General features: G+C 40.0%; 1 protein-coding gene across 1 annotated transcript; it reads left to right on the top strand.

Annotated features, from left to right (window-relative positions):
* Positions 1 to 211: 211 nt before the first annotated feature.
* On the top strand, positions 212 to 89,247 carry TUBGCP3 (tubulin gamma complex associated protein 3). Its single transcript, XM_045821546.1, has 22 exons — positions 212 to 512; positions 14,419 to 14,526; positions 17,795 to 17,862; positions 24,575 to 24,652; positions 25,719 to 25,933; positions 28,033 to 28,208; positions 30,319 to 30,437; positions 31,219 to 31,344; positions 34,393 to 34,461; positions 34,827 to 34,959; positions 36,635 to 36,801; positions 52,977 to 53,087; positions 53,417 to 53,525; positions 57,188 to 57,377; positions 59,472 to 59,607; positions 60,499 to 60,567; positions 64,751 to 64,886; positions 73,741 to 73,829; positions 73,936 to 74,067; positions 78,724 to 78,864; positions 85,572 to 85,688; positions 88,125 to 89,247. Exons 1-22 carry the CDS (start codon positions 437 to 439, stop codon positions 88,281 to 88,283), a joined length of 2,724 nt encoding a protein of 907 aa, XP_045677502.1. The 5' UTR covers positions 212 to 436; the 3' UTR covers positions 88,284 to 89,247.
* Positions 89,248 to 121,896: the final 32,649 nt, after the last annotated feature.

Genomic DNA, 121,896 nt, shown 5'->3' with positions numbered 1-121,896 from the left:
CTTAGCATTTTCACAGGAAGTCAGTGGCTAGTCCTGGCGTCGGGGACTATTAAGGTCCCAGCACTGGGAGCACTAAGTGCAGCCAGCAACTGGGGCGGTTGCCCCCGGAACTTTGCAGGCCAGGCGGCGGTGGTCCGGGGAAGACCCGATGACCGCGCCGGGAACTCAGGCCAGAGCACTGGCGGTCTCGACTGCCCGGAAGAAGTGGGGAATTGTGGGAAGGGCCCGCGGTTTCGGCGGGTTCCGTTAAAATGGCGCCCTTGTCACCGGCGGTTCCCGCGGGGCCTTAGCGTTTTGGGGACGCGAAAAGCCCGCGGGACGCGGGGCGGGCACAGGGAGCGGGGGCGCAGCCGGGCCCCCTGAGCGCGCTTGGGCTCGAGGCGGGGGGCTCGGGCCGGCGGCCCCGCAGAGCCCCGGTAGGCAATTGCAGGCGAGGATGGCGACACCCGACCAGAAGTCGCCGAACGTCCTGCTGCAGAACCTGTGCTGCCGGATTCTGGGCAAGAACGAAGGTAGCGGGGCTGGGCCGGGCGGCTCGGGGTCTGGGGCGCATCCTGGAGGCCGCTTCCTGAGAGTGCAGGTCAGGAGCGTCCAAGGGACTGGCGGGGCCAGGGCACGGCGGCCCTCAGCCTCCGCAGGTCGACTGTAGCGGAACCGCGAGGGGCGCGGCGGGCTAGTGAGTTGTTGCAACCTCCAAGGTGGAGGGAAGGGAGGGCCAAGGGTCCCCCGGCGAGGGAAGGACAGAGCTTGGCGTGGGTTGAGTCACCACTCCTCCGGCGCTTGATTCCGAGAGTGAAGCCTGGGGCGACGTCAGCTGAACGCATCCACCTTCTTTAAACTCACAGGACAGGGCAGGACGCTTTTATTTGGGTGGAGAGAGCGGCGGACTGGTCTCCAGTCACACGTCTGTGACATCGCTTAGTGACACTGCAGAGGGAGATGTCAGGTGGTGGCGAGCCACATAATTTTCACTTTTTCAACTAGAGTTGTGATGCAGAGTGGGTGCTTACGACATTTACCCGCCATATTTTTCTACTACAGAGGGCTGAAGATTCGATTTGATATAAAGCTATTTCTGGGGGGTTCACATAGCGAATACTGCTACCCAAACCCAATTCTGTACAGTATGTAAAGTCATTCTGTGGTCGTGGTACTGTAAAAAAATGGCATAGGTGTGGCGTTTCTTGATATTTGCTTTGGTGGGGGAGTGGGGTGTGAGGATGCACCATGAAGGAATTTTGTGGGTAATCGTTGCAACTAGGTTACTTATTCTTTAAGCACCATAATGTGGAAAAGAAATTGTGCAGTTTTTGCTGGCAGACTTTATGCAAGATTACATTTATGCATTTAAAATATTGGGACTGTGTTTTGACCTTTTCATGATACATGACAATTAGTGTACGTAAACTTACTTGATGTGCAGTGATAATCTTAGGGGCAAAAGGTGAAATCTTTTTGTCAGTCTGTTAAATGACGCTGACTTCACACAGACCTAGTTATGTTATATGAAGTTTCACTCTGTCAAGAAATCTTTGAGGACCCCCAGGTGTTCTGCTAGGTGCTGGTGATGCAGAGTTATACAGACAAGTCATTCCTCTTACATTCTAGTGGAGAAGACCTGATAAAAGTAGCAAAATGTGTAATGTTAATTAATGATAAATACTGTGATAAAAATAAAGTAGAGCAAATGGATGTTCAGGCAAGAGGTGAGGGAAAGCCTCTAAGGAGATACTTAAACATGGAGTGAGGGAGTGCCCTGTGACCATCTGGGGAGGGTTCTGGGTAGATGGTGCAGGGGCCTTGTGATGGTGAACCTGTGGTGTGGTCTCCTGTGTTTGTCTCTGGCTCCTCTGTTTGTGAATCTCTAGTTACTTATCTGACTTGATGTTCCTAATCATGGAAGAGATCAGAGAGCTAAGATTGTTGGTTATGACACACTCACTTTAACATCAGTGTTTTCATTATATCAGTGGGTCTTAAATTTTCCTCCAAGGATAAACCACACATTTCTGTTGTCACAACTGGTCTTTGAAAACCATTCATGAGGTAGCATGGTGTTTCTCAATTTAAAAAAAAATTAATTTGAGGCTTCTTTTGGTTAGCTTAGTTTCATCCCATCAAGGAGGTTGAAACATGCATCTTTAAGCAAAGTGCTGCACTGCCCTGTCTCTCCATTTAGAATTATGTCTAAGTTAAGAATAACTTAGGGTTCTATGACACCCTGAAGGGATACTCTCTGAATAAAATATAAAATCTATTAAGGATGGTGCTCTCTGTTCCCTGTTCTGGACAGCAAGGATTGCCAAAACAATCATTCATAATTACAAATAGTGCTATTAATGAAGAATTTATAAGTATTTAATAGCGTGCCTTATTCTATATTAATTTGTCCTACCTTAAAAAAGGAGCACTGTTAATTGCTACCTTTATAATTTTGACATTTAAGTTACTTTTCTCTTCATTAGTGGGTATTTTATTTGAAAACTAAGTAGAACATTTGATTAATTACTTCATTTTCTAATGACACAATACAGCTGGCCTTATGCTTTTGTAATATATTGCTGTTTTAATACTATACAATTGAAGCATAATAGACACTTGTTACTTTTAATGTGAATTTTTTGTGAATCAGATTTTCATAAAAGATTAAAATTTATTTTTAACAGTTGGTTTCAAAGGACCTTCAGAAACAAAGCACCTACTTGTAATGATGCATGACATTTTTATAACCAGTGGTTGTATAACCATTATTTCCTGCCTTTCCCAGCTTGTAACAGCTGGGAATTTGCTTGAAACACATTAACTACCAACCAGTGACAGGAAAGTTCTCGCTTCACCTCCCTGCCCATCCCTTGCAGCACATTTTACTTATTATATCTTTGGTAGTCATTATTTCTGTGTTTGGAAACAATGTGCTTGATGTTAGAGTGCTTCAACTCTGTCCGAGGCAACACTCCTTTTCATATTCCAGTACTTGGTATCCTCTTTTTAACTAGGAGGAAAAGAAGAAATAAAGTATTTTTTATTAGATAAGTATTTCAACATGAATGCCTAGAAGTGTAACTGTGATACACTACATACTGAAGTCAGATGTCTGCCCTAATCTGTAACACCTCTGAGTGTACTGTGAGCCCCAGTGCAGACAGATAAAGGAATGATGTCTTGGTGATTCATGGACCACAAATAGTGTTGCTGTTGGTTTCATGATTTTCCACAGTGGTGAAAAGCTGATGATGAAGCTTCAAGTAAAATATAGTCGTCTCTTGATTATATGCCTGGGAAAGTCAGTGCACTTTAATATATATTAAAACATATTAAATGTACATTAAAATGTTCACTAAGTGTCTATTAACATGTATATGGAAATTTCGAAGTTTTAGGCTATCTTTGAAAGTTGTACTTAATGAGCTTATTATTGTTATTTTTAAGTGCATTTGTATTAAAAAGTGGTCTTGGTTTAAATTTCCAATACAGTAAATATATTTTTTAAAGATTTTATTTATTTATTTTCAGAGAGGGGAAGGGAGGGAGAAAGAGAGGGAAAGAATCATCAGTGTGTGGTTGACTCTCACACGCCCCCTACTGGGGACCTGGCCTGCAACCCAGGCGTGTGCTGGGGGAATCTAACCCTGAACCCTTTGGTTTGCAGGCCAGCACTCAATCCACTGAGCCACACCAGCCAGGGCCAATACAGTAAATATTGATAAATGTAACTCACAAAAATAAATAAAAACTTTTACGGGTCCTCCTCTTAAGAATGTAAAGGGACCCTGAGACCAAAAAGTTTGAGGACCACAGACTAACAAGATATTTTTATTTTGTTTTTGCTTTAGAGCAGTGATTTTCAACTACTGTGCTGCAAGAATTTTAAAACATGCGGTACCTGACTATTAGGGGCACTGACCTCTCTTTCCCTTAGATTGTCAAATAAAAAGAATGAAAACAGCCAATGTAACAATAGCCATCCAGTGTGAATGAATCAAAATTACACCTTTTTTGGCGGGGGTCAGATTGGCAAAAAATGTATTTTTTGGTGTGCTGCAGAATTTTAGTAATTAGTTTATATGTACCATTAAATGAAAAAGGTTGAAAATTGCTCTTTTAGAGCATTGCTTTTCTACTGGAGCTGTGCATCAGAATCACCTGTGATTACACAAGAAACTGATAATGTTGCTTGTGGCAAGAACTGGAGACTAGACAGTAGTTGAGGGAGGAAAACATTACAGTAATGTTAGGTAACATTACGGTATCTAAAGTTACGCCTTTGGGTTTTGAATTCTCTAAAAGTGATACTTATTCAAAATTGATATTGTGGATCTCATCTCCAGAGATTCTGATCCTGTAGATCTCTGTTGAAGCTTGGCGTCTGAAACATTAAACACACAGTCATTCTGTCCTGCATTTAGAGTGGGAAATTGCTGGTGTAGGTGCTGGACACAGCACTTAGGGTTTACTGGCTTGTCTCTACAACTCACTGTCCCTGCTGTCCTGTCCTTTAGAAAAATACCATCATGTATAGACAAGGCAATGTATAGAGGAGATGCAGGGTGGCAAAACAGTTAACTGTCTTAGTGAACAATTTAATCCCCCCCATCACTTTCTGAATCCCTAGAAAGTATACAACTGAACAGGTTTCGTATTTACTTGAGCTGTGCTTATTTTCGTGCAAGTTCAGTTGTCTTCTTTTACCTGGGTATCTGTATAAATAACCCTTTGGGGATACAAAAGACAACTGTCTTTCATTTAAAAACTCTTGTGCCTACATCTAAAGGTTCTTGGGAGCCTTCACATTTGGGATTGAGATCCTGCAGTTCCATTGCCTTTCTTGCCCTGGTTTTGCACCTCTTCTAGTTCCTTTTCTGCTCTGCAGCCAGGGTTCTTTCTGGTCAGATGTGTTATTTGTTCCCTACTTGTAGTCTATAGGATGAAGACCAAATTATTTTGCTTGAAGTTAAAAGTGGTGGATGCTTCATTGAGTTGTGGTTTTCATGGCTGTGGTAGATAGCGTACATTTAAAGAACATTTTGAGTTGAATAATATAAAAATGAACATTTATTTAGTATATACTATATGCCAGACACTGTGCTTACACTGTAAGGTAGTGTGTATAATTCTCAGATGACTCTGGGAGGTTGGAATAATTATTATTAACCTCACTTTACCGATGAGGAAACAGACTTGAAATGATTACCGGTAAGTAGTTTGCTCTCTGTCACCCAGCTAGTGAATTGCAGGGCCAAGATGGAACCCACATCTCTGATTCAGAGCCTGTCATCTTGAATTAACTCATTCCTACCCTTCTGTATAGAATCTGACAGCTTACTTCTCTTTGTGCTGAGTAGAGGTGGGCAAGTCATAGTCTTACCCATAGGGTGGCCTCTCTCCACCAGCTCGTTTTTAGAGTGTTTGTATCAGCAGTACAAACTCTGCTCTCTGGTACTTGTCACACAGTGTATTTTTGAATTCATTGGTGGTCAGTTCTTAAAGAAATATTTGCAGAGGCTTGGCAGAGCAGTATTACCTACCTCCCTTTCCAGGCTCCTAATAATTGCCACCCCTCACACATACCCAAGAGCAGATTGGAGGTAAAAATGAAACACATTCCTTAGGTGCTTTGTGGTCAAAACATCAAATACTCTAATTTCTAGTCTTGGATTAAGCCAGATCATTAAAGAGGTACAGTCTTGACCTCCTAATCTGGAACTCTTTTTGAAATGACTTTGGCTTCTATGATTTGGATTTTAGAATTCAGTGGCATTGGTGTCCTTTGTGGAATAGTGTACTAAGGAAAGGAGCCCAGTGAATCTTAATTTTGTGTCCTTTTCATCTGTTTCTTTGACTTTTCACAGGGCAGGCTCCTACTTACCTTAAAGTTCACTTCCTTAAAGTTTCACTTCATGAAACCTGTTTCATGAAGTCTTCTGTTATTTGCCACCATGGTGTCCTGCTTGTTTTCTTAGTACTCTTAGCACAGTGTAATTATCTTGTGTATTTATGTATTTATTTGTCCCTCTCCCCCTTTTTTGTATTCTCACTAAGGCCACCTTGTTGACGCCTATTTCTTTTCTCAAGGCCTATGTTGTTTGGCATATAGTAGGTGCTTAGAAATTATTCATTGAGTTACTGATGAGTTTAGTTATTTTTTTTTAATTTTTTAATTTTATTTATTTTTTTTTAGAGAGGGAAGGGAGGGAGGGGGAGAGAGAGAGAGAGGGAGAGAGAGAAATATCAATGTACGGTTGCTGGGGGTTATGGCCTGCAACCCAGGAATGTACCCTGGCTGGGAATCGAACCTGGGACACTTTGGTTCCCAGCCCGTGCTCAATCCACTGAGCTATACCAGCCAGGGCAAGTTTAGTTATTTTTTAAAACTGAAGGATATGTGAGTATTATTAAACTAGAAATTCATAGTTGATATTGTTTAATATTTCAGATTTTAATCTTTGATGGTAGATTCACTAAACAAAGAATAATTGCCCCTGCTATTTTCTTTAATAGTTTGGATTTTAATAGTTTGTGTATCTACCTTTAAAACATAGGATAGGTAGATTTGGTTTAAGAGATAGTGGGTGGCTGATAACAGTGGCTTTGCCACATGAAGGGCTGGGCTAGGCGCTGGCTTCAGACCATCCTGAATCTGCTCAAACAAGCAACAGCTGGGATCAGCCTCTATACCTCTCTCTGAATGGCCCCAGGCTCAGCACTGGCAGTAGCCCTCTGTGGATAGCATTAACATGGGTGTCCAACCTGTGGTCTGTGGGCCGCATGTGTCCCAGGTTGGCTATGAGTGTGGCCCAACATAAAATTGTAAATTTAGTTAAAATATTATGGGATTGTTTTGTGTGATTACACGTTGCAATGTATTTAATGTCTCGAAGAGTGGTCCAAGACCATTCTTTTTCCAGTGTGGTCCAGAGACGCCAAAAAGTTGAACACCCCTGCTAGAGTTTATGCTGAGGGGCCCCAGACAGAACACGGGTTGAGGCTGACCTTGGTCTACACCACATGAGAAACCCAAAACCTGTGCACCCAGTGGACAGTTGTAGACCATGTTGGAGCACTACCCAACCACCTCTACAAGCCATGGATGGAGCTGGTTACTGGCTAGGGGTCATAGCCAGTTCTACAACCTGTCTGGACTGGGTAAATCCCTCCCATTGACCTGCTGACAGCAAGCAAGACTTATCTACAAGAGGACAGAGTACTCAGCCCACACCAAGGGAGCAACTCGAGTACACAGCTTGGGAAATGGGGGGGCTGTGCCATGGGATCCTACAGGACACCTACTATATTAGGCCATGATACCAAGGCACAGAGTCAGAGCAGCTTTACATAATACATAGAAACAAACACAGAGAGGCTGCAAAACAAGGAGACAAAGAAATATTGCCCAAATGAACAGATAAAAACTCTAGTAAAAGAACTAAACAATGAAGATAAGCAATGTATCAGATGCAGAGTTCAAAACAGTGGTTGTAAGGATGCTCAAGGAACTTGGTACTTCAACAGCATAAAAAAGACCTAGGCAGAAATGAAGGATATACTAACTGAAATCAAGAACAATTTACAGGGAATCAACATCAGAGTGGATGAAACCAAAAATCATATCAGTGATTTGGAACATAAGGAAGAAAAAGACGTCCATCAGTACAGCAACAAGAAGAAAGAATCCAAAAACTTGAGGATAGTATAAGTAGCCTCTGGGACAAGTTCAAGCATTCTAACATTTGCATCATAGGGGTGCCAGAAGGAGAAGAGAAAGAGCAAGAAATTGGAAATCTATTTGAAAAAATAATAAAAGAAAACTTCCCTAATTTGGTGAAGGAAATAGACATACAAGTCTAGGAAGCACAGAGAGTCCCAAACAAGATAGATATAAAGAGGACCACACCAGGACACATCATAATTATAATGCCAAAAGTTAAAGAGAGAATCTTAAGAGCATCAAGAGAAAAGCAGATAATTACTACCTACAAAGGAGTACCCATAAGACTGTGAGCTAATTTCTCAAAAGAAACTTTGAGGCTAGAAGGGATTGGCAAGAAGTATTCAAAGTGATGAAAAGCAAGGACCAACAACTTAGATTACCCTGTCCAGCAAAGCTATCATTTAGATTCAAAGGGCAGATAATAGTCCTTTCCAGATGAGGTAAAGCTAAAGGAGTTCATCATCACCAAACCATTATTATATGAAATGTTAAAGGAACTTAAGAAAAAGAATATCAAAACTATGAACATTAAAATGGAAAGAAATACACAACTGTCAACCATTGAATCTAAAAAAAACAAACTAAGTGAACAAACAGAACAGAAGCATAGATATGAGAACATTGGAAGAGTGGCCAATTTGTAGGGGGTCTGGGGGAGTGGGGGGAAAGGTGAAGAGATTAAGAAGTATAAGTAGGTAGGTACAGAATAGGCAGGGGGATGTTACAGGCAAATGTAGGAAATGGAGTAGCCAAAGAACTTACAGGCATTGCCCATGGCCATGATTGCTGGAGGGAGTGGAGGGTGGAGGGTGCTGGGTGGAGGGAGCAAAGGGGGGAAAATTGGGACAACTGTAATAGCATAATTAATTAAAAACTAAATAAAAAAGCGTAAAAAAAGCAATAGTGGGTGTTTTTTTCATATATTTTGTAATCAGTAAGAAAGATAGACTGGGAATTTTGTTGGCAAGCAGGGAAATTGAAGTTTGGCTGAAGAGGTGTAAATACCAAAGGTGTAGAGAAAATGTAGAGACAGAGGATGAGGAGAGTGTTTGTGATATTGAAAACTTTTGGTAGAAGAAAACTCATAGTTATGAAACTTTTGGAGTAAGGATTTTTGCTTGAGGTACTTGAGCATGTTGTTAATGAACTATTCTGTGTAAAATTCAGGATCATGGTAATCTAAAAATAATTTTTAACTGGAATAGTTACACAGCTAGCCCTTTAAATGAGTAATTTTCAATGATACTTTTAATATTTATAAAATTAATATATACTCAGTGTGTAAAAGTAAAAGGAAGAAAATAAATACTACCCCAAATCCTGTGGCTCCACAGAACCATTCTTTCTGCTCTCCCTCCGCCCGTGCATGCATTCATCAGGTATGGAACCCATTTCTGTTGATACTGTGGTGTTTAAGAAAGACTGCATGTCTGTGTGCATTCTTGTGAGCAGTGTGTCTTCTGGAACTAGGAAGGCATTTTGAGGAGCTGACATTTAAACACAACCAAATGAAGTGATGGAATGAGTCCTGGAAGGAGGTAGGAGAGTGTGTCAGGGTTCTGAGCTGGAACTGAGCCTGGTGTGCTCAAGGAATGGCAGGATCACAAAGTGTGGCGTGGCTGGGAGAGGCAGGAGATGATATTGGTGCAGCAATGAGGGACCAGTTCAGGTAGGCTGTCCTCAGGACTTTGGATTTCATTATGAGTGTGATGGGAGGGTTTGAGTAGACTATGATATTTTTATTATTTATGTCTTAAAAAGATGACTTTGCTGTGTGGATAATTTACTCTCGGGACAAAAGTAGAAGCAGGGTGATCAGCTACTTAGGAGAGTTATCGCAATTGGATAGTAGCTGTGTAATGATCATATTTGGGGTATACTTTTAGAAGTAGAGTCAACAGGATTTACTGATCTGAATCATTACTTAAGAGTCTGAAAATGTCTTTATTTTCCTTTTTTCTTATGCCCATATTCTTGAATCATCAATCAGATGTAGAGATTTTGATTTGAAGTTGTTTTCCCCTGTCCTCTCTGAAGGTATTCCTTCATTACTAATGAGAAGTATGGTGTTAATCTGATTATTACTTTTTTGAAGTTACATCTGGAAACTTTTAGGATTTCCTGTTTATCTTTTATGTTATGAGATTTTGCTACATATGAGTTTTATTTTTATGCTCTGAAATTTTTTCTGAGTTTGAGATGTAAAAGTTCATATGGATTAACACTTGGTAATCATCAATTGAAGACTGTGTACTTATCGAAAAATTTTCTAAGAATTCTGTTGTCTTTCATTGTGTTGGATTTCTCAGTTTGCATTTAATTTCCCTTTAACAGCTCCATTCTGCTATCAGCCTATGTTTAAAATTTGTGTTAGCTCTTTAAAAAACTTTACAGTTATTTCCTTTGTACTGCTGCTTTGCCTTGGCAGCAGTTATCTGTTCAGTCCCTGTATTCTGCCTGTCCCAGAGTGTCACATAAATGGAATCATATAGGATGCAACTTTTGGAGACTGGCTCTTTTTACTTGGCCTATTTGAGATTCATTGATGGTGTTGTGTATATCAATAGTTCATTCCTTTAATTGAAGAATAGTGTTCCATTGTATGAATGTACCAGAATTTGTTTATTCATTCACACATTGAAGGACATTTGAGTTGTTTTTCAGTTTTTAGCATTTATAGATAACGCTGCTATAGACACATATACAGATTTTTATGTGACCATAAGTCTTTATTTCTCCAGAATGAACACAAGTGTGATCATCAGGCCATATAGTAAGTGTATGTTTAACTTTTAAAGACACTGCCAAAGTGCTCCAGAGTGGCTGGACCAGTTCTGTTTTCATGTGGAAGAGCTCCAGGGGCTCTTCATGATTCCTCACCAGCACTGGGTGGGAGTAGTGTGTTTTTATTCCAGTCATTCTCATAGGTGAGTAGTGGTACTGCATTTGGTTTTTAATTTGTATTTCCTTAATGACTAATGATATTGAGTATCTTTTCATGTGTTTCTTTGTCATTTATCTTCTTGGTGAATTGCCTGTTCAAAACTTGCTTATGTCTTATTGGATTTTACCACCCCTACCATATTGAGTTTTGAGAGTTCTTTTGAATATCTGGATTCAGTTCTTTTATTGGATATGTGTTTCACAAACATATTTTCTCAGTATTTTCATCTCTTAACAATGTCCTTTGCAGAGCAAAACCTTTAAATCTTGGATGAAGTCCAATTTATCAATTTTTAATAGGTCTTTTTTTAAAAGATTTTATTTATTTTTATTTTTAGAGAGGGAAGGGTGGGAGAAAGAGAGAGAGATGGAGAGAAACATCAGTGTGCGGTGTCTGGGGACCGTGACCTGCAACCCAGGCATGTGCCCTGGCTGGGAATCCAACCTGTGATGCTTTGGTTCACAGCCCGCGCTCAATCCACTGAGCTATGCCAGCCAGGGCAATTTTTTTTAATAGGTCTTGATTTTGGTGTATTATGTAAGAACTCTTTGTCTAATCCAAAGTCACAAAGATTTCTTCCAATACTCTTTTTTTCTGCTAAGAGTATTATATAGGGTTTTACATTTTACGGTTATTGTCTTCTATTTAAGTTAATTTTTATATGGTGTGTGGTATAGGATGAAATTCTTTTTTGAGTTTACCAAAGAAAGCATTTTTTAAAAACATTTAAATTGCTTTTACCTTTAAGACTAAACGTTTTAAATCAGAGCTTTAAAAAAATATTGATACCTTGGCTGCAGACCAGTAAAATCATGATTTGTGAAAGATGGGTTTTAGAATCAGTGTACAGGGTCCAGCAGAGTTAACGCCTGCTTGAGTTTGGTAGGGTAAATGATATGTATATAATAATTTACAGTTTTAATTTGAACATGTCACCTAAAATGTCATATGGTGTGCTTGAGTGTGATGTTTTTATGTTACAGAATTACATGCTTATGATTTTGTAACAAAATAGGGGTGTTATTTGTGCTGGACCCATATATACACACACACACACATATACATATATATGATTTTATTTATTTTTAATGAGAGAGGAAGGGAGAGAGAAAGAAAGGGAGAGAGAAAGAAAGGAAGAGAAACATTGATCCATTGCCCCTTGCACACCTCCAGCTAGGGACCTGGTCTGCAATCCAGGCATGTGCCCTGACTGGGAATAAAACTCATGACCGCCTTTTGGTTTTCAGGCTGGCACCCAACCCACTGAGCCACACCAGCCAGTACACTTTTTAAAAATACACTTTTAATTTTATAATTTTAGATGTTCAGAAAAATTGCAACAATAATAAAGAGTTCCTGTATACCCCACAACATTTCCCCCAGTGTAAGCATCTTACTTTAGTGCAGTATAATTGCTATAGTAGTGATATACTAATATTAACTTTGTACTTTATTTAGATTTCCTCATTTATTAAATGTTCCTTTACTATCATAGGGTTCCATCCAGGGTATTATATTACCTTTAGCTTTCACGTCTCCTTGGGCTTCTGTGGCTCTGATAGCTTTTCAGACTTAGTTATTACTGTTTTATTTGATTGCTTTGACAGTTATGAGGCTTAACATTCAGATATTTTGTATAATATTTGAATTGGGATTTGTCTGGTGTTTTTCTCATGGTTGGACTTATGTTTTATGTTTCGGAGGAAGATCCCAGAGGTAAAGCGCCTTTCTCATCACATTGTATTCAGGGTACACATTGTCAGGGTGGCTATCACCATGGATCTTGACCTTCATCACCTGGCTGAGGTGGGTTTGTCAGGGTACTCTGCTGCACAGCACAGTTAAGGAGTGGGTATTATGTTTTATGCACCTCCATGAGGGAGTAGTATCTACAAAAATGTTTTAGCTTTTATTTCTTTTAAATTTCTGTGGAATCATTGGTAATGGTCCTCTCCCATTCCTAGATTTGTATCTTTTCTATCAGTTCTATTTATTTTTTAATAACCAATTTTTGGCTTCACCTATTTTTTTCATATTTTTGTTTTAAATTTTATTGATTTTTGCTCTTGTAATTATTTGCTGATGCTGACTTTGAATTTAATTTGCTTTTCTTTTTCTAGATTTTATTGTATTAGCTCATATTGATTTGAGACCCTTCCTTTTTTAATAAAAGCATTTTATGCTAGAAAGTTTTCCTCTGAACACTGCTTTAGCTGTATCCCACACATCTTAATGTTTTGTATTTGCGTTTTCATTCAGTTCAAGATATTTTCCAGTTTTCTTTGAGACTTTCTCTGGCCATTGTATTATGTAATAGTGTGTTGATTGACTTTGAAATATTTGAGGATTTTTTAGATATAATTCTGTTAATTTTTAATTTAATTCTTTTGTTGATAGAGAACATACTTTGAATAAGCTCAGTTATTTTATATTCACCAAGGCTTGTTTTGTGATCCCCCAAATGCAGCTTGTCTTGAGACATGTTCCGTATGCACCTGGGAAGAAAATGCACTCTTCTCGATGGATGGGGTGCTCTGTAACTTATGGGTAGTGGGCAGTGGTGGTGTTGGAGTCTATGTGCTGGCTCACTCTTCGGTTTTTTTCCTGATCACCGAGAAAGACGCTCTTTCAGTGGAGCCTGTGGGATGTCTAGGGTTTCAGTTTTATTTCTGGTTTTTGTTTGGTGTAGGGTTTGGCAGCACACAGCAGAGAGGTTGTGCTTTATAGCGGGAAGGTGGAGGGGTGCTGCATTTGGCCAGTAATTCCTGGGTGTGGGAATTTTCACTCCCAGTGTCTGGGAGGGAGGGCTGGGTCCTTAATGTTCAGGCCTCTACTTTTACTTCGTATTCTTTGCTCTCCTGGTGTTCCATCCAGACCATTTGGCTTGCTTAAGTAGGGCAATCAGCAGTTGTCTGGTTGTGTGGGATGGGATAGAGGACCAGGAGTTTGCTTTCCATCCAGACTTTTAGCCAGTCCTCATCCTGCGGCCCTACTTCATCCACGTCTTCTGAGGTACTGAGGTCCCTTTCTGGAGCCTCCTGGGCTTCTGTGTTTCTTCTTGGCCTTTGTACTCTCCCCTCCCCCAGATCCCTCACCCCAGTAGGTGTGGAGCTTCTGTTTTACTGTCCTCCTGAATCATTTCTCACCAATCCATTTGCTTTCTAGTTTCTCACATTTTGTTGGCTTCTCTTTTGCATTGTTTCTGCCTTGTTTTCTTTGTCCTTGTTGATTTCTGACTTAAAAAAACTTGATTCTCAATTTAGTGGGTTTTATGAAGAGAGTGGATACACACATCTGGTTTAAGCCATCATCTTTATCTAGAAATGCAAACACAATTTATAAATTGTCCATTTGATTGCTCTACAATCCACTTCTAGTTTTTTGTTTGTTGACTCAAACCTTGGAGCTTCTCAGAAGTTGTCTTTGAGCAGGCTTACTTCTCTCATGCATCCTATTTCTCACTGTGGCTTTAACTGTACCTTATTTCTTTTTTTTAATGATTATCAGTCCAATTTGTTTTTTATCTCTTAGGATTTTTCAGATTGTGTGGCCTGTTGCTGCCTTCCTTTTTTATTTTATAGAACTGTTATTTCATTTATTTATTCATTCATTTTGTTTTGATTTCTTAGAAGCTTTTTCATCCCCTCAGTTAAAACCTTGGATAGGTGGTAGGTAGATGCATGTGCCAAGCCTACTGTCTTGACTGGAAGCTGCAGGTGATCAAAATGGACTGGCGATAATTTGCATTCTTTTATTTACCTTTCAGCTGATGTAGCCCAACAGTTCCAGTATGCTGTGCGAGTTATTGGCAGCAACTTTGCCCCAACTGTTGAAAGAGATGAATTTCTGGTAGCTGAAAAAATCAAGAAAGAACGTATGTATTTTTCCTAAATGTTGTCATGTGTTGGATTGTTAAACTTGTCAAAACTTCAGAACATACACACACAGGGTGGGGCAAAAGTAGGTTTATGGTTGTGAGTATGTGAAACACAAAGTTTATTCTTATATTTTTATTCATTAATTATTATATTATTTTCCATATGAACTATACCCTCTATGTAGTTCCTGAGGTATTATTATATAAATACATAATTGTGTTAAAATAAGGACAATTTAATTCTGTCTTTTGTTAGAACATAGTGCAAGAGGATTGTTTTAAGTACTGTCAGTAACAACATAATTTGGTATAAGAGTGTGAGGAATATAAAAGGATTTAATATAACTTCCTGCTTATCTTCTGATTTGCAGTATTTAATATTATGCACCTGTTGACCAGATAATATAGAACACTTACTATCTTATAGTAAACAACTCTTAGTGAGTCCAATAATTGCTTCTATTAATTGTCAACATCTAAACTTAATAGTTATTTAGAACTTACTATGTGAACATTTTAATTCTGAGATGATACTGAAAGCTTTCTTAAACATTGTTACCTTAGAGAAGAAAGCTTTCCATTTTCTAGTATCTGGTTACTAGTGCATCCTGTGTAAGGTGGAGCTCTGCCTTCCTTCTGTACTGTGGAGTGTCTAAGGGAGGGAAGCTGTGAGCATGGGGACCCACCGTGTATGAGAACCGTTCTTGTCTGGCTGGAGAGTTGTTTCTTTGGTGGCCAGGTCCCCCTCCTTAGTTTTCTGGACTGGATGAACCCAGCTCTGGTTGCCTGAAAAGCCACCTTGCCTTGAAGGTCACTGGTCTTCCTGCTGGAGCCTCACTGTTAAACTGTGCAAATGAAATGGGCTTTGGCTTATTTCTAAGTGTGCTGGAAAACTGGTAATGACACCTTCTGGGAGATCTGTTCTTAATGGTACAGTTTCTCACCCCGCTGCTGCATTATTTACTGCACTTGACCAGTGCTCTGTGTGGATGTCCTTTTTCAGAGCTGTGTAACTGAGATGGTGAGGTAGCTGGTGGTAGAGTTGAGGCTGTGGCATGTGAGTAAATGGATCTGGCTGTGGCTACGTGTATAAGTTCAGAGCCTGATGAGCAATGCAAGTCTGAAATGAGGATTCTGCTGACATGAGTCAGATCTTGGTGTTACATAGTGTGTATGTCTTATATAAGGTGGAGGGGTAAAAATGCAGAATTTATCCCGCTGTTAACTTATAAGAACTTATTTTCCTTTCTTGTCTCTAAAACAGAATGTAAGAACACTATTCTTGAGCCCTGATGATTATTACATTTAAGATTATTTTTACATTTTATTTTATATTTTCGATTATTAGTGAGAACTACACTTAGTAGGTACTATATTAACAGACCATTCCCTTTACAGATGTACTTTTCCAGGCTTTGTGGTCTAAATTCAAAATTATATAACTGGCAGCTACAATGTTGCAGTGAATACTGCAAGGAAATCTTGGGATTTCTTTTTTTTAAGAACACAACTATAACCATGTACAGTCATTTTCCTGTATGTCTTCTGTGTTTTTGAAATAAGTCTTTCTGTATATTGATGCACTTTGCTTCTTCTGCCTGTTCCCATCAGGTGTCCACAGCTTCTGTTTGGTACCCTTGCCATTAACCCCCCCAGCTCTGCTGTGACCCAGCTATAGTTTGTAGCATTATTGATGGTCCTCTCATATAGTGATCACTATTGATCTATCGTTTTTAAATATTTCTTAGACATAGTTTTTATACATTAACATTTTTGAAATTAGATTAATTTTTGTTAGATGAGTTATGGTTGAGTTGGTAGATTAGTTGAGTTATATGATGAGCAAAACTCATCATGTATGATAAAATTAAACACCTTTTGGTTTTCTAATTTTTCACATTGATAAGTGGGTAATTGTAGCTAAAAATTTGTTCTGTGTTTAACAATCTCTTAGATGAAACTTTCTGGGGGTAAATATTCTGTGCTCACTTTTATTGGTATTATTTACTATTATTTTGTTGTCATGTGACAACAAATATCTATGAATTAGTGTCAGTCTCATTCTATAGAAGGAACACTGAATTTCATGGTTGTGGTCCTTTGGAGTATTTTTATGTAAGCTTTAAAAGATAATAAGGTTATGAAATTTTAATTGCATTAATTTTGTTGAATGCATTTTGTAAGGATACATTTTAAAGATAGATTCACCTTTTGGCATCGGAAGACATGGAAGTGCAGATGTGATTAGGGCGATATGTCCTACTGTGGTTCAGGTACTCAGTACCTGATGCCAGCACCAGTTCCTAGCCGATGAATGTGAAACAGTGTTGGATGTCAAGTCAGTCATTGTCTTTCTACAAAGGAATTTGAACATTTAAAGCTAAATGAGGTTGGCTGATTAAATTTTAAGAAAGCAGTCCTACTAAATTGGGATAATTAAACACGAAGGTTCCTTGGAGGCTACTGAAGCTGTAAGCGAGCTATTAAAAGTGCTGCCTTTTCTCATGGGTGTAGCAGGGTTTCTTTGAGAGGCACCTGTGCACAGATGATGTGTGCAGCATTGTAGATGTGGGCGAGTGGGGCCTCTTCCCTCACGGGCCCAAGTCCTGTGTGTAGTCTTCATGGAGTGGAATAGAGCATGGACTTCTCGTTTGTAATTGGGGCTTTCAGAATATTTGTAAGTGCAGTGGAAAGCCTATGAAGATGTTTACTGGTAGAATGAGTTAGTGGATGAAAATAAGCTAATGAACTTTTGGTTATTTCAAAACATAATTGACTATGAAGTTTGCTGTATGTGTTAACAAAAATACTTAGAATATATAGTTTTAAGTCAGACTATTATGAATGCTATACTATTTTGTTACGCCCTTTGAATGTAGGATTCCAAAGATATTTTCACTTCATAGTTCTCCCTCCAGATAGCCATTATTGACTAGTTAAACTAATGGTAGTTTTTCTTGCTGGACTATTTATTGATATTTGTCGATAAAATCTAAAAGGTCTCATCATTTCTATTACTCTAATGTTTACATAAACTATTTGATTCCAGTCTAAAATTGTCCATGTTTTATAAATATCAGAGAGATTATATGAATTGACCAAGTTCACAAAGCTGAAATGTCACTTATTATGTAGCTCTTTTGATTCTTAAGTTCAGGATTCTTTTTAGACTTCAGAGTTGTCAGTTTCTGTAGGTGAAATAATGTCATAAATATGAATTTTGATGTATGTGATTAACATGCTTATTTTCTTTTCTAACTTACAGTTATTCGACAAAGACGAGAAGCAGATGCTGCATTGTTTTCAGAACTTCACAGAAAACTTCATTCACAGGTATCATACAAGTATTCTGAAAGCCATGCTATATGAATGCTATGAAGCTATGAGAGTGATCTGGGAACATTTGAATTTTTCTCTCTGGTATCATTAAACTTTTCTATATTGAGTAATGGCTTGTAGTTGTAGATGGAATTTCCTTTTTAAAAGATTTTCACTCCTAGAAGTAAGTTTTAACTGGATTTAATGCTAAATTGCTTATAAAGATGAATGAAACTACATTGGGAAAATAATCAGACTTATGTACACAATCAGTATATATTACAGAGGCCTTAATTCTTTTACTGGGAGGAAACACAAGCAGAAGCTTACCTTGTTGATACAGTTTATTGTTTATCAGGCCCTAATTTGTACTGTTTCAAAGAATAACTTAAAAAGTGATTTTGAACTTTTTGTGATTGGATGTTGATACTTGCTCATAGTGGTTTTCTAACCTATTTTTATAAAAGTCTCTGCCAGCCTCTACACCAGTAAATTAATTGAATCTTGGGGAGAGATTTTTGTGATTCTGACTATAAAGGATCTTAGTTCATCTAGCTGCTTCTCTCCATCCTTTTATAGAGAAGAAAGTAAAACATAGAGATACTTTGTATCAACAAAGTATCATAATACTTTGCTCAACAAATATTAGGTTAATGTTACAACAATGAAAATCTTTGAGTTGTGCCTAAATCTGCTAGTAATTTACTCATTATTTTTTCAGGTCTTCCTTTTCATTTGTAAAAATAAGCTTAAATTTATTTGCTGACCATTTTGATTTCTTAATTCAACTTGATTCACTTGGATGCACTGTTTTAAGTATGCTTTTTCTTCTTTGATAATACTTACCTAGCTGGTCGTGGTCCCTGCGTGCTTCATTACCTTTCATTTCCGAGTCCCTGTGCAGTTCACACACCTCAGCACACAGTCCCTCTATCAGACTCTCTTCAGCAGACTGATCCTGTTCAATACCTGTTCTTCTGTGTTAAAAAACAAAGCTGACACCACCTGTAAATATGTTGTTTGCTGACTTTTTTGTGCATAGTTCTGTTCATTTTTACAACTTTGTTCACTTTCCACCTCTTACACATCTTTGATTTTCTGAAACAACTGACGACTATTGCTGCACAGGTAGAATGTCTCCCCTCTTCCCGATGCTTGCAGGGCGTTGTTACACAGACACTCCTTAGGAAACACTCACAGGGGCTTACAGCTGGGCATCCCCCAGCTGGAAGCTGAAATGAGAGCGTACTTTTAAAATTTCCTACCTCTGGGAGTCCATTCATATCTGCCCACATACAACCTGTGTTTCCTTTGGTATTCTCCCTTTCGGTGAATAAGGAGAATACCATTCATCTATTGCCAAAGACTAGTAGATACCATCATGACTCTTCCTCTCTACCCAAGTTTGGTCTGTCCCCAAGTGTTACTAATTGTCCCTCTTACAGATGCCTCTCATCTGTCCCTCTGGAGTTACACAGACCTAGGTTTGAATCCTCGCCTATAGCTTTCATTAAGTTATTTAAGTTTCACCTCTGCTTCACTCAGTTATGGAATGAAGAGAATAAACCTTGTGTCTCAGTGTTGTTGTGATGATTATGGGGTATGAGGCTGCCCCTTCCCTGGGCAGCAAGCCTCCTTTATTTTAGTTTTTTGACTTTTTTAAAAAATATTTTATTGATTATACTATTACAATTGTCCTAATTTTCCCTCCGTTGCCCCCCTCCACTCGGCAACCCCCACTCCCTCATGCAATCCCCACGCCATTGTTCGTGTCCATGGGTCAAGCTATAAGTTCTTAGGCTACTCTATTTCCTACACTGTACTTTACATCCCCGTGGCTACTCTGTAACTACGTATTTGTACTTCTCAATCTCCTTACCTCTTCACCCTTTCCCCCATGACACCCTCTATCTGGCAACCATCAAAACCCTCTCTGTATCCATGATTCTCTGTTCTTCTTGTTTGTGTAGTTTATTTTTTAGATTCAATTGTTGATAGATATGTATATTTATTGCTATTTTATTGTTTATACATTTGATCTTCTTTTTAACTCCTTTTTTTTTTAGATTTTATTTATTTATTTTTAGAGAGGGAAGGGAGGGAGAAAGAGAGAGAGAAACATCAATGTGTGGTTGCTGGGGACCGTGGCCTGCAACCCAGGCATGTACCCTGACTGGGAATCGAACCTGTGACACTTTGGTTCGCAGCCCGCGCCCAATCCACTGAGCTACATCAGCCAGGGCTGATCTTCTTATTCTTAAATAAGTCTCTTTTACATTATATAAAATAATGGTTTGGTGATGATGAACTCCTTTAGTTTTTTCTTGTCTTGCAAGTTCTTTATTTGCCCTTTGATTCTAAATGACATCTTTGTTGGGTGGAGCAATCTTGGCTATAGGTCTCTGCTTTTCATGACTCTGAATATTTCTTGTCAGTTACTTCTAGCCTGTAATGTTAATTTTGAGGAATCAGCTGACAGTCTTATGGGAACTCCCTTGTAAGTAACTAACTGCTTTTCTGATTTTTTTTTATCTTTAACCTTTGGCGTTTTAATTATGATGTGTCTTGGTGTGGGCCTCTCTGCATCCATCTTGTTTGGGACTCTCTGTGCTTCCTGGACTTGGATTCCCATTTCATTCACCAAATTAGGGAAGTTTTCTTTCATTATTTTTTCAAGTAGATTTCTAATTTCTTTTTTATTCTCTCTTCCTTCCTATTATGCGAATGTTGAAACACTTTAAGTTGTCCCTGAGGCTGCTCACACCATCCTTGTTTTTTTGGGTTCTTTTTTCTTCTTGTTGTTCTGATTGTTTTTTGCTTCCTTATGTTCCATATAATTGATTTGATTCTTGGTTGCATCCACTCTGTTGTTGTTTCCCTGTAAATTGTTTTTTATTTCAATGAGTGTATTCTTCATTTCTGACTGGACTTTTTTTATGCTCTTGATGTCCTCACTAAGTTCCTTGAGCATCCTTATAACCAGTGTTTGAACTCTGTGTCTGATAGATTGCTTATCTTCATTTTGTTTAGTTCTTTTTCTGGGTTTTGATCTGTTCTTTTATTTGGGCCATGTCTATTTGTCTCCTTGTTTTGGCAGCCTCCCTGTGTTTGTTTCTGTGTACCATATTTTGCTGTGTATGATGTGCTCCCGTGTATAATGAGCTCCCATGTATAATGAGCACCCATGTTTTTGGTCCAAACTTTCAGAAAAAAAATCTTGTTTTAATTTTTTAAATTAATTTTTTAAATTAATTTTTTATTTAACTATATTTAGAAACAAAACTGATTGTTGTATTTCATGGTATTATTTTGCATGTCCATATTATTGCTTTCTAGAGTTATGCTTTTAACAACACATAAGCATACATAAAAGAATTAAACACATTTATATAGATAGAGAATCAGCAGTACTCATATATTATGCTCATCCTTATCTTCCCGCAAAAAATTGGGTGAGAAAGTGCACATTATACACTGCAATATATGGTATTATGTAGAGCTGCTATGACTCCCTATGTTAGTAGCATGGCCTAATGTAGTAGGTGTCCTGTAGGGTCCAGTGGCACAGCCCCGCCTTGTCATCCAACCTGAGTACTTGAGATGTGCCCTTTGTGTGGGCTGAATACATTCTCCTTTTTAGTTGAGCCTTGACTGCTGTTGGCAGGTCAGTGGGAGGGATATACCCAGGCCGGTTAGCTACAGGAACCACTGACCATCTGTGGAGGATAAGCTGTGCAGGGGCAGGGTGGTGGTGCTCTGATGTGGTCTGTAGCTGTCCATTGGGTGTACAAGCTCTGGGGTTTCCCCACGTGGTGCAAGCCAAGGTCAGCTCCCCCCTGTGTTCTGCCTGGGCCACCCTGCATGAGCTGTAAAGCAATCTGAGATGGCTGTTAATTTTGCCAGGCTTGGAGATTCCCAGGCAAAGCCAAGCTGTGAGTCTAGGCTGGCTGCTTCTAGTACTTGGCCTGGGGTGACTTAGCAAGAGGTATGGGGGTCAGTGAGGCTGATGTTTGTTTGATAGGATTTAGGAAGTTGTGAAGTGTGAGGCAGGACCAGACATTCATATGGAAAAGTCACTGGTAACAGCTTGGGTGAGCCCAGTCAGTTGGGTGGGATGGAATCTCTGGGGATCTTCAGGGTGGGGCAAACAGTGCTAGCCAACAGATGAAGTCTTCGATGTGGCACCTGCCTGCCGGCTCTGTGGCTCTGTGGCTCTGTGAGGGGAGGGTTCTGACAAGAGACAATGGCTTCTGCCCACCTTTATGCCTGGGAGAAAGCTCTCCCCAGCTCTTGCCTTGATACCAGATGCTTGTTTCTCCCTCTTTGCCACTGGTGCCTTTCAAGCTGTTACTCTGGTGCTGGAGCTCAGAGGAAGTGAGTGAGTCTGAGTAGGTGAGTCCATGTGGGTTCTTTAAGAGGAACTGCTTAGGACTCCAAAAGTTTTTTCCACTGACTCAATCTTTGCTTATTTTTGCAGTTAGAAGTTATAGGGACTTATCTTCCTGGCACTGGAACCCTGGGCTGTGGGCCCTGGTGTGAGGCTGGAACTCCTTGTTCCTGAGATATCCCTCCCAAACTTTCATTCACCTCATGTGGATGTGGGACCAGCCCTTTCCGCATCTCCATCTCTCCTACCAGTCTGGATGGATGTAGTTTCTTTAATTCTGTAGTTGCCGGACTCCATTCAAGTAGACTTGTGATGGTTCTAAGTGATGGCTGTTTTATATCTTAGTTGTAATTTTGATGTGGTTGTGTGAGGAGGTGAGCTGTGCTTACCTATGCCGCCATCTTGACTGGAAGTTGCGTCACTCCAGCAGGCCTCCTTGAAATGGCAGCTGCTGCTGACTGACAGCCCTCTGATGCGTAAGGCAGGGTGTCAAACTCATTTTCACTGGGGCCCACATCAGCCTTGCAGTTGCCTTCAAAGGGCTGAAATAATTTTAGGACTGTATAAATGTAACTACTTCTTAACTGTTAAGGAGTTGAAATTACATTTGGCCCTTTGAAGGCAACCACGAGGCTGATGTGGCCCCCGGTGAACATGAGTTTGACATCCCTGGCTTAAGGAAACGGGATTGATAGAGAGCAACTCTTTGGAGATAAGCAGACAATAGTTAGCTCCAGAGGCCCAGATTATAGAGGGCTGTCAAGGTTGCCTTAGCAGATACTCAGTCCCTGAATCCCAGCTCAGCCTATGGTCATTTCCCCTCCAGATGACTGTAGTTTCCTAAGTAGGGCCTGTGTGTCTTGCTTTAGCTCCTCTGTAGTCCATCATCCATGGAACTGTCAGTGAGTGAGTCCATTCACTTCCCTGCATAGAATCCTTCCCTGGTTGCCTGTTGCCTTTAGCTTAAAATCCATTTTCTTGGTGTAGCATACAAGGACCCCTTTGATTTTATGCTTCGCTTCTTTCAGTTTTCAGTTTCTATTTACATGTCTAGCTTCAGCCAAACTTCTCTCTCTCAGTTCCTTGGAAACCCATGCCTATCCCCCTCTCTGCCTTTGTATCACCCATCTTTCTAGGAGACTCATGCCTCTAGAAGTCCTTTCCTGAGCCTGGAACACTCGAGTGATCCTTCCATTTCTGAAATGTAATTTATCATACTGAAATAATTTGCCCACTGTCTTCTTACTACTGGACTGAGGAGTCCATCAGAAGCAGGCCTCTTCTGGGGACTTTGCTGTTTCTGCTAAATTCAGTATAAATCAATTAAAAAATATTTAGTTTTAAAGAGGGAAGGGAGAGAGAAAGAGAGGGAGAGAAATACTCTATGTGCAAGATCGATTGCCTCTCATTGGGAACTTCGGCTGCAACCCAGGCATGTGCTCTGACTGGGAATTGAGCTGGTGACCTTTTGGTTTGCAGGCTGATGCTCAGTCCACTGAGCCACACCAGCCAGGCGTAGATCACTTAGTTAGACAATATTGAGTACTTGTGATGAGCTTATTCTTTAGAGGAATTTCCAAGGAACATTTTATGTAATTAAGAACTTGTATAATGTAAGTAGTGATACCATAATTTGTTTTGTAAAGATACTGATATATTCGGTCTTCTATATCCAAAAGGTAAGGCTACATGAATAGTGTAGAATGCTCTGTAAATTTTGTTTAAATGTATTGCAGGTGGGCTTCTGTTCATGGTTGTAAATCAGGGCAGAGTGCTAGACAATGGAAAGTTAATACAATTTGTAGGACTGCTTTATATAGAAAGCTAGGGTTAGTTATCCTGACAACTAAGATCTTTAGTTTGGTTATGCATGAGGCTGAGACTTACATCTTGCATTTTAGAATTAAAAAACAATTTTTTTATAATACTCTATTTTTTGGCCTAAATGGGACATTGGTAAAAGGGGGGCTTCATATATTTTATGATGACAGTTTTCTTATAATTACTGTGTTTGGGAAGTTGGTTATTATAAGAATTATTTCAAAGGGGAAATATTGTTATTTAAGAATAGAGTAATTTAAAAAATAGGTTCTTTTTATGGACTTTGGAGTTAGTTTTCAGGGGGTTTAAGGTTCCATAGGTATTAACCTCCTGAGAACATTATCTCTAGGATGGATAGTGCAGCATTTGCAGCATTTGTACAGTAAACAAATTTTGATTTGATGTTACCATATGAATTTTAAAATGCATTTCTGTTTTGGAAATAAGAATAACTTAGGAGAGAGGAGTACAAAACTGGAGAGTAATACATTTTTCTTTTAATGTTTTTTTTCCAAACAGGGCGTTTTAAAAAATAAATGGTCAATTCTCTACCTCTTGCTAAGCCTTAGTGAAGATCCACGCAAGCAGCCTAACAAGGTGAGGGGCCCTCTTAGCAGCTTGGTATCTTTTTAAAGGACACTTTGCATCTTTTGTTGGGGTAGTTATGCCAAATTTTGATAGGGATTGGCTTCTATACTTAAAATAATGAGTGAAACAAAAAAACTGGTGTAATTCTCTTGGCAGTCATGGAAAGCCAAGAGATTTCTTCTTGTTTTTTTAAGGGCAATTTTAGTCAGTGTTCTGTGTTTTCTTAAGATTTTTTTTTTCAGATTTTATTTATTTATTTTTGGAGAGGGAAGGGTAGGGAGATAGAGAGACAGAAACATCAATGTGCAGTTGCTGGGTAGGTTATGGCCTGCAACCCAGGCATGTACCCTGGCTGGGAATTGAACCTGTGACACTTTGGTTCACAGCCCGCGCTCAATCCACTGAGCTATGCCAGCCAGGGCTTAAGATGTTTTTTAGAATTATGTTATCAAATGTAATACTGTTCGATTAAATAGGGTATAAACTATCAGTTTTCAAAATTTTTATCGTGTGAAGTTATTAATATTAACATAGCTGCATAATTCTGTTAGGATTTTCTTGTGTTTTCAAATATCATTATGAATATTAATTAGTTATACCAGAGAAAACTTTATTGTCACACAGGTTCAATTTTTGACCTGTGCAGTGTTTGAAAGCAATTTGGCCTCTCTGTATGGTAGAGAGTTTGTTAAAATAAAATACTCTGTTATAGAAATTTGAGTGCTTAAAAATTGAAGAGTGTGGGTGAGTCATATTTATATCTAAAGCCTTATTCTGAGTAATGGGCATTCTTTCATTATATAAGAATGCCAAATTTTTTAAACATTTGAGTAATTATTTGAGTTTTAGTTTGCATGGATTCTGAATAAAGTGTAACTATCACACCATGTGGGGATGTTAGAATTCAGAAAACTTCCTAAAACTGTATCATAATTCAAAAGTGTAACAACTAATTTGCTGTTTAATAAGTGCAAAATTAAATTACAGAAATAGAACTAAACTAAACTTTAATTGCCTTTGTTGGTTTGGGAAAAGTGTTCTGTAATTTTATATTTCCTTTTTAATTTTTTTCCAGGTTTCTAGCTATGCCACGTTATTTGCCCAAGCATTACCAAGAGATGCACACTCAACTCCCTACTACTACGCCAGGCCTCAGACTCTCCCGCTGAACTACCAGGATCGCAGCACCCAGTCAGCGCAGAGCTCTGGCAGTATGGGAAGCAGCGGCATCAGCAGTATAAGCATGCATGCCCTAAATGGCCCGACCCCCACTCCACAATCTCTTTCGGGGTAAATCAAGCTTGCATACATAGATTCCTGAAATAGTAGAAATGGAAAAATCCTCAGGCTTTTCACCAGGCATTTTGTGTTCACGAAAACCATCTTTAGAGGCTTGTATGTGCCAGGAATGTTCTTGGCACTGTCTCTGATATATTTTGTCTTTGGATTTTACTTTCCCTAAAAACTCCATTTCAGATAGGAATTCTTTCTGCTTCTAATCTTAGTTGACTATAGATTTTTGGCCAACTCTCAACCTGTTAAGGCAAATGCATTTTAGTAAGGACCTAGTTCATCAGTATGATGAGGTAACTGATTGACATTTCTCTTACTATTTTCTCATATTTACCTTTCAGTGAATATTATCCCCTTCATTGATGTATGCTATTATCTTCAGGGAATTATTTTTAATAAATATAAATTAAAATAAAGGTGTCTCATCGTCAAATGCTGAGATCTTCAAACTAAGAATTAGGGCATCCTACAGTGCAAGTGAATTAAGATGAGGAACTACGGGAACACACAAGTAAGATGTTATATACTTTGAAGTTTAACCTGCTGTCACATCTGATACATTTTGAGGAAATACAGACTTTATGGTTGAGAATACAGTAGATGCCAGTGCATTAATGCACTTAGAACTTTTTTTTTACATACACATTTTAATGTATAGTTCATTCTTGGAAATCACATTAAAACAGACTGTTATAAGGCGGATATTTTTCCAGAAGAACAATGACTAAAGGATTCACCATCAAATTATGTTTTTCACATGAATATGATATATTATAACTCATTGTGTGACTTAATAAAATTATGTGCAAGTTACTAGAAAATAGAATGTGTGTAACACATGGGTTATAAATGGAGTCTAGAGTTCTAGAAAACAGCATAATTCTACAGATTTAATCTCAAAATTATATTCTGGCTAAAAGAATAAACAGACTTTCTCATTTCCACATTAAAATTTGAAATAATTATTGTCATGATATAAAAAAAGCTTCATAGAGAGCTTTGCACTGAAGTGGTCTCTCAGAATTTTTCTCTTAAATTTAGAACTGTATTCAAAGATGTAGTTTCAGTAGTTGTTGATGACATTTTTTCCCCATTGACAATAGAAAAAAGTAAGAGCTGTTTCAGGGTTTTGATTTCCTGTCTTCATCAGTGGATTATAGTCAGACTCACCAATATTTTACCAGTAATAAATCAGAGCTTTGCTGCTTAGAAACTGGTGGTGTTGAAATTTTTGTTTTTGCATTTTGCAGCTCCAGGAGGTGATAATTATGTTACAGTTTTCCAAATATATGTCAATGGAAATCAGCTCTTGGGTTCTTCGATCTTCAAAGAGTATTTCGGCATAGTCTCCCAATTATTAAAAGCTAACTTTTAGACATTGGATGTGCTTTTGCCTTTGATTTTGTTTGTACATTTTTAAAAAAAGATTTTGTTTATTTATTTTTAGAGAGAGGGGAAAGGAGGGAGAAGGAGGGAGAAAAACATCAATGTGTGGTTGCCTCTTGTACACCTCCTACTGGGGACCTGGCCCACAACCCAGGAATGTGCTCTGACTGGGAATCGTACTGGTGACCCTTTGGTTTGCAAGTCAGCAGTCAGTCCACTGAGCCACACCAGCCAGGGCTTGTTTGAACATTTTTGAAATTAATTACAAATTAGGATTTTTTTTCCCCTATGGAGTACCATGAAGGCTGGGAGACAAGTGAGGACATGGAAAAGGGGCAGTTTTACAGGTTTTTTCACTCCTGTGCTCAACAAATGTTGAGTGAGTGAATGGTGTTAATATTGAAGTTAAAATTAGTAGTGAATTTCAAAGTGGTTTTAGATGAGTAGTATATGTTGTGTATTTGTAAAGAAAAGTCAAATAGGTTTTGTTTTTTATGGTAAGAAATATGTGTGGAGGTGGCATTAAGAGCCTGAATGTCAGACTGATCATTGTTGTTATATTTGGTACAGTTAAGTCAGTTGCTTGTCTCAGATTTATAAGATTGTGTAATTCAATGTAGTAATAAAAGAAAAATTCCTGGAACTGTTTTTGGCTCTTCAGTGAATAGCCTGGGTATTTGAAGATATAAAATGCTCCTTCCTTTTTTTAGACAGTCTCATCAAACTCCAGGAGTAGGAGGAGACTGTCTTCGACAGCAATTGGGGTCACGTCTTGCATGGACTCTAAGTGCAAACCAGCCTTCTTTACAAACCACTACCTCGAAAGGTGTCCCCAACACTGTTTCTCGCAATATGACAAGGCCAAGGAGAGATGGGGACGCAGGTGGTGAGTAAAGATGTATTTGAATGTAGCTTGTTCTAAATGTAACATTTAGAATTTATGCTTCCCTTATTTTAAAATACTGATCAGGAATTTCTGCTTATAACTAAGTGGTTTCTTGTTCTCATGATGAAGTTTGGAATCCTAAGTATGGTCTGTGGTGCCTTGGGAAGTCTAGTTTTGTCACCCCATGTAACCCTGACCTTGTATTCACTAGTGCCATCTGCTTTTCAGCTCACTGCCTGAGTGGTTTCCTCCGTCTGGATCTCTCTCCTCTTCCTTGTCACATTCACCTTCTCTTTTTATTCTGCCTTTCTTTCTGGGAAGGCACCTCCAGGCTGGATTGGGCTCTGTAGCGCGAGTGACTGTCTTCCACTACAGTCTAAGTTCTGTGAAGGAGGGGCCGTTTTTATCTTGGTCACAGTGCTAGTAACTAGCATACTGCCTAGAACGATGAAGAAACTCCTTGCAGATTTATTTGGTGGTTAAGCGAACCCCCCCACTGAGTTTTAAAACTGTTAGATTCCAAAGAAAGTTTGGGTTTCTTACATGAGGACACTACAAATAGCAATAGTTGGAACATGCTTGTCCTGAAAAACAGAAGAATGGGCTTTTTTTTTTTTGGTTCATAATCTGATTCTGAAATTCCTCCAACTATTTTCTGTGTGGGATGGGAGGAGGAGCTGTGTCTCGTAGACTTGTGAGGACATTCGTACACAGCCTGGCCTGCCCCCATGTAGCTGCTCTTAGCGGCCTAGAGTACTGTCCTGTGACATGTGGCTGCTGTGTACTCTTGGGCTTAGAAGCTAGTTTCTAGGTTGAGTCAGAGTGCTATTCTCTCCTTCTTTCTTTTTGTTTGCTGTGTTTCTGGTCACTAACCAGTGTCTTCAAAGCTGTATTCTATACAAAACTAAGAGATAAAAGTGCTTAAAAATACATTTGATTATTCCGAAAGAGCAGGAGAAGTACAAAGGAAGAAAGAACTGGGATAAATAAAAAATACACCTGAATAAAGTAAATTTAAATCCAAATGTATTGGTAATTACAATAAATTCATGGGGATAGACATTTTGTTTAAAAGATTAAAACAAATGCTATTTAGATAATTATACACTGTTTACAAGAGACATTTTGAATATGGGGACACAAATAGGTTAAAAGTAAGTGGATGGAAAAAGTACCTCTTACAAACACTAACCGTGAGAAAGCAGGGTGGCTGTATTTAACATTGACAGTGGCAGGAATGTTAGAAAAGACAGAAAGACATTTCATTACAACAGAAGGGTCAGTTCCTTGGGAAGAAATGCTCCTAAATATATATATTCAGCTATTGACAGAGCTTCAAATGCAGAAAGAAAAACTGAAATAACTGCAAAGAAAACAGACAAATCCACAATTACAATTGGAAAATTGAACTTCTCTCTTAGTAATTGGAAAAAGTAGATAAAAATGGTCAGTAATGATAGGTAAGGGCTGAACAGTACTACTACCAAATTGATATCATTGATGTTTATAGAATATTATGCCCACAGCTGAAAAACAACCTGTCCTCACCTTCGGACTGTGCCCTCTGGGTTCTCAGGGTGCTGATCCCCGGTCTATACTCTGATTCACTTTCCCACTTATATATTGGATTTCTGAGCACTGTCCACTTGTCATTATTTTGAGCAACACCTCAGTTCTGACTTAGCTTTTGTCCCAAGGTTTATGCAAATTCTAAATAACTTTTCTGCTGTATTAACTCCTTTTTATGGGTGTTGGGAATGGACCAAGGTTTGTACACTACCTGTGTAGTAAGCCAGTTTTTCCAAACAGCATTTGAAATAATTATCCATGCTTTTGTGATTTATTTGTGTTGCTCTTTGATTATATATTAAGTTCCCACAGATTGCATTGTCTTTTTAAAAGACTTTTTTGTATGAAGAATCACATGATCTCCATATCCTTTTCAGAAAATTCTTGTTTCTAATAACTTCATACTCTTCAGCTCATTTACTTAGTTTTTAATTTTTGTCTGAATGAAAGTGTATAATCTGGAACTAATTGTGTCATAAGATATATTTCATCTTAAAATGTCTTCTTCACTGATTCTTCTCTTATAAAAACCATTTTGTAGGTACTGTGGAAGTTACTGAGACAGCCCTTGTCAGGGACATTTTGTACGTATTCCAGGGCATAGATGGCAAAATCATCAAGATGAACAACACTGAGAATTGTTACAAAGCGGAGGGAAAGGTACAGTAACTAAAACCCCGTCTAAAATAATGAAAAGATAAATGTGATTCAGACCAGAGAGGAGCTATTAATTTGTGAGGTGTTACTGGGATAATGAGGGCTGGATTTACAAAAGTTGTGTGTATCAGTCAGGTTGCACCATTAAGTTCTGGTTTATATTTCCCTGTACAGTTTATGACTTGTGTAATCTTACTACGGGGCCCTTTGTCAGCCTTTCCTACCCTTTTGCATCCTTTCCCTTGTGCTTCTTCCTTTCCTTTTTGTCACTGATTTGGCCACCCCACTTAGCTGATTTCTATATCCCGTGATGGTGATGTCAGAGGTACCTGAGGGACAGGGGTGGCTTGGCATCTCTGCTGTTGAAGTTGGCTTCCACATAAGGTGGCTTTGCTTGCTTTTGCTTTCATATTCTAGAATGTGCCATTCTCACAGCCCCTTCTTGCTGACGTGTCCTTCTGCACCTCTCAGCTGTTCCCAAGGTGACTGACATCACAGACTGTCCCTGCTATGCTGGGGAACCCTGGCCAGTCACTTGCTGGGGTCATGCTACTTGACCTTAACATTTATTGATTTATTTGTAGGTGTTTTGCTTCCCTGCCTGTTACCTGATACTTTTTGTTTTTCAGAATCTCATTATTTTCACTTCAGTGATGGCATATTAGTTATTTGTAAGTTAAATGTGTGGAAGCCTAAGAATTATAATATTAAAAATACAAATGGTTGAGAAAATTAATTAAAATTCTAGTGTTAATTTTTAACTCTTGATATATTTACTTTTTAGGCAAACCTAAATAAATCTTTGAGGGATACGACAGCCAGACTTGCGGAATTGGGATGGTTGCACAATAAAATCAGAAAATACACAGACCAGAGGAGTCTGGACCGTTCGTTTGGACTCGTAGGTCAGGTATGTTTGTTCATTATTACTAGACATGTGGAATGCTGTTCACCTTGGGAAATGCTTAACTTACTTAAAAGTTTATGAAAATAATTCTTAAGAAGGTTCTTTCTAAATAAAGAAGCTTTACTATTATATCCATTCAAGAAAATAGAAACCACAATAGGTACTGACAAAAATAATCTAATATAGTAAGTTGTTTATATAGCTATTAGAGGACCACAAAAGCAAAAAAATATAAATGCTAATTAAAACAGAGGTAAAACTGGGGAGCAGAGAGAAGGTGGTGGGTTTGTCAGAATCCAGTAGCTCAGAAGAGGGGCTCTCCGCAGAAACAGCACTGTGAGGGGGCTTGCTGGGTCATGGTCCTGTGGATCTGGGCATGCTCCAGAAGCTGGAGATGGAAACTGCTGCTGTTGCTGCTGGCCTGAGTGGTCACAGCTGGGGCAGTGTAACTGGCCCTCTGTCTCTTGTTGCCTCTGCAACCTGACAGGAGGCGGCCAGCAAAGAAGCAGTGGAGTTTGCAGAGTCCTAAGTCCTTTTAGTGGTTAAGCAGCATGGGATTTTGCCCTCAGGTTGATTCTTGGGCAGTAATTATTTCTAACGAAGTCTTCAAAAAATTACTGAGAGGGAGAGCAAGTCAGAAGTAAACCGCACTGTAAGCACTGCACAGCACAGCAGCATGGCTCTGAAGTGAAACATTGGCTTCACCCTTTAATAGTTATGTCAACTTGCACAAGTTACCTCCTCTTGGCCTTAATTTCTGTGTATGTAGAATGGAGGTGATGTTAATATGTAAGATGATGATAATCTCCAAGGTGTTCAGCACTAGGAGACAGTGCCTAGAAAGCTGCTGTCCCAACCTAGCACTGCTGTTCAGACCATTTACCAGTGTAGAGAATTGGCTAGATGAGTCAGGGACCCGTCCCTCTCACCTTAATGCCGATGGGAATTGGTGAGGCCTTCAGGACCCTGCCTGGCTTTAGTGGTACATGGAGTTTGCAAGCCAGGTGAGCCCATTGGCCATCCCTCCCACAGCACGTTCTCATTTCTAAGTTGTTGCTCCCTTTTCAAAAGGAACCATTTTATCATGTCTTTGTATCATTACTTCATGAATGCAAATTCCACTGATATATCCTACTAAGTGTATTAGATACGAAGTAAAACAAACACAAAATAAATACAGGAAAAATAAATAAGCTATTACATAGATATTTCATTAAGTTGATTGATAATCACTATAGCCATGTCATGTAGAATTTTATAGTACTAAATTTAAAAGCCTTTTCTCTCATTTGATTCTAATAACAGCCCCCTAAAATGAGCAGGGCAAATGTAATTATCCCCATTTTGCAGATATAAATGTTGAACTTCAGACAGTTTAATTGATTTGTCCATGTTGTCCTGATTGGTAGAAGAAGATACAGGACCAGAATATGATGTGTAATTTCTGTAGTTTTTTGCATTCCACTCTCATTTTCTGCTGTTTAAAGTCATCGTTGTGTACTGTCTAGTTACTGAAGAAGCAGTGGTTTAGCGGGGGATAAGAGGCACTGAGTGCCCCCGTCGGGGTGATCGTGTGCTGCAGTTAGCGTGGTACTGCTGACTTGTGCCTGCTGTTCCAGTGTAAGTGTTATCGTTCCCCTTTTACTCAGCAGTGTCCTGGCTCTAGACATACTAAATGAACAGATTTTATCTATAAAGGAAGATAGTGTTTCCTAAGTCTGCATCTTATATTTGCACTTTAATAAACCAAGGTGAGAACAGCCTCAGTTAACTGGAAACCTTTCATGGTGAATACACAGGCTGCTGAAATCGTCACATTGTAATTTTGTGGTTTTTGGTGGAAGACTACTTATAGGCTGACTTGTATACTCCTCCCTATATTTTTGTTCTAAATGATAGATTATGATTTATTTCTACTGATTGAGCAGTTTGGTTTTTAATTTCTATGTGTTTGTGCATGTATCTATCATGGTCATGGGGATGAGGTTTTGCAGAAACAAATATTGTGCCCGAAAACATGCCATGTTGTTTTCTCCGTGGATATTGCTTAGCTGACCACTGAAGTAAGGCTCCCTTTGAGTCTGTAAAATTAGTATGTTTTCTGTTCCTTTTTATGGCTTCTAGGGAGGGAAATGTTTATATTAGCTCAGAATCCACAAAACCTAAATACAGTGAAAATAACCCTATAGATTACTGATTATGTATTGCCTTAAATTAAGCAGAAATGTAGAGCCTGATACTAAGGAAAACAGGTTCTGTGTCTCGCAAGTCCAGGCTCTCTTGGAAACCAGAGTGTCCCACTGAGTGTGTCTCTGGGTTTACGTCCCAGAGTTTATTTCAGAAAGTTCTTGTCATACGACTTTGTGAAGATCCTCCTTTCAGATTCTGATTTGACACTTTTTAGCATTTAAGATTGGAGAGATACAAAGAAGTTTTAATAATATGGATGAGAAAAATAAGCAGTACAAACCAAAAAACAACCACCCCAAAACTTGGGGAGAATTGGTATTAAGTTGCCAATTAACATTTTTGTCCATTAAGAACATTAAGTAAAATTACATTTTAAGTCTATCAATTTAGAAGGGACATAAAAAAAAATTGTTGTCTAAAGTGAATACACTAGTAGTTTTATGAAAAGCATACTTTGTTTTTCTCAGTTCTTTATTTCTCTTCTCCAAAGTTCATGCTAAGGGACAGGCTTCCCTAATATTATTAAATATGCAGGAGTGGGCAGAAGTAGGTTTACAGTTCTCAGTACACGAAACAGGTTAGTCTTGTATTATTTATTAGTTATTGTATTATTTATTTGTATTATTTGTCTTATTTTATATTCTTTATGGTTTAACTTTTAGGTAATTATGGCAGGTAATTTAACATACTTTTGCCCACCCCTGTGTGTATTGTGGTGTTAAACCTGTTAGAGGACGATTGACAGAATGAGGGTTTGCCGTGCAGGACCCCTGGCCTTTGTCTGGCAGCAGTGTGCCTGCGCGGCTCGAGTGAGCTGCTGTGTAACGCCCGCCCCTGTCATGCTTCCTCCTTTCCACACAGAGCTTTTGTGCCGCCTTGCACCAGGAACTTAAAGAATACTACCGGCTGCTCTCTGTTTTACACTCCCAGGTAAAGACCTTGTTTTTATTTTAATTTCTTCATGATTTGAAGTGTTACAAAATGGCAGCTACATAGAATTTTAAAGTGTTTTCATATATTACTTTTATAAGAGAAAAACTTGTTTGATAATATGTTTGTAAGTTCTGGATATCTACAGAGTTTCACTGTATCCTAGAGCCAGTTAGTGGCTAATTTTCAGGTTAGTTGCTGCATTCCAAACAGGTCAGTTGTAGCTTGAAGGAACTATTGTTCTTCCAGAGAGCGATCTTTTGCTTCATTTTTATAAGAATCCTTTCCATATTCACTTGACCTGGATTAAGAAGTGATTGACTTAGTGACCTGAACTTACACATTATATCTTTATTGTTTTTCAGCTACAGTTAGAGGATGATCAGGGTGTGAATTTGGGCCTTGAGAGCAGCTTAACACTCCGGCGCCTCCTTGTTTGGACATATGATCCGAAGATAAGACTGAAGACTCTGGCGGCCCTGGTGGACCACTGCCAAGGTTGTTTTGTGTCTGATGGACCTACTTTATTTGAAAGCAGGTTTTAGGGAATATCATCTGGGTTTATTTTTGTGCCTGTTTTGTAGCCTTAATAGCCATAAATAAGCTGCTGATTAAATACAAATTAATAGATATGAGCTTATGGGGGAAAATAACAAGTTACCAGTGTGGCCCAATATTTATAGTTGTGGAAGCTCAGGATTTCATTGAAATAAAGGAAGGAAGAGGTTTTTTAAAGATTTCTCTCTGTCTCCCTTTTTGTAGTTTTTGGTATTACAGCTGTTGATGTATATCTCTCTTTTATTTGTTTCAACCAGCAGCCTTTTCTAGAGTTTCCTTCCTCCTGAGGTTGTGGTCTCTGTCTGGCTATATGTTACGAGTTCCCATGTTTGCACGTCTGGTGTAGGTCTCTGCCAGGCTCTCAGTCTGTATCTCTAGTTGCCTTTGGCACCTTTTTCTCTCACTCTTTGTACTGCCTTGGCCAAAACCTCTTTCTCCTTTTTCCCATTGTAACATTGGGACACTAATAGTCATGCTTTTTAGGATTGTTAGCACTGAATCAGATGTGAGGTGCAGTCGTCTGCCCATAGTTCATGGCTCATTGTCTGCTGCCGTCCTCCTGTTGAATGATTCGTAAAGACGAGAACGTCAGCAGTCGAAACCCACGTTTATCATGTCATTTGTGCTCTGCCTTCCCAACCACCTGACACTCCCCCTCAAAAAAAGAAGTTGAACACAATGAATAAATATCTCTTTTCTCTCTAATTACCAGCACTCCCCATAGTTAGATTCCTACCAGACTCTTCCTTTATATTCTCCCCAGTCCTCCCCCTCCATCTCTTTCAGTGTTTACTTAGCCACTGAAGTCCTGATACCTGACTCCTTCCGTGTCTCAAATCACTGCCTCTCCCAAACCAGTGTCCGCAAACAGGATCCTGTTGAATCCTGCTCTGTGTCGTCTCTCTGTGCTATTCAATAACCTGCTCCTAACTCCGTCTTCAGCCTCATCTGTCTCCATTTTTGGGCATGCGTGCCAGAATAAGCTTATTAAAATCAGATCACATTTGTCCTTTTCTTAAAATCCTCCAGCAGTCTAATAAAGTCATGGATCTTAACAGAAGAAATTCTTCATGTGCTTATAGTTTGGACTTGATTTCTGCCACTCCCAATACACTATTCTGAGCTGTGCTCCTAGGACATGGGGGACTGTTATTTCAGTGTAGTGTAGTGTAGTGTAGTGTTTTTCAAACTATATGTCACAACCAGTTAATGGGTTATGAAATCAGCGAGTTGAGATGAGCATATTATATCGAAAGAAGGAAGAAAATATTAAAGTGTAAGTATCATAAAGCTTTTATTTTTTATATTTATTTGTATACTTGATTGTAATATAAAGTGGAGAGCTTAATGTGTTTCTTAGTCAAAAAAAATCATAAGTCATGTTCTGGATCATATAACGAGTCAAGTGTTTTCCACTAAAAAACTCTGTAGGGTTGTGAAGGGATGAGGAACTCGGACACATGTAAAACCTGGGGGAGACTCTTTCTGTGTCCTTAGTGGTATTAAGAAAACAAACAGGCTTTATCTTCATTACTTGACCATTTTGGTTAGTGTTAAATTACTGGTTTCTACTGTTAGTCTTGAGTTTGTGTGTTTTTATGTATTCCCCCCACAGGAAGGAAAGGAGGGGAGCTGGCCTCAGCCGTCCATGCCTATACAAAAACGGGAGACCCGTACATGAAGTCCCTGGTGCAGCACATTCTCAGCTTAGTGTCACATCCTGTCCTGAGCTTCCTTTACCGTTGGATATACGACGGGGAGCTTGAGGACACTTACCACGAAGTAAGGAATGCTACTCAAGTGTCAGACTGGGAATTAAGAAGCATGGGCACTCAGTTACTTGTTTTTTCCCCCGTCACTTCTGTTCTCTTGTAACAGTGATGTCACCATACGTCATTTGAATGCCATGCATGTTTTGTACAGTGCTTTGAAAGCCAGTTATTTCATTTATCAGAGGAGCTATATTTGGTTAGTGATTGTTATCCCATTAATAATAGTGGGAAACCCAGCAAAGTCAAATCTCTTACCCACATTTACTAGTAACAGCAAGGTTGCGGCAGAGCTAGGACTAGGTCTCTTAAGTCTTAGTCCAGTTTTCCTTGCAGAACAGCATTATATGTTCTGTTGCTGTACGTGATTACATGAAACTAAATTAACTATGGAACTAACAATTTTAATGAAGCAAGTTACTTGTACATACATGTACCTAAGAAATACAGTTAGTTTTGCTGTAATGCAGCATATATGTTTTTTAAAAAATCACTGTGCTAAAATCCCAGAGTAAAAACCACAGCACTTCTGACAAGAAGTAGAATGAGGGGACATCACACTCAAAAACCTTATCAGAGATGTTAAATTTAAAAAGGTATAGGAACTTAATGCAGGTTGTCTCACAGTTTTAAACACATTAAGTTAAGAAATATGTAAATTCTAGAATAAATATGGCATTTACCTTGAACAAGTCCTGCTGTTGGCTGGTGGGCATGGGCTGAAGGAGGCCTGTCTGAAGTGGAACAGATAGGAGTGGCTGCCAATGCACATGTTGGTGGATTAAGGTCACCGGTGGGCTTGAGATGTGTCTGTGTGTGCAATTTGTGGATTCCCATGTGGCTGGGTTGCTGTTTTCACCTAGTTTCTTGTGGATGAAATTGCTCTGAAGCAATAATGAAATTTGTGTTATGCTCAAATTGTTTGCTAATTATCAATTCAATTGTGCAGTAATAAGTTGTTTTAAAAACAAGCACAAGCCCTGGCTGGTGTGGCTCAGTAGATTGAGCACTGGCCTGTGAACCAAAGGGTCTCTGGTTTGATTCCCAGTCAGGACACATGCCTAGGTTGCAGGCCAGGCCAGGTCCCCAGTGTCACGGTGTGAGAGGCAACCACACATTGATGTTTCTCTCTTTCTCTTTCTCCCTCTCTTCCTCTCTGTCTAAAAATAAATAAAATCTTAAAAAAGAAAACAAGCATGATAGTGGAACTAAACCGTATATAGTATTATTTTGTGGGTGCTTTTGAAATACATAAATGCATTCTATATATGCATATGTATTGTGTAAGTCACTCAATATGTCCTGTGGCTCCTTCCATGACAGTATTATAGTTGTACTTTGTTCCTGCATATTATTTCATTGTATGGGCATATATTTAGCAGCTCTCCTGTTGATGGAGATCATGTTCTTTGCAGTTTTAAACCTTATGAACATTATTAAAATCAACATCCTTGTATGTACCTCTCTGTGCATATTCATAAGTTTCTCTAAGGTAAGTACTGGGAGTTGGGATTGCTGGGTGTGTGGAATGCATACTTTAAATTTTGGTTGTGCCATTTGAGCTTTGGAGTGGCTCTAGCAGTTTTCCTGACAAGCATCAGCTTTCTGTTAAGGTTCTTTTTCCTCCACCCTCATCAGCATTTCACATTACCTAATTTTAATAAAAGTGTTTTTAATCTAATGTATGAGATGTGGCGTCTCCAATGGTATTTATTTGCATTTTATTGGTTACTAGTGAGATGGACCAGTTTTTCACATTTATTAGTTATTTTTATTTCTTCTGCTGTTGCTATTCATATTCTTTGCCCAGTTTTCCTGTGCATTTGTCTATCTTTGGGTGACTTGTATCTATGATGGTACTTTTCCCCTTTAATTATTTTTCTTTTAACTTTATTTTCACATTATTCAGACTTAGAATTATCAAAATAGCACAAAGAATCATAGTCTTTAACGAAACTCCCAAAATATTAGTTTTACCACATATACACCTAAGTTTTCTTCTGGACAGTTGTTTTTTTTTTCTGATTTTTACATTTTGTTGGCTATTTATCAGTATTATTTAAATAACCATAGCGTTATGGCTTCATATTTGATAGAAGTGGTTTGTTCTTTTCACAGTTTTCCTTGCTGTTTTTGCACATTTCTACTTAGGTAGGAATTTAGAATCAGCTTTTGATTTTGCCAAATTTTTTAATATTTATAGGTATTGCACATTGAATTGATAGATTAGGAAGAAATATTTTTATCCTTTCTGTGTTCTTTTTGCTAAATAAGCTATTTTTTTTAAAACTGAATCGAAAGCTTTGAAAGGTAGTATATACATGTTTTCATTTTACTAATGGTTACTTAAAGGTAACCATTAGTTTAAAAAAAACCATTAGTTTAAAAAACTTAAAGGTTTTTCAGAACTTTATTTTTTTTGTTTACAAATTTTTTTTATAACAGAGAGAGAGGAAGGGAAAGAAATAAATATTGACTTGTTCTACTTATTTATGCATTTATTGGTTACCTCTTGTATGTGTGCTTACTAGGGATTGAACCTGCAACGTTGGTACATTGGGACGATGCTCTAACCACCTGAGCTACCTGGCCAGGGCAGAGCTTTCTTTAACCTATATTTTCTAAATGCTAAAGTCAGGAGTAAACCAGTTTTTAAAAATCTGCTCCTGAAGTTAAGATAAAGAATTTTTTACTTCCAGGTTCTTTCCTGCCATGCAACTAATCTCTATAACTTTTGCTATGTTATTATATTTCAAATTTTTATAGCCAATGTTTAAAAATTACCTAGTTTTTTAAGATTTTAATTTGTTTTACTTTGCCTTTAGATTTGTGTCAGTTATTTAAATATACTTTTATGCTTAACTGGTACTATTTCTCACCACCAAGCTCAATTATAATTTCTGTTACTGAGATATGCATATGGAAAAGTACATAAATCCTAAGAGTAATGCTCGATGCTTTACTACAAAATGAGCCGCCACCCAGGTCTGGATAGCACCTTGTCAGCATCCTCATCGTATGTCTGCCCTGCCTGTACTCCCCTTACTGCCTTCTTCCTTATTCCTAAAGGAACACTTTCCTCACTTCCAATGGTATAGTTTTGTCTTATGTTAAATTTATGTAAGTGGAGTCTGATTTTATATATATTAAAATACATTTTATGTGAAGCATCCCTTGTATTCATCATAGTTACGTATGAATCTTTAACTTTAAATTTCTGGAAAGTGCCATACAGTTGTTTGTTTAATTAAAATTTTAAATCAGACTCAATTGTTCAAGATTTAATGGAGACTGATTCTTAAACAATTCAGTTTTTATCCATCACTTTTGTGATAAGGAATCCTTTAGGTAATGCTTTCACTTTGATAGAGCGAAATGTCATTTTTGATTCATTTGAGTTTTGTTATTCTGTAATTACAGGATGAGGCGAACTTTGGAAGCTGTTTAAAAACCTCTGTAATTGATTATTTACAATGATTATTAAATCTCCTGACCATTACCACATTAAATAAAATGATCTGGGTTTTAGGAATTTGTCATTTACGAGCTGAAGAGTCTAAGTGATCTTATGGTTAAGAAAATGAAAAAATAATTGTTCTTTTTATATTATAATTTGTATATGATGGGCCATGCTTAGTATGTAAATTTATGAGAAATAGCTTTAACAACTCACCAATCAGAAATAAAAAGCTCTGTATATTTTTTAGTTTTGAGGCTTAACTGTTCATTACCCATCCAAATTGTACTTATAAAATTTAAAAAATCATCTTTTAAGGCAGCTTTTAAAAATGAGGATTATTGAAAGATGAAAAATGATACTTTCTATTTAATAAAAAATTTGTATTCTAACCCCTCCCTCATGCAGTAATTAATATGTTAATTATAATATGAATTAGGACAGTAAGAACTTTTTAGATAGCTGCTGATCAGTTGACTTGAGGAACCTGGTTTTCTTCATGGCTTGGGTTGGGAATTGTTGTCTGGGGTGTGTATATATATAAAGTGCTACCGATTAAAGCCACAAACTGGCTAATTACCTTTTTAAGTTCAGTGCCTGATTACTACTTTTGTCTTGTTTCTTGAAAATAATTTCATTTGTATTTTCTAGCAGCCGGATTTTTTAAACTGGTCCTTAATTAGATTACTAATTCATCATAGGCATCTGTGTTTTTAAAAGAGTTTCAAATGTACCACCAATTTTTTACTTATTGTCTGCCTTATGTGTTATTCAGCTTATTTATTTATTTTGTTGATAGTAATTGTGGGAACCAGTGTTGATGGAAATTGTAGAGAGAACTGGGCACAAACTTCCAAAATTGATCTTGTTCTGGAGTTTTTCTTTATTATTTTTGAACATCGATTCACTGAGGTAAAACAAAAGCAAACTCTTTTAGACTAGTATAGCTTTAATTTGCTATACTTTTTTGAATAACTTATTTTATAGAATATGTATGAGACATACTTTCAGGTTTAATTTATTTAAAGATAAAATACTAAATAAGTATCCATGACTATTGAATACAGTATTAGCATTAGTAGCTCAAATGTCAGTTAATAAACTTATCTCAGAGCTTTGGAAAGTTACTTTATATGTTTTTATTTAACTATATACTTCTGAAAAAGTTGAAAGAATTGTACAAAACGTTCCCAGGTACCCTTTCCTCAGATTACCTGAATGCTAACATTTTATTACAATAAATTTATCTTTTTTAAAAGGTTCTATATTTACTGATATTTATGCTTGGGGTCTAAGTTTAGATGGGGCTTAAATTCAAGATTTGTAATTTTTTTTTTTTTGCTAGTATTATACTCCAGATGTTCCTGTTTGTTTCACTAGTTTTGCTTGTGGGATTTTTCAAAAATGCAGTGTGTTTGAGAGAGCTGAAATTAATCCTTCTTGACAGAATGTCTTTTATGTTTTTGCCGTGGGCCTGCCATGGTTAGTACTGCTATGCCAGTGGGCTTTACCACTTCACAGTGCCTTGTTCTTAGCTCATCTGCTTTATTTCTGTGGGGTAGAGCTTAGGAGCTCAGGTTCTGGAATCATGTGACTTGGGTTTGACGTTCAGCCTCAGTTTCAGATGGGCCTGTATTGGGGTAATTTAGCTTCCTTTAGCCTTGCCTTCCACATCTTTCATATGTGCAGAATAGTAGTGCCTATTCCATGGTATTTTGTGTACGTGTGAGGATTGAGTCAGGCAGATAGTAAGCATTTAATATGTTATCTGCTGTTAATATAAGAAAAACATTGGGTAAGATTTGCATATTCAGTGGCCCAAAGATGTCTGTGGCCTTTCTCTTACTTGCATTGTTATCTGACTTCTCTGTTTTCTTTTGAACCCTAAATTTATAAATATTCATTTAAGTCTGGTTAATTTTAGGAAGGCTCTCTTTAATTTACTCTAAATCATAATTTACCATAAAAATTTGATAGTTTAGGCAACTGCCTTCTGTGTTTGATATACTTATGTAATTAAAATTTGGGCTCTGACTGGTGTAGCTCAGTGGATTGAGTGTGGGCTGTGGACAAAAGGGTCACCAGTTCGATTCCGAGTCAGGACACATGCCTGGGTTGTGGGCCAGGTCCCCAGTGGGAGCCATGTGAGAAGCAAACACACATTGATACTTCTCTCCTTCTCTTTCTCCCTCTGTGCCCCTCTTTCTAAAAATAAAAATAAATAAAATCTTTTTTTAAAAAGTTAAAAAAATAAAATAAAATTTGGGAATTTTTGTTTCTTCAGTTTTTATATAGGTTAATTTTTCCTTAATCTGTATAATGAGTTATAACTTGGTTGTAAAATTGTACTTCTTCAAGTATATGTATAATTATCTTTAAATAGCTCTACATGAACTTTATGACCACTCATTTAATAGTAATTTATTAAATATTTGCATAAGGAATTGCTATTTTCTAGAATAAAAGAAAGCACAAAATATGAATAAATAGAATAGAATTTTGGAGTTGAAAAGTACAATACTGAAATGAAAAAAAAATTACTCATGGGGCTGAACAGTAAATTCAAATAGAAAGAATAAAATAAGTGATTTGAAAATAGATCAATTAAGATTATCCAGTCTGAGGAACAGGACAAAAAAATAAGGAAAAAAATGAGAAGAGCCAGTGAGATCTGTGGTACTCAAATTTGACGAAAAACATTTATCTACATATTCAGGGAGTTGCACAGACTCAAAGTAGAATAAACTCAAAAAGATCCACAGTAAGGCACTTTACTATCAAACTAGAAGGACAAAGACAAAGAGAAAATTTTGAAAACCTCAAGTTGAGGAAAATTCATCATAAAGAAAGGATCATCTATTATGTGAACAGCTGGTTTCTCATAAAAACTGGGGAAGCCAGCAGGCAGTAGGATGGTCCATTCAAGAAGCTGAGAGACAAAGGCTGTCTGTCATTCAGGAATTTTATATTCTGCAAAAAAGTCTCTTTGAAAAATAGTGAAGGAGATATGAAGGTATTTCCAAATAGATAAAACCTGAGAGAATTCCTAAAAACAAAATCTCAAATCTGACAATGAAGAAACAGCACCTGAGTAGATGCATAACTAGTAAAGAGATTGAACCAAGAATCTAAAGAACTTCGCAATAAAGAACCCTGACTCAGATGGCTTCACTGGTGAATTGCACTAAATATTTAAAGAAGTAACCTTAGTCTTTCTCAAACTCTTCCAAAAAAATAGCAGAGGAAGGAACAATTCTTAACTCCTTTAATGAGGCTAGTGTCACTCTAATACCAAAGCCAGACAAAGACAACACAAGAAAAGGAAACTATAGACCAATATCCCTTATGTATATAGATGTAAAAATCCTCATAAAATATGAAAAACTGGAATTTAGCTGTATTGTACACCATAACCATGTGAGAATTATCCCGGGAATGTAAGAGTAGGTCAGCATAATCAAAATCAATCAATATAATGTACCATATTAATAAAATAAAGGAAAAAAAGCACATAATCAACTCAATTGTTGGAGAAAAAAGCCTTTGGTACAATTCAGGACTCTTTCATGTTAAAAACATTCAAAGGAGGAATAACATGGAACTCTCACCTACTAAAACGCATCTGTAAAACACAAGGATCATACTCAATGGTGAAAAAATGTATACTTTTTCTCTAAGATCAGGAACAAGACAGGGTGTCCATTTTTTCTACTTCTCTTCAGCATTACACTGGATATCCTAGCCAGGGCAACTAGGTAAGGCAAACAATGAAAAGACAAACATCCCGATTGGAAAGCAGGTACAATTGTTCCTGTTCACAGATGACATGATCTTACATATGGAAAACTAAAGTGTCCACAATATTTATATCTAAAACTAGTTCGCCAGATTAACTGGTATAAGATCAGTATGCAGAAATCAGTTGTATTTTTATATACTTGCAATAAATAATCTAAAAATAAAATTAGGAAAACAATTTCATGTACAATGGTATCAAAGATGATGAAATACTTAGGAATAAACTTAACCAAGGAAGTGCAAGACTCAAACACTAAAACCTATGAAACAGCGTTGAAAGAAGACCTAAATAAATGGAAAAATTTTGTGACTTTAGAGTTAATGTAAACTCTATCAAAATACCAGTGGCCTTTTTTGCAGGCATGGAAAAGATGATTCGCAAATGGGGAGTCAAAATACTTTTAGAAAAAAAACCCAACTAAGTTGAAAGACACTTTCTGATTTCAAAACATATTAAAATGTAAACTAGTCAAAACAATATGGTACTGACATAAATGTAGACTGGTAGATCAACAGTAGAATTGAGAGTCCAGAAATAAATTCATTCATTTTTGTTGAATTGGTTTTTAATAAATGTCCAAGACCACTCGATGGAGAAAGAATTGTCTTCCACAAATTGTGCCAAGGCAACTGGATATCTGCATGAAAAGAATGAATTAGGACCTCAATGGCATTTCGTATATAAAAATTAGCTCAAAGTAGATTGTACACCTAAAGCTATAAAGCTTTTAGAAGTAAACATAGGTATAAATCTTTGTGACTATGGATTAGGCAATGGTTTCTAGATGTCACCAAAAGCATGAGCAGCAGTAGAAAATAATAAATTTGATTTTATCATAATTAAAAACATTTGTACGTCAAAGTACAAGATTAAGAAAATAAAAAGTCAATTCACAGAATGGGAGAAAATACTTGCAAATCACATAGATGGTAGGGTCTTGTATCCAGAATATGCAAAGAACTATTATTACTTGACAAAAAGAAAAGGTAACCAAATTTAAAAAATGGCAAAGTACTTGTAGATATTTTTCCAAAAAGACATACAAATGGTCAATAAGCACAGGAAAAGATTGTGATCATCATTAGTCCTTGGGGAAATGTAAGTCAAACCACAGACACCAATCACACTCACTGGGATGATATTTTAACAAAAAGGTAAATATTGATGATGATTTGGAAAAACGGGAACCCTCATCCATTGCTGGTGGGAATATGGAATGGTGTAGCCATTGCTGAAAAAAGTTTGGCAGTTCCTCAAAAAGGTAAATATGGACTCAGCAGTTCTAGGTATATACCCAAGAGAAATGAAAACACATTCATATAAAAACTTGTACATGAATATTCATAGCATCATTATTCATAATTATAATAGTCAAGTAGAAATAACACCAATGCTCATTAACTGAAGAGTGGGTAAGCAAAGTGTATATCCATACAATGGACTATTATTCAGCCTCAAAAAGGAATGAAATTTTACATGCTGCAACATGGATGAATCCTGAGAACAAGTGAACTACATAAGACAGGTCACATACTGTGTAATTTCATTTATATGAAATGTGCAGAATAGGCAAATTCATAGAGACAGAAAATAGATTATTGTTGGCATGGTTGTGGGGGGAAGGGGATAGAGGAGATCACAGCCTAATGGGATGGAGTTTCTTTGTGGGTGATGAAAATGTTCTGGAAGGTAGGTAGTGGTGATGTTTACCCAACCGTATTGTGAATAATACTAAAAACGGCTGAATTACACACTTTAAATTAGTTAAAATGTGACTTTTACATTATGCGACAGGGTGCTAGTTACATCTGGCTCCTAAGATTAAACTTTCTGGTTCATTTGCTTAGTGTTCTGCCTCGTTCATTGCTGGTTTAGAGAGTTCTGTTCACTGTACTCTAAGTAGAGCTCAGTGAGTCTGAATCTGCACATCCCTCTGGCTGCATGCACTTGGGGACCTCGTAGGGAGGTTTGGCATGGTTTGTGATGAGGATTTCCAAATCTCCATGGTGTCTGTAATATGCAGTGACGCTGGAGCTGGTATACCCACCCTCTGATCCCCTGCAGTCCCAGCCAGACTGAGTGAGACACGTGTGGAGTGTGTCCTGAAGGTGGGAGGTGACGAAACAGGGAAGAGTTCAGAGTGCCTCCTTTTATCACATCAGCAATCAACTGTGTGATATTCTCTTGGGAGTTTTTCTGTGAGGAAGAAAATGTTTAATAGTCAATGAAGAATATAAAATAGTGCATACTGGAGAAATTCTATAGTAAAGAACTTTTATCTAGCATTTCCAAACTTAATTTGTAATAGAGTAGATGTGTGTTTTTATTAATACTCAATGAGAAAGATTAGTGGTTATTTAAAGTGTATGTAGCAAATTAATTACGATGTGCCGGTCACAGGAACTCTGGTTTTGTTATTCAAAAGAAAAGCTAAATTTCAGATAGAGGGTAGTACAAATAAAGCTGTAATTACCTTCCTTCCAAGTTCACAGACCACTCAGCATTCTGTGCCTCTGCACCCCAGGTCAAGAAAAGTGGGGAACTGGTCTTGACGCTGCGGCGTGGAGAGTTAACTCTACTTTTCTGTAGAGTTACCCCAAGTATGAAGGTGAACATCCATCTCTAGGTTTCCTGCCTCAGAGTTGGTGGAATGCCAGTCACATGTGGGGCTGCCCTTGTCTGTTTTTGTTGAGATTCTTGGACCCCTTTTGTGACCCAGCTGCACTCCTCAGTAACTGGCCTGCATTAGAGTGTCTATAATGGGTATTCAGAGCTCACTTCACTTGTAAAGTAGCTCTGTTGGTGTTCTTGGGAAGCTCTTTCAAATGCCCAAGGTTATACCCGTTTCCAGGAAAGTCTTTCTGTCTCCTGCTGCTGAGTGATACTCTGTCCTGCCTTAGCTGCCTCTGGGTTTCGTTGATTTGCAACCCAAGGATGAGTTTTTACTCGTTTTATCTGAACTAAAAACTTCCAGGTGGCCTCTGAGCTTCGCTATTTTTGGTGTGGCATTGTTAAAATGTGCCTCTGGGTCCACTGGTTGGCATTTTACTTTTAGCTATAAAAAAAAGATATAATACCCTGGCCCACTGGACTGGTGTCCAACTTTTATTTTTCTTGTATAATGATAAAATGCAAGGTAGGCAAAAATAGAAGGCTGTAAGAATTTACAGATATCCTGAATGATTAGTGTAGAAGGTACTTTCAACATTTGGGGAGAGGTTTTTAATTATCTTTGACTCTTAAAAGTTTGTCGTATAGAAGAAAACTGAAAAAAGAAATTTTGTTAGACTTTTTAGTAGCTCATATGGATTCTCTCCCTGGTAATCTCAGTGAGGTAAACAAATATGCCAGTGTGTTCAAGGTGAGAACAAGATAGCTCAATGTTAATTTATTTTATTTTTTGCCTTTTGGGTAACTTTGTCAGTTACCCAAAAGTAAAGGATAGGGGCCCCAATGAGGAACAGGAAAAGAAAACTCAGCCCTGGCTGGTGTAGCTCAGTAGATTGAGCGTGGGCTGTGAACTAGTGTCACAGGTTTGATTCCCAGTCAGGGCACATGCCTGGGTTGCAGGGCATGACCCCCAGCAACCACACATTGATGTTTCTGACTCTCTCTCTATCTCCCTCCCTTCCCTCTCTAAAAATAAGTAAATAAAATCTTAAAAAAAAGAAAACTCTTGCTTCTAATTTTGAAAATGTTCGAATTTGCTTCAGTGTTTACTTAAATGCTCTGATAATCTCCATCTTTGAATTGGTAGGCAAGTGAGCTATAGATAACACAGGAATTGATTTTGTCTCTGGGTTCACTCAGCTCTGTTATTATTTTACTTATATGCTTTTTTGCTGGTAATTAGTGAAATTTAAAAGTTTCCCATACAAATATTTTATTGTTTTGGTACTTTGGTGCCCCACCACTGAAGTAGTGTAATTCATCAGTCTACCTTGTCAATTCCCTTTTCACCCGTGCCTCTGGTTCAGAGCCCTTGTAGCTGCTCTAGGTGTGGATCTCTTGGTATTTGTCTGCAGGATTGACAGGTTGAAGTTGGGGTCTTTTGTGGTCTGTATTAATGGATCTGATTTTTAGAAAAGTTGCTTGCTAAGAAAATTACCCTCTTCATTTCTGTTTTTAGTAGCGAGGCCTTGGCATTTGTCCAGCAGTTAATGAGAAATCGTGGTACAATTACGTTTTATTTTTTCCCTCAGTTCTTTCTGTGATTGACATAATGCCGAAAATTAAAGAACCTTGAATAGAAAATGCATCAATAAAATAAAAGCATATTGCAGTTACATTCTGACCTTGATTTTTCCTCTATAACTATATATTTTTCACAGGATTAATTAAATTCTAAGATGCACCTATTCCTCTCAGTGCTACTAGATGTTTTCTAGTAGAGTAATTGCATGCTACTTTGCCCCCAGATGAAGTGATGCTTTCATAACTTCTAAAGAAGAGAGAATTGTCTGAGGTTTTTATCTTTTAAATTAAAATTTTTTATTGTTCATACTGATAAAAATCCTGCTGCTCTCTAACTCTCAGGATAAATTAGTGTGTCGTCTGTAGGAACTAGCTCTTCTAAGTGAATAACAGATAAATACAATTTATGTGCAATTAATCTAATTTGTTGAATGGCAAGCTACAGAGCAGTCATAGTGTAGTGATTGAGTAACCTTTTAGATTAGTACTCCTGGTAGGCTTATAACATTTTTATTTCTATCAGGGATAATTAAAGTATATGTTAAAGTGATGATAGTCTCATTATAGTAGTACTGTTTACCCTCAAAGCAGTCATTAATTATGTGTTTAAAATTAGAAAGAGAATATAAATTAAAAACTAAAAATAAAGATCAATAATTACTTTACTCATTTAAATTAGTACTTAATGACAAGAAATTTGAATTGAAAATAGTGATTTCAATGTGATCATAAAACTGTTGGCATTTATTTATTTATTTTAAAGGTTTTATGTATTTATTTTTAGAGAGAGGAGAAGGGAGGGAGATAGAAACATTGATGTGTGAGAAATATGGATCGGTTGCCTCTCTCTTGCCCCCAGCTGGGGACCTGACCTACTACGCAGGCATGTCCCCTGAGTGGGAATTGAACTGGTGACCTTTTGGTTTCTGGGACAACGCCCAACCCACTGAGCCACATCAGTCAGGGCATTTATTTAAATACCTCCTTATAAATGAGACTGTACATAATTGATACCTTTTAGCCCTAATTTACAAGGATCAAATATAAGATCTTGACATCATTAAAAATTTTGTTTCCTTAAATATTTACCCTTGGTATTAGGTTCGTGTGAACAGAAGGCACATCATTTTTAGTTGGCTTCCCTAGGAAAATGATGTCACTAAAAAAATTCATATTGGAGCCCCTATGTTTACTCATTGGCTTGAATCACTTGATTCTTTTGAATAATATTTTTTTCTATTTTAAAATGTCTGTGCAATTAAAAATTTTGAGAATATAAACAGGCTATAAAATTAATTGGTGATCTCATCATGAACCAGTAATATTAATTAATATATTTATATATATCCCTTTTTTCTAATATATTCTTGTGTATTCCTGTTTGTGTATCGTACCATGCATAGTATTTTGTCAACTTCTTTACATGAAGTAAATAATGAAACTAATTTCATGCCATTAAATATTATTATTTTATTCCAAGTCTTCTTAAAATGTGATCTGTGAAACTCCTAAATAGTGCATAAAATTATGTATTTTGTGGATATATGCATTTTTCCTGGGAAGAAAATTTGTACTTTTCATCCGATTCTCAGAAGGGTTTGTGATAGTTAAGAACAAACTTTATTTTTAAAAATGACTACATGATAATGTTTTATAATTCATTATGTATTTCCTTGTTTTTAGATATTTAGGTAGTATAATGTGCTCTGGCTAAAAGTATTTTAACCTCATAATGCAAGGATAATATTTTATCTAGAATCTTATCTTTATTCACAAATTAAACTGGCCTATAGTTTTTATTGTGGGCATTTTATCAGGTTTTGATAGTGTTATACTGGATTCATAAATTAAACTGTAGTATTCTCTACATTTTTCTGTGACGGAGAATACTCTAACATAAGAATGATAACTTATTAAAAAAGTAGGCCCTTAATTTGTTTTCGTTACACCTCAGTTTTAAAAGTCTGGGTTTTAAATGCCTCAGTGATAACATCTACACATACTACTCTTTTTAGAGCCCCTCTCCCTTCTCTCTGTTCTTGGGTTAATTTTGATTATTTTAATTTTATTAGAAAACTGTTAATTTTGTATTGCTGTATGAATACTAATTATATTTTTAAAATTCTTTAAATCCACTTTGTATCTGTGAACACATCTTCCTAGTCAGGGCTGTGTGTTGTTCACCTCTTTGTGATTTGGAATTTATGCAAATATCACCAAAAAGGTGCTTTAGGTATGTTATGCCTTAAATGGACTTTACAGTTTGCCTGGGGAATCAAGCCACCATGTATAACATAGTGCTGAGCTTCCAACCATCCAGTTTCCAATTGAAAACTCTGTCAGGTACTGAGGTTGCAGTCCAAATGCCATTTTCCCCTAAAAGTTACTAGGGCTCCTTGGAGAATTGACTTATTTTCGGTCTTCAGTAGAAGTGAACTAGATGAGCCTAGAGCACTTTGCAAACCAGAAGCAAGAAGACAACTCAGGTGAAGTCTGAAGGATGCAGGAGCCAGCTTGAAGATGCTCCCTTCATCCCAGACTGGGAATCATGGAGCACCAATGAGGATAGTAACTGATGAATTGGCACACCAGATATGTTTAAATTCACGTTCATGATAATCAAACAAAAAGCTAATTGGTCACCGTAGGAGGATGGTAAAGATGTTATCAAACATTTCCTCTCAATTTCTTGATATAGTCAAATTTCCCCCCTTTTAATCTGTTGATACAGTTATAATGGTACTTTCTGATGAGGCTGCTGTAGCTCAGAGGAAAGGATGATATATTAAGTAAAAGGCGCTGACCTGGACATTAAAGAGAAAAGTCTGCCCTGGCTGATACAGCTCAGTTGCTTGGACATTGTCCTGCAAACCAAAAGGTCGCCGGTTCAATTCTGGGTTGTGAGTTCAGTCCCTGGCTGGTGCGCCTGAGAGCAACCAATCTGTGTTTCTCTCTCACACTGATGTTTCTCTCCCTCTTTCCCTCTCTTCCTTTCTCTTTTTTCTCTCTTAAAAAAAAGTACATTTTTCAGCCCCGGCTGGCGTAGCTCAATGGATTGAGTGCGGGCTGCGAACCAAAGCATCGCAGGTTCGTTTCCCAGTCAGGGCACATGCCTGAGTTGCAGGCCACGGCCCCTAGCGACCGCACATTGATGTTCCTCTCTCTCTCTCTCTCTCTCTCTCTCTCTCTCTCTCTCTCTCTCTCTCCCCCCCCCCTTCCCTCTCTAAAAATAAATAAATAAATAAATCTAAAAAAATGTACATTTTTCCTCATACCAGCAATTAGTTTAAAAAATAATAAAGAGAAAATTTTATCTAGAAGGAAACAGACTCCCTATGTCATACTATATCCAAGATAATATCTAAAGGGAAGAAAGATCTAAACAAAAATAACACAATCAGAATACTAAAAATAAAGGAGAATATTGTGTAATCTAGGAATGGGAAAATCTTAGGATGATAGGAAATTCAGAAGCCATAAAGGAGGACATTTTCCTATAAAACACAAAAATAGAACAAAAACATGGAACATACCATAAACAATGGCAAATTATTCTTGAAAAAATTAAATTTGTAATAATGATTCACATATAGGCACTATCCTTAATATAACAAAGACTCAGTTGATAAGAAAAAGACAATCTAGGTAAGGCTAAGAAAGACAATTCACAGGAGAAGAAAAGCAAGTGACAGCATTGTGCAAACATGCCCAGCTTCCTTTGTTGTCAGTACAGTTGCAGTATAAGCAGCCATGGTTTTACCTAACTGATCGGCAAAATCTAAAACAAGCAAGCCTGCAGAATACTGAGTATCCTGCTGTTAGGAATTTCGATCAATACAGCTATTTGGAAAGGAAATTTGGCATTATCTATAAATTAAATATTCCTTTGACTCAGCAGGTCTGCTATTAGAAATTGAGTTTATAGAAATAAAAGTACAAGTCTGTTAGGATATCTGAAAAAAGAGAATGGCCTTGTTGGAATAGCAAATGAGCTGGAAACAATAGCAATTTAGCTTTCTCCTTACCATTCCATATTCTTTCTGATGTCAACGATCAGGCTGATTGGTGGGGAATGCAAGGTGAGAAGCATAGTAGACAGGAGAAACTTTTGAGTTTGAGAGGTTCTGGGGCGAGCTAACAAGAGAAGGCCACTTCCACTTAGTAGACTGGTGCTGGTCATTCTCCTACCTCATGGTTTGCCTGTCGCGGACAGATTGAGCAGAGTGTGTTAGCTTAAGCACCTGTGTGTCCAGACTTGACTCTGCAAGAGAGCCCACAGAGGGCTGGCCCACTAGTCGAAGGAGACAGAGCTGAGTAGATGGATGTAACGTAAAGGGAAAAACTGCGAAACTGGTATGAATTGAATATTTAAATGGGTGTAGAAGTTGGTATTTTTTTTTTACTGAGGACTGAAGCAGATTTGGTGGCCTACACACTTAGATCTTCAGTGTTACACAGCAAAAGCCATAATTGATATTCATAATGAAGATACTAAGTTCAAGAAAGAGCTTAGCATGTTCTTGTGATACACTTCGGTTTTACAAGTCTTGGAAGTATGTGATTATGTTTAGAGAGATCTATCCAAATGCTTTTTAAAAAAAGTTTTAGTATGTAAATGGTCAGTTTTCCTGTATCTGGAGAACTTTGCTTTCTAGAGTAACATGCTTTGATGTTACTGTTAGATGATATTTTACTATACATACCACTTTTCAATGTGTCGATGCCTCTCTGTTTTCAGTTTTTTGTAGCATCAGATCCAACCGTCAAAACAGATCGACTGTGGCATGACAAGTATACTTTAAGGAAATCGATGATTCCTTCATTTATCACGATGGATCAATCTAGGAAGGTAGGGTTAGAAGAGATTTGGGGGACTTTGATGTTTTAATGCTGTATCTACTACCTGGATTATGTGACAAAATTAATCTTCAGTTAAACAACATTTTGTTGCATTTTAGGATTAGCATTCTTGAGGTGAAGTATGTATTACTTAGATATACCAACATATTAATATATGCTTTAATTAATAACATCTGCAGAATTCACTCCATGCCACCCCACATGCTCTTGTTATTTAGTTTTTAATGAATAGTTAATTTGTTTCTTAAGAATATTTGTTGTAGTTGGATGATTGATCATTTTGTATAAAGATGACTCTAGGATATTTTCCTTTTTTAGGTCCTTTTGATAGGAAAATCAATAAATTTCCTACACCAGGTTTGTCATGACCAGACACCCACTACAAAGATGATAGCTGTGACCAAGTCTGCAGAATCCCCCCAAGACGGTATGGTGGTGGAGGTGGCGGGTGGTGATGGTTGTCGTGGCGGTGGTGATGGTGGTGGTTACGATGGTATATATTGCTTGAAGTATTTTTTGTTTAACAGGACTGACACATTTTCTAAATTATTGAAAAAATCTTAATACACAGTGTGATGTATATTAAATGTCTATTACTATAAAAATTTTGAATTCCTCTTTTTACATAGGGTTAAATAATAAGTGTTGTAATAGGTGTAGCTGTTTTACTCTTATTCGTTATTACTTTTTAAATGTACTGACAGTATGCCATAATAAGAACAGAAAGGAAAAAGTGTTGCTAGCCATACTTTGGAACTCAGAAGCTTGTCTGAAAATCAGCAAGGATTTACAAGTATTTATTGTATTGCAAATGCTGCATAAATTTCTGCCTTCATTGAATGATTTATGGTTATTCCTCATCCACTGCTGTTTTCTCTCCTGTTTTTTCTGTTTGCCCTCTGCCCCAGCCTCAGCAAGTTCAAGATACTTTGTGTGTAGCTGACTTAACATGTATAAGATTCCAGCCTTGTCTGTGTTTGCTGTTTAGATTGTCACCTTGGTTCATTCCCGTTGACTTTGCATATGACGTTGTGGTCACTATAGGGGAGATAATACAAAGTTACCATGGCTATGCCTTTCATCACTTTATAATCTAGATATGGTGATAAGTCATGCAGTAGAATCAAGTACTAAATAAATAATAAAAGGTAGAAAGTGAAAAATGAATTGAGTTATACAGATAAAGTACTTGAAGTGTTTAATATAGTATTGTTAGCTATAGGCACCATATAGATCACCACATAGATCACCAGAATTTACTTGTATAACCAAAACTTTGTACCCTTTGACCTCTACCTCCCCATTTCCTCATCCCCCCAGCGCTTGTCACCATCATTCTACTGTCTGCTTCTATGAGTTTAACTATTTTAGATTTCACATATAAATGGTACCATACAGTATTTTTCTTTGTGTCTGGCTTATTTCACTTAGTATAATGTCCTCCAGGTCCAACCATGTTGTCCCAAATGGCAGCATTGCCTTTTTAAAAGCTAACTAATATTCATTGTACGTATACACCACATTTTCTTCATCCATTCATCTGTCAGTGGACATTTAGCTTGTTTCCATATCTTGGCTATTGTACATAAGGGCTCAGTAAACATGGGAGTGTAGGTTTCTCTTAGAGATCTGGATTTCAGTTCCTTTGGATAAATACTCCAAAATGGAATTGCTAGATATATGGTAGCTCTATTTTTAACTTCTTGAGGAGCCTCCATACTGTTTTCTGTATTACTGGATCAATTTACATTTCCGTTGAGAGTGCACAAGGATTCCCTCAGCCCAATGTGATTTTCAGTGTCTGAGAGGGCTCATTCAAGGAAACTTCCAGAATGTGTTGGTAATGCGGTACTGAAAATCCGTACCCGGCCAGGGCCAGCTGTGGAGATCAGGATGCAGCTGCAGTCGCCACGGTGGTTTAGGAGAGGGGTCCCTGGCCTTGCGGTAGCTTCCGCTGTCAGACACTACTCCCTTTCACCCTCCATCCTGCCTCCCCAAGGGTGTTTATTTTTTTAACCCTCACCTGACAGTATGTTTTTATTGATTTGAGAGAGAGAGAGAAACATCGATGTGAGAAACCAATATTGATCAGTTGCCTCCCATACACACCCTGATGGGGAATGGAACCTGTGGCTTCTTGATGTACAGGATGATGCTCCAACCAATAGAGCCACCTGGCCAGGGCTCCAGGGACATTTACCAGTGACACATGACAACTTTGCATATACATTTCAGAATCCATAGACCCTAGGTTAGTTCCTAGAACCAGAGAGGGATGTGACTCCAGTACAGAATTTTGAGAAATACCTATGTTTAAGAGGTAGGAAAAGCAGGAAGAGCCTGGAGAAGAGCTGTATTGATGGATTTTGACTTTTCTTTAGTGGCTAGAGGAGATGACCCACTTGAGAGGCCAAGTAGTGTGTGCCCATGCTCGCTGTGGAGACGCGCAGGCAGGGGCTGTGCCGTTGCGGGGAAACAAGGGAATGCAGCTGGTCAGTGCCTGGCGCGCAGTGCCTCCAGAGAGATGGCTGCTGCCGTTCCATCACCGCCACTGCCCTTTCTCAGTCGCAGCGACGACGGCTGGGCCTGCTGCTCTCTCCCCTGCTGCATCTGCAGGACAGCGTGGCTTTTCTTTGCTATTAAGCTGATAGTACAGTTGGCAAGATAAAAGATGTACATCCTGAAGGACTGCTAATAATAAAAAAAAGCAATGGAAGAAGTCAAATTTATATTTCTTATATATGAAAAGTTTTGAAGACTTAAAAGTGTGACTAAAGAATAAGGAACAAACTTTTACAAACAGGAGCATAAGAGATGCCTGAATTGTTAAGGAATAAGAGTGCACAGGGGAGCTCTGTATGCTCTGTCTTCTAATAGGCCACCTTGGGCTGAAATTGGTTAATTTTTAAAACTTTTCTTTGGAGTGAAAATCCTTAATGAGTCAAACAATGATATAGTAAAAACATCTTTGAGGGAAGATATTTACATTTTTAAGAATACATAAATTAGTAGAAATAGACACCCTCCTCCCCCTGCCCTTGAAATAGGCACAGCTCACTGAGTATGTCCTCATGTTATGGCATCATCACACATCCCCTTCTACAGAATATAGAGTGTGTTTTACTCACTTGTGAACACCCTGGTTTTCTCATGTGAGTGTGAAATTGGAGTAGTGGCAGTGCTAAAATAGGTTTTTCTTAATGGGCCTGTTATTCTGAAGAACAAACAAAAAACAATCCTAGAGTCTTCTGATATTTTCATATTGGTAAATGAGGTAGTGGGGAAGACTTAAACAGGACTCTAAAGACTTTGCCTCTTCTCCCTTGACCTTGAACATGTAGTCTACCTTTTTTGAATCTTAAATTGTTTCTTGACATGGCTAGTGCAAGTGTTATGGTTTTTAAGTAAAATCAGATATTTAGATATAAATGTTGTTTTGATGTAAATAACACTAAAAAACTCTATTAATCTTTACATGCAATTTTTTAAATACAAAGCTATGGAAATGTTTTGGGTTTTTTTTAATGTTAGGTTTCTTTGTTGGTGCTCTTATTACATGTCCCCTGGAAAATCTTCACATCTTTCCCTGGAATTTACTCTCTGATGCTCTGACATGGCTGGCGCCCAGCAGCAGCACCTACACTGAGTTTCACGATTCACAAAGCTCATTATGCGCACCATTTTGGGTTATTCTCGAAACTAGTTTTGAACACGTCTTGTAGACAGACCTGCCCTGTTCTTTGCACTTTTCACCAAAGTGTTTTAGTAAGATTTTGAGTTAGTTACATTGTAGAGGGTAATTTGAACTTGAAATCTGTGAAGTGATGGATAGTGCCATTAGAGGTTCCTCCCGTAGGCCACAATGCAGCTGTCTGCTGTAAATCCGGCCAGACATCAGCATTGTCATTTCCGTGGGCTTGGGAGTCCGGTATGCCTTCCTGACCACGCACATGTCTGTTTGGGCTGCCACCAATGCCATTTGCAGGCATTGGCAATGACTTTTGTTCCATATATGTGCGTCTTCAGTTTTTCCTTTGTTAAAATACAAATTATGTATGTATGTGGACTTTTTTCTTTTGTTCTTTACAGCTGCAGATTTATTCACAGATTTGGAAAATGCCTTTCAGGGGAAAATTGATGCTGCTTATTTTGAGACCAGCAAATATCTATTGGACGTTCTCAATAGAAAGTATAGCTTGCTGGACCACATGCAGGCCATGAGGCGGTACTTGCTCCTGGGTCAAGGAGACTTCATAAGGCACTTAATGGATTTGCTCAAGTATGAAAATTATTTTGATTTTTATAAATATATAGCAGATTTCAACATGATAAAGAGTCTTGTAATTTTGCTTAATGAATAGATGGTGTTAGAGGAAAATTTGTTGAGTTCTTACACAAAATAGTGGTAAGATAAAATCAGAGAATGAAATTGTCACATTGTCATATTCAAGTCTCTTTGCTTTTGCTCTCCCTGGGCTTTGCTCTCAGGAGGAGCTGGGCACCTGCCAGACACTGCAGCACTAGCAGTCCGGCGGGGCACGCTGCACAGTTGTGGTTTGCTTAGCTTTCCTTTGAAAGTAGTCTTAAAAATGAAATGTATTTTAAAATGGAACTTTTTAGTTTACATGGCTTCTTGTTTTAAAAAAACTAAAAAAAAAAGCCCGATCACTACTCTTTCTGTTTAGTTCCATGACAGTACTGAAATGTGTGTCCTTGCCCTTCACCCATAGAGATGCAGACAGCTGCGGACCGGAGCCGGCCATGCTTCTGGCTCTAGTGTAGACAGTTAGACGCTCCGATGCAGCGTGGGGAGCCCGGGCGGCACTGGTGAGAGCGAGTGTGCTGAGGGTGGGCCGCAGCATGGACTAGTGATTTTCACTCAGGGGTATAAGAATGGAAATTATTTTTCTGGTGTTCCCTTTAGGACACTTTAAAATACTACATTACCTTTTGATCATTTCTGTGCTAATCAAGCAATTGTTTGGGCCTCTGGTCCTCAGACTTCAGTATGCATCAGAATCCCTTAGAGAGCTTATTGAAGTGACTAACTGGGCCCACCCATAGAGTCGGGTTCTGTAGGCCGGGGTAGAGCCCAAGAATGTGCATTTCTAACAAGGGCCCAGCTGAAGGTGATGCTGCTGGTGTGAGAGGTTGAGAACCCCTGTTTCAGTCATAAGCTCCTATAGCTCTGCCTCTAACTAGAACTCAGTCTCCAGTATGAAAAAGCTTTGGGGGCATATATAACAATAGCTGACCTTCTCCATGCTCATGGGTGATACTGTTTGATTAATTAGCTCATGAACGTGTTGATTATCTGCTAAATGTAAATGCTTTGTGATTATACTTGCTCAAGTAGCATGTTGCACTCTAAGTAGAGAAGTGGTTTGCTAGTTAAATACTGGTCATGAGGTTAGTGCCTGTTGGAAGTGTGAGTGATGATGAGTTTTTAAAGGGGAAATGTTCTTAAATACGATGGCTGGAATGAGGGTACATGTGAGGATGAGGGATGAGCAGACTAACAGGTGTGCAGGTGGATGTGGGTAGATTACCAAGGCATTTCTTACAGGTTAAAGGCAAAGCAAAATTCAGAGGTCCGTGGCAGCATTACAGATAGAGCAGTTAGCTGACCCAACATATTAAACCTTAGGGTAGGTTTTCATATTCAGAGCATCTCATATTTGGGATTAAGTGAAACAACTTATTTTTTTCTGAAAGGCATGTTTTAAGTCTCCAGTTTTAAAGGGGAATTCCATCAATGTCTCACTTGCCCCAGATTTGAGTGAAGCTTATGTCCCTTGTCCCCTGTGTGTACCTGATGTTTTGCTGCTATGAAGGACTGCAGTTGGAAGAGTTTACGTGCCACCTGGGGCTGATCGGCTGTGTCCTCAGCTCGGTCTGCTCTTGGTCACAGAAACGTTAGCTTCGTATTTAGGAACCCAGATATCAGGACCCCTTCAGGAATATTTACTGATAAAGCAGTAGCTTTTAGCCTTTCCAGTCATGGCATCTACCTGTCTGATCATTTTGATTTAATGAAGCCCTCTGCTCCCATTGGATCTATGGAGGAAATTGCTGTAGGCCACTTTTAAATTGGAAAACTTTATTTGTTAACATGCATGGCACATGTAAATATTTTCAATTTACGCTGTATCAAAAATATTTTTTTTGAGAATTTAAGAAGATGGTTTACGTCCCCAAATACTTGGTGAAATCCTATTTATAGTTCATTCTGTGAATATTTTGTTACCATGTCATATTGGTTCCATTTGTCTTTAGTTTTTATAATTTGAGCTCTTTTTATAATTTTAAGTTTCTACACAGCTCATTAAGAATTCAAGTAACATTGTCTTCTTATTTTAAAAAATCTGTGCAGACCAGAACTTGCCCGTCCAGCTACGACTTTGTATCAACACAATTTGACTGGCATTCTTGAAACTGCGGTCCGAGCCACCAACGCCCAGTTTGACAGTCCTGAGATCCTCAGAAGACTGGACGTGAGGCTGCTGGAGGTACTGCAAGTCTGGGTTCTGTGCAGTCCACGCAAAGCAGTGAGCTCGCTCTGAGACCCGCACCTTCCCCCTGATGTTGCCCAGGTTTAAGGCACCTCTGGTCTCTAGTGGGTAAGAGGTGTTACTGAAGGATTGGACAGCCTGAGTTTGAATCTCACTCCCCGCTCTGTCACCTGTTATGATGTCATCTTCGACCAATCACTGCGTGCCTGTGCCATACCAGGCCTCAGTTCTCAGCTTATGGAGGGGCCCCTCACAGGGCTGCTGAGCAGAGAACATGCAACGCTTGTTACAGTGCCTGGCTGTGCATCATGGAAGCCTAGCGAGTCGTAGGTCTTGTTAATGGTAACATTGATAAGGATGCATAGAGATGACATAGAATAATAATAGCATTTATCAAAATACATGTTTTTATTTTCAGCTTGATAGATGTTTCTTAGGGGAATGAGTATCATAAACCTCAGACACCATTTGCTTAGTTATGAAGGACCATTACTAACCCAGCAGAACCTGTTTTTTTTGTGTGTGTGTGTTTTTTAAATGTTGACTTTTAAGGATTTGGAACAGATAAGGCAGTGGGGTTTTGCCATGAGGAAATGGTGGTGAATTTTCAACACATTTTATAGTATTCATTTTAAAATATTTCATTCATTCCAGACTATTTGTAGAGCACCTACTGTGTGCCTCTCATTGTCTCAGTGCTGAGGATCCAGGAGGTGACAGGAAGATGCGGTTCTCTGCTCTCATGTAGCTGACATTCAACACTAGTGCACAGTTTTTAAAAGTTGGGCTTTATTTTTTTGCCTTTTCTTTGAGGATTTGACAGCTTGTTCAGCATTAAGCCTAACACTGGTGCTGGGAAGTCCTGCAGCTGTTTGTTTTTGCTCGTAGGTGTCTCCAGGTGACACCGGGTGGGATGTCTTCAGCCTGGATTACCACGTCGATGGGCCCATTGCAACTGTAAGATTCTGGGTGTTTTTACAATTATCACTGCTATTTAGGTGGTTACGTATTTTATTGTTTTAGAATTGGCTTTCTTCCATAAGAACTTCTAATTAAAGTGATCTCTTGACATCTACAGTATATCCGGTGAATAAATACTTAAGCCAAAATTGTGTGTGTTTTAAATAATCATTTATGAGTCCTGAAATGCTGTATTATTGGTATTTTAAAAATTCTCAACATGTGTTCTATCGCAGGTTTCAGCAAGTATTTAATAAATGGATTATTCATTTTGTTCATTATTCCTAGACTGTAGCAACTAATTTATGGTAATTTGAAAGGAACTATAATTATTTTAAGGGAGTTGTGTGTTTACCATTTAGATACAATTTGATATTTTGTATTCATTTCAACTGATGAAAAATTATCTGTAGTATAGTTCATAGTGCTTTTACCATGCTTAAAGGAAAGTACTCTTTCTTTTAACAGTTACCAGATCATAAAAGATTGACCAGTAGAGTTGTCTTTGTTGCACCTACAGTTAAAATGCCCCTCACTAAGTGCTCGTTTTTTCTTAATTCAGACTTGCATAAGTTCTTCTTGATCAAGATATGTCTTTGAACTTACTTCAGTCATTTTTATATCTGAAATATTGAGAAAGGACATTAATTTCTTTAATTATTGGGAAAAGTATTCTATGAAGAAGTAATGTAATTTGGGTTTAAAATTTCTTCTTAGCAGTTCTTGCAAGGTTTTGACTCCATGGCTGTTCCTGTCTCTCGAGGTATAAGTCAATCTCCCTCTAGAATCCTTTCATCAAAGCTGCACTCTCCCTCTTTTCAGTTGGAAGCTAACAGGCTTGCTGTCAACAAGTGCCTCTGTCGTGTCTCCTGTGAAACAGTAGCTGCTGGTGCAGTCCTTTCACAGCTCAGCTACCAGCATTTAAACTTCACCAGAGCAAATCTACCATATTTTAAATACATTAATAACTGCTCTCAAATTCAATTTTTGGTCAGATTCAAATTTGTTTTTCACCTTCTTTTTGTTTTTTTTTCCCTAAAATTTATTTCTTAAAAAAGATAAACAATTGGAATTTTATTTAAATCTCAACTTCATATAATAATTTTTATAGTTTAGGAAGACATACTTCAAAATTGATATCTTTACTAGCAAATGCAAATTGGGATATTTTGAAAATATATCTTCATAGTTTAAGAATTCAAATTTGCCTTACTAAACAATAAGCTAAGTTATTAAAATATTTAAAAAAGATAAATACCTTGACTAAAACTATAAATCAGTAGTTAAATAGGTTTTTGCAACCGATCATGCATCTCAAACTCCATATTTTAAGCATACTTATTTTTTTAGAGAGACAGCTAAGGATTGGGCTGGCCAAGGGCAGGAATAAAAATGTTAGTTCTTTTCACCTTTTACTTATATCCTAAACAGTTTTAGGATATAAAGTATAAATAATTTTAATAATAATTTTAATGTATAAAACAGGATATTTTAACAAATTATTAAATTAAGAAATTTTTTATTACCTTATTTGTTAATGTTGTATACATTACATTTTTTAATAGTGTAAAAGATATCATAGTAAAATCAATTGTATAGATTACTTCACAAAACATAAGTGCCTGAGTGATCGATACACTGAAAATGGTCTGTTAATACAATATTATTTCATAATATTACAGCTCTTACTAGGAAGTATCAAAGTTAATGCATTACATACCTTGTGTATTGATCATGCAGTATCATATTTTAAAAATTTTAGATTTTTGAAAACTCTAGTAGAAGTAGTCAAAGGATGTTTATATTATACATTTATTTAAAAAAACAAATTTATGGCTAATATCTGCCAACTCCAGTGGGTTGGTGGACAACCTGGGGGACTGGAATGGGAAGGAGAAAGGGATCTCAAAATTGATCAGCAAGATCTGCCATTGACATCATGTGGGAAATGATCTCTTGTCTGTCTGGTCTTTGTCATTTCAGCCTCAGGGTCAGTCTGTGTCATGGCTTGGTGCATTTTCAGCTAAACGGCCTTACTTTCACCATATTATTGCACAACTGCAGGTGTTCAGGCCAATGTTAGAGACGAAATGCTTTCTAATGATCCGACATTAAGTTTTATGCAGTTTTATACAGAAGATTAAAAACAGGACTACTGCATTTAAAAGTATACTTTTAGAGTCAAATTTTGGGAGAAAGTGGATTTTCTGCTTTTTCCCCATTTAATTTATGTATTATCTATTCCCTTTCTGTTCTCATTAATTGAGATTGTCATTTCTGTACAGAATTTAGTTATAATAGGTACATATCTTAGTTATATAATAATATCTTATATAATGTATGTAGTTTTAGCTTTTTATTAATTCTGTGAAGAAGGATGTGGAAAGATTATGTTTAACCTTCTCTTTTTGACAATGGGCAGGATAAACTCCATTTGTTTCTGTCATTTATCTCCTGGGCATTAGAGGAGGTGTCAGAAGCTTATTTGTTTAATCTTATCTGAACTTTATTCTACAGTAGGTGATGAAGGGAAAGAACATATACATAGCAAAACTAAAATGTTACACGATGTTTTCCTCTATATGAATGCAGTGGAACATGAGTGTCTTCCTCTTAAACAGTTAATATTTCTGGAGAATCATTATTGAACTGAATTTTTATAAATCAGGTCACATTAACTGTACTCTGGGAGCTTGGTACTTAAGGGAGTTCTATAAGATATCATTGTATATAGCAAAGAATACTTTATTTGTGAAATTATTTAATTTGGTCACCCTTCATGTAAACAGTTGCTAGAATGTTAGTAGTGTAAGTAGGTCAGCAAAACAGATAAATCTCTAAAACATTCATAGTTGGTGTTTTAGTTTCTTTAAAGCAACTCCTAATCACTCCTGTTCAGACAGATAATCATCAGTATTGAGCACCTACCCAGTACTGACACAAAAAAGTCTTACAGGAGAATAAACAGTCCTTGTAACAGGTGAAAAGTGCCAAGAACATACGACAAGCTAAAACATTCTACAATTAAATGCTAATATGTTAGGCTCAAGCAGTAAATGTTTGAGTTTCTGAAGAGGGAAAGTGGTGAGACCAGGGAAGGGTGTGGCCTTCGTCCTTGAGCGACAGGTGGGTTTGGGCAGAGGAGAATGGCGGACGAGGGCACAGGGCAGCAGTGTGAGGCGAGGCCTGCGGGCGTGAGCGCACAGAGGTGTGCTCAAGAGTGAGAAGCAAACGCTGCAGGAGCAGAGCCTCGACCTGCTGCTGAGTGCACAGGCCCTCCTTGGACCTGTGATTTTCAGTAGCACCTGTAAGTGGACTGTCTGTAAATGAGGCCACTTTAAATGGGCTCCAGGCGTTAGAAAGGGGTGAAAATGGGCTCATGCCTGGACTGCACACGTTGTTGGTGTCAGAAAAGCATTCGGCTAAAATCTGCAGGAAATCCTGTCTTTTTATGCATGAACATGCGTACACTAGAAAATTATTCATGGTTTATTGGACATTCAAATTTAACTGGGTTTCCTGTGTTTTTATTTGCTAATTCTGGGCACCATAGGAGGGAGGTGACACAGAAAACAGGCCTTGCCCAGTTCATACCCACAGGGCTAATCCTCCCTGGTTGTGAAACTGCAGTCTATTTGCTGTGAAGTGGTCCTCAAAAAGCAATAAGTAATAAGTACATGTGTTAAAATAACCTGGAGGCCTGTTTCCAGACTAGAGATACTCCTAGGCCCTCCTTCCCTGAGATTCGCTACCCTCTCATATCCTTCAGGTGGGTTGGGGTAGAAAACATGGCTATGCGTCTGGGCTTGTTGTGAAGATTCAACATTTTAGACCAGTATTAGGCTGGGTTTAAAAATCCCAGTACACCACTTATTAGCTGTGCGACCATACTTAGGCCTCTGTCTCCCCATCTGTAAAACTGGCATAAGAACTTCTGTACCTTCTATTATTGTGGATTTACTTGGCATGCTGTTTAGCACATAAAAAAAATCATTGTAGTAGTTACAAAATGATAGTTTCCTAAAATGTACAATGGTAGTTGCTTACAGACTACTTAGAATCTATTGAAATTGATTGTGTGTTCTCTGGCTTTTTTGTTAAAAAAAGAAGAGATTACTGAGACGTGTGCTGGAAGAATTGTTACGTCGCAGAGTATCAGCCTGTCTTCTGTTCTTTTTAGGTGTTTACTCGAGAATGTATGAGCCACTACCTAAGAGTATTTAACTTCCTTTGGAGGGCTAAGCGGATGGAATACATCCTCACGGACATACGGAAGGGACATATGTGCAATGCGAAGCTCCTGAGAAACATGCCAGGTAAACCTCCCTCAGAAAGCAGTTCGGGGGACCGTGTCACAGCCGGGGTGTGCTTACTGGCAGCTGAGCAGAAGTGAAGGTGCACTTAAAAGCAATTGGACTGAAAAGTGATTCATTATTGTGCTTTTGGATTAGGCTTTCGTGATAAGGTTTGTTTGTAATATTGCTTATCTTGGCTTCAGTGCAAATCAGGAAAAAAAATTGAGTCAAGTTAGATTTTTTAGACCATGAAATTTGTTTTAGAGTCACATTTGTTTTTTACTGTAGTGTTCATATGTGTACTTTAGTTTTTTAAAAAATTATTTTTAAGGACAGAAAGCTATTAATAAAATCACTGGCTCATTTACATTCACTTAGTGTTTTAGTTAAGACTGTTTGGGAATTGCTTTACTGTTTTGGTTCATGAACCAGGAGATGGAAATATTTTATAATATTATGTTATGATTTAAAAGCTATAGTAAAAATTCTCATGTCAGATAGTCAATGTTTATTTTAATGTTATAAATATTGAATGATTTCAATGATGAATAATTTTGAAATCTTTGCTGGTATATTGCATTTGAATTTGGTTAAAGCCATTAACAAAATATTTCAACAAGTATGTCTCTAAAGAAGAACTAAACTATTATATTCTTAATCATTTAATTGGTGAAAGTAACTAAAAGGGGCAGTTGTTTTAAGAAAGGTGTATGTGATCTCCGCTTCCTTCCTGGGTCAAGGCTCATTTTTGAGCAACTCCCAAAGTTCCAAAAAAAGGGTCCCCAGAAGGCTGGGGCCCAGTGGGTAGCTGTCTGTGTGTTGACATATGGGATTGGCAGTTTCTACTTAGCGTCCATGTTTTCTCTGTTCCCTGTGGGTCTTTTCCAGTAGATTGGGGTACTCGTGCTCTCGGCTTACCTTCCTCTGGACTCATGTTATAGAAAATTAACCGTAGGGATCCTCTGAAATAGCTGAGAAGGAAGTGAGGGGGACATTTTCTTTCAAATACTGTAATGGTTGTGAACAGTAACTACTGCTTTCAACATCCACTTTCTAGTAAATGTGGGTTGACTAGCATGTGGGCGCCTCTTGGGAGGAGACAGAAGGAGGAATCAGTTGTGGAGAGAACCTCACCCTGTCTCCCGGCTCTGCACCTGTTAACTCTTCCCCGTTTTCTCGTGATCCTCTCTCACAATGCGTCACAAGATTGCTGCCTGTTTCACTGGGTGTGCACTTGCAAGTTATTCAGTTCGCCTGCAATTCTCCTTCTCTGCATTCTTTTTAATACTGTTGAGTAGAGCACTTCTTAGCTGTCACTTCTCTGTGCCAGTATCTTTCTTATTGTCTGATTTAGATCAATTCAGTGTGATGCAAATACTTTGTCATTGTATCACTCTTCTCCTTTCAAAATAAGCATCAGTATTGTGTTTAGCCCTGGGAAATCTGAGCTCTGTAACAATTTTAAATATTAGCTGGTTGTGATACATTTTTCTGATTTGAATATCAATTTAGCAATGTCTACCTGAATTTGTTTTTCTCTTGAGTTGAATAATCAGCAATGAGTTACCTGAAGATAACTAATACATTTGTTTGAGTAATTTTCTGTGTGTAGGAAAAATACATATATTTATCTTTTATGAAATTAATAACTTGAATTTTACTTGATTCAATTATATGGAATTTGATTTCAGCTTCTGTCACTAATCCTTTTTCCTTGTCATTAAAACTTCTAAAATATTTTTAATAGTGTATTTCCTCATGTGTACATAATTTATTTTTTCTTTTTGGTTGAACATGTAGGGTTTTGTTTTTGTTTTTCTTTTTCCACTAATATAAATAATGCCATAAACTTTTTGTAAATTTCTGTTTTATAAGTCTCTGAGTATTTCTTTAGAATAGATAAATTGGAAATGGAATTGCTGGGTTAACAGGTATGAATTTTAATTTTCCTTTGTATTTGCTAATACTTGGTGTTTATATTTTAACTCTGTTGGTACATACTGTTTACTTTCAGGAAAGTTGTACCAATTTACTTTACATCCTCATCAGCACTGCTCTCACTGCTTGAAAGTTGTCTGCAATGCTGCTGCAGTCAAACAGATTGTCAGTTTGATGGGGGGAAATAGAAGTTCATTTCAGTTTTTTAAGTGCTTTCAAAATTATCCATCAGTTTAAATGCTTCCTCCTCCTCATTCTTATCTTCTACCTTCTACTCCTCCTCTTCTTCTTCTTCCTCTTTTTTTTTTTTTAGGGAAATGATGTTTTTCATCCTTGTTTCTTCTGGGGTGTAATGTTCTTGCCTTTAGTACAGGGATATCAAACTCATGTTCACTGGGGGCCACATCAGCCTCACGGTTGCCTTCAAAGGGCCGAATGTAATTTCAACTCCTTAACTGTTAAGAAGTAGTTACATTTATACAGTCCTAAAATTATTTCAGCGGTTTGAAGGCAATGGTGAGGCTGAAGTGGCCCTCGGTGAAAATGAGTTTGACACCCCTGCCTTAGGATATAAGGAAGTGTTGTAAAGTTGTTAGAGGCCAGGCAAATCAACACACAGATATGAGCCAGGGAGGTAGCCTTGTTAATACAGCAGATTTAGAAATGCCCCGTCAACCATCAATCTGAGACCAAAATATAAAAAAGATTCTATAAAGTGCTCCTGTAAACACCCTTTGGAGTTCTGTATATATGCTCAGTGTGTGTGGAGGATTTGGCTGCATGCAGAGAGAGTATCAGTCATTATCCCCCTAGGAACTATTTTAATAATAATCATAAAAAAATGGGTTGGAGTAAATCGTTACCCTTGAAAATGATGTGCTTAGGACAAGAGTTTAGATAATGATGTACCAAGATGTTTATACCCATTTTCATATATTTGCCATTTGTTTGGACAAAAAATAATTGTTGATACTAAAACAGTTTAGAGGTCCTTTCCAGTGGTGTGGAATTTTTTTCTGTTATATTCAGTTAGTCTAAAAAGTATCCCTATTAGTGGAAACTAAACTTGTATTTCAAGTAGCATTTAACAAAATGAAGTAGAGAGGTACAGGTACGTGAGTTTGTGTTCTTCTTGACCTTTGTATATTAGGGGGAGGGAGTGAACGGAGGACTCCCTCCCCAAAAGAGCAGTATTAAAGGAACTTCCTTTGTGGTCTTTATTAGACATGGAAGTGGACGTGGTGGGTGAGTGAGGTGGCCAGCTCCCGTGTGAGGGACGTGTTGCTGTGGGAGTGCTGCGGCCTGCTGCTGGTGTCACTGACGGCTGTTCCTCGTTCTCAGTGGTTAACGGTGGAGCGTCTTCCAGACGACACCGTGCTCCAGACTGAGTGAACTAGCTTGAAGATGAACAGACATTTTTTTCTTTTAAAGTTGCCTTCTGTCTCTCTCACTGTTGTACGTGTGGAGGAGGAGTGAGTAGTCCTGAGTAGTGACACGCCTGTGAGATGCTCTCCCTCCTGGACTCGGAAGCCGCGGACTCAGGTTGTCTGCACAGATCCAGGCTGCATTGTCCAGCTTCGACCCTGCTCTGCCAGCATCAGGCTGCGTCCTCAAGCTGATTTTCTAAATTCTGCCTCGGTGTCCTCATTTGCGGGGCTGGGTGATGGTAGCACTCACCTCCTAGGGTTACTAGAATGAAATCTGTAAAGTACCTAGACCAGTGCCACTGGGGAGAGCCCCGTGAGTCCAGTTGTTGCTGCTTGCCTGGTGGCAGCAGCCACCAGGTGATGCCTGCAGAAGGACCGCCACCACGAGCAGAGATGCTGAATGCAGGACACACGGCAAATCCTGCTTCTTACCAATATCCTTAGAACCCTTAGCCTTGAGAAATAAATCAGATGGGCAATTTGATGAACTCAATTTTAAATATGGTAGCATCAGTTATAAATACAGATTGAAGGAATTGATTACGAAATTGTGAGGAAAAGGTTTTAGGGTATTTTAAGACAAGAAACTTTCATAATTTCTAATAACACTGTTTATGGTACATCTCCACACCAGCAGGTGCTTCTGACTGGAGATGCCTAAGCCACACAAGGTCAATTCCTTTCAGAGACATTTGTGTTTTTAAATCAAAGTTGAAATTCCGTCAACAACCTTTAGAGGGCAGTAAAGAATTACAAATGAATCTTAAATAAACTAAAGGATAGAATGGTCATTTTTCATGTTGTATATAAAACTGTCAACTGTTAGCCTAGTGGGAGATGTACTGTATTTGTGTATTCATTGGACCTCAGTGCAAATGTTGCTTTGCTTTTAGGATTCTTAGAGTGTGGGTCAACCATATAAACATGAGTACTTACATTTTAACTTTTTTTTAAATGTATTTTCAAGGTGCTAGGTAAAGAGTCAAGGGGTGTTTCAGGTATAAGTTGTTAAATTATATTTTTTTAGGAAGTAAGGGATCAAAATATACCTTCAGAATTTAGTCTGCTTATGAATTGGGTGTGTAGTCAGTGAGCAATCCCGAAATACAGCATGTGGTGTTTGGCTGATTTCGCGCATGGGGAAGAGAAGGGACTGTGGCGGTGCTGGGACTCCAGCTTTCATTATGAGGGTTACGTTCCAGATTTCTCTTCCACAGGCAGTGTCCTCACAGCAGCAGCCACAGGTCTCTTCGCTCTCGGATGCTGTATTTTGGGAGAATACCATTAAGATGCTGGGCTCCTTTTAGACACAAGAAAAGATGATTTTTTCAAGACAAAACATACTATTTGGTAGTACTTCAAGACTATAAAAGAGAAGAACACATTTTAACATTGTTAAGTTTGCCTTGGTCATGGAAACCTTTTGAAAAGAATGTTAATTTAAATAGTCAAGACATACACGAATGCAGACTTACCTGCTTCAGTTTCAAGGATCTCAATCACCTACTCAGTAAATGATCTTTGAGGGCCTACTTTGTGCTGCCTCTTCTTTGTATTCAGTGACAGATATAGCAGACGAGGTCCCTGTGGTAAAGTTTATTGCCTATTAGGGCAAGATGTACATTTAAACAAGAACTTTAATACACTGTGATTCGCCGTTTAACATGGAAAAGATCAGGTGCTGTGGGAATATAAAAAGCAGACACCTGACAGATGTGGGTGGCATTAAAAAGGCTTCCCACAGGGCGGTGATGCCCAGGTTGGCATCTAGAAAAGAGTACATTAGTCAAGGGAAGAGCGTAGGAGTGGGCAGTAGTAGGTCAGGGATCTGTCAGAACAGCGTTTTCAGAAGTGGGGTGGGGGGATGGGGCAGGAGAGCTAAGCAGAGACCTTGAAGGCTGTTGGTTTGACTTTAATGGCAGCGGGAGCCATGGAAGGCTCTACACTGAGGCTGATGTGCTTGGATTTGTGTTTTCCAAAAACTCCTCTGGCATCACTGAGAAAACTGGATCTGCTGGGTGAGAATAGAGGCCAGCACACCAGTCAGTTGTAATGATGTGTGAGGAATGGCGTTGACCTTGGTGAACACAGCATCTCCGGGGCTGGGGTGAATGGATGGATTTTTTGAGAGAAATGTGGGAGGCAGGATTTGGTGCTTCAGTGTACAGATGACAAGTACAGCGGCAGCCTGGTCTCAGACTCTAGGAGCTGGTGGGTAGTGGTGTCACTAATCAGGCGAGGCAGTGCTGGAGGAAGAGGATGCTTAGGGATGGTGCTTCCACTTCTCATACCTTGATTTGAGATGTTTTTATGGAGCTATGCTGCATATTTGGTTAGATTGACCTGAAGCCCAAGACCTCCAAACTGGAGAGAGACTTCAGACGTAATTAACTTCAGGTGACACTTGAAGCCATGGACTTAACGAGGTTGCCTAGAAATAGAACGAGAAGGAAAAAGTCTTGGAGTAGAGAGAAGTGGACAGGACCTTCTAAGGGAGATAAAGAGGAACCACCAGAAAGGTAGCAGAGGACTGGAAGGAAGTAGTTTCTCTGAAACCAAGGAGAGAAGGATTTCAGTGAGAAGGGAAGATGAAATATGGCCACAGCTGCAAGAAACCAGCTAAGGCCAAAAACTGTCCTGTCAATTGAGGGTGACTTTAACTAGGGCTGACCAGTAGCACCCACTCTGCAGTGAGAGGGTGGTGGGGGCGAGGAAGGGAAAGCAATGGGCACTGGTCACTCATGCTAGTCAAAAAAGCTCTTGGATGCAGAATTTTGTTTGTTTAAAGGGTAGTTTTAAATGCTGATGGGAAGAAGGAAGTAGAGGTTGGTGAATCCTAGAAGGAAAGGAAGAAAAGGAGAGGACATTGGAGTACAGAGCTGGGGCTGGGATTAGCTTTAAAGTGTGGGCTTGGTGGCCAGCGGGTGGGGGAGGGGTTCCCACCCGTCAGCTGCTTTTTCTGTGCCCTGTGAGGGAGAGTGGAGAGGAGGAGGTGGGTCGCAGAGTCCAGGACAGCAAGGGCTGAAACAGCTGTTGTAGGGTAAGGGACAGAAAATGAAGGATTTCTCGGCTTCACGAAGGATTTCTCGGCTTCACAGAGGATTAGCTGAGGTTGGATGCCATGAATTTTAGGTTGACACCAACATAGCCTGATGATTTTTTTGTAAATGTTTTTGTTTTGTAGTCATTCATTTGTGTTTTCATTTCCAAATGTGACATTAAAGACTCTAGAAGATTAATCAGTAGGGGAGAAACTGTACATTCAAGTAAATCAGAGATTATAAACCCAAATTAATGAATTAATCACTGCATGTCTATGTATCAAACTGTCTTAATTCCAGAAAAAGTTCTGGTGTGCAAAGGAGTTCAAAAATAAAATGGAAAAAATGTTAGTAAAACCTGCTACTAGAAACCAGTGTGTTAGATATCTAAGTATTGCTGGTTTGATTGTCAGTATTACTCCAGTGGAAAAACTCTAGAAGAGACCCCGAGAAATATGGACTAAAAGGAACAAAAAAAAATTGAGTTTTCATGGAATTGAGCTCCTTTCATTATGCATAGAAGATTGACTTGGAGCTTGGTGGAAAGTGGCCGCAAAAAGTTTTTTATGCTTCTGAAGTAAGCATAGGGTTCCCCCAGAAATAGTGCTGACAGTACTCAAGTTACCATTTTCATGAGTCATCTATCAGGAGTATGTGAATACATCTCCAATTCTGTCAGTGATGTTCCACTTTCTCTGGCAGAAAAATATCAAGATGCAAAAGTATAAACTGTGCAGCTATTCCCAAGGCTGAAAAATAAGTTGATGGCATTCACTGTGAGTATGTGCAAGCATTGCATTGCATTTTAGGAAATCAGAGTGCACTGGGGGCCAGACTCAGAGACATGGAATGTCACAGCGAGACCTGAGTGTTGGCGTGTTTGGTATGCCAAGACACTACTCAGTTTGCTTCCCTTTAAAAAAGTCCACCAGATTCTGTGATAAAATTAAGAACTTAAAAAAAAAAACTTCCACAGATGATATCTAAACTATTTTATATAACTTTGTCACTGTACAAAGAAACCAAATCACACCCTAGAAGGATCTTGAGGACCAGTATGTGTTTTGGCACACTTGTGGTGCTGCTGAGTGTTTTAAACACACATAGACAGTGCCCCGGGCAAGGTCGCCTGGCTTCAGGGTGGAAGAGCTAGCTCTGGGTTAAAACCTAAAGTAGAAATGGTAGTTAACTATAGAAATGGTAGTAAATGGTAGTTACTTCCTGAGAAGCTTACTTAAACCATAATATGGATGACTGTCACTGAAAACAGCATTTATTGTGCTCTTTTACATTGAAAGGTAATTTTGGTTAAATAGGCTATGAGTAGAAATCTTAGCCCCATTTGATAGTTTTAGTAGAAAAAAGAACATTGTTCATTCCAGACTTACAAATGAAATGTGAAGTGTATAACCTGTTCTTTAGAAGAATATTTACCATATTCAGAGACTACAGATTCCTGATGGTGTGGAAGACATCAGGTGTGTTTGGAGCACGTGCTGATACTCCCTGGTGTCTTCCCTTGCTAAAGAGTGCATGTTAAACCAGGCCAGCAAAATCCAGTGTCACTTAATTCTTAACTTGCAGAAAGGAGTATTTCTTACAGTATATACCGTGACTCTTGTTTTTTCATACCTGTGTATATATTTTACTTCCATATTACTCTCTTAAGAAGGGACAAGAATGGTATTTCCAGTAACTGCATGCAGTAACAAGATTGATCTAGATAGCTGGTTAATTAATGGTGTTTGGAGTGGTAACAGGACTGTGTCATGTCTGACCCATATTAAAACCTCTTTGTAGTCCTTCCTCTGTTGACCCATCTCTGACTGAGCCCTCATGTACAATAGTGTCCCATCATACTCTGGTGGAGTCTTTGAACAAAAAAATTAAAAATGCAAGCAGAGATTGGCTGCTCCGTGGTGACCTTCAAGCCTTTTGATGGTTTTATAATCTCGTTAAGAATAGAAGTGGAGTCTGGGCTCAGGCCCGCCTCCCTGCAAGGTTCATGTTTTTCTCAGGTGACAAGGTCACATTCAGGTCCTTAAGGAAATGTCACTTTTGTTTCCAAATAGCTAGGGAATAGTAAATGTTTCATGCATAGTGGGCAGATTAATTGTAAAGAAGCCATAAAATTGAGCTTATGTTTATTCAAGATATTGTGTTATTATAAGATAAAATTTTTCTATTTAATTTTCAAATACAATTATTTTATTTTATGCCATTCTTTATTAGGTCCTTATATTCTGTGAAGTAATATATTGCTACTTGATGAGATAGCTAAGTCTTTGTTTAGCTTGAATAGCACAGAAATTGATTATGTAAAGGTTGTTTCTTGTTTTAAGGGGCCAAGAGTTAAAGCTAGTCGATTTTTTTAAAAGATATATTGCAGATATCACGGGGGAGAGCATTGTGTTGATTTTAAGTGTATTCCCTGTGGGGTCTAACGTCAGTTCTTTGACTCTTTTGCAGAGTTCTCTGGGGTGCTGCATCACTGTCACATTCTGGCGTCTGAGATGGTCCATTTCATTCATCAAATGCAGTATTACATTACATTTGAGGTATATGCAAATCATTCGTTGATTTTAGTTTAAATAGGTCATGTCTTAGGACTGTGGTGTTACAAGAACACAACCTCATCCCTAAGTTTTATGTTATTGTTCCTAGGTGCTGGAATGTTCTTGGGATGAACTTTGGAACAAGGTGCAGCAGGCCCAAGATTTGGACCACATCATCGCAGCGCACGAGGTGTTCTTGGACACCATCATCTCCCGGTGTCTGCTGGACGCTGAGTCCAGGGTAAGGTTGATGTGCGGCTTAGAAACAAGAAGCAGAGATAACCACAGTCTTCTTTTCTTGGGTTCCTGTCAAATGGAGAATCTTAGAAATTGCCTGGTGCCCCCACACTAGTAGTGATGAGGGCCGTTTTATTAATAGTTCAAGGTGCACTTGAACATATTGTTTGTTCAACATCATGAACATTTTGTTTGGGAGCAGAATTGAAACAATAGTGCTGAAACTAGAATGTGCTCTAAAATGGGTGTCAAAATAGTAAAGAATATAATAATGCCCATTCATTTCCTAGGTGTAATACTATCCTCTTGTGGTTGTTCAAAAGAGAAACACTAATCATGAGCGATGGCTTTGATTGTGGAGGGGTAATGTGTGAACAAAACAAGCCAACTGAGGCACTGTAAAAACAAAGCAGTAACCTGCCTGAGAGTCCAGGAGAACGATTTGAGAAAAGGCAGGGCCCTTCCAGCCACACGCTCATTTTCTTAACCTGGGGATAATGGTCTTCTCTGTGTTTTGCCTTCAGTAAGTCAGCATCTGGCTGCATGCGTTAGAAAGCAGGCTGTTTGTCTAGTTAAACCCTAAGCATTTCCCAGGTACCATGCTTTTGTGCTAACATTCCTTTCCTTAGACCCCTATTCTAACAGTTGCATGTTCCATGTGGTTAGTCTGCTGGGAGTTTTAATGTTAAATGTGGGGAAACAAGGAACACCTTGTTTATACTTGAACAAACATATTGTGAACTAGGAGGCAAAATTTTAAGTGCTTTTTGACATTAAATGTGCAACTTCAAAGAAATTTTAGGATTTGCAGAGGGCTGCTTACTACTAAACCTCCACTCTCTTCAGGGATCCTTCTATGGAAAACACAGTGCTTGAAAGAACTTTAATTTTGTCTAAATTTTTAGTGTATCTTGGTTAGCTAACTATGGCTGGGAAAATAGATATTTGCTGAAGAATTACTGATCATATGTGTGAAAGAATTGCTTAGGTCAAAGATGCATCTTTATCGAATGGTTTTGATAAATGTATTGAAATACTGGCATGAAAGTAATTTAGAATACTCCGAATGTAGTTAGTAATTTAAAAAATGCACATCTCAAACTGTTTATCCTCTATGACTATTGCTAAACCCTGTCTTTGTGGGGCTGAGGTCATAGGAGTTACGGTTTCTGTGAAGTGTGTCAGTTGGCACGTTTGTTTTCCAGTGGATGAGCGTCCTGAAACTCTCTCAGATGAGCTGATGCAGTAGCACATACGACATTTTTCCTGGGTGCGAGGCATTCATTGACATGTACATCCCAGGAGTCCTAGTCAGACAGCACAGGGCTCCTCAGGCAGACAGATGGGTTGAGGTCTCAGTCCCACTTCACAGCTTTGACCCCAGTGTTCTCAGTGTCCTGAAAGGGCATGGTTACTTATCTCTGCTGCAGAGATTCGTGAGAACTGAATTATGTAATTCACTTACACTGTTCATCATAGTACCTGGAACATACGTGACAGTTGTTAGAGTTTTTAAATGATTGAAAGTCATCTTGCGTGTGTATATTTTATAGAGTTTTGTGATTGTTAGACTTAATGCTGTTCAGAAAACGTGGAACTACTGAGGATTATATCCACGCTGACATCAAGTCTGACTGGTAAATACAGAGCACTCATGTAACTGATAACAGGAATTGTAACCAACATCCATGTATGGCTGTTCTGTATGAAACAAGTTAAGTAGTCAGACTTCTTGCCTCTGAAACATTCCCACTGATATGAACAGAATGAAAGGGAGGAAAAATTTTTGCAGGTGACATTATTGTCTTGTGACGATGGAATGTTTATGTGTGAGTTGGTCCTGACTAACTTCCCCAAAGGAGTCCTTGTGCTGATGGCTTAATGATTGTTTCTGGAGTGATCCCTCGCTGATGGTTTCACTTATCATTTGGCGGTTTGTCTAAAATAATAAGACTGTAGGAGTTTTGTTTTTTAAGGACCCCAATATATAGTGGTGGGCAACAGGAGGTTTACTATTGTAATACAAATAAATAATGCTATAATTAATAAACAATAATATAAGAATAAATTGTTTATTTACTCCCAGCTGTAAACCTAATTTTGCTTGCCCTTGTATTAAACAATCTGTTATTGACATAAATTTAGTATTTTTTATTATATCACTTACTAAGAAAAACAAGGCTGTTTCATACACATAATTTTGAAGTTGTAGGTTGTGGCAGGACAGTTGTGGGTGTGTGTGTACATTTCTGCGGTTTTTATTTGTGCAAAGCTGAGAAAAATCACACAGTAAGTTGTGCAAATGGACGTCTCCACAGAGCACACTGTTGTAGTTAATCCTCCATGAATAGATTGCTGACAGAAGCCCATGTTGCATCCTTAGCTTGAAGTAAACAGCAGTAAATACCTCATAGATTAATTAGTTCCTTCAAAAGTAATGAATTTTTATTTCACTACAATAAAGAAACAAATTAGAGGAAATAAATCTCTATTAAAACAAAATATTATACCATCTTCATCTTTTGTTTTGCCTTTATTTTATTAAAAAACAAAATACAATCCTTTCAAAAGAACAGACTTTTAAAAATATTTATAATGTTTATTATATTTTTTGTTACAGTTTAGTCCCCTTATGCCCCCTCCCCCAGCCATCACCACCCTGTTGTGCACATCCATGAGTCCTTTTTCTTTTTTGCTCGATCCCTCCACTCCCTACCCCACCCCGCACTAGCTGTCATCAGCTCCCATCTATGAGTCTGTCTCTGCTTTGCTTGTTAGAAGAGCAGACAACTTTTAAAATAAGCAGAGCGATGACTATGTGAATCTCAGAGCTGCCTAACTAGAGGGACCACGGGGCATGGTCAGGTCTTTCTGTCCGACGAGCCAAGTCTGCACCGTTGTTGTTTCCCACAAGCACCTTGTAGTAAATTACCAAGAACACGAACCATCCGTTTTGCAGTGTCTGAGTTCTCTTGAATAGGTTGTTCTGTAATTTCAGTTTTGTTTTACTTAGGCTTCAGACATTAGCTCAACTGTTAGTAAACGAAATTTGAACCCAAGTATTCCTGTTGCCTCACAAAGGGAAGTATTTTTGCAGGGCTGAGCCCGCATGCATCAGACAACAGGGATGGGGATGGTCTCGCAAATGTCCTTGCCATCTCCGAGAGTTTTCAGCCACAGAGTTAGTCCAGCCGTATCGTATCTTCCTATTCGTGGTCTCGGAGCCTCTCGAGTTTTCTATGTTTCTTTTATGCTTCTCAGTAAAGTCGTAACATTCTTCTCCCACAAACATCTTGCAAATCTTTTGTTAGATTATTACTTTGTGGAATTTGGCAGGTCTATAGGAATGCTATTCTTTTGTTTGATCTCTTATCCATTTTTTTATTCCATTATTTTCTACGTAGATCCTGTTTTATTCAAAGAAAGACAGTTTTGTGTCTTTCCACAGGGTGTGCCTTCTGCTGCTTTTTCTCACCTTAAGGTCTTAGCTTAGGTTGCTAGGAGCACCCGTGGGCCTCCTTGGCTTAATGCTGGCATCAAAGAGATGTATCATCGCACCGTTGACTGTGATGTTTGTTTGCCCAGGCGTCTGATAGGACCTTTATCAAATCCAGGTCCTGGTTTGTTTAGATGTTTTATATAAACCATGAGTGGTGTTAAATTTTAACACATCGTTTTTTCCCCCTGAACTATCAAAATTATCTTTTTTTCTTCCTCAAATGTTGATGGTAAAAAAAAAAACCCAAAACCTGAGATGGCAGAAGATAGAGTTAATCCTCTTCAGTTGTGGCACACTGTTGTCAGTCGGGGAAAGACCTCATGTTTGCTGGGTTCCCCACCTTGACCCTCACTGTTGGCACCTGTGTCAATGTGCCTGCTGTATAACCAGGGTGGATGTGTGTGTGTGTATTTTGCATGGATATATTTTTTATTTACATAAATGATTTTGTACTGTAGATCTCAGTCTGTTTCCTTCCTCTTCCTCTGCTGCACTAGGAGAATCACTAAAATGCGGTAGCTGTGCACTGAAGACCACTGTGCAGCACATAAGCAGTGACCTAGAGAAACGTATTGTGGCACTGATAAGTTTTCAAAACATTTAAAGATCAACTGTCTTTTCATTCCTGGTATAAAATGTGACACCTGTTTAAAACCTTGCTGAATTTCTTAGAAAATGTTTTATTAAGAATTTCCTTTCCTGTACTCTTGATGTTTGGTTTTGGTATGAATCACCAAACAAAGAAAAAAACAACAACCCTTGAAATACTTTCTATTCCTTTCCTTTCTGAACTGTGGAATAGTCCAACTCCTAACTCAGCTACTTCCTATGAACTGTGAAATGTGGGACAGCACTTCCGAGTTTATAAGGTTTTTGTGAGGTTTGGAGCTGATCTGCATGGAGAACTGGGGGTGTGTCGGACAGCTGTCACTATGGTAATATGGAATTATGGGGTTTTGCCAGGACCTGGTGTAGTGCTGCTACATAGTAGATGTTCAGTAAATGTTTAATAATGAATGAACAACTGATAGGCATTTTGAGATGTGAGTCGATACCTGTTTTATAGTATCTTATTACTAATTACCAACATTTTGTTTGAAAAACTTGGTGATAAGTATGTTGAGGCTCCATTTGTTTAAAAAGAGTGTCTTTTCTCTTTAGACACTTTTGAACCAACTTAGAGCAGTGTTTGATCAAATCATTGAGCTTCAGAACACTCAGGATGCAATATACAGAGCAGCCCTGGAGGAACTGCAGAGACGATTACAGTTTGAGGAGAAAAAGAAGCAGCGTGAAACTGAGGTATGGTTTTTATACTAGTGGATTTATCAACTTAAATAATGAATGTATTGCCATTATAATCACAAATGCAACAAATAATTTTCATGCCAAAATAAATGTTCTTAAAGCTGAGACTGGGTCACATCCACACCTGGAGTCCTGAGGAAGTGCTGTTTTAAAGGAAGTGGTCACCCTCACTACCGTCATGTTTGAGAAGTAACAAACAACATACACGAGAATCACAAATTTCTTGCCACTTTTCATTAGTGTTGAGATGCGGATATTTGTACTCGGATGTATTGGTACCCCCTCAGAGTATGACCCTGACTCTGCATTGCTTTATTATTTGAAGCTGATGGATACATATACATATATGAACCAAATTTTTGCACTATGGCTATTTTCAGTGACCTTGCTAACGTATTTTATGTCCTCCATGACCTTGAATTATGAAGAATTATTGAGCAAGTTTAGGTCTTTATGAGATTTCTTTTTTTTTCTTAAGATTTTATTGATTTATTTTTTAGAGAGGGAAGGGAGGGAGAAAGAGAGAGAGAGAGAGACATCAATGTGCGGTTGCTGGGGGTCATGGCCTGCAACCCAGGCATATACCCTGACTGGGAATCGAACCTGTGACACTTTGGTTTGCAGCCTGCGCTCAATCCACTGAGCTACGCCAGCCAGGGCCGAGATTTCTTGTATTTGATGTAATTTGTATAATCTTTTACTTTTTCAAGATGCTTATTCTTGGGATGCTGACATTTTTTTCAGTTAATACATTTTGATTAGTTTTATTTTTGAGTCTTTTTTTTCCCCTAAAGTTAGTGATAAAGGGTCATCTTTAACCTAAAAGATTTACAGTTTGGAGCACCAGTTGTTTCTCCTGGGTGTTTTAGAAACAGGAGTGCTTGCCTCATCCATGTTGCAGACAGTGAAGGCTTGTGACCGGGAGCTGATGGAATCTGCGTGCACAGAGGGGCACGCCCATACCAGGCAGCCTGAAGTTCAGCCAACTGGAACTCTCTGGCTTGGGGCCTTCTGGTGACTTCACTTCTCTAAGACGTAGTTCCGTTTTTGTAGAATAGGAGTGAGTTACTAACTTACATGTGGTAATAATATATGTCAGTTGTTTAGCATTTAGTCAGTGTTCAGTAAATGCTAGCCACTGCTGTGATTTTTAAAACTGCCCCATGCTCCAGAGAATTGGCCCTTTCAGAGAATAACTAAACTACATAAATCTGCAAAAATCAGTCCTTAGGATAGTGGCCAGTTGTGTGGGAGCTGATGATTCTCTCTCCAGATTGTTAACTATCAGCGCCGGAGTTGAACAAGGTCTATGTAATAAGTCAGGTTTATTCGGTGTGTTTTATTCAGATATGCTCAGGGATACCGTAGGACATCTAAAAACTGAAACTATTTGAGAAATTATTTTAACTTAGTAGGCAAAATGATTTATGAAGCAATCATTTAGAACTAAGGTCCACTGAAGTTTTAAAGAGATTATGCAGAAAGACTCACAAATAGATTTTGGAATTCTGAGGTGGCTGAGTGTAACCAACCCTGAGCCTGACAGAAGTTGGTTCTGCTTGCTTCCCTCCCTGCATTTTGCCTTTTTCCTTCCCCTCATGCTGCTATTGGGCAAAACGCTTCCCTAAATATCTACTTTTCAGAACTCCTACTTTTATAATGATATTTTAAATTCAAATTTTGGACTAAAGGGCTCTCTTTTTTAATATCTTAAACATTGGAGCTCTTGGTTTCCAGCAGCACACTCAGTTATTTGCTCTCTGTCAACACTCACACAACACAGAGAACACATGTGTACACACAGCTCTCTCAGAACAAGACTCCACGTACCACCGCTAGCGATACGGCACCGGCACAGGCTCTGAGCAGCGTGTCCAGCAGGTACAGACTCCGTGTTGTGATGCTCCCATCAGGTTATGCCACCAACTCAAAGCACAGTTAGATTAATTGGTTTCATTTTTTCTTTTAATTTTTAGGGATGGCTTTTATTTATAAAACAAAATTGAATTTAATTGTGTAAGTTACCTGGTTCCAAAGTCAAATCTGCAAAACAAAGCATTTAGACAAGTCTGGGTTTGTTGCTCTCTGTCAGGGACGTGGGTGTGAGAGCCCAAACAGTATCCCGAAGGGGTGAGTTACCAAAGGATAGGACAGTACAAATAGGTTCCAGTTCACTCCAAGAACACAAAGCTCTGTTATCATTCTAATAAGTATATTGTAATTCACCACATTTACAAACTAAAGGAGAAAAATCATGATCATTTGAATAGATGGAGAAAAATCATATAGTACCAAGTAAAATTTGGTGAAAAGTGTGTCTGAAAAACCTGCGGCAGAGCATGCTTAATGGTCCAGTGTCAGATGTGCCCCCGGGGCGCGGAGGGAGGCCTGGTGCCACCCCTGCTCTCGTCAGCGTGGTGTCAGCGTGGCACTGGCGGCCTGGCTGGGGTCAGACTCCGAGAAGGAGAAACACAAAATGGAAGAAAGAAAGCTGCCTTTTTCTTTTTGCAAAAGTCGTGGTTGTAGATATAGAAAAATACAAAATAGTATTCAGATAAATTACTAGAATTCATGTCAATTTATCAAGGTAGTAGCAACAAGGTCAGTATGTAAAAATGATTGTATATCTTCCTGTCAGCAACAAAGAGTGAAAATTTAAAAGAAATGCCATTGATTGAACATTAAAATGTAATAAAATACATGCATGTCCTCTGTACAGAAAACTAAAACAGGGCTTGGCAATCGGAGGCTTGCAGGCCAGGTTCGGTCTCCCATCTGTTTCTGTTAATAGTTTTATTAGGACAGTCATGCCCTCTCATTTACGTGTTGCCTGTGGTTGCTTTTGTGCTGTAGCAGTAGAGTTGAGTAATTGCAACAAAGGCCATATGGCCCACAAACTGTAAAATGTTTGCTCTCTGGCTCTTTACAAAAAAAGTTTGCAGACTACTGCATCACTGAGCGATGTTGTAAAAACTCTAGCTAAATAGACGGATGTATCAAGTTCATGGATTGGAGAATTGATACATAGATTTAGTGTAATCCCAGTTCTAATCCAATAGTTTATTTATTTATTAGTAGAAAATGATACTTTAATTCTAATACTTATGTGGAAATACATAGGGCCTAACATAGTAAAGATAACATTAAACAAGGACAAAATTAGAGGGTTGATAATTGAGTACACCTGCATACTCAGGATGTAAAATTGCAGTAGTTAATGATGTTGGCTCAAGGAAGGACGAATCAGTGGGACGGAGGAATGTCCAGAAACAGCCCCACGCAGTTAGGGATCATGAGTTCCCTACAGAGGTGGCGCTGAGAACAGAGGGGAGTGCACCGTCGGTGAACAGTATTAGGTAACTGTGTCCCGATGCTGCCTCATGCTCACACTCACACACACACTCACACAACCACTAGGAGGTGGGTTGTAAATCTGGACATGAAAGGTAAAATGCTGAAGCTTTCAGAAGGTAACAGAGAGTAACTGTAAAAGAAATGAAAGATTAATCATTATGCTACAATTAATAATGTCTATTAGAGACTGCTTAGGAATATGGAAAAGTAAGCCTTTAGAATGTGAGAAGATATTTATATAAACATGACAGATTATCCAGATGTATAAAGAGCGTCTATAAATCAATAAGATAACCCCATTGAAAATAGGCCTTAAATGCATATAAAGGTACTCACTCTCATTAACATCAGGTACATGAAGATGTCAAACCCCAGTGACATACATCATACCGCCAGCAGAATGACCAAAATGTTTAAAATAGACAGCGAGTGTTGGTGCAGATATGGGAAACAGAACTGCCACAGCCTGCTGGTAGAGGTCAGTTCGTGGAGCCACCTTGGAATTCTGTCCGGCCTTTGACTGAAGCTGAATTCAGGGACGCTGTGGCCCAGCGTGTTCACTCCTAGAGTATACTCAGCAGGAATCATTCTCAGATACCCCAGGCCTCCCTCCTCCTAGCTACAGAGTAGGCAAAAGTACATTTAGGGTTATCCAGGGGGGAAATAATACAATAATAAAAAATAGTAATGCAAGAATAAACTCTGCCTTGCGTACTCACAGCTGGAAACCTGGTTTGCCCACCCCTGAAAACTGCTTCCAGGAGGAGGGCAGCGGCAAAGGGAGGGGCAGCGGCAGCGGGAGGGGCAGCAGCAGGCTCTCGGGGCGCTGGTCGGGCTCTGTCTCCATCTGGATGGGGTGCCTGGGGGGATTCATTTCATGACAGTTGATCATGCTGTCCACTTAGGATTCTTATACTTTTTGATATGCATTATACAGAATAAAATAGTATATTTGAAAACTTTGTTTGCTCTGGCCGGGTAGCTCGGTTGGTTAGAGTGTTATCTGATGTGCCAAGGTTGAAGGTTCCATCCCTGGGCCGGGCACATCTCTCTTTCTCTCTCTTTCTCTCCCCCCAAATTAGTAAATTTAAAAATTGTTTTAAAAATAAAAGACAAAAGCTGATAGGGGAAGAAGACATAAGAGGTAATATGTTTTGTAACTTCATCATTTTTTAAAGCCCAGTGTCCAGAGATAAATTTTTAAAGCTCATAAACAGCTATAAATATATTAAAAGATATAAACATGAAAATGTCTTCTAAAATCAGATGGCTAAAGGAAAGAGGACACTAATTATTATTGCTCAGGTTAGAGTGTTAATGCCATTTAAAGTAATAGATTAGGACAGTAATAAGTTTTATGAAGATATAGTTAATAATAAAGGTAACCATTAGAACAAAAATATAAATCTTACAGGTTATCAAAAGAAACACATATAACAAAAGATTTCTACCCTCAGGTAAACCAGAAAGCATATTATAAATATGATGACAGAACTAAGACTGACATATCCACCCTGTTGCTGCAGGCAGCTGGGTTAAACCCATCTAATAAGAGGACAGGACTCTCAGCAATAGACCGTGTTTGGCTGGTCCCTCTAAGTGAGTTGGACCGCCCACCGCTGAGGGTGGCTCGTTAGAGGACCGAAGGGCTCATTGTCTGGGCAGACCTATTGCTTGGGAACTAGTTGGTGTAGAAGAGATGCTCAGAACAGAGTAACATAGACAAAATAAAAAGAGCAGACAAGGAGTAGTAAGCAAATGAAGTTCTTTGAAGGAAAGCAGGTTGCACTTTGGGGCGAAAAGCGGTAAAGAAGAACGAGGATGCCTTGTGATGACAGAAGAAGGTGCAAGTCACAGTGGAGACTGAAACAGTGTAGTGTGTCGGTGCTCATAAAACAAGAGGTAGGAAATGCCAGAGGAAATGGGTCCGAGCACACCAGTATTAGAAGTACAGTTCAGTTTCTCTTAGACCATGAAGGCTTGGGTACACATAAATAAGCAGTATATAATTTTGAAAGTCCCCAATGCTTATATTAATAGAGAGAATGAATGACAGTAAGTAAACTAAACACCCCACTCAAGACATTAGAAAAGCAGCAGTAAAATAAACCTAAAAAAGGCCAGAGGAAATATTTGGTAATGACCAGAGTAAAGATTAGTGAAGTGGCAAGTAGTCAAAAGAAGGGAGTGTCACCCAAGAGCTCGTTCTTTCTTGGGGGCCCAGGGACAGGTGGGGTGGGGGGCATAAGCTGCTCACTGATCTAATAGATAATGGGAGAGGGAAGCACAAATACGTAGAACACGTGAGAAAGACCATCCATGTTCCAGAAGGAAATTAGTAATGTTCTAAGGTTTCCAGAATTGACCCCAGGAGAGAAAGCAATTTTAAACAGAACAACTACTAAATAAGAGATAAAGTTGAGTCTCTCTGCCACCTAAAATGTACTGGGCCGGGCAGCACCGAGAAATACTACCAAGCCTGTCAGCAGTGATGAGCTCTAGTGCCCTGAGAATTGTTCTAGGCGTAAAGAGGGAAAGTCTCCAAATCCTGGTTGTGAAGCATTGTGAAGCTGACACCAAACGGAAAAAGAAGATCAAATCTGGATCATAAATATCAATGGAAAAAATCTTACATGAAATATTGGTGGAAAATATTTAATAGAATATTAAAAGAATAATTCACCAAGACTGGGTTTATTTCAGGAATGCCAGCGTTCAGGAAATCTATTAATGTAATTCACTGTGTCAGTCGATGAAAAGACTCCTTTGATAATTTCTGTGCTGCCTGAAATGGTATTTAGTCAAATTCACCATTGATTGAGAACAATCTTTTAAAAATAAAGTAGGTGGAAGTATCTGCAGTACAAAAGAAAATACATCATGCTTAGGGGAAATGGTAAAAGGCATTCCCATTAAAGTCAAGAGTTAATGCAGAGTTTGCGGGGTGCCGGCCTTGGACCCGTCTGGTCCCACTGTTGTGTCCACTGCAGGTATCAAAAGCACATGCAAGATGATGGAAAGACACAAGGCTGTTTATTACAGCATTGTTAGTAATAGCAAAAGACTTTTTGTGACAAATTCTCTAAATTGTTACATGTTATAAAGTGTAATGCTATAGTTATTAAAAACAATTGGGGAGGTTCTGTGTTTACTCATGTGTATTGATGTATTTCCAGGGTACATTATTAATTGGGAAAAAAGTAAGCTAGAGACCAGTTTGGCATCAGAAAGCTCTTAACAGTACAGTGAGGGACGGACGAAGCACGCACTCCCCACTCCTGGCAGTTCTTCTCAGTCCCACTCTTCCATCCCGATTTTAATGTTGCTTGGTACTTCTGACTCTTCAGGGCCAGTGGGGCGTGACAGCAGTGGAGGAAGAGGAGGAGAACAAGAGGATTCAAGAATTTCAAGAATCTATACCAAAAATGTGTTCCCAGCTGCGAATATTGACACATTTCTACCAGGTACATATTAGAGTAAGAAAATGCTGTCCAGATTGCATTGCTCATTTTCTGTAATTGGCAGTTGGCTGTCAAAATGATTAAAAAGAAGTTATTTCAATAACGTAGTTGTGGGTAGTGCTCACAGTAGTTCCCAACCCCTTGGCTGCGACCCTTCCGGGAGATTCAGGTCTGAGTGCCCTGCAGTGCAGCCAGGCCTGTGGTGCCTGGGATGGTCCCAGTGTTGGGGGGGGAGGGGGGTGGGCACAGGCAGCTCTGGGAGGAGCACTGTACATCTCTGCAGCTCAGGCTTCTTTGTGAGCCCTGGAGGGACAAGGGCTCAGGAGCTATGCCAGGATCATAAATGCAAGAAGTTGCTTGTGTGTGGAGCTGAGTTGCCAAGGCAGCCAGGGGGCGAAGCTCAGGGAGAACACGTCTGCGGTGGCTGCTGAGAGGAGCTGATCGGCGGAGCCCCTGTGTGCTGCTCTTTATTTCCATTTTGTGTGTCTAGTTTCCGATCGGATCTGTTTGTCAGTGAGATCTTCATGCTGAAAATACAGATGAAAAGATTTTCATGAAGAATTTTTCCATTCCATTGGTAATAATTGATTAGAAAGACAAATCAAAGTTTTAAAAATTATGTTTTTGTATGTTAGAGTCATGTGGTTCAAAATTTAAAATGAAACATCACCACACTCTACCATGGGCATATAGTTTGCTTCCTGGGATCCTCATAGTTTTTTAGTTATATATTTGTCCTGAGCATATCTAAGGGGGAAATTTGTACCTTTAGCAAGTGGTCTTACTCTAACATTGACCTACTATTGCATTTTTGTTGAAAACGTGTTTCGTAAATGGTGGTAATGACTGTATTATGTTCTGTGCAGAAATACCTTTATTGGATTGTTTTGATAATGAACATTATGTTGTACATACAGTATGTATTTATATTTCTTAAAAATGGACACCAAATAATAGTTCCACGCTGTTATCTAAGATCGTTGTACAACTGCAGAGGAGTAATATGAAACTTAAAACTGTGTCCTGTGCTCGTTTCTGAAAGGGACAGTGATGGTTCCACATTTTCCTGATAGACTTAATACATTTTTTAAAAAGTAACCTTAATCAGCATAGTTCTGGTTTTCCCTCTGTTGCAGTCTTAATCTTCTCTGTAAATCATTGCCATTCAGATTTCTCTTCTCTCTGTGTCGGTGTTTGCAAGGGCAGCACTAGCAGCCAGCTGGCACGCACTGCTTACAAATGGGCGGCCAGAGTCCCAGCCCTGCGGAAGGAGATGGTCCACAGATTTCCTTGTAGTGAGCTTCACACATACCATGTTTCATCACTTTACAAGAAGTCACTGTGTATATTTTTAAATAACTTTATTTTTCACTTACAACTGACACACAATATTATGTTAGTTTCAGACATACAGCACGGTGATTAGACATGTATATTTTTAACAATGTAATTCCTTAAGGAACTTTCTTGTAAGTCTTCAGTCACCTAGAAAGACAAAGTGACACGCACACACGTACACACTATATGCTTGCTAGAGTATGAAATTACTCTTCATGTGTCTCCACACATACCAGCTCCCAGAAACTCCTCCAGAAGCAAGGAGAGGGAAAGTGGTGGCTGCTAGAGTTTGGAAAGGATTGACATGTATGGTGGTGTTTCGGTAACCTTTTCTGTTCAGATAAGGACTTTTCCAAACCTAAAAGTGTGGAGAGGAACCAGCAGTTCCTTGGGAGAGATAAATGAATGTCTGCCAGCTACGCCCTGTGGGACCCGAGAGGGGTGGAGTTTGTAGTTACTGAGGACCTCCTGCAACCCGGAGCAGGAGCAGTCAGCGATTTTGTCGTGTTGAAGTCTGAGTAAACTCGGACGTATATTGTTATCTTACGAAGTCCCCTGGGCGAGGAGGTGACACAGCCACACTCTGCCCCACCCTGTAGGATGGTGACTGCGAAAGGCATTGGGACCTTAAAAATATGGTGTAGAGCATGTATCCATTTTATATGTTTTCAGTTTACTGTCCCACCAGGGCTTTGTGATTAAATCCTCCTTTATAACTCCTATGAAACATGGAAAGTGTAACACTGAAGTTTTAAGATTAAAAGAACAGGACATTTAACATCAGTTGCTTTGCTGTTTTGATTATTCTTGTAGAACTCAGGGCAAAATGGAAACATCTATTGGTTAGCTCTTTTAGATAAAATTTATTGGCTGCCAATTCGTATTTGTAAAAATGGGCATCTCTCCAAATGTGGGTTCCATTAATTAGTTGGGTGTAAACTCGGGGGTTCCCGGAGAGGTTCTCGTCGCCCAGGACACTGCCATCACGGGTGTTTGTTTGGAAGGAGATAATAACCCTAAATGGGATTAAAATGGGGGACACATGTTTTGTGAATCATTCCTTTTTGCAATGACTATTTTATTACTTCTGTTTCTTTTTAGGGGATTGTGCAGCAGTTTTTGGTGCTGCTGACGACCAGTTCAGATGAAAGTCTCCGGTTCCTTAGCTTCCGGTTGGACTTTAACGAGCACTATAAGGCCAGAGAGCCCAGACTCCGCGTGTCCCTGGGCACCAGAGGGCGGCGCAGCTCCCACACCTGAACTGCCCCTGCCCCCTCAGGGAGCTGCAGATGCTGTTACTTGCATTATCTGACATAACGTTCACATTTAAATTCTCCAGGCAACTGGCATGCTGCGGGTATCACCATTCCTGCCCACAAATACTTCAGTGTTTCAATGGCATGACGTGTGGTCAAAGCAAAGTCATGTTTTTATACATTGGAGTTGAAAATATTTGTGATAGCACTAAATTAAATAGGCTGGTTTGCACTATTCACATTGATTTTTTAAAGTCTTCATATTTAAAAGATATCACACTTTGTTGAGGCTTCTTAAGCTCTCCATGATATAATTTATATTTGTCCCTTTTTTAAAAAAATCACGAGTTTCTTTTAGAGAAAATTGGGGCAATGGACACTCATCAGTTAAGATGGTAATGTCATTGGTATTTTTTTAACATCCTCATTAGAGGTAATTTTTGTTAATGCAATCAAATCTAAACAAAATGTCTCTACTGAGAAAATAGAGCATTTTATTTTGTTTCTTAGTGTTGTAAAATATTAACCTCTATAAGAACCTTTATATCTTAGTGCACTTACACATGTTTATTCTTTTTTTCTCTTCAGAGTTCACATTTTTTATATTTAGTTTACTCTTTCAGATAACTGCTAAAATAGCGTAGAACAAAGTAAGAGTGATGTGGTACAAAAACATCCTTAAACCTAGATTTTTTGAAACAATCAGCTGAAGCAGTGTGTAAATATGGATGACTAGAAAGTTAAAGTATTTTATTTTCAAAATTCTGATAAAGCATTGGGAAGAAACTGACTTGAATAATGAAGATTTCCTTTTTCCTTGCCTATTTTTTCATTGTAAATATTTATATACTACTGACCAGATGTTGGAGGGAAATGTTTTTGTAAAAATATCATATCAAGTCACATAAATCTGCCTTTATTATGTTGCTTAAGTGAAAACTTAGAAAATTAAAAGCAATTATGTTTCACACGTATTGGTTCCTTCTTGAACAGTCTGCAGAGACACAGTGCCCGTGCCAGAGTCGAGGGGGCCGGGTCAGCGGAGCTGGATTTAATGCGCTTCAGTGTATGAATTACTTCGTCAGTGAAGCCAAGAAATGCGACCGTGTGTAACTGTCACTGTAGAGTGGGAGGGGGTGGCACCACTCAGGGTTCACGTGAGGCAGGCGGCCTTTCATCTCTCTGGGTTCTCCGCCTGCAGATCTGACAAACCACGGGTCAAAGGTGTCAGCAGTTTAGAAAAGTTACATTGTTGCTGGCATGTGATTGGGCCCACATGGTTGTGTCTGTACTGAACATGTACAGGCTTTCTTTTTTGTCTTTATCCCCTACATAATACAGTATAATTATTTACATAACATTTACCTTTCAGTAATCTAGAGGTGATTTAAAGTGTACAGGAGGCTGTGCACAGGTTGTATACAAATACTGTGCCATGTTACATAAGCGACGTGAGCACCCTTGGGTGTGGGTGTGGGTGTGGGTGTGGGTGTGGAGGGGGGTTCCGGAACCAGTCCCCTGCAGATACCTGGGGATGACTGTGCTTTTAGTCACCTGGCATCCACATCGGATTCCTTTGGAGTCCTGGCTGTGCTGAAAGGAGTCCGTGCTGAAGGTCAAAACTTCTTAGGATTTGCATTTTATTTCAGCATAAAGTTTATAACATCAGAACTTTGAAGCAGGTTTCTCTATGCAGACCTTCCCAGAAATGATGGTGTACTGTGTGTCTCCAAGAGAAATTTCCCAAAGTGTTTTTTACCTTGGAGCCTGTTTGTATTTTATTTGAAGCTTTCTCCAGAGATAAGCCTCAGTAGAAACCACTCCAGAAAATTCTACTTTGGGGACTAAAACTTCATCTGAACTTAGGAGCCATAGGGTGATTAGGCCGGATTTGTGGGTTATGGAGGAGCTTCTGAGCGGGGGTCCCTGCGTGGAGCTGGGACAGTCCTGGCAGGGGCAGGATGCAGGTCTCTCTCAGCACGGAGTGGAGGGGCTGGCAGACAGAGCTGTGCACCACAGCGGGTCGGGGCAGCGCAGGGGTGGGGGTTAAATGAGGCCTCGGAAGAGCTCACTCCAGACCCACTGGAGAAGTCACTGAGGGACAGGCAGGCTGTCACAGAGCGGGGTCCCATCAACCAAGGTCAGCAAAGGGTTTGATGAGTGGGAGACCCCACACTGGTGATTGAGATGGGGGGATCAGCTCTGGAGGCAGATACCCCTGGCTTTGCCCTGGGAGGGGCACTTCTTCACCCAGAGAATGGTACTCACTCTAACATTTCAGGGCTGTAAAGATTAGAATGTTTGCATAGGGTCTGGCTCATAATAAGTTCTTAATAAATGGTACTCTTATGTTCCAGTAGAGTGAACTCTCTTGTCCTGGGCAGCTCAAAGTAGCTTTAATCCAGCTCTTCTGTCGTTGAGGATACCTCTTATGCCCAGGAAGTTCGGTTCCCATGGCTGAAGGCACAGATACCCTCAGGTTGGAAACACTCCCGTCCCTCACTTCCCATTAGGTTAATAGGCTTGACTGAAGAGGGGAGTGGGCCTGCCTTTCCTCCTTGGGTGTATGTCACCAGCAGAGTTCATGGCATTGTGATTTCTCTAATCCTCTGGAGAATGTGCCCTCCAGACTTGAACATACAGACAGAAGGGCACATACAGCCAAGTTACTAGTCATTTATTAGGAAAAGAGCACTTGCACCCAACAGCCACAGTCCTGCTGAGGCTGAAGCACCAGGGCTTCCCTGCACGATTGCCTCAGGCTCTGGTTGGCACCCCCCCCCATGCCCCCGCGTGCAGGAGGGGTGGTTTACATAGTAGTCCCAGCACCTGATGCTCACTCACCAGGCACCTCTTGCAGTTTACCTTTCCCTGCACAGCCACCTGGAAGGTGTTTCTGGGCCTGTGTCATTGGGGGACACCCAGGTTCAGGAGGTGAAGTGGTCTGAGGTCACCTGGCCCAGTGAGATCAGGTCACTAGGTCCTAAAGCCTGTTTGCCCCCCCCCCCCCCGGCATTAGAGCCCGCCCCAGCCAGGCTGTGACCTGTATAGCTGCCCAGCAGCACAAGCAGGGCTGATATCCAGCCCAGCTTCTCCCACCATGCTGGCCTGCCACCTGGAGGAGGTGTCAGGAAGGTACTGCCACTCCAGTTTCCTCCTGCTTTGCTTGGGGAAGGAGTCGAGGGCCTCAACACCCTGGGCCATCCAGCAGAGCTGAGCCTCTGCCCTGCTCAGAACTCATCCCTAAGCTCAGTGAGGGAGAAGCATGGTCCTGCCTAGTCGCTGCTGGGCTCCAGGGGAGGGCGGGGGAGGCAGGGGAGAAGCATCAATTACACACAGATCTCTCTGCACTCCGAGAATATACCTCAGCTTTCCAGAAAATTGAGTCAAATGGTATGGAAATTTGGCTAAGTGATTATGGATATTGTTCTGTGGACGTGTTGCCAGGTGTCTCTTCAAGAAGAGAAATAAATTTGTATTTCTCTGCCTTTATTACGGGTTTAAGGTTTTAATAAAAATGCAGCCAGGGAGTATCGCATAGCAACTTGCCTGGAGCAGAGATTCCTGTTGCTGACAAAAGCTTCAGACCGTCTTGTCGTCTTGTCTCGTGTGAGTTTGCGGGCTTCCATTGGTAGTCGAACCCTGTCCCCTGAGGGATACCACCACAGAGCCGACAGCCTGCATTTGTCCCCACCATGGGATGAAGGCCCAGCCCCCCCATCAGAACACTTTCTAGTCTGAAGTTCAGCTCAGAACTTGTATTATTTTTCAACTGAAAAAACAAAATGGAAGGCACATTTTATTAATATTTAATACACAGAGGCATGCTGGTGGCGTGACACAGCCTGTGTGTAGGAAGGACAGTGTCAGGAGTTGTCCCGAGAGGAAAGATGTGGGTGGGTGGGTGGGGGACGGAGCAGGTCCAGGAGGGGCCGGGGCCACTCTCTGACGGGCTTTAAGTTTTTGAAGAATATTTTTGCTAAATAAGGATATCTAGGTTGACACTTGCATCACTTTAAACGTTGTGTTTCATTATCTCCTGGCCTCCTTTATGTCAGATAAGAAGTCAGAGGTAGTTTCTTTGTTCCCCTGTCTGTACTATGTTCTTTTTTCTGGCTGTTTTCCAGATTTACCCATCATCCCTGATGTTCAGCAGTTCTACTAGGATGTGCCTTGGAGGGTTTTCTCTGTGTTTTTCCTACTTTGGGTTCACCAAGCTTCTTGGATTTTCATTCTCTATTATTTTGTCAATATTCTTGCTCGTTATTTTTTCAGCCTTTTTTATTATGCCCCAATTTCTCTCTCTCCTCCCTCTGGATTCCAGTTACATGTGTGCTGGACTGTTACTATTTACCCAGAAATCTTAGAAGCTCTATTCTCTTTCTTCCCCACTCTATTTTTCCCTTATGTTTCCATTTGGATGGTTTCCTTTCACATGCCTTCAAGTTCACTGATTGCTGTGTTGCTTTCAGTCTGCAAATAAGCCCAGAAAGAGGGTTATTCTCTGATACGATATTTCTTGTTTCGAGCATTTCCATTGGGTCTGTTCATGGATGATATTCACCCATTTTTTCTAGGGTTTCAAACATATTTGTCATAGTTAAGTTTTCTCTCTGAAATTCCAGTGTCTGAGTCATTTCCAGGTTTGGTTTTGTTGACTGTTTTTTTGTTCTCGGTGGGCTACATGTTCTGCTCTTTGATGCGTTTTGCACGTACGATTTTACCAAATTTGCAGATCTTCTCAGTGAGGAAAAATGGCCCTCAGTCTGCTACCGAGCAAATATTTTGTACAATATTTATACACTCAACCCCCTGCATGGTAAAACCTCACTAGTAATTTTTTAAATTTATTTTTTATTCACTGATATTTTGACGAGTGAGGAAGCAGCTACCTTTCCAAAGACATGTGTCTGAAGAAAAAACACTGGAAAATGAATGTTTAGAAATGTTATTTTCTTATTATGTGGTTTTGTTGCTAAGCATTGTCTGTCTTTTTAATTTTTTTTAAAGAAGTTTGACTTAAACACTGAAAAAAAAACCTTGGAAACATCATTTTAAAACTTGTTTCAAAATACTCCAAGCAAAGGTTTTCATTTGGTTGGATCCATTTGTTAAAATTGTTAAAATTCAGCACATTCTAAGGAGTCTGCAGGAGCAATAGCCACTGTTGTCAGGGCACAGAAACGTGCCCCCATTCACACAGACGCCCTGCGGGGCTGGCCTGGGGGTGGGGGTGGGGGGTGCCCGAGCAACGGGCAGAAGTCCAGCCAGGGACGCACCGCTCCACTCGGGTCCGTGGGTCCTCACGAGGAATCTTTTCAGACACAACCGACAGTCAGGAAGACCCAGTATCAGAATTAACTGAATTTAAACATCATGTCAGATGGTGTGCTGCAAGGTGCTAACACCAGTGTTTCATAAATAAGTATATTTAAGCATAGCACTTCCTAGCATCATAATTACTTATGCCATACATTAGTAAAAGCAAAGAAGTTAACTGATAAAATTATTAAAAATTTTAAATTTCATTACATATCATTCCTCTAAAAGTTCTATTTTCTATATTGAGTTTTGTTATATAATATGCGTAACATACTAGTCCTTGTATACAATTTGTAAATAACTGTACATACTGTGAGGGTTGATTCATGTTTGAAGTTTTAAATCCTGGTTCTTATTAAGAAGGCAGAGATTACTGTTATAAATCAGTCCTTAACTGCACTGTCAGGAGCTCTGGTGTAGTTAGGATTTGGAGAGATGCTGCGGATAATTTCTTGATAACCAAGTGTCAAAGGTAGCACATGATTCATTTCCTTAATTAAAAAAAATATTCAAAGTTCTTCCCCTGGTGGAATTTCATTTGCTTGCATCTTAGAAGTCCCTTGGGTGGAGGAAAAGAGGGAGAGGAGAGGCAGGAGGACACATTTGTCCTGTCACTGCCAGAAAAGCCAGGAGTTGGAGAAGCGTGGCTGCGGACGCGTTTCCGGGAGGCCGGGAGGCCACCATGGCTCCGCTGCACGTTTTTGTTTGCACAGCCTGCGTGCGCCTTGGTTCTCCTGCTGCTCCTGGCACGGTGCTGCTGCTTCATCCGAGTTCCGCAGATTCCAGCAGAGGGGCCTGTTATTGCAGTGGTTGGGGTGGGGTGCAGGAGTGACTGCCCAGGGTACTGATTTCTCTCCTCCACATGTGAGAAGAGATTCTTAGGTCCTTTGTGCCTCCATCGACTTTTGTATAATTTTATTTCTGGGATTCAAGACCTGGGGGAAAGGCTGTAGGACAGCAAAATGACTTGGTCACCAGGGCACTGTGCCCTGGGGCTGGGAGGGCTTTGCTGCCTGGGCTGGCGTCTGGGTCCACATGAGGAGCAGAAGGTCACAGCTGAAGGCTCCGCTGGCTGGCTCCTCGCGGCCCTCAGAGCTGCGCCCGGAGCTCTACTCACCTCGGCAGGACCTGGTGGCGGTCACGAGCACAAACTGGGTCCCAACGGCAGAGACACACATTCACACGAATGTTCCCTCCCCAAGGGACCATTTTTGTTTGTCTTAGTTTTATAAAAAATTAAAGATTAGGTAACAGGATAAAGTAAGTTTAGCCTGAAAGTTCAGTTCCCCATAGCCTGCCACTTCACTTCACCATTTGGGATGGAGGCAGATTTGGGCACCTGCCGCCAGTCGCAGCAGGACTCCCCCAGCCCCTGCCGCCCCTGCCACCGCTGCCGCCCCGGGTCCCCATCAACATCAGGGGCCGCTCCACCTGGATGTGCTGTGTCAACTGGGTTCTCACAGATAACATTATAAATCATCAGTCCAGGAGCTAATATATATTTTTAATAATAACCTGCAAATATTTTTATTAACTTCCTCTGGAGAAGGAAGAGAAACGTTGCCTCAGTTCCAAGCGAGCATGTAGCTCCTGGCCTTGCCCAAGCCGATGTGTTCACGACCATGCCCTCGGCTTGCCTGCTGTATCTGCTTGCCCTTGCTCAATATTTCATGTCACTCTGTTGCCTTTTGTGCCAGGATCCAGGCAGCTGCAAAATATCCACCCATTATGTCCCCAGAAACTGATTGTTGATGTTGTTACTACTCAGCAGTTTGTAAATGTTGAAAATCACAGACACATTGGTTAACTGACCTGCTCATGAGCAGCCACTTGGCCAAGAGAGGAGGAGGTCAGCACCAAGTCGTGGGGTTGCTGGCTCCTACCCTTTCTTGCTTGCTGCTGTGGGCTTGTCACTCGGGGCCTTTGTGTGCTTGTCTTCGATGGCCACGGGCTGGACTCGCTGTAAAACAGGCTGAGACAGGAGGGCAAACATTGCACTGAGGGGTGGGGCCCAAAGAGGACTGGTGGGTGTACGCTGGCCAAGGAGCAGCCTCCTGACAAGCTCTGGCCACGCCTGCTCATCGATGAGTCTGGCGTCAGGCAGAAAGGGCCAGGCCCTGTCCCACCACCTTGCTCAGTCATGACACGGCATCCCAACGGCTGAGGCCGATATGAAGGCACTGAGAGCTGGCCACTGTTCCTGGAGGGGTCTGAGCTGGGCTCTCCTGTGGGCTGTGGGTCACGGCTGCTTCGGGGTACACCACCCCACACAGTGCAAGGAACACCTTTCTTCCTTAGGGGAGTCAATGGCAGGGCAGTGAGAGGAACCAGCCCTGTCAGAGCAGGTGGGCCCAGTGCCCTACTGGTTCTTGTCTTTACCCTGCAGCATTCTTTTTAAATCCTCAATCTCAGCATCACCTTTGCTGGGTTTGGGGCCTTACCTGGTGGTGTGACCCAAACCCACACTCCTGAGGGGCCAAGGCCCAGCTAACCACACGTTCCTCAGGTTGCTGCACCTCCCATTCCAACTGCACCAGGGGCTGTTGGGTCTCACACGCTCCCCCACAGCCTGGTGTCTCTTTCTGTCCAGGCTGGTTCTTCTGGAGGATGGCAGTGTCTCCTCTCGTCTGCCCCTCCTCGGACACCAAGAGCCCAAAGAGGCAGCTGCCACTTGCGGTCCAACGTTGCATGTGGGACAGGATCAAACTGACATCACCCAGCAAGGATGTGCTAACTGATGGGAATTTGTGTGTCTTTTATGTTGGGGACCCCAAAATATATATCTACATCAAATCCCCAGAGCCTGCCAATGTTACCTTACTTGGAAAAAAGGTGTCCGAAGATGTCATTAAGTTCAGGCCCTGAGGTGAGATCATGCTGGATAATCGGGATGGGGCCAGAACCTAACAGTGCCCTCCTGAGAGACACAAAGATGGAGGAAGTGGAGGCCATGTGAACACAGAGGCAGCAATTGGGCTGGTGCAACCACAAGCCAAGGAATGCCTGGAGCCACCAGGAACTGGAAGAAGCAGGAAGGATCCTCTCCAAGAGCCTCCAGAGGGAGCACACCCTGAGAAACCTCAATTTCAATCTTCTGGTCTCCAGAACAGTGAGAGAATAAATTTCCGTGGTTTTGAACCTCCCACTTTCTGGTAACTTACTATGGTAGCCCCAGGACACACATGGGGACATGCCATTCTTATCCATGAAAGACTGAGCAAATGCTGAGGGACAGAGACATGGACTCTACTGAGCATCTTCTATTTGCCACTCCAGACACACTGTCCACCCTTGCCCACCAGCCCTGGCCCGGGAGCACTAACCTTCTCAGTAAGTTGGTCACATTAACAGACTCCTGTACCTTCTGTTTCCTGCTGAGTGTCTCCCTGTGGATGGTTGTTCCTCCATCAAGCCCACACCTGCCCCCAGGTGGCCCTCACCTGCATCTGGAGCCATCCGGGTCCTGCCCTGGTGGTGAGGGGTCTCTGCCCCTGCTCACCGAAGGCCGCCTCTCCATCCCCATCACTTCCCTGTCCCGGCTCTGCAGCGCCCCCGTGTCACACTCTTGGGTACTCACACTTGACTCTGCTTCCTGTTCCCCGATGAGGTTCTGACTGGTTCATCTATCTTGAGCACTCAAGATTAAATGGCACCTAGACTTTTGGACACGCTGAATGTAATTCTAGAATAAGTTGCATCTTTTTTTCTTCCTTTTATTCCAGGTGGCAAATAAAAACTGGCACAGCATTCACTGATGACTGAACTGTGATTCCATTGATGTGTCCTGGTCCCGGGGGAGGCTGGTGTGGAGCTGTCGTTGCTCCATGCACTCTGCACTGCTTCCTCGGTGGTTGTCGGGGATCTCTGGCGATGAGGGTGGGTCAGGCGATTCTTCAGGACCACATGAGGCCACAAACACCTGTAAAGATGCTGGTGGTCCAGTTTGTCTTGCTTTTACAGTCTCTCTGTCTTGTCCTGGTCAGGTGTCTCAGTTGGTTGGGGCATCGTTCTGAACACCAAAGGGTTGCAGGTTCGATCCCCAGTTGTGGCGTGTATGGGAGGCAATCAGTTGACGGTTCTCTCTCTTTCCCCCCCCCCTCTCTCTCTCTCTCTCTCTTTCTCCTTCTCTCTCTCTCTCTCTCTCTCTCTAAAAGTCAATGAGCATATCCTTGAGTGAGGATTAGGAAAATAAAAATAAATAAAGTCTCTTCTGCCACTTTCAGGGTTCACACGCCCCTGGCTCCAGTAGAGAGTGGCAAGGTCCGCCCCTCTTGGGAACCTTGTACTGGACACTTCAGAGACCACAAAACCACACCTACTGTGGCATCTAAATCCTGTGTGTCCGGATCAGAGGTGCTCGTGAGCAGACAGTGGGCACTCCAGCCCCCATTGCACATCTCTGTCCATCGTGGACAAGCTGAGCACCGCATGGAGTCGACTCCAGGTCCTGAGGGGTGTGAGGGGAGCTGCCCTCCTGCCTCTCCAGGAGTGTGTGTGCCCAGGTGAGAGCAGAAAGAGCTGTGCTCACAGCCCTTGACTTCTGTGGTAAACTTCCTGCAGTGCTAGGATGTGGAGTGGAACCCTGGATGAGATTTCCACTCTCACACGTGAAGTTTGGGTTGCCCGGGGCTGGTGTGATCTGATGGCTGCTTCTCTGATTTTTATTTTCACCTCCTCCTCCCCAGCCCGTACACTCTTTGCCTTCATCCAGGGTTTAGGAGGTTTGCTGCAACTTAAGAATGATATTCTAGCTTGTTTGATGCTGCAACTAAAGACACACAGCTGGTTAGTAAATCAAACTTAGTAAATAAATAAACCATTCTCTTTTAGTATTGTCTTTAGGTCTTATTTCTCGTATCTCCTGTCATTAGAGGTTTTATTGTCATCTCTTTGGCTTAACCGAGACAACAAAATCTGCCCTATTAATATTGTAATTGAGGTCTATGCAAACATATTGCCATAGCCATGAAAAAATGTTTACTGTTTTTCAGCTGAACACACAGTACATTTTTAGTTGAATAAGATCCAACTGAAAGGCATAAATCAAGGGTTTAAAAATAGAATGAGGATTGCAAAAGCTTAGTATGTCAATATACTAGTCAAGTATTAAATGACAGCAAAGCAGAGATTAGACTGCCTGGTGTTGCTGGTGAAACTCACTTTGACCTTCTTAATATGTTATTGTGTTTATATTTATTTTTCGTAAAAAACTACAGAAAGTCTTCTGAAGGATATGTCAGCACTGGGAGGTATAGATTAACAAAGGAAGCAAGAGAGTAAAATAGTTAGCATTTTCTTTATTCAAAAGCTAAAGTCTGCTATTTTGTGTGTGTGTGAAAAAACCAGAAATACCTGTGTAGTGCGGCTTCAGGCAGAGTTCAAGGATGGAGCCTGGTGGACACATCTCGGCCAGGATGGCGTTCCTGTCAGTGGAAGCTAAGACGTGTGAGGAGACAGGAAAAATAATCGCTCCCCTCAAACACTGTGATTAGCTGATGTTTACTGAATTAGTACGGATCTGGAGACAGGGTGGAAGTCAGTGAAGGGAGGTTTGGCTAAACACTCAATTAAGAGCAGAGATAAAAAACAAGGGCTTGAAGGCCCTTTGAGATAAACCACATTTTCCGAGTACTAGCCCAGAATTGCATGTGTGGAAACCCACCACCTTAAATCAACAAATCAACAAATATCTATTGTTATAACTACAAATGTCCATTTTCAAAATGTCATTTTGCATACAAAAAATTGAAAGCTTGCAGACACTCACTAACTTACCCAAGGGTCACAGAACTATCCAAAATTCAAATCCAGGTCCCTGTCCTGGGCTTATGGGAACACAAGGAAGAGTCAGACCAAATCCCAGCTGGGAGGGACTTCAGTTTAATTGCAGAGGTGGGAAGTGTATGAAATAATTGTAATTACAAGGAGTATACAAGTGGTAACAGCCAACTGACACCAAGTGAAATGGAGATTCAGAGGAGTGAGGTGCTGGGGGGAGACTGGACCAGACTGGGTGTGGGAGGACGAGACTGGCGTGGCTGGAGAGTGGGAAGGGCACGAGTGGTGGTGAGGGAATGTATTTTCAACAAGGATAACGATGCACATGGTTTCCAGAGTTTTTAATGCTCTGCATTACAACCATATCCTGACAGACAGCAACAGGGTCCAGAGTCATGAATGATAGTAGCTCTCATTTGCTGAGCATATTTTTTGTGCTCCAATCACATGCTAAATTCTTGAATTTAATTGTCTCACTCAACTTGCCCAACAATCTTATTGTTTTCCCACTTTGCAGATGAAGAGCACAAGACTCAAGCAGGGTAATCAAATTGTATATGGTCACTTGGATTCTAAAGGGTAGGGCAGAATCTCACAGTCTGGTCTATCTGACTTCAAATCCAGGGACTTTGTTGCTACGTAAAACCACCAGCCTATCCAGACCGCTCACGGTGAGCTCTGCCGGGTGCCCCCATCACTCTGGTGTAACCCAATGCCTTGGTGCTTGGAAAACTGTCTTGTCCAGGGCCAACACGTTTATCTATCAAGGGATCTCCTCCTTGGTCCCACCTCTGGGGAGGAGGTTGCACTGGTCTGAACAGTCTCATTTTCCAGTGGAGGTGGAAGGTGCTGGGGGTGAGGGCTTTCAGGTGGAAGATGCATGTTGAGTACAAGTCCTTGACCACCACTGTCCACTATGTGGCCACGCTAGGGGTGACACCCACCTAACCTAGCGTGGACTTGCCCAGTGGCATGGTGGTTGTTATTCTTAGACGAGCCATGGAGAGGCAGTGTATGACAGTGACTGAGGTTCTGGACCCAGGACCCAAGCCCCCTGGCTCTGCCTCTGGCCCCATCCTTCCTCAGTCTGTGTCTCTGCAGCCCCATTTGTTCGTGGGTGAGGCAGTGAGTCGTGCAGTGGTTGACTTCACGTGTCATCTCGGCCAGGCCATGGACCCACATGTGTGGTCAAATGCTAGTCGGGATGTCACTGTGAAGGTATTTTTTACTCGAGAATAACACTTACATCAGTAGCATCTGAGTAAAGCAGATGCTCCATGACACGGGTGGGCTGCAGCATTTCATTGAACCCTTGAGAAAAACCCTGAGTGTCCCGCATAAGATTCTCCCTCCAGATGGACTTTGGAATTGAATGTTCCATACTCTTCCCAGGTTTCACCAAACTCAGCAGCACCTCAACTGAATGAGACAATTTCTTAAAATAAATTTTTCTCTCCCAAATACACACGCACCCTATTGGTTTTTTCTCTGGAGGAGACTGACGAATACAGGTAATGAGAGTGGGGTAGTGTGTGTCCCTGGCGAGGCTACAGGGAGGATGGAATGGGCGATGTCAGCAGATGCTGGCAGGTGGGCAGTGACAGCGGCTGATGGAGCAGGTGACGGTGGTGTGTTCCTGCAGGTCTGTGGGATGCAATCTGCCAGTCTGAATAAAGAGCCTTCGGACAAGGCTGGCATGTAGTCAGCCCTTGATGGTGGCAAGGGACGGGGTGTCAATTTTCTTATTAATGATGGCTGTTATTTTCTTAAACTTGTTTTTTTCACTTTTCATAAAGGCCTAAATTAACTCTTAGAACCACCCACGAGCTGAGTGTCATTGTCTCCTATTTTGAGTTTAAAGACCTGGAACCAACTCTGGGGATGTGGCGGTGCCAAGGACATGGGTGGTCCACACTGGGTTGGGTTCATCCAGCTGCTCATTGCCCTGGGCCAGGCCTGCTCACTGGCCCCACACGGTGGCAGACTTCCCTGCTGGGTGCTGTCTGCCAGCCCTCTGCTGTGGAGGGCTGTCGGGACTGCCTTTATGAAGCTCTATTATCAGTGATTTAGATTCAAGCAGGTAGAGTGCATTCTGAGTTGGAAAACACCATGTGGGATCTTTAGCTGAAAAACATTTTCTAACAAATATTTCTAAAGTCTATTTGGCCACTTAAAAAGTAATGTCTTCTTTTAAAAGGGTGTTTGGGCTTGCCACTTTTAGTCTCTTAAAGGCTCAAATGAAATTTTTTTCCTTTCACATAAAACTATGCTGTAATTTAGTCTGTGGGAGGAAGCAAACCCTTTTCTGGGTCATAAAGGAATGATTGAGGATGAAGGGGTAATGCCGGGAAATGGGCCCCTGTGCACCCCCAGAACTGGTTCTAATGGAAGTCGCAGAAGGGCTTTGAACTCCCCACGACAGATTGCAGTCACAGGGGTCCAGAGCCTCACTCAGGGCTGGGCTGTGAGACAGGGGGCCAGCAGCCACATTGGTCATTTACATATGAATAACTTAAACTTAAATAAAATTTAAGACTCAGGTTTCAGTCACACCAGCTACATTTCAAGTGCTCCTGGGCCCCAACCAGCCGGTGGTTCCCACACTGGGTGGTGCCCATGGAGAACATTTCCTTCAATGAGAAATTCTCCCAGACAGTGCTGCGCCTAGCTGGCCAGCTGTGTTCTCGGGCTAAATCCGACTCCCTGCCTGTTTTTGTAAGTAAACTTTTACTGGGACACAGCCACACCCATTTTAGGGATTGTCTCCTGCTGCTTTTGCTCTACTGTCTCTGAGTTGAGTTGCAGCAGAGACCACATGACCTGCCAAGCCTGAAATATTTCCTACCTGGCCCTTTGCAGAAAGTGACTGCTGATCCTGCTTTAGACCACATGTTTGAGGTTGAGCTGGGCACGTCCACGAGGGTGGCGCTTTGGCCTGCCTCACACTGGCCACACGGGCCTCGTGAGCACTGGCCTCACCCGGGGTACAGCTGAGTGGGTGGGCCCAAGATGTGTCATGTCAGGAACATGGTGGTCTCTGTCTGGCAACTCAGCACAAGTCACAGAAGTGCTGGGTGGTAGTTGTAGGGACAGATGGCTTCATGTGTACACACACACACGTGCTTGCATACATGCTCATGTATGTGCACCTGTGGTGTGTGCATGAGTATGTGTGCGTGTGTGTGTGTGCCATGGAGTATGCATTCAGCCAGCTTGTGAGCAATGCTTCTGTGGGTGACAGCCATGGGGCTGCTAGAGGCTGTTTCCTTTCCAAGGCAGAGAGAGAGAGAGAAGACCCCGCAGAACAGAAACCACATACCCTCTTTCTTTTAAATAAGGAAAAGGCCACTAGATTATTTGCCAGAGAGACCGTGGGAGTAGTGGGCCTCCTGGGTTACCATCCCCTGGGGAAAGAGGCACTTTACTCCTGATCACACTGGGAGACAGATTTCTCTCTGCAGGGCTGTATTCCTAGAAAGTGTAGTTCACTGTAGCTGCACAATCTCTGGAAGAAGAGAAAGCCGACTCTTAGAATTGAAGTGATGATGATGGTGCCCAAGGCTGACAGCAAAGTCCTCTGGACCAGTGGTCGCATGAGTGACATGTTGAGCTTGGGGCCAGTGCAGGGCTGTGAGGGGTGTGTTTCAGTCACTTGCAGGCCGGACTGAAGAGAGAGGCTGCCCACCAGTGAGAGATGAGGTGAACCACCACGTTCAATCCCCCTCCTCGAGGGAGGGCCTCAGTGTGGGGCACACCACGGGGACTGCAAACAGCAACCATGTTTTGGAAAGCTCTTGTGCGGGAATTACACAAAAGCAACATCTTTTTGAAAAGTGGATTGTATTACTGGAGTGGGCTTAACTGCAGAGTATATACTTCTGTGAATAAATTAAAGGGGTGTGTTAATGTGTATTCAGTTAAAACAGTAGAGAAGACACAGATTCTAGAGTCAACTACATGTAAGCGCATTATCTAGATTCTTTACATGGCTATTTGAACTGCTTACTTTTTCAAGTTATTATTTTTTTTATCTAGAGTTTTAAGTTTCTTGCTAAAATCACTGCAGGGTGAGAGAATGCTTTGGGTCCCTTGGCCTCTGAAAATGTGATTCTCAAAAAATGCAGGATTAAAATCAGTCCATTTAAGCACAACCATTGGCCTGTGATGCTGACTTCTTAATGGAGGTAAATTCCTTTGTCCAAAAGTTCAAATGTATGACTGTCCATCAACAATTGCATTTGTTTTATGTTTTACAAATATAACAGTCTAAGGCAGTGGCTCTCAGCTTGCCAGAATTGCCTGTCTCAGGGCAGGGCCCTAGTACTTTTGCCTCTAACAAGTTCCCTGGAGTTGTGGATGCTACTCATCCAGAACCTCATTTTGAGAGCGACCAGTCTGAGAGACAGAGCTACTAGCTACATCCTGACATCTGCAAAGGAGGGAAGGATTTTGCTGAAAATGGGCAAAGCCAGAGCATCTGCATTTGGAGCTGGGGAGAACATAGATAAGAACAAACCCAAAGGGAAACGGGTTTGTGCATGGCAAGGAGTGCTGCAGGAGCATCGGGAAGAGCAGAGGTGGCTCAAAGGCCTTTGCAGCCAATCCAGCATATGGGCCAGGAGTTCTACCTCAGTGTCTCACCTTCCACAGCTACAACACTGCATAGATCTGGGTGGTGCCAATTAGGAACCAAAATAGTAAGAGCAGTGATCAGTCATATCTTGAACTCTGTGTAAGTCATTGCACATGTGCCAGAAAGAGAACAGTAAGACCTGGGTGATTAGAAGAAGTGAGGGAAGGGCCTCAAGACCAGGACAAGACCCATATGACCATAGCAAGCTATTTGCAGAATGAAACTGCTCAACATATATGTGGCGAAGGAGTGAGTGTGTGCATGAATGCATTGCTGGCTAGAAGCTCTACCAATGAGGAAGAATTGGAACTTAGCATCAGAACCACAAATAATTATACCTGTACATTATTTGGAATTTTTCTTTTGTATTTACAGTCCAAATAACCTATCAGTAAACTACACATTGTTCATTCTTTTATTTGGGTTTCTCAATCATTTTGTTGTTCTTATAAAGAGCTTATTTAGAATCCATTCCCATACTACTAAAACTAGATAAGTGTAAAATTATGTGACATTGCATTTTGATCAGATGTATCTGGGGAACCACTTATGTTTTCACCATAACAGGGAAAACTTCTTACCTGCTTCCTCATAGTTCCTTTTGTAATTCTTAGGGGACATTTCTAGATGGCAATAAATTTCTCATATGCCAAAATAAAATGGATTTTTTAGGTCTTTAATTTTTTATTTTTTTAAATGTATCTCTTTTCAATCTTCACATCTTTACTTGGCACACAATAGCAAAGGCAACAAATTTTCCTCCTTTCTTTGGGACACATGCTGAGCAGACACTGACATGCATTGGGATTAGAGTCTAATGACGATACACCTTTAAGACTCTTACAGAATGATGCCCAGTCTAGAAGGGAATTCTGGGTAGGCTGGCCTGTGGTAAATAGGAGACAGTGGGTGATGCAGAGAAAATCTTTCTTTGAAATAGTTCAAAGCATTCCTTCATGATAGCCTATAGCATCATTTTAAGATAAGAAAATATAGAGACAGAATATTGTTTTATGTTATTTTTCTAAATATAAAAATAGACAAATCTTATAAATCTTCCTCGTAATATTTTTTTCTTTCATAAACAATTCTTACTGCCCAGGATAGATCAATGTTTCTCAGAGTTTCACTTCTGGAAGTGGTGAACTAATTTGTAGCAGACCAACTATTCCACTGAAAATAACTAGAAAACATAGATAAAATAAAATGTGTACAACTCTAAGCTACCGTGAACTCAAGGGGTCAAGATTCCAGAAAGAGATAGGTTCACTGTTGTGACCTTTGTACGCTAAGCTCATTGTCCCCCAGGGCCTTTGTTCATTCTTATGCAATCACAGAGTGGGTGAGAGACACAGCAGAAAGCACGTGTGCAGAGGTTTTCAGTAATTTCTCCGGGCTGGGAAGACAAAATTTTGAGTTTAGGGCTTTTGAAACAGCCAGGACTTTAGGTGCCAGAACTAAGGCATGTGAAGGACAGTGAGTCTAATTAGCTGAGCTGCTTGTCCACTCAAAGCATTCTCTATGTCCTTAGATGAGATAAGATGAACAAAAAGTGATAGCCATATGACCTTGCTGAGCAGTGAAATAGAGCTGCAAGTAGTCTCATAGTATAAAAATAAAAATAATATTCAAGGGCCCAGGCAAACCTTCTGAGATTTAAATCAGAACCCCATTAGAAAAAAAGAATAAGAGAAACTGGAAATAGACCAGATTTTGCAAAAACTAAAACCTGATGTTAAAATAACTCAGGATAATCTATCCTTATTCTACTTGGATTCCAGAACTCTGGGGTCTCTGCAGATTTCTACAACGTCCAGCATTCTGTCAAAAAGCATCAATCATGCCAATGGCCAGGAAATAGGAACAGACTTTGAGGTAATGCAGATTTGGAGTTATTGAATATAGATAAAAAATAACTATGACTAATATAATTCAATAAAACAGATGACAAGATGGTGAGTTCACAGAGAAAAGGAATCCATAAAATAGAATCAAATGGAAAATTTATGATTAAGAAGCACAGTGATTAAAATTTAGTGCAAAACAGAGGAATAACTACAGCTGAACAGAGTAAGTTATTTGGAATTAGTTCAGTTGAAATATCAAAGTAAAAGCCAAAAACTCCTCCACTAAGCAATGAAAAAATAAAAAGAATTGTAAGAAACATATAGGACACAGTAGAAAATCTAAGATTTATAATTGGAGGAGAGGAAAAATAATAATGCAGAATCAATATTTAAAGAGTTAGCCTAGAATTTCCAAAATTTACAAATAAACCAAGCCACAGATTCAAATATCCCTCTAAACTCCAGGTGCAATAAATGTAGTGAAAATACATCCAAGCACATCATTGTAAATCTGCTGAAATCAAAAGGAAAAGAGAAAAATCTTAAAAAAAGACACATTACTGTCAAAGAAATGACAAGAACACTGACGGTGACAGCGGACTTGTCTGTGGAAATGATGAAAGTCAGAAGACAACAGAAACCCATCTTTAAAACAAAATAACTGTTAATCTAGAATTCTATATTTAGTAAAACTATATTTCAGAAATAAAATAGACATTTTTAGACAAATAAAAACCTGTAATATATCTACCACATGCACATTAAATGCTAAATAAGTTCTTTAGTCATAAGGAATATACTATCAGTTAGAAGCATTAAGAATGCGTAACAGGATAAAGATTTAAGAAAAGGGCAAATATATGGGTAAATCTAAATGAATATTAACTGTATAAAGCTATAACTGTAATGTCATGACATGTAAAATTAATGTATAATTAAAATTCATGATGGAATTAATATAAAAGATAGTAAGTGGGATTAAGTATTCTCTTGTATTTGCAATTCCCAAGAAGTAGTGAAAGGACTAATTTATTTTTATTATAATAAAGCTAGCATGTGTACTGTAATCTCTAATATACCAATAAAGGTAACATTAAAAATATATAACTAAGAATCTAACAGAGAGAAAAGTGGAATAAAAATACTTGATTAATACAAATAAAGTGATGAAGGAGAAAATTTGGGCAAATCAAAAACTAATAGTGAGATAGTAGATATGAACCCAGCTATATCACTAATTATATGTAAATGGATTGAGTAATCTAATTAAAAGACAAAAAGATAGAATAAATGAAAAATATGTCCTTCTACATAAGGGTATACTGCCTGAAAAGATATACATTAAATATAATACACAGAAATGTTGAAAGTTTAAGGATGGAAAATGATATATCACACAAACAGTAACCAAAATAAAGTTAGTATGGTTATGTTAATATTGAATAAAGTTGATTTAAGGCAAGAAAAAATACTACAGAGAAAGAGAAACATTTTATAATAATAAAGGTTTTGGTCCTCCAGAAAGCTATAACAATTTAGTCTTTATGAACTTAATAAACATAACTTTGAAATACATAAAACTAAATTGACAGGATGATTAAGGAAGAAATCCCTCACCATCATAGCAGGGGACTTTTACACACCACCCTTAGAAACTGATAGACCACATGGACAAGGATCAATCAGTAAGGAGAAGATTTTGTTACATAATTCACATTGTAGGACACTGCACAATACACATTCCTCTCAACTTCCAAATGAAATAGTCACCAAAATTGGCCGTGTTTGATATAAAGCAAGTCTCAACAAATGTCCTAAAATTGAAGTCATACAGAGTATGCCATTTTTATTTAAACATTTTTTCCACCCCGTAATATGTATTGGGCATCACTCTGGCACCCAAAGCTATAGTACCATATGCACCCACTTGTGCTTCTTACCTTGGGAGGGTTAAATCTCTTCCATGAAGTGCCTGTCCAATTAGACTTCAAGACAGATGATGGTTCACTTCCAGCTCGGAGGAACGTCTTTGCCTCTTACTAACTATAAGCCTATTCATCACTTGATTTTCCTTAGCTAATACTAATATTTATGTTTTTTGTTAATAACTTTAGTTCCTCAACTGTATGTTAAGCCCCCTGCAAGTAGAAGCTATATGTTCCCTACAGCATTCAGAAGTGGGTCTGGACACTATGACTCTCAGTGACATTGAGAGCCAACATTTGATTTGACCATTTTTGATGTTATCACTGAGAGGAGGTGTTTTGATGCAAACTATTAAATCATTAACGTTTCAGCTTGTGAAAATCACTGCAATCGGTGATCTCATGGGACCAGGAATACAGTGAAGGAGGAGAAGCCAAGTCAATAATGTTTTCGTATTCTGGTTTTTCCAGGTCAGTCCTGCTCTGTTGAAGGTCCCCTGGGGACAAGCACTGGAAGGTTCTGCCTTGAAAGAATGGTGCTACTGACTGTTGGATCATCTAGCAGAAAGATCCTGGCCGGCAACAGGGCACCAGGTCCACTGCAGTGGTGGTATGACAATGTCACCTAATATCTGTGAGTAGAGACAAAGTAAGGAAGACACCTCCCTTCCAGCAAGCAGTGTGGTGAGGGTTCAGTGGCATTATGTGCATGGATGCCATTTACAAGTCACAAAGCACTCTGAAAATATTTTGTGGGATTCAAGTACAAAACAGAAAAATTGCAATTGCACGCACAAAAGAAAACAACACTGAGCCCTGGCTGGTGTGGCTCAGTGGACTGAGTGCTGGTCTGTGAATTAAAAGTTCGCTGGTTCCATTCCAGGTCAGGGCACATGCCTAGGTTGCAGGCCAGATCCCAGGTGGGGGCACGTGAGAAGCAACCACACATTGATGCTTCTCTCCCTCCCTTCCCCTTTGTCTAAATATAAATAAATAAAGTGTTTTAAAAAGAAAGCTTTTTAAAAAATTAAAAAATAAAGAAAACAACACTGAAATATCCCTTTATTGGTAGAGGGGATGCAGAATGGTGTTGCAGAAATAGCATAGGATTGGAAATCAGAGATATTTGTATCTTGTCCTGCCAATGACTTACTTGGTGGTTAGCAAGTCTCATGACAACTTCTCTCTGCCTCAGTTACCCTCCTCTGGGATCACAGGGATGGATTAAAGGTCTCAAGTCTCTCATACTAACCCTCTATTCCTCTGTTTTACAGTTGACTTGATGACATCAGGGAAAGAGGATAGATCTCACTTGAGAAGAGGATATGGCCAGAAGTTACAAATAAAATGGCTTAGTTTAATTCACGTTCTAACTGTCTTTGAAAAAGGTGTTTTAGAGTGAATACCAATCCATTGCTACGACTGTACCTAGCGACAGGAGTTCTCTATCCAGGGTTGTTTGAAGATATGATTTATGAACTTCTTCAGATCTGCCTTTTCGGGAAAAAATGGGGCAACTGCATTATGTTTAAAATAACTCTTTTCATCGGTGACTCTAGTCACCGCCAGAGTTGAGCAGAGGAATAACTTGTCCACAGTCAGAATGTGTCTGGATTACAAACCTTGTACAGAGATATGTTCTGGTCACCATGTCCCTCTCCTGGCCAACTCCAGAAAATGCTGTAGGTTGCACACCCCACTTGAAGCACACTTTCACCTTCCACACCACAGAGACCCAGGATTTGCTTTCCCAAGCCTGGTGAGAATCATGATGCAATGCCATTGTGTGTGGTTTGCATGCACTTGTGCACTTTGCAGGTGCTACAGCAGCAGGGAGACGTGGGAGGGCTGACATGCAGGCCTTCATGGATAGCATGAATCACTGGGGTTAAATTTTCTTAAATCTTACTCTATTAAAGAGGAGGAATCTTTTGATGCTCTTTTTCTCAGACTCAATAAATTGTTGTTTCTTGTTTCTTTAAAAGAACACATGAAAAGAATCCCACATACCCTCTAGCTTAATGTTTGAATAAATGAACTCTACTTGGGAATACATGAATAAAAGAATTTTCTTTGTACCAAATGGTTAACAATACATACATATGTGTATATGCATGTTTTTTATTTATTTCTAAGGATGGGGTGGATGAATGTGTTCTCATTCAGTCAGGATTTCCTGCTTTACAGAGATCCCTCGCTGACTGCTACGCTGACTGCTCTCTGTTCTTTGAGCCTCAGTTGTCCTCTTCAATTTATTGGAGAGAATTCCTGTTTGGAGAGAGGAGATTTTCTTGAGACATTCAGAGTGTTCTGCTCATTCCCATGAGTGTGCATTTCAGAGCCTCTCATGGAGGTCCCACAGCTGCAGAGACTAGAGCAGCCTGAAACCAGCTTCAAGTATCTCTGGTGCTGTGTAAACTGGAAAGAGATGGCAAGAATAGAGGGCCCTGGGTGGGAAATGAGGCCATTTGGGGGCATTCCACAGGAAAGGTGCAGACATCATCCTGGAGATGCTCAGAGTATATTAAAGAGGCAAGACAGAAACATCACCACAGGAAGGTCTCACATGGGCATTATTTGCATAGAGGGAAAAGTGGAAGTGTGGGTTTAGGTGAGGTTGGCTGTGACTGAGGTGGAGGATAGAAAACAGGCAGGTTCTTGGGGAGCAAGAGGCCCAGATGGAGGAGGAGTCAGCAGAGATGAAGGAGGAGGGAGAGGAAGACAGAATGGAGAGAGAACAATCAGACAGGTCACGCTGTAGTCTGCTTGCCTCAGGTAGTCTGTTTCTTTTCTTTATAAAAAATATATTTTACTGATTATGCTATTACAGTTGTCCCATTTCCCCCCTTCATTCCCCTCTGCCCTGCACACCCTCTCCCACCCACATTCCCCCCCTTTAGTTCATGTCCATGGGTCATACATATAAGTTCTTTAGCTTCTACATTTCCTATACTATTCTTAACCTCCCCCTGTCTATTTTCTACCTACCATCTATGCTACTTATTCTCTGTACCTTTTTCCTCACTCTCCTCCTCCCACTCCCCTGTTGATTACCATGTGATTTCCGTTTCTGTGGTTCTGTTCTTGTTCTAGTTGTTTTCTTAGTTTGTTTTTGTTTTTCTTTAGGTGTGGTTGTTAATAACCGTGTTTGCTGTCATTTTACTGCTCGTATTTTTTATCTTTTTTTCTTAGATGAATCCCTTTAACATTTCATATAATGAAGGCTTGGTGATGATGAACTTCTTCAACTTGACCTTATCTGAGAAGCTCTTTATCTGCACTTCCATTCTAAATGAAAACTTTGCTGGATAGAGTAATCTTGGATGTAGGTTCTTGCCTTTCATGACGTGGAATACTTCTTTCCAGCCCCTTCTTGCTTGTAAGGTCTCTTTTGAGAAGTCAGCTGACAGTCTGATGGGAACTCCTTTGTAGGTAACTATCTCCTTTTCTCTTGCTGCTTCTAAGATTTTCTCCTTCTCGTTAAACTTGGGTAATGTAATGATGATGTGCCTTGGTGTATTCGTCCTAGGGTCCAACTTCTTTGGGACTCTCCGAGCTTCCTGGACTTCCTGAAAGTCTATTTTGCCAGATTGGGGAAGTTCTCCTTCATTATTTGTTCCAATAAGTTTTCAATTTCTTGCTGTTCCTCTTCTCTTCTGACACCCCTATATTTTGGATGTTGGAACATTTAAAGATGTCCTGGAGGTTCCTAAGCCTCTCCTCATTTTTTTGAATTCTTGTTTCTTCATTCTTTTCTTGTTGAATATTTCTTTCTTCCTTCTGGTCCACACCATTGATTAGAGTCCCAGTTTCCTTCCCATCACTATTGGTTCCCTGTACATTTTCCTTTATTTCATTTAGCATTGCCTTAATTTTTCCATCTAATTTGCCACCAAATTCAACCAATCCTGTGAGCATCCTGATTACCAGTGTTTTAAACTGTGCATCTGATAGGCTGACTATCTCTTCATCGCTTAGTTGTATTTTTTCTGGAGCTTTGATCTGTTCTTTTAGTTGGACCATTTTTTTCTTGTCTCTGAGCACCTGCTATGTATAATGGGTGGAGCCTTAGGTGTTCACCAGAGCAGGGCAACCCATGTTGCTTTGTGACACTGATGTGGGGGAGCAGTCCTAGAGGGAACATTGGCACTTGCTACACTCTCTGCCGGATTTCAGTCACTTCCCCTGCTACCCACAAGCAAAGTGGGCCCTTTTGGTGCTGATTCCCCTGTGGGTGGGCTTGTGTACATTCTAGGACCCTGTGAGTCGCTCCAATGAACTCTCCTGTGAGGCTGGGAGTTTCTTCTGCTGCTGTCTCAACCCCCACAGGTGTTTTCAGTTGGTGATTTGAGGCTTTATTTCCCTGTGCTGGGACCCTGGGTTGTGAGGTCTGTCTCACTCCCCAAGTTTCCTCCCAGTTTATCAGCACATGGATGTGGGACCACCCACTCCACAAGCCGCTGCCTTGCTGTTACACCAGCTGCCACCTTGCCTGGCATAGTCCTCCACCACCACTTTGCTGTGAGTCCTCTCCACCTGGCTGCCCATCTTCACCCCTCCTACCAGTCTGGATGGATGTTTCTTCTTTAACTCCTTGGTTGTTGGACTTCCATACAGTTCGATTTTCTGTCAGATCTGGTTGTTTCTGTTTTTAAATTTTGTTGTCTTTCTTTTAGTTGTGCAAGGAGGCACAGTGTGACTACCTAGGCCTCCATCTTGGCCGGAAGACAGTCTGTTTCTTTTGATGTCTCGTTTTCACTGCATTCTGCCTCAAACCCCAGTTAGAGCCTTCTCTGAGTTTGAGAAGTGGTCCCTTCCTCCTTTTTCCTGTCTAAGCATTGCTTAGGCCCCAAGCCTTGTATGTCTGCACTGTCATTCAAGGAGTTTACATTGCCTGTCCCCAGACATACAGGTGCCGGGGTAACTTACAGGAGCTTCATCAAATGGAGGGGCCCCTGTCTCTCATCATATGGGTTACAGGAGAGTTTATTGTTCTCATGTCAGAACACTCAAATCCCAGAGAACTGAGAATATGACAAAGTCTATCTTGAAATCTGCACAAAGCAGCAGAAATTGGCTGGAAGACAGTACAGCTGGTGAATCTGAAGCAGGTTGACCACCACTAACGTCCCTTTCTACCTCTGGTTGTGCTGGGCTGGTCCTGCTGTGGGAGGGCGTGCAGACTGTGAGGCCTGAGACTTTGTGGCCCCAGGACTGGCTCTGGCCCTGCAAAGTCAGAGGGGGGGAGAATCCTACTTCAGAGCAGCTCCTGGCCTGGGCCTGATGACAGCTTGTACAAGGGCGAGGTCTTCAGGGATGTGCCTGAGACTCCATCCTCAGTGGCATTTAAAGGACAAGATGGCAGGCTTGTCACATTGAGGGTGATCAGGGGCTTGAAGGGGTCACTGATAGGAAGAGTCAGGACCCTGGAATTTCCCAAGGCTGGAGTGATGAGACACATCTGAACCTCCCCACAATGTGAGCTCCACGAGGGCAGGGGTCTCTGTGTCTATGGTGATGAATCCCAAGAACTAGAACAGTGCCTGGTATGTGGTAGGTGCTCAATAAATATTAAAGGTAGAATGAAGATGACCACTTTTTAAGTTTGGTCCTGCACTTGGATCTGCAAAAAGCCAACTGCATGTGGCTTAGCAACAGCCTATTTCCCAAGTCATTGAAGTTTTCATTAACATTAGCTTGAAATTGTGTGATGTGTCCCCAGAACCAATGCAGTCTTAGGGCATGTGGACAGAAGTGTGGGATGTAAAATGCTGGAGGTGTTGAGCCATCAGTGTGACTGCAAAGTCTACCTCAGAGAGGCCAGGAGGACAGGAGAAGAACTGGCCTGGAGAAGGGGCTCAGAGGTGTTCTAGAAAGTTCTGGAGAGAAACATGGAGCCAGGGACAGAAGTCACAGGGGAAATGCAAGGACTAACATCAACAGTTAGGAAGTCATATTTGAAAAGGCAGTGGAGGAGGGTGAGAGGTAAGGGGCCCCCAGTGATATGAGACTCAGCCCCAGTGGGAGGCCACCTACATGGAGAAGCTGGTGTGACAGTTGGTTTGGGGACCCTTCTGGGCCTGGCTACAAGGAGCAGGCAACCACCACAATGTGGGTGTGGGACAGCAACTTCCCATGTCCCAGTTATTCCTGGGAAAGAAGAACAACCTCTTGCTCAGTTTGGCTGAGAAGGAGAGGAAACACCCATAAATGGTCTATGACTCCTTGAATCTGGTCGTGATGGGCCAGGTGTCCCGACATTGACAACCACAGGGAAACGCCTGTGGGGCTTAGAGCTGTTCTGCCCAGGGACTGAGTCACTTGCTCTTTCAGAGAGCTGCTCAGAAGAAATGGGTATCTATTGAGTAGATGTTTTACTTCTCTTCATACCAGTAAAGTAACCCCAGAACCAGGAGCCACTTATTTATTATTCTAGCTTACCTGAATATTTTCTAATATTTTCAAGGATTTTGTCCAGAATTGATAAATTTTCACTGTGATCATTTTTTGAGTTCTTTGTTTCTGTGGGAAAAAATAAGTACAGTGATCAAGCTTTGGTAAATAATTGAGGTATAATTCCAAACATCTTTTCTTTTTAACTTTAGAAAACCATTAACTTTGAGAAAGAGGTGTCCTGTTCACAGAATACTCAATGAAGACCCTTAGGGGAGGCCCTGCAAACATCGTTTCCTTCCATGAGCCCAGAACCAAGCATGTGTGGCCTGTGCTCAAGCCCTGGGTGGAGACAGGCACCTTCATACTGTCTCTCTGTACTGTGAGGACATGCTAGCCTGGAGCTACTTTGTCACTCAGGTGTGGGAAGGGTCCCTCACTCCTAGTGGTGAGCACTGGTTCCTCCCATGGAGCTAATATTAGCTCCTGACCACTTGCTTGGACCCTGTCCTTGGACCTGAACACACTTCACAAGACATTACACCCTTCAAAAATAAGTAATGTCCCATCCTTCCTCCTTTCAAGTTCTTTCTACCAATAATTTTGTGGGACCGGTCCTGCCACTAGGGAAGAGGTGCAGAGTGTGGGGTTGCACGGAGTTGGGAGAGGCTCTGCATGTGACCTGGCATCAGGGCCAACTCCAGTCCGGCAGAGTCAGGGTGAAGGGGGACCCACTTCAGAGCCAGAGCCACTCCTTCTCCCAGTAGGACCTTCACTCAGCACTGCACTGCCCTCCTATCCTTCTCCTTCCCTCCCCTCCTGCTCTCAAAGGGTATGCAGAAGACCCTTTGAGAAGGGCTTCAGTTTCCCAAGGCTCCATGTCAGTACAACTTGGAATGCTTAGGGAAAACCTTTAAGTTTAGCACATTCTTCCGGCCAAGATGGAGGCATAGGTGGATGCACCATACCTCCACGCACAACCAAGATTGGAACAACAACAATTTAGAGGCAGAATAACACCCAGCACTGATAGAGAATTTATCTGAATGGAAGTCAGCCAAGAAGTTGAAATAGACCCGTTCATCCAGACCGGTAGGAGGGGTGGAGATGAGCAGCCGGGTGCGGGGCACGGCACAGAGAACAGGGAGAGTTGGGCGCTTAAGGCAACCGGGAGTGCGTAAGGCATCTGGGGCACGCAAGATCGCAGTAGGTGGACCCTGAGTACGCAAGCAGCAGCGGCAGACCCAGTGAAGCAGCGATTGTGAAGCAGGGCAGAGTGTGCAACCCAGGATCCCAGGGAAGGGACTGAGGTCCCACGGAGAACGGAGCTACCTCCATTGTTCCCTCTTGACCCTGCCCTCAAATACAACATCACAATCTAGCAACTGGGGTGCCCAGCCCTGGTGAACACCTAAGGCTCTGCTCCTCACCATAACAGGAGCGACCAGACCAAAAAAAAAAAAAAGAAAGAAAGAAAAAAAAAAGAAAGAAAGAGAGAGATGGCTCAAACAGAAGAACAAATCAGTGCCCCAGAACTCATCCTTTTGAGTGACTAAGAGATAGCTAACCTATCAGATGCACAGTTCAAAACACTGGTGATCAGGAAGCTCACAGAATTGGTTGATTTTGGTCACAAATTAGATGAACAACTGCAGGTTACCATAAAAGAAATGAAGGAAAATGCACAGGGAACCAATAGTGATGGGAAGGAAACTGGGACTCAAAACAATAGAGTGGACCAGAAGGAAGAAAGAAACAACTAAACAGGAAAGAATGGAGAAATAAGAATTCAAAAAAATGAGGAGAAGCTTAGGAACCTCCAGGACATCTTTAAACATTCCAACATCCAAATTATAGAGTTACCAGAAAGGAAAGAGGTAGAGCAACAGATTGAAAATGTATTTGAACAAATAATAAAGGAGAACTTCCCCATTCTGGCAAAGGAAATAGACTTCCAGGAAATCCAGGAAGCTCAGAGAGTCCCAAAGGAGTTGGACCCAAGGAGGAACACCCTAAGGCACATCATAATCACATTAGCCAAGGTAAAAATGAAGGAGAGAATCCTAGAAGCAGCAAGAGGTAAGGGGACAGTCACCTACAAAGGAGTTCCCATCAGACTGTCAGCTGATTTCTCAAAAGAGACCTTACAGGCAAGAAGGGGTGGGAAAGAAGTGTTCCAAGTCATGAAAGACAAGGACCTATATCCCAGATTGCTCTATCCAGCAAAGCTTTCATTTAGAATGGAAGGGAAGATAAAGTGCTTCTCAGATAAGGTCAAGTTAAAGGAGTTCATCATCACCAAGCCCTTATTTCATAAAATGTTAAAAGGACTTATCTAAGAAAAGAAGATGAAAAAAACATGTAGAGTAAAAGGACAGCAAACTCACAATTATTAACAACCATGCCTAAAGCAAAACCAAAAGAAACTAAGCAAACAACAAGAATAGGAACAGAACCACAGAAATGGAGATCACATGGAGGGTTAGCAACAGGGGAGTGGGAGGAGGAGAGAGGGGGAAAAGGTACAGAGAATAAGTAGCAAAGATGGTAGGTAGAAAATAGATAGGGGGAGGATAAGAATAGTATGGGAAATGTAGAAGCTAAAGAACTTACAAGTATGACACATGGACATGAACTAAAGGCAGGGGGAAGAGGGTGGGAGAGGGTGTACAGGGTGGAGGGGAGTGAAGGGGGAAGTGGGACAACTGTAATAGCATAATTAATAAAATATATTTTAAAAAGTTTAGCACATTTGTATTTGTTCAACACATGAATAATAACTAGTGGGTTTTCCACTGGCTGGTGGGCTCTTGAAACACAACAACCCATTGTTTACCTGTCAGCACTTAGGTGCTCAATAGGTATTGAGTGAGCGAATGAATGAATCTTTTGTTAAAGCTAATGTTAATAGGAAATTAATGACTATGGCATGAAATTATGTATGCCTCATGGGACACTTAGATTTTAACAGAGCCCAAAGTCTTGAACTAAAGTTTCAGCACAGTCTAGATACCAGGAATGGGGTTGCAGGTGACGAGACTTCAGACACGTCAGAAACTGCGTAGGGCAGCCTGGCTATTCTGGCAGCAATAAAGGGAAGACATCTGCAGATATATTTTCCTTCAAATGTTTTAAGCTTTTAAAATGTTAATGTAACTTATTTTAAGGTATCAAATTTATATTTTTAAAAAGTATTATAAGGCCATGATACAATTTTTAAGTAAAAAAAAAACCAAAAAACCATCTGTGAAAAGTAAAGCTGTTTCTAATAGTTGACCCCTCATTTCCAGTTTCCTCCTGGAGGTCACATTTGTTACCATTTCTGGTGTGTTCTTTCAGGTATAATCTGTACCACAGTGGTCGTTGCCAACATCACACTTCCACTGAATATTTAGAGACATACATATATGGCTCTATATGTCTAAATATGGCTTTATATACACACACACACATATATATATACACATATATATATTTAGATAGCTTAGAAGATTTTGGTAGATAATTCAGGCAGGTAAATTGGCAGATGAAGAAAATAATTGATTTATGGAAACATAATTCATCAGTAAATATACAAAATTTATATCTTAAGTTTGCTAATTTGTGGACTATAAGCTTTAGCCTTCGAGAGTCCCCAGTAAGCACATATCATGATAACGTTTACATTGTCCCTATGTAGGTATGGTTCCATATGAGCTTATGAGTAATGTTTACTTTCTACTTATAGATGAGACCCCCGTGAGGCAAAGAAGCTTTTGCCTAAGGTCACTGAGGCGATATTTGGCTCAGCTGGGAGAGGCCCTAGGGGTTTAGGGTCTCTGGCACCTGCTCCCTCCAGGTCCCCCTGAAGCTTCTCCCAAGATTGAAATGCAGTGATTTTATAGCTACAAAATCCCAGTAGAACCACATGAGTAAAAGTCTGATATTTGAACATTTGTGTCTGAACAAAATGAAATAACAAGGACGAGATTTATCCTCCCAAGTTAATTAAAATACTAGAAAAAATATAGGAAACAAAGATTCCCCATACATCAGACAACAGGCAACATGGTCTTTATGCTGAACACTAAAAGACACTGATGAGAATCAAAGCAGACCTAAATAAATGGAGTCATTCATAGACTAGAAGACTGAATATTGTTGAGCTGTCAGTTCCTGCCAAATTGATCTATGGATTCATAGCAATCCCAAAAAAGTTCCATCAATTTTTTTGGTAGAAATTAACAAGTTATTTCTTAAATTTACATTGGAAGGAAAAGGAACCAGAATAACCAAAATGAATTTGAAAATCAAGAACCACATGGCAGGATTCATACCTGCCTGATTTCAACCTGATTTCAAATCTCATTATCAATATACAATAACCAAGATAATGGTATCTGAAAATGAGTAGATCTAAGATCAATGGGACAAAATAAAGAGTCCAGAAATAGACTTAAACATATATGATCAACTTATTGTCAACATATGTGCAAAGGCAATTCAACAGAGAAATGTGAGTTGTGTTTTTTTTTTTAACCAATGATGTTGAAACAACTGGACATGAATATGCAAGAAATCAAACCCAGACAAAATAATCCATACCTTTAACCATATACACAAATTAGCTCAAAATAGATCATAGTCCTAAATGTAAAACCTCCAACTTTAAGACTACTAGAAAAAAGAAACCCATAAAGATATTTGTGATTTTGAATGGGGCAAAGATTTCTTCTATTTGATACCAAAAGCATGATCCATAAAATGAAAATTGGTAAATTGGACTTGATTAATATTAAGAATTCCTGATCTTGGAGAGACACTGTTATGCAAATAAAAAAGCAAACTATAGACTAGTAGAAAATATTTCCCAATCAGATATATGAGAGAGGACTCATATCTGGAGTATATTAATCCTCTAATAAAAAGTGGGCAAAACATTTGAATAGACACTTGACTAAAGATGATATACAGGTGGCAAATAAACAAATGAAAAGATGCTCGACATTACTGGTCATTAGGGAAATGCAAGTTAATACTACAATAAGATATTACTGCAAACCTATTAGAATGGCTTGAATAAACAAACAAAAACCCAAGAAAATATCAAGTTTTGAGGAGGACTCAGGTCAACTTGAATGCTGCTAGTGGAAAAGCAAAAATCTGTTCGATAATTTCTTATAAAGTAACACCTAGTTACATACCTCTAGCTATTTACCTAAGTAAAATGAAAATTTATATTCATCCAAAAACTTTTATATAAATGTTTATGGGGGCTTTATTTGTAATTTTCAACCTGGAAACAAGTCAAATGTCATTCAAATGGTGAATAAATAAACTGGTTACAGTGGAATACTACTCAGCAATATGGAAATGAACTACTGACAAACAACATGGAAAAATTTCAAATTCATTTATGTTACTTGAGGAAAACAGACTCAAAAGTCCACATAGTAGACCCCTTACATAGCATTCTGGAAAAAGCAAAATTGTAGGGACAGGAAACAGGAAGTATATGTAGGACTGGGGATGGTGGAAGGAACTGACCACAGAGAGGCATGGAACTTTGGGCGTGATGGGCCTTGCTACCTCTTGTTTCCAGCATTGGTGGCATGAATCTGTGCATTTGTCAAAACTTGCAGAACTAAAAAGGATGAACTTCACTGTATGTAAGTTATACCTTAATAGAAAACAGAAAGTCTAGTAATAATAGCTAATACTTCTTATGAATCAAGCTCTGCCCCAAGTTCTTTATCTATATCAATTTGTTTAATCCTCATAATAATCCCATATGTTAAGGTGTTATTATCCCCAGCTTACAGATGATGAAACAGAGGTTCAGAGAGGTGAAGTAACTTAACCAAGATCACACAGCTAGCAAGGGGTGGAGCCAGGGTCTACCCTGGACTGGTTTTACCCTGCACTGTTTCCCATATTCCCATGTCCTGTAGAAAATCTTCCATTTGCACTCCCCTTCATCTAAGGAAGATATCAGTAGGGTTAGTTGAATTTCCATTGGACTATGACAAATACTATTAATAAGCCAGTTCAGATTAAGCTAAAAATGATCAGGCATTAGGAAAAGGTGGTATTGCATGATCAGTAGCATCTTGTCACTTAGTAGTGTAAAAGAACTATTCCAGCCCAGAAAATACTATGAGTGGGTTTCCAAGAGGTTCCCCTGCTGTGGTGGCTGGAATTTCACATTAAAGATGAATTCCTTGGCTCCCTACTTTAAAACCTCTTTGCCTCATAAATTCAAGGGAAGTCTCATAAGAACAGTCTTATGGAACTGATACTTTATATCTTTGGGGCAGAGAGCTCAGTGTAGCCCTGAATAATGAGTTCAAAAAACGTGGAGATGCCTGCTTGTGGAGCAAATAAACACAAACCAACTGTCCCGAGCTGTCCTGAGCTGGGCGTTTTGTGTGTCCATTTGGGGAGAAATGGTTCTAGGGATTGTGTTAGACCAATGACATAGCAGGTAGTGGACCATTTTTGAAATGCACAAACAGTAATTTTAATGGTTCAACCTACTACATTGGTCCTCAAGGATGTTATAATCTACTCATTTCTTCCAATTTTGAGAACCCTAAATCCCTCAAAATGGTTTCCAATTTTGAGGAAATCATTGTTGGCCAGCGACAAATAGGATGACTTTCTTCAAAGGTGATAATTTGTCTATAAAGGATATGGGTTTGACTTCTAATTTAAACCAATCACTGAAAACTTTGGGGGTCTTGGATGATGAAGCAGCAAAAGTCCATTTTGCACTTCATCCTGTACATTGAGGCAATCTCCTGAAAGGGAAGAGAAAGTCAGGAGAATTGAGAACCCAAGAGCACTGTAGCAGAGATGATTTTATCTTTGGCGACTTGAAAAAGTTCTAGATTGATCTGCTCACAAAGGCTGGTTGGGGGTGCCTGTTCCAGGGAAGCCAAGCTCTGGGGGAGGGGCTGGGGTGAGGGTGGGCACAAGTGTTGGTGGTCCCTTCCTCCTCACAACCTGCTGGCTGCAGGCTTCTTAGATGGAAATCATTTCACACCGAGAGCACTTGAAAGGTAAAATACCACTGTATTGTTCTCTGGAGGCAACAGTTTCTAGCATGTTAACAATGCAGGTGGAATCCTCTGGCAGAAAGACAGTAAGGATGCAGGTAGGCATGCTGGGGGCTGCGGAAGTTAGAAAAACCAAGGACCAGTCCTCAGAGCTGCTCATTACAGCTCTGGGTGGCCTCCTGGGAACTCTCTGGTGCAGGACCCCCCAGGTATTTTGAAAGGGGCATGAGTTACCCGGTTTATCACAGGTCCCTAGACTCTGACTCCAAGGCTCACTGGGGTGAATCACTGAGCCTCTCTGCCTCAGATCCTGCATCTGTAAAATAGGCGTAGGATTGCTGAGGGGTTCCAAGGGCTAATTCAAACACAAAAGTGCTGGGCACATAGAGCTTCAAGGTGATAGCTTTATCATTATAAATGGTTACTGCTGTTACAAAGGAACAATTGTTCATTATTCCTCCTAATTATGCATTATTGAGAATTATGCATTCTTTGTTCATCTGCTCACTCATTTATTTAACAATTTTAATTTATTTAACAATTTTATCTGTGCCATACAAACTTCTAGGCCTGAGGGGGCAACATTAAATTAATGCTTCCTGGTGTCTCTCCCAGAGGGGTTTACAGTCCAGTGATTAAGTTGCAGATATTAAGGGTTGCTATTTGCTTTATGTCCACTTCT

Source organism: Phyllostomus hastatus, unplaced genomic scaffold (assembly GCF_019186645.2).
Source record: "Phyllostomus hastatus isolate PE091 unplaced genomic scaffold, TTU_PhHast_1.1 phas_scaffold_46, whole genome shotgun sequence".
In the NCBI taxonomy this organism is placed as follows: domain Eukaryota; kingdom Metazoa; phylum Chordata; class Mammalia; order Chiroptera; family Phyllostomidae; genus Phyllostomus; species Phyllostomus hastatus.
The sequence above is the reverse complement of the archived record's forward strand: the minus strand, read 5'-3'. Positions and strand labels throughout refer to the sequence as shown.

Coding starts and splice junctions, on each gene's coding strand:
- TUBGCP3 (XM_045821546.1), top strand. CDS start 437: ATGGCGACACCCGACCAGAAGTCGCCGAACGTCCTGCTGCAGAACCTG. Junction 24,653..25,718: donor CACGCAAGCAGCCTAACAAG/GTGAGGGGCCCT, acceptor ATTTTTTTCCAG/GTTTCTAGCTATGCCACGTT. Junction 73,830..73,935: donor AGTATTACATTACATTTGAG/GTATATGCAAAT, acceptor TATTGTTCCTAG/GTGCTGGAATGTTCTTGGGA.